Source organism: Trichoplax adhaerens, genomic scaffold (genome assembly GCF_000150275.1).
Source record: "Trichoplax adhaerens TRIADscaffold_17 genomic scaffold, whole genome shotgun sequence".
Lineage (NCBI taxonomy): Eukaryota > Metazoa > Placozoa > Uniplacotomia > Trichoplacea > Trichoplacidae > Trichoplax > Trichoplax adhaerens.
This window is the reverse complement of record NW_002060959.1, coordinates 392,549-536,727: the sequence shown is the minus strand read 5'-3', so window position 1 is coordinate 536,727 and position 144,179 is coordinate 392,549. Positions and strand designations below refer to the sequence as shown.

Sequence of the window (144,179 nt, the reverse complement as noted above, 5' to 3'; positions counted from 1 at the left end):
ATAGTCAGTAAATGAATTTACCTTGAGTGATTCTTCCAAGTGCTTATTAACATCTTCCAGTTCAGTAATTTTCGACTCATATTCCTGTGTTAAGCGTTTATAATCTTCAATAGCTGATTGTTCATTCTTATAGCGAATACTGTCATGTAGTTCAGCTTCGAAATCGTCATCTATATCTTCAGTGGAAATAATTTCTCCCGTTGAGACTTCGGATGCTTTTTCCAATTCCTGGAACTACATAGATGATGACAAAATAAAATAAAATGAATTTCTTTACTATCATTTCGATATCATCAAATTGCCAAGTTATCTTTGATAATAATTAACTACAAAAAAAAGAAATATTCAATTTGTGGAACATTATTGCAATAGCCTGAATAACCATTTTTTACTAATAATTAACTAACAACAAGATACAAGAAATGATCCACTGGAATATTATTCCAATACCCTAAATAATCATTTTCCTATAGTCAATTAAAATAACCTGAATAGTCTCTTTTAAATCATCCACTTCTTCGTGAAGTGTACTTTTATTTCGTTGCAGTTCATCAATTCGATGTGCTAAGGATGCAACCAATTCATCGTCCTGTCTACGTTGATTTTTTTCAGTCAAGAGCAATTTCAATTGCTCATTAAGGTTAGCATTGATGTCTTCAAGTTTCTGTAAACGCTGCAATAGAAAAGATTTCTCGTCAGCCAACACAACGAAAAGAGAACTTTATTGTTTATTTTTTTACTTAACGATAACAAGGGCAATAATGTATAAATGATCAAACAAATAGAATGATGATGATGCTAAATCCTACCTCTAGCAGCTTTTCACGTTCTTCAGGAACAGCAGGAGCAGCTTTTGCTTCATCCGCAGATCCTCCTAGCATTTCCATAGCTCGATCAGGTACGATAATATCTTCTACAACAGGAGACTCCTTGAATATGAAAAACACAATAATTAAAAATCATCCTTAAAGACACCTAAATACTCCATGATAGTCATTAATCCTTTTAAAATAACCTTCGTTTTATTTATAAGCTCAAAATTACCTTGTTTAGTTTCCTTTCTAGTTCTTGTATTTTAGCTTTAAGTACCGCTTCTGATACTTCTAAAACTTGTAGACGTTCCTTTAGAGATTGGACATTCTCTTGATCGAAATTTTTTTCTTCTAGTTTATTAAGACGGGCGCGTAAGACAGTAATAATCGCTACATTCTGTATATTTTCATCACGCAAAGCTTCAAGTTTTTCTTTTAAGGCAATTTCATTCGGGGATGGATATTCCGGTTGCTGTGGAGTTTGTGTATCGATAGATTCTTGAGTAAGTTTCTCCAAATCAATTTGGCCCTAATGTATAGAATAAAAGCAACATTAGCTATAGTATAACTAGGCAAAACTCAAAAGCACAAGAGTTAGGCTTTTAAACGACATGATTTATTTTTAGAATAGCAAACATTGACTGTAAACTACTAACACTATTTCAAGATATTAACTCTGTTGAAAGGACCAACGTTTAAAAATAAAGGACAACGAACGATCGTTTTTAAATATTTTTATGCTACCGATCGATATGTTAAAGCTATGAAACGTTGAATGAATTCATGAATATTAGTAAAAGTAATTGCATTTTTTAAAGCCAGATTTAAACTGTCAATTAATGCAACTGTAAAACGATATCTTATATAGCCTTCGGCTACTTTTTCACTTAAACCATATGGTTGAATGACGAAAGCATATGTGTAATATATTTATATTTAGAAAGATGATAAAGGAAATCAATTATCTCGGAAAACTCCCCAATCTATTCATACATCGCCAAAATTTGCCGGCAAAGATTAGGTAATGATCATGTTTTCTATGAGCTAATGAGCATGCATACAGCTTATACTAGACTTAAATATAAGCGAAATATAAACTCATGGTAATAAAGTATTACTGAATTGGTCTGGATCAGGATATAAAATGATAAGAGATCTTTATATTTAAACGAAATTTTAAGGTGGGATATTTACAACTGCATGGATCACTATTGGGCATTAGAACGTATATGAAATGCAAGATTCTGATAATAAAGTATTTTCAAATTCATCGATATGGAGAAGCAAAATGATAAATAGAATATAGCTGGATACCACTACGCAGATCGTAATATGCGTATGGCATTAGGATGTAAAATCCAGGTAATTAAGTGTGGCATATTCCATTAAAATGTAAGTGGAATACAAAGCTTAGATAATAAAGTGCAGCTCATTTTGCCTCTATCGAGATGCAAAGCGATAAGCAATTTTCGATTTCGAGAGGACATTGCTATACCAACTGAAAGCAGTCTTTGCCATAAAGTATGTGGTATAATAACGGCTGATTATTAACTGATATTAAATGCTATTTCACGAAGAGATAGAATTGCATAGACAGGATAACTGAATTGCACATGTAATTTAGTTATAATGGAAGAAATTAAAATAGCTTGCGCGCCATTGTAGGAAGATATATGCATATTGCTATGCTTAACATTAAAATTCAATATTAAAGTCGGCAGCATTAGATAGCCAAAGATTAAATCGATGATAAAGAAAGTAGACTACAGATATTAATGGATTCTATTCACTCCCACGTAAGAGCAATTTCCTAATGAAATCAACTAATTTATTTACCGGTTGATCTTCGGAAGTAAGATCGACTTGCTGACTACCATCCACAACTTGATCATGATCCGATGTAAAGTCAGATGCTTCTTTTTCACTAGCTAATTGATAATAGGTAAACTAGAAGAAACAAAAGATATAAATCACAAGCCATCGTTATTTCAACTTGTCGATGGTTTTGCAAATGGTAAGATAGTCCAGCTTTCATGACAAAATCTGTTCTGTATAAGCATAACTTTATTGAAGTAGTTAAGCATCACAATACTATCTAACTCATCGCTATATCAAGAATTTGCATCTTATGCGAGTATGTAATACCTCTAATTATATCTATCAATCTACACAAATCATGCTAAGCTACAGTGCTGCATCTTAATATGACGGTAACTTTATTATAATCGACTTTAATAACATTATTCTCTATATAAACATAAATTCATTTGCCAATTTACCTTGACAGATTCTTCCACTGAAGATAGCTCATTTTTCAATGTAGCTTCCTTCGTTTCTAATTCTTCGATACGCTTATTTAAATTAGAAATAATGGATTGATCTTGTTGTAGATGAGCATTTTGTGACATGAGCTCTTCAACAGTGGTATTTAATATCTTGCGACGACCGTCCAATTCGGATAATTTAGTAAATAATTGTTGTTTATCCACATCTAATTCTCGTAGGTCACTGGATAAGCGATTTTTGTCCTCTTTTAATTGATCTAATTCCACCGTAGCATGGACAAGCTCTTCTTCTCGAATATTTAAGGCTTGCTCGAGCTCGTCGATTCGTTGCTTGTGCTCTGTTAATATCTGAGCTAGTGATTTGTTTTCACCGATGGTATTTTGTAATTTTTCTTCCATCTCTTGGCTTGCATTTGTCTGCTCTGTGGTAAAAGCTTCTTGAGCTGTATTGCGAGCTAAGGTATCTGCTAATGTTGATTGTAGACGATCTATTTCAGCATTCTTCCCATTCATTTCATCCACAAGTTGCTGATATTGATTATCTTTCTTTCCAATCTGATCACTAGTCTGTTGAGCATCATCTTCCAATTCTCGAATGCGATCTTTTAACCCTAATTCAGTATTTTGTAAGAGAGCTATTTCAGCATCAAGTTTCCCTTGTGCTTCTATAAGTTGGTTCACTTTATTATCATAAGTATTATTTTCATCTCGTAATGATGCAATATCTTGATGATAAGTTTCAAGTTGTTCATTTTTCTGCTGCAATTCAGCTTGTAGAGATTGCAATTTTTCTTGATTAGTAATCATCAATTGTTGCTTTTCATCATCACTACTCCGCGATTGTGATAAAACAGTGGATAGTGCTTCTTTTTCATTTTCCAATTCTTCCAATTGGCGATTTAATTGATTGACTTGCTCAATCTTTTCTTGCAAGCTATCCTTAATTTTATTGGTAGCCTCATTTTCTTCTAATAGTAGTAGTTGTTGACGTTGGATTTCCTCATTTAACTCATCAATTTTATCATGAAGATTTTCATTTTCTTCTTCTATTTCACCTATTTTATCGTCTAATTCACTTTGTAAAGTTGTGTATTCTTCCACTTTTGCCTTTAACATTTCATTTTCAATCTTAATAGAATCAAGAGTAGAAGATAGATTGGTTACTTCTTCAACTTTAGCTGCTAATTGAGCGAGTAGTTCATCATTCTTCGTCTTCATTGATTCCGCTAATGAAGTTTGATTAGCTAATTCATCTGCTTTAGAACTTAATCCTGTACTAAGCTCTTGTTTTTCAGCATGGATAGAATCCATTAAGGATGATTGATCCGCTAATTCATTGACTTTGGAGGCTAATTTTTCTTGTAATTCATTGATTTCTTCAGATTGAATTGCTAACTTTTCCACATAAGATTGATTTTCCTGCTTGAGTACATCTAGTACATCATTACTTTGATCGGATACTGCAGCAGTAAGAGCTATTTCTTCAGCTTTAGCAGAAAGTTGTTTATTCTCTTGCATCAATAATTGTATTTCATCATTCTTAGTGCTAATATCGTTCTCTAGCTGTTCAATAAATTCACGATCTTCCTCCGATGTCTTTGTCATTTCATTGACTTCTTCTGTTAATTCATTTACTTTTCCTAGCAATTGTTGCTCTGAATTTTCTAAATCTTGTATCTTATCGTTATATTGCATTTCTTTATTGGTCAAGTCTTCTACTACAGCAGTTAATCTTTCCTTTTCATTTTGAAGATTATCCACTTCTTGACTATCAGGTTGATCACCCTTAGCTTGCAATTGTTCAGTCAATTTTTCAATCTGATCATTTTTCGATTGTATATCCGATTGTAGATTAGTAATATCATCTTGGACGTCTTGGTAAGATTCTTGAATTGCAGTAATTTTATTTTGCAAATCTATTTCAGCTTGAGTTAACCCATCTAGCTCGGTAGTTAACTCAGCATTTTTTAAAAGTACTTGTTCTAGGCTTCCTTTTAATTCAGCATTTTCTTCTTTCAACTGTTCATAACTATCAATTAATGTCAGCATTTGTTCATCCTTAGATTGAATATCAGCCTTAAGGTCTTCATTTTCTTTAATAATTTCCTGCAAAGCTTTAGCATAAGTTTCATTATCTTCCAAAACTTGGCTTAAATGTTGCTTCAATTCATCGCTATTCTCATCCGATTGACTTTGATCACTTCCAAAGCTAGAACCTTTACCTTTCTCTTTCTCATGTAATTGATCTACCAACTCTTGTATTCGTTCTTTCAACAATTTTTCAGATTCTTCAAGATTTGCAATTCGAATTAAATTTTCTGATTCATTCCTTAATGCAGCAAATTCTTCCTCAATTGTTTTCATATCAGCGGTAGCTTTAGCTAATTCTTCATCTTTCTTTTGCAAAGTAAGCTCTAATTCTTGCAATTTAAGTAATAGTTGTTCATTGAGTTCAGTATGATTTTCTTGATCATCACTAGAGAATCCAGTTGCTGATGAAACACTGCGATATTGCTCGATTAATTCGGCAAGATGTTGATCTTTAGCTTCTAATTCTTCCTTCAATGATTCAATTTCATCACGCTGATGAGAAACTACTTCAAAGATACGAGCATATTCATCGATTAAAGCTTGGACGCGCTCGCTTAATTTAGAATCGACAGTAGCATCATGGCTGAGAAGCTCTTCAATAGCAGTCATATCCTCTAATTTAGCAACTAATCGAGAATATTCTTCAGTGATCGCTTCATAATGTTGCTTTAATTGGCTACATTCTTCTTCTTTAGTCGCTAAAGTCGATTCTAGTTCCAGTTTACGCTCACTTTCACTGGTTAATGCATCTCGTAGTTGTTCATTTTGTAGCAATAATTCATCATATTGCTCTTGAGTAACATCGGCAACATTGGGTGGTGATGGAGGAGCTTCTACTGTCTGCAATATCGTCGGTATAACTTTCTCTTCGATCACCATTTTACGAGGAGTACTACGGGATGATTCTTCACTTAGGCTACGATCACGAGGGGACAACTCGGCTGATGTTGGCTCGCTCTTTAATTTTCGTAGTGTAGCAAGTTTCTCTTCCAGTTCTGATTTACAACTTTCTAATTCATTTAATTGCCGACCCATTTCTGCAATAACGATGGATAATTCATCAATTTTCTCATGCAGTTGTTGAATTTCCTTCAATAGCGATTGCTTCTCTATTTCTCGTTTGTTGATATCTTTCTCTTTCTTAGCAATTTCAGATTGGAGTTTATCTGTGCTTTCTTTTTCTTCATCGTAGAGCTTCTGTAGGTTGTCTTTCTCTGATTCATTATTATTATATTGCATGAATGATAGCTGGAATGGTAGAAATGGATGTTAGCAACATAGACGAGAATTAGAATATAATGAAGTACAGATAGAGGCAAATTTTCTGCCCTTCTTATTCATTAGTGCATAGAGTAATGCCTACAATTAGCATCCTTGAAAGCGATATTTTTTCGAGCTCAATTACACTACTGTACTGATCAATAATATCATAAAGTAAATGAAATGTTGTAACTATCAATGAAGGCAAAATCTTCTCATAATGAATTGAATCATTAGTGCATGTATCTAGCCTTATATTACAATTACAAAAAATTTGTTTGTAAAGAAACTAGAAAATCTCTACGAATATCCTGCATATTTTGGTGGGTAAAGCGTCTATATTTCCTTCAATATCTTATTTATCTAGCCTCATTTAGTTATTCCCCAAATTTTGCTATTAAAGAAATTGAGAAAAAATCTCGACTAATTAGTCTCGCATTTTGTCGGGTAAGGTGTCTACATTTCCTTCAGTATTCTACTCATTTAGCCTCACTGAACATTTCCGCAAAATTCTACTCATCAAATAACTAGAAAAATCTCGACTATGTAGAATAGAAATGAGGAAGGAGATTGTGCAAAGCCAAGTTATATTTTCTACGGTAATGAATGATTAAGAAACCGCGACTGTCCTATCAATTTTCTTACCTCTTGCACAACTGAAATAGAATCCTCCATTTCCTTATATTTCTTCTTCCAATTTTCATCTGATTTCAATAAATCATCCACTTGTTGTTGGAGTACTTCCGCTTGAGCTGCTTTCTCAGTTTTCTTCTCAATTTCATCATTTAATGCAGCTACCGTTTTAAGCAAATGTTCTTGCGATTCTTGCAATGATTGCACTTTCTGCATCAATTCTTCACTGCCTTCATCAAAGGATGGTAATTTATCATAACGACTTGCTAATCTTTCATATTTCATGGCTGTTATTTCATTGAGGAGACTATCGACATGCTGCTTTAAATCAGCAATCATCGTATCAGGTGCACTTTCAAATTGTTCAATATAAGCTTCCATTTCGCTCATATGGCGATTTTGCTCAATTAAACACTCTTCTAATTCTTCAATCTTTTGCTGCGATTGGGCCAATTTAGCATTATGTAGATCCATTAATGAATTGTCATTATCCAATGATTCTTGATGATCTTTAGCAATTTCAAGCTGTTGTAAACGATGTTCGAGCTCTTCAATGTGATCTTTTGATTCCACTAAATGATGGATATGCCCTTTGGAGGTAAATTGATCCAATTTACTATTTAATTCTGTATTGGTTTTTTCCAACTCTTCAATTCGATGGCTTAACACTTCAATAACTTTATTGCTTGCTGCAGCACTTTCTTGATCACTTTCAGTCACGATTAAGCTTTCATCACTTTCATTTTCTAATTCTCTCATATGCTTGGTGACAATATCAATGACAGTAGCGCTATCTTCAATAAACGAATCGCGATTACGTTTCTCTACTTCATCTTCATCACCACTTGTTTTAACACTTTCTTGCGCTTGATTCAATACTTTAATGGCATCAGCACTTTCTTGTAGTAGAGATTCACGTCGAAATCGAACATCATCATTGTGCTCTTTTCCAGGAGCAGGACTACTCTTACGGCTATCACTACTAAAACTGGTTGCTGAATCTTTCTCTTTTAACATTTTCTCTAAATCTGAAATTCTTATGGATTGACTGGTAATAATTTCAGTTTGATCGGTTAATTCAGTCTCTTGTTTAGTAACTATGGAATCGATTTGTTCTTCAACAGCAAAGATACGCTGATTAGATTGCAATAATTGCTTAACTTGAACTTGTTGTGTTGCTTTTAACTCTTCTAATTCGCGTTCTAATTGGAAAGATCGCTCTTGTGATACTCGCAATTTATCAACTAATGGCTCAGTTTCCGATTTATCCACATAGACATAATCCTGTACTTCTCGAGTATCAATGTTATCCCCTTTGTTTTCCACTTTATTGCTAGCAATTAGCGATAGCTTTTCTTCCAGTAAATCTACTTTCTCTTGTAGCTCATGTAATTTTTTAGTACGATAGCGTAAAAGTAACGAATCGCGATCATAAGCTAAATCACCAAGAGGTGGAAATTCTTGTCCATCTTGTTTCTTTTCGTCTTCCTGCGCATCGTTATCTTTGCCTTTAGCTAATATGGATTGTAATTCATCTAATCGAGCTTGAGCGAACTCTAAATCATCTCGTGCTTGGGTTAATTTTTTCGTTAATTTGGTATTCTGGCTATGCAAATGATTGGTTTTCTGTGTTGAATCATTTAATGTTCTATAGCATTCTTCTAAGACAGCAAAAAGGGAATTATCATTCGGCGATGAAACTGCACTTAATTGCTCTAATTGGTGTATTAGACTGTCATTTTTATGGCGCAACTCTTTCAATTGTTGATTTAATTTCCTTGTCTCTGAAGTACTTTGCTCTTTCTCCATCTGAGCAATCTTTCTAGTTGCATCTTGCAAAGCACGCGTTCGCTCTTTCAGTAATTGGACAGCACCGCTTAAATCACTGCGTATAAAATGCTTGGAATCGCGCAAATCTTGCTCCAATCCAGCTTTAGAATATACCAAATTATCGATCGTTTTGGAGGCATCTTCTAATTCACGATTTTTCTCATCTAATTGTAGTTTATAAAATGATTTACTATCTAATTTAGATAAGCTATCTTGGCTTTCCGAAATGGAGGTATCTTCATCACGGCTTGTTTCCTCAGCTAAACTTGCTTCTAGATTTTTCACTTTACGCTCAAGTAATTGTATCTTGTCGTTAGCATGCCTCAATGCTTTAGTACGGTCTCTCAAGATACGATTGGAAACGATGTCAGAATCGGATGATTTCCTCGATGCAGTTGGTGATAGATCTAATTCATCGTCGGATCCTCCAATCATTTCCTTAAATCTTCCATTTAACTCATTTAAGCGTTTACGTAATTCTTCCACTTGCATTTCAAGCAATGTTTTCTTATAGTTTAATTCATCCAAGCGACTAGCATCAAATTGCGATTTTGCACGTAATTCGGCATTTTCTTTCTGATAATGCATTAATTCTTTATTCTTTTCATACATGACTGCCTCTTGTAGATTGTGCTCGCGATCAAGTTGTTCATTTAATTTTTTCAATTGCTGTTCAATTTTTTTCGATTTATCCTCGTGAGAGTGATGAGATAAAGCAGGCGAACTACCACCTGATCTTCTCTGCAAAGGCAAGGATGGAAAATTTTTTAAAAATAAAATCGTGTCGACTTTCTAGTATCTCTAGATCTATGCAATTATCCTCGTATCAATCTCTCTCTCTCTCTTTGAGTAGAATCTTACCTTTCTTTCGTCGCGTATATTGTCAACAATGTCTTTAATTTGCGAAATAGACCGAGGCCTTTCAGCTTCTTTTTCAACATTTTCATCATTCGTAAGACATAAAATATCAATGGCCTATCAATCCAAAAGAAAATATTTTTAATTTACTCGGTGAACATGGTAGAAATCAAGCTGTAGAGAGTTCATATCGCGGCATAACAACGCCAAATAACAAAGTTCTGATTAGTGTTATTATTTTTGACCTTTTTGGAAGCATATAATGATGCAAGAAGTGCTGATGCAGCTAATGACGACTCCATTTCTGGATCATTTGTATCTGTTTTGGGCTGTTGAATTTCTCCTTTTCTAGCAGCTACAGCATTTTGTAACTCAGAGAGATTCTATAATTGATATCAAAATTTGAGGTTAATATCACATTCAATTTCCAATGTAAAAATAAGCATTGCAATCATACCTTGGTTACATCTTCCAGCTGATGAAGTTGCTCTTCTTTTTGCTTGTCTGTTAATTCACTAGCAGGTTGCTTTACTAGCAGTTTCTCAAGTTGTGATTTACAGACTTCCAATTCTTCGATTTCATCATTAGCTTGATCAAGAAGTTCTTGAACATCAGGACAGGAATCTAGTGCTTCGATATTTTCCAATTGAGCTTGGAACGAGGTCATATCGTCATCTGCATCACCAATTTCCTATCATGATATTGTGCTATATTAGTGACACTATTTGATTTCTTATCCTACGGCAATAGCTAAATTCTGAATCTACATTTAGACTGAGTAGAGGATCAAAGCTTTACATTGTTGATTTCTTCAATTTCCAATTGTATTTTGATTGCTTCTTCTTCAAGTTGTGTTCTGCGATCACTATCAGCAACAGCGCATTCTTGCATTAATAGAGATACTTTTTCTTCTAAAATATCTCTTCGCTTTTTCACCTTGTCGATGAGCTGTCATGATGTGCAACAGGCAAGAATCCATTTAATTTGAATCCAATCAGGGCATTTAATAGCTTAATATCCTTACAAGTTAATCTACTTTCCAATAATATCTAATAACATACCTCCTCTCTCATAGCTATCGCTTTAGTTAGGCATTTCTTAATTGTCTCGATAGAAATGTCTTTCAAGTTTGCAGGTACTGGTGACGACGCAGCTGTGGCAGTTTCTTTAGCTACTAATTGAGAATTTCTTCGAACAATTAATTCTTCTACATCTTGTTGTAATTTCTCCTTGGAATTAAGGAGATCGTCGATTTTCTGTTGATAAAAGGTAATCATTCATTCGCTCAATCGATCGATATTATGATGGCAGTATTTTAGCAATTATTCTGGACTTGTAATTTTAAGCAATAACATTATTTCAAATACCTTTGCAACGCCCTGCAATTGATTTTCTTTATTCTTAAACTCATCCTTTAAGCCTAATTGATCGGTTTCATCATGTGGGCTTTTAGCTTCAAGATCTTGCAACTCTAGCTGAAGATTTTCCTTCTCCTTTTGCAATTCGTCAACCTGGCTTCTAGCTTCTTCTAATAATTTACTTTTTTGCGATAACTCTTTCATAGTTTGATCATATTGCTGATTAGAACTTGATTTTAGATTAGTGAGTTGTTTTTCCAGTTCGTTGATTTTCTAAAAGATTTACGTTGAAATAGCGTGAAATTGGATTAATATTTTTAATACTATATTTAAAAATAATGCGACATTGACATGCTTGATTTATTTTAATATTACCTCGTCAGATTGCTCAATCTTGGTTCGTATAATAGAAGAGAAATCTTCATCGACGTTCAAAGTCGATAGTCCATCATCTTGATATTTTGTCATAACACTATCGATTCCATCTTCCATTTGGGAAGTATTTTTCTGGATGTCTTCTAAAATCTGTGTAACAAGAGGCATGAATGTGTTCAAAATCAGACAACAAATCAACAAATAACTGGTTGCATAAATATCTGCCGATACGGTTATCGATTTAATTCCTATTTTAATCAAGTGCAAGTTGTTTTAATTAAGGAACTTTTTCTTCTGCATCGGTAATGCTTGAAAATCGATATTATAGCTAGCACAGATTGTTCTCCAATAGGGAGTAAGAATTTTACTAATATGCTAGAAGTACTTATGCTGGAACTTTTTTAACAAAGTCAATTCTATGCTATGTTTTTATAGTCTGCATTGCATCTACGATGAAAACAAGACCCTGCTAAAGCCTATGCTTTCAGTACTGTACTTTAATCTATCTTCATTGATATCCCCATATATATTTTAAATATGCACTCTACTTGCACTATTATCAATCATTCAGTTGATGTATAGAATTGCGACATTACTTTTATGAAAGTACCAGCGATGACTAGAAATACTAAATAAATTAATAAAATCAATCTCTGGAAGGTCATCTTGAATAGATCTATTTTCGATTTTTTAGAGCATAGAAGTAATCGTTGGAAAGATGATTAGTCATTCATTACCTTGCTAATGCTATCCGGTCGACTAGCACTTGATGCTACCGAATGAGCTTCTGTTTCTTGCAGTCGAGCATCTGACAAAGCTTGCTGTTGAGCAAAGATTAGAGAGAAAATATGAGCCAATTACCTATGGCTACAGCATTACTTGGATTATAGAGAGCAAATTTGCATATTAGGAGATCGAATAATCAACTTACCCCATCCGAGGTTGATGTTTGAAAGGAGGAATCTTGATCTTGACTTGTGGAATTGCCGGTAGTAGCAATATTTTGCAAGTTGTTTTGCAATTCATCTTGGTAAGAATCAATTTCTTGCATTAACTAATGGAAAAAAAATCATGTATGAGAGCAATAATGGAATAAATTGTCCATTACGTTACCTATTTCATGCATAGAATATATTTTAAACCCTGCTAATGGATTGTATAACAGACCTTTTATAGTAAAGTAAAATTGACGAACAATTTAATCAGTGTATCATCGCATTGAGGAATATCTTACTTTAGCAATGGCGTCGTCATCTGTATTTCTTTCCTCCATTAACTTGTCATGTCTTTGTTGCCTTTCCATGACAAAGTTCAATCGAAGTTCCATGTCGGAATTACTATTTTTAAGTTCATCAATCATCTACGTCATAATAAAAGAAATTGAAATTGAGTCATATCACTCATCAAGAAATAGGTTGTATGCGTATCTCAATCTAGATTGCTTATAAGACTTCCGCAAGACTGACCATACTCTTTCTTTGCAATTCTCTATTCTGGCTGTCATTTTTCTCTTTTAAATGATCTCGTTGCTTTTCTAGATCTTTAATTTTCTATGATGGTTATTTGAAATAATCCGTTTTAGCTTTCATTAAAATGAGAAAAATAAGCTAGCGATTGTCTATATCTCATTTGAATTACCTCAGATAGATATTCTTGACCCAGTTTTGCGGATTGTTTTTCAATAATCTCTTGTAATTTTTTTCTTTCATTTTCAGTTTGTTCGATGATCTACATCAAATGAAATTAGGTTCGATGGGATTATTTTCTATAGCAATCACTGAAAATGGAATGGACCAAAATGGATCTAAACTTTACCTTGTTAGAATCTTCTACTTGTTGTTTTAATTGTCGATTACTATCATCAACTGCAGACTATAAATAAAATGCCGTCATTGAGTGGGATGGAATAAAGCCATGCATAAATATAAATAAACTATAGTAAGGCTTACAGCTGCTCAAGCTTACCTTTTCTTGTTGCAGTTTTCGATATTGGCGTTTTAATTTCTTCTCGTTCTGAACCAGTTGATCGATTTTCTTATTGAATAAGGAAAATAGATATGAGTTGATGTTATATAGGTTGTAATATAAAATTCTAGGCTAAGTTGGAATATTTTAGATGTAGCAAATATATATTGTAATGACTTACTTGTTTAGCTTCGTCGAAAGTTTCTACTTCAACGGTAACTTCTTCGTCACTCTGAACAGAAAAGGAGTCAAGAGAAAGGAGTGAGCACTTTTAAGCCTTATTACTCTTTTCAAAACTGACGAGCACTGTTTCAAAGCTAAATCATTCCTTTTTAAATTACAACACTCCGTTAAGTACTAATTACTACCAATTTTAAGCTATTTCATTCTTTTAAATCATGATAAGTAGTATTTTTTGACGCTCCATCAATTAAGCTATATGCTTCGTTTAAGGCAAGATGAGAAATAATATATATCATTCTTTTTTAAATTATGACGGCTAGTATTTTTACGCTACATCACTTCAAGTCAAGATGAAAAATACTCTTAATCTATATCCTACTTCCAAGACAAGATGGGAATTCTCTTTAAGCTACAGTAGTATTTTTAAGCAATGATGAGTAGCATTTTTAAACTACATTATTTTAAAGTCATGATGAGTGCTACTTTTAAGTTTAATCCTTCTTTTTTAAGTCAAGATGAGAAATATCTTTAAGCTACTGTATATCCTTCTTGTAAGACAAGAAGAGAAACATCTTTAAGCTATATCACTCTTTAAAGTAAAGAAGAAGAATATTTTAAGCTATTTCATACTCTGGAAGAATGATTAGTAATGCGTTATAGTCTTACCGAATCATCTAAGACCAATGGTTCATCGAGATCCATTCCTTCCTAATTTATTAAATGATATCAAATTGCGTTAATAACCTATATTCCATCTAATAGAATTGCTACTACAAACAATTAAAATAGAAAAGTGCAAGAAATTTCGGAGCCAATTCTAACATCTTTAATTGTTTCTTCGCCTTTTATTTCGTAACGATTGGAATCTAAAGTTTTGGACTCCATTTCTATAAAGTAAATTAAAGTAATTTATTATATATTTATTAGTCAAAAAATTTAAAATCTAAAAATATCAATGAAAATGGATAATCTTTCTAAGGTGTTTAAAAAGACTGATTTGTCTTAGAATCAATTTAATTATGGTAAAATTGAGCAAAGAACTCTGAGCATAAGAGTAGAGTTATTTTATAGTAACTTTTACACGTTTAATGAAAACATTTTGGCTTGATCAGTATTCATTTACTCGTGCGATGGCTTTCAAAATAAAAGCCATTCCTTAATTACATTATTTTCTAATTGCATTTATTAACCTACTAAAATAAATAAGGCTTGACTATCGCTCTATTTGTAGCCGATATCCTATCTTAAGTATTTCCTAGTTGTTGAAAGCATTATTTTTAATCAAAATAGACTAATAGATGAGTCGTAGTTACGCTAGTTTAACATCTTGAACTCGATTTATCTAGCTCAAACTTGTTCAATTCTACTAGAAATTCGAGTTTACCTTGTCTTCTGACCGTTTCTTCTAGCGATTTTTAATCACTTCAATAAAATTTAAAATCTTTGCAACTTAAAATAATTGGCCCAGTCTTTCTTTCTTTCTACCCATTCGCATTCTAAATGGAAGGAAATATCAATCAGATTATTCCAAAGCTGTCATTATTGTCTGAATCCAATTTAATGTTTGCTCTTATTATTTTTCTAGTTAGACAATTCTTTTTCAAAACAGCCATTATCGAGACGAAAGAAATAGATTTTCTGTCAAATTATGGTTTACGAAAGATTGAATTGGCTGTCATTGATGTCAATCGTTGTTGATCATTAATAGTCGAAATATTGGACTGTAAGCAATAATATTTGACCAAAAAACAGTCTAACAAAGCTTCTTTAAAAGGCATGGCATATACTATTTTCGTAAGGAGACAGCGAGAGCGGAAAAAAGATGACGAAGATGTTGATCTAACATTAACCCTTTAGGTTCACAATCCAATAACTCGAAATTGGGGTCATTATAACGGAGTAAATCTTTAACGTGGCCTATCGATTAAGTATAGCAGGCTATTCTATTTCCTAGTGATATTCTACTTCATGTTACTACTATAATTTTACTGTAATCATTGCAGTTGTTATTCTTATTCTTGTTAATAAGAAAAGTCAAGATGTTGATGAACTAATTGCTTACTGAAGGAAAATCATTTCCAATTATTTGCTATGGATAGTTCTAGTCCGAAAGTGGTGGTCGACGATTAATTCTGTAGTTTCAAGATTCAACTCTATCTATCAGGTTGATTTGGCCTATTTTAGGCCCAAGCGATAGCTGGTTAATAAAGTACCTTTAAGTGGCCTGCTTAAGCTGATAGAAATTAGCAATAAAGAATTAATTACTAATGTAATTTCCAATTTCATCACCAGTTGTCAACAATTGTCTAAATTGGCTTTAAAGTAATTATTTTCCCAGCTACAGTCGTATAATTAGTTTAAGATTCAATGGCGTTGTTACGGTTAATCTGGCATTAACCCTAACATTGTTATGGCCAAGATTCAACAGTATGTATAAAGTTGATTGAGATTATATAGTTTGCTTGAACTGATCGAATTAGCAATAGCAAAGAATTACTTGCTAATAATAATTTCCTACTGAATCAGCAGCTGTTCTGATCGACTTAAACGAAATCCTTTTCTTATTCCATCATTGCAAATAATTAGTCTAGGATTGCATGCTTGATCTGATAGGATTAGCAATATAGTAGAATTACTTGCTACTTGTTTAGCCATAGCTTTATTTTTGGCTATCCATTAAGATTCAATGTCAACAACTATCGATAGAATAGTATCATGTCTGATATTTGGCTGTTTATTTGGATAGAAGCTCACCTGAAAGGTTAAGTATTAGTTTGATAATTACAATGGATTGGGAATCTATTATCAATCGAGCACGAAATGATTTCAAAGTCAGTCAGCCGAAATCAGTCAGGCCGGAAAAGACTATCTTAATCAAGTGGACAGGTAGTCTTTTATAATGGCTTCATTTAGGAAATAGGAAAAATAACTTTGACACATTACTAAAGCCTATATAGGACCACAATAAGTAAATTATTGGCATAAAGACGTAAGCTTTACATCTTTACAATATACGCTACGAGATTTTTCATTTTTTTCAATGAAATATCTCAGCATAAGAAGAAGCTCCGTCTAAATGAATGGCTACTGTAGTCATGACAGCCATATTAGAGCAAATGACATAAAAATTTTTTTAGTCCATGTTGAATTGGCAAGATTACATCCTAAATAAGCCAAATTAGCTTGACTAAACTTGCTATAACCGAATAAAAGACGGCTTTAATAGTTTTAATTTGTAGTTGATTGTCGTGGATAAAATTATGATACAGTAATACCCAATTAGAAGCGCTGTCGATCAAAATAGAGGCAACTAATGATTTTAAACGAAACAGAATGCTATAGTGGTATCAAGGTAAAATAACAAAAGTTTTGGAATAGTGGAACTCAATAATAGTATTAAAAATAATTTCAAGAATGTGCGTGGTATTGATTCCTTGCTTCACCTCTATTTAAATAGACTTGCTCCATATTGGATGGAACAAGACTCAAAGTCTTTATTTGTCTGCATTTTATTTTTTTTTGGAGTATGGAATGAGTTAATAATGATCATGAACTATTCGTAACTGAGTCGTTGTCATAGCTAAAATGAGACAGCCATTGACTTTTGCTGGCATCATCTGGAATGGATGACAAGTTTTTTTTTAGGAATGGATAAGTCATGGTAACGTGAGGAAACAACAAGATGAATAAACCATTTTTCGGATTAGTGAGAGGAAGACATTTGAAGAGTAAACCCTTCAAAGGTTGTAAATGATTGCTTGACTTTTATAAAGGATTGGTCATGAACTCTCCTAGAGAATAGCTGGAAATTTTCAACTGGTAGTCACTTTTTAAATCATCGATGTGTATAGATGTTACTATGTAGTATTATATATGTTATGAAATATACTGAATTTGTTTGTAGAAAACTTTTGACAGTATTGGCACATGTCTCAATAAACTTTATGGTTCTTATTAGCAACGTTCAATTCAATATTTTGGTAGGCAGGGAACACTATGCTAGTGTAGCATGAAACATTTCTATTGACCTTTCAGTCAAGAAAGTACTTTAATCGATAGAAAGATGGCGATTTCTATGGCGTAATTTCTCATCATTTGCTAATGTTATAGATCTAATTGAACAAGACAAACAGTGTTAACTAGACTATACCTGCTAATCTTTCTTTTTAAATATTGGCTCGTTTAATAGATTAATAAAGCTTAGTTACAAGAAAAGAATAATTCCAATTTCAGGTTATTTGATTCCTTTGAGGAATAGTCTTAACAGGAAGTAACTATTTGTTTCGGCATTTTACGGCAGTATTAAAATAGAGTTTAATGATTAGGTTAATATAGTTTGCTAATCGATCTCCTCACCAAGCGTTCAATTGATGTTTTAATTTAGCATGATGGCGCTTAAATTTCTCAATCTAGGCATTCGTGCCCAAGCCTATTTTTGTGCAGTACTGATGGAAGTTAAATGGTTTAGGCAAAATAGCTCTAGTTTACTAATCAAATTTTACCAAGTGCTGATTGACTAGTTACTGAAATTTCTCAATCTAAACATTCGTACCTAAACTAATTTTTTACATCCCTATGTGCCCAAGTATAGTAATGAGGGAGGGAGGGAGATATACGACGGCGCCATCTTAGTCCACTACGTTCTAATAAAATTAAAATACTCTCAACAAGAAGTAACCTCTCCTGTTTGTGTTTGCTAGCTATAGTCTTGGAATAAGGTTAAATTGTTATGGCAAAGTAGGTCTAGTTCGCGCGTCTAACTTTATCAAGTGCTGATTGACTAGGTGCTAGAATTTCTTAATCTAGACATTGGAGCCCAAAACTATTTTTTATATTTCTATGTTCTCAAATACATTAAAGAGAGAGGTGTTCGATAGTGCCATTTTAGTTCACTACGCTGTAATAAAATTAAAATGATTCTCAACAAAGATTGAAATTAATCTTTGCTAGGGCAATGTTACTTGAAATATTTGCTTTGCTAAATGAAATTAAATTAGCTCTTGTTTATAACGCTGTTATTTGACGGTGTTGGCTAAATGGAATGAAATTCACTCTTGGCTATGTTAATGTTACTTAAAAAATTTGTTTGCTTGAGTAAAATTAAAACTCCTCCTTAAGATATCGCTACTTTATGTTTGTTTCGTTGAATGCAATTAAACAACTCTTGGCTAAGCTAATGTTACTTAAAATCGATGTTTTATTGAATAAAATTAAAGTAACTCTTTCCTACAAGCTTACTTAAACCCTTCCATGAGTGAAATTAAGTGACTCTTAGCTGGGCTGTCTAAGGCGGAAAAATGAGAAAGCATATCCCCTCATCGGTTCGATATCCTATTACTCCTGATTTAATCTTTTCCTACAAATTAAGCAGCATCATTTTTCAACATGGCCGGAAGTTTGGCACTGAGTATGGTATAACTACGTCAAACTGAGAATAGAAAATTGTCGACTGCGGTATGCTATTAAACATAGGATAAATCATTTTAATTTAATTACACCCCAGGAAAGAAATATAAAAGTGGAGATAAAGTAAATTGAACCATTTAGCCATCATCAAGCTGATGATTTTATCAATGACTTTGTCCTATTGACTAAAGAGAACAATCTTCGATGACCAATAAAAGATAAAGTTAACTACATAATCGAGCTTTTTTTACGGATAAAGTAGAATTATAAAAGAACAGTTAAACATAGAATAAAAGACTTTAGCACAGATCTCCTTGATTATTAGAATAGTGAAAATTCAAGGGGATATTGATGCTTTCTTACCATTCCAACAGCAATTAGAAATAGCTTTATAGGATAATTTATTGTCATGATCGTATTAAACAAGTGCTTATACTATCACGGAAGTGTAGAGATGTAAAATGAGTGTCTAAGTTGAAGAATGGATGCTTAAGTTCTCGATAATCAGAATAGTCAAAATTGGAGGGGGAGTTTATGCTTCGTTTACGGTTACAGTAACAATTAGGAATAGCTCTATAGGATAACTTATTGTTATCATCCTATAAACTAATCGTTTATATTATCATTGGAAAGTAGAACCATGTAATGAGTAACTATGTTGAAGAAAGAATGTGATTTGGCAACTGGAGCTATAGCAAAATTATTCTAGGTATGAGTACATAGGAGATGAAGAGAGAGGAATGGCTAGTCAACAAGATTGCGATCATGTTTAATTTAATTAATACCATTCACTCATTTGATTCTCAAATAGCTGATATAAAGAATAGAGCTCTATTCGCTGTGAAAATCTAGATCATGATCATGTTTAGTTTTATAACATTATTTATTTTTTTTGGTTTTCCCGTTTAATCTTGACTCTACGTCAGCAATTTTTCGCCACTCTGCTATTCCATATCGGATAGACGAACGTGGAAATGGGTATCATGAAGCATGGAAAGAGTACATTCTCTATTCATGATAGTCATCACAAGCAAGATCAGTATGTTTTGAACGTCCATTAAAAAAGTAACGATCATCATAAGTGCTGAGTTGATACAACCTCGACTTCAAGATGGCGTTTATAAGTGAAGATGAAAAGAAATGATAGTAAATCCAAGGTGATACTACGACTTGCAAAAGCGTAATTAGAGATTGAAAAATTAGGAAATTATGCCGAGAAAAAATGGCTGTAAGGAATGTCGCTATTGATCAGATAGAAATGAGTTGAGTTGTAATAGTAAGAATTCTTAGCTCTCGGTTCATTAATGTACAACAACTATTAGTAATGGATGAAACAATTTGGATGGAATGATGACAGATCAGTTCAGGGTATCTAATACATCGAAGCCAATCATGATAATAAACAATTATATTTTGGACGATTAGGAAGAATATGATAGTATAGATGGACAACGCCGAATTGAATTCAACGACAGGTTGAAAAGCTTTTACTTTACTTATGTAGGATAAATTTATCTTTATCAATAACAGTTAGAGCAAGAATATCCATTGAATTAGTTGAAGAGTATTGGACTTACTTACCACGTTAGAAAGAAAGAGTGGCCATAAATAAATCACCCAATGGAAATAAACCTTGATTTAATGGTGATGGTGGTATAGGAAAAAAATTCAATTTAGCATTCAAGAATGCTCTACTCGACTATAAACTAGCAGACTCTATTTCTTGAAACAAGTCGCATTAAAATAATAATAGCCTCTTACGCGTCCCTACTAGATGTTTTTGATCGGCTGCTTTAACGCCTTTGTTCGCTCATGAATTAATATAATGTGTAGCTATTCCAAGATGGCGGTCTCTTAGCTACAAGCATCAATTAAAATTCAATACATTTCTGCAATTCAATGCGTTACTTAAAGTCAATAATTAGCCTACCCAATAAGGGTTGGACCTTGTCAACAAAAGACGACTAATGACAATATAGGAGTAAATAATGGCTGATTGATTTGGCCTCCCTCCAATACGATTAAGTCAGCGTGCAGTTTACACTACTAGGAAATTCTTCATCCTTAATTTGCAACCGCGATCAACTATTCAGTTTGTTCACTAACAATGATCAAGAGGATTGACTAATGGAGACATTATTATACCTATTGATCCAATACACTCTAAGTTCAGAGTAGACAACAGCTACTATTTTTAGTCTCAGCGTGGTCTGTTATACCAACTTTTGACCTCGTTTGATGATTCAATTTTCTTCACCGTAGCCATGCTGAAACAATCCTTATCCAGATACCTAACATTGGCAATGAAATTCAGCATCATCTGAGTCTATACAAGGATAAGCTAAAGACTACGGATAGAAAATAACTTGTCAATGACGAGAGGAAATCAGTCTTGTCCATGATTTTAGCAACCCTTCCACTGTTGCTCTAACTTACACTACCAACCAATCAAAAGATCAACCTATTTTACAATCACTATCCAAGGCGTGCCTCCCATTTATACGTGTTTTATTTGTAGAGCAATCAGTGTCATAAATTTACTCTAACTGACTCAAATGCTAACAAAGACGATAGAACGAGTTATTCAATTTGCTAACATAGCCCTCCAATAGGTCATGCTTATTGGTAAGTGTCTACGAGATTCTGTTCATGAAGAGATAGCTACTGCAGCTTTAAAGAGAAGAACTTATTGATGTTATCAAATCAACCTTAATCATTCTTAGTCTAGTCTATGGATTTGAGAGACACATTATCTCAAGCTTATACCTTAATCTTACTGCTCTTTTTTCAATCATGAAATATTGCTCATATATTAAAGTGATTTTTCACCCTCTAATTAGTCCTGTCATAGCTTCGTCAAAATAGTAAACTGTAGTAAATTCGGAGGTACTTTTAAGTATTTTACAATAACGGTAAATGATAAAGATTGATCGATATTATCGCATATAGTAAGCACTGATCGTTAAAAGTATGACATTTTAATGTGAGTAAAATCTCTCATTACTGAAAATACACGTATAACTATAATGTATACGGTTTCCTCCCAGATTAATAAATACTTATAGTAAAATACTGCAACGATATACAGTTTACGTCTTTATTGTAAGTAAAGTTTCTTTTCTATTGCCAATGATAGATCCAATTGTGATTTTAATTAGTTAAATATATAGGTAGTATTCTGTCATGATCTAATTCTATTTTACGGTCTTGATGTTTCGCTCAAATAGACAATTTTAATGGCGCCAGTGGTTATATATTCAAATGTTTAAGTGGTAGTAGAAACGAGCTATTCGATTTCTATCCATTTTGGCCTACCTCGTATAGTCCCCCCCCCCCCCTATTGCATTACCCTTTGTCATCGTCATCAAATTAACGCCAACAGGAACTTATTAAGATTAATAAGACCATTCCATATAAACATTTTGGCTATGTATAATTCGCTATGGAATAACGAAATTGCTATGAGGTAGTCATGGCAGATTTACTGGTAGAATAAAATCCCTTATTCAATTAATGGTAATATCATTTATTCTTATCCTGATGCGCAACTTAAGAAACTATTTGCTATATTTGATATTACATGTACTATCTTGCTACTATAAATCTGTCTTGATGACTTTGGTCTAGATCTATTTGCAGTCATTAATTTGAATATGTCAACTTCACAAATTAGTTTATTTCTCATGCATATCGGCACTTCCAGTAACTTTAAAGCTGGTTTATGTGCGTATTACTAAGAAAGCTCAGCATAGGTTATTAGCAGGCAAGCATGTCATCATTTCATAGTGCTGTAAAGAATCTTTAACAAGAAGAGTAAATAGGGAATAAAAAAGTGAACTTGCTGGATGTTAAGAATACCAGCGTGCAAAAAATTAACCTTGTTGAAATAGTCAACATGACCGATAACTAGAATGAACTCAATTATGGACGTTATGAAACTTCTAATTATTGTTGAAATGCGGCCTGTTTACAAGTTTTACCCATTCCTTGTAAGTCCTTTCAACGTGTTACTACTGGAGAATATTTAATGAATGATAATCTAAACGATTAGAGCATATCTGACTTGGCGATATGAACTGATTGTGAACCGAAACCCTTAAGACATCTAATCGGCATATACTACAGCATGTACTGAAATGTCTGAAAGAAGGCTCGTTAAAATTGATCAAACGTTAAGTTATAACATAGTTAATAGGCCTGATTTCTTCTTGATAACAGAAAGCTACTTGTGGAAGTCAGTTACTAAGATCGGCTAGACGTTAAAGCTATAAGACAGAAAATAAACTTTGATTTCTTACTGATATCGGAAACCATTTGTAGAAATTGGTTATAAACATGATGAACAAGCATGATGACCATCGATTTTCCATTTTTACTGATCATTGTCAGATACCTCACAATAATTAATTATTTGTGTATTACCTCGAATATTGATCATATTACATCAAGAACTCATTGGAGTTAGTCGAGTTAGTTTACTTGTAGTTACCGATCGTTTTAGACAACCTATAGGCTTTGATTTTAAGATTGTAGTATTGGGTAAAAAGCTACTGCTCACTTCGTTATGGTAATTGGGATGGTAATTAACCTGCCAATAAATTATAGCACTGCAGCTGATTCAAAATATTCCATTATGTTAATAAGATAAATCGTCGTGCGCTCTAAGCTTGCAACCAGTGCTGACTACGGGTTTTATTAGTTGCTGAAAATTGGAATATTAATCAGTTGGTATTCCAATGTTAGATTATGTCAAGGCAAACACAGTAAGGATTCCAATCTCAGGGGAAATCACAATCTACTTTATAAACTGTCAGATCACAGGTTAAATCGACCTGGGTGCTTAAATTCGTTTAGCTATATGAGCCAATTCATCTTTAACAATTAACCAATTTAATGTCTTAAGAAAATTTTATTCCTACTAATTAAAATATAATCCAATCCTTTTAGATTTATTGCTTTAAAGTTAAACTAATTAACTCCAGGACATTGAGTTTAAGTTCTAATCACACTTTTAAAGACGTTGCTTGATTCCACAATTGGCTTTCGGCATTATCAAAGCTTAATCAGCTAGTACCGTTTTAAAATTTCTTGGCATACTCAAGATATGCGCAACAAACTGCTGAAATTGACAAAGACTTTGCAGTCATAAGAGCAAACCTTATAAATTTTAAAATACAACTTTCGCGGCCTTTTATCACCCATCCAATGCTATACTGTACTGCAGATCTAGAAACAGATACAAAATATTGACTGAGAAGTAAAATAGATGTAGAATTTTACAAATTTTTAAAATGTTGCTTCCGCTAACACTGCCTATAATCCAGTTCGTATGCGTATTATGCCGTAGATCTAAAAAACAGGTGTAAAATTTGCCTACGGTTGAAGCACTTTGTATAGCTATAATTATTACACTTACAACTAGGTTAGATTCTAGGTAACTCTCAGTGGAATTAGCTACTTTAACGCCACATTTCTTGAATTAAAAAAATATCATATAATGATGCCAATTTTTGTATCCCTTTTCTCTTATCTTTTGCTTATCTCTAAATCAATATTGCTAATTTTGATTTATTTCTAAATCATCAGGCACTATTAGTGATTAATTTCGCGATACGAGTGCTGTAATTAATTTGTGAATCACTTTGCTCCTTAAGTCTTGCAGCCTGTTTAATAACACAGCATGAGTAGTGCCTTATGCTATCCCAAATTGATATGATTCTATACCAGCAGAGTGTAAATACCTTGAATTAGCTTTTAACTGTGCTGAACGAAGACAGACTATTAGAGTCCTTAAATGGAGTATCAGCACAAAATGACTAAACTCGAATCCCTCGCTCAAGTCGGGTTTCGGGTTGCCTTTTTTTAAGGACACTACAAACTATAGATAGAATTTTTGCACGTGTATATAAGTTAGGTGTAGGATCGGAAATTATAGCCTGATCTTTATCGATATCCAATATATTTAATATTTATTATTAGCCATAGCAGTAAAATCAAGCTGCTGTTTCGGGTACGCATTTTCTTTCAATTTGATTTTTTTACAGCAGCGGGTATCTTTGCATGATCAGTCGCAAGCTCATATAAGCAATAACTTAATTAACGACAGTTCACTTTTATTTTAATGCACTATCACTAGCCTGGCCGGTATTTAAAGAAGGGCAGATATCGAGGTTAGCTTACTTGCGTACTCTACTCTGCATATAGAATAATGTTAGTTGTTGTATGATTACACGTGTATGCGCTGCTAAGATTTACGTCGGTATATAATCATAAGATCGATGTACAGCGTCTTAAATTTCGTTTTAGACATTTTAATTGAGAAAAATGTAACTAAAACTAACGTGCAAATCTGTAGTTCATACCGATATAGTAATGAATTTCATTTATACTTTTACAAAAATATCTGATACGAAAATAACATGGCTTTAATTATAGTTCAGTAGTAATCGTCGTTGAGCATAGCGGATAGAGCTAAGTGGTTGCCTGTGAATAAACAAACGGACCTGCTTTTCATGATCACAGACTGATTTATATTACAGATTTGCAGATATAACTTTGGCTTCAGATGTCCCTATAAGCAGATTCTACTGTATTGCTAGAGGTTACATGAAATGATCAGTAGCCCTATCCATTTTGCATAAATTAATTGGTACACTTCGTTGAATTTAAGCTGTCCTACTAATCCATAATTTTTTTATTTTTTTAATACATGACTCTATATGTCTAATACATCAGTAGGACAGCTTATAAGGCTCGTGATTAAGGTATTTTGGGCACATTTGATCACCACAGGCAAGTTCTAATGTACAAGAGAATTTGACGAAATCCTGCCCCTTGATTTATTACTATTTCTAAGCGGCGATGATGATAATGTAGTAAAAAATATATATCTATCAATTTCAATACTCTTGTAGGGTGTCGATTGGATCATTCAAGTCAAAATGAGAATGGCAAGAGCCTGAATGAGTTACAGGCAGGGCTGCAAACAATAATATTGTTCATTGTGCTTAAGTTGTTCACCCCAATATTAAATTAGTAACTTGGCCAAAATCGGGTTGATGGTGACAGCGCTTGCAAAATAATAGGACAAGACTTGAATTTCTTGTTCATCTTCTTTGTATTGGATAAATCGGTTCTACCAAGGTTTATGCTTATTGTTAACGAGTGTGGGTTTTACTGCTGTATTCCTATGGATATTAAAGTAGCACGATAATAATGTAACTTATAAACATGATCTATTTTGGGACTGCACTACACCAAATATGAGCAGTAGAGTTTTAGGCGGTATTTGATGGATTGAATAGAGCTACTACTAGTACACGGATACACGGTAAAAAGTTACTGAACCTCTGACAGGTCTATCAAATGGTAATACTATCTGTTAAATGAGCACATTATCGTAAACCGTCAGCAAAGCGACGGGAGTTTGCACTAGTTTAGCTGATTCACCTTCAGCTCCAGTGTTCTACTCTACTTTGCAAATCATAGATACTATTGCCAATGGCCATCTTTTATCCTAGCAGTACACAACTACGATGACATCATGGTACGGTATATTGGAAGGCAGATGTCTGGCCACAGGGTATTGATGTCATCTCGCTTGAGAAATGTCAATAAACAGCTAACTCACCATGGTACCAAATTGGGCAACATATTGTGTATTTGCACCATTAGATCCTAGTACTGTAGAGTGTTGTGCCAGTTCATCAATGACTCATCCGTGCTCATGAAATGCAACCCTAAAGGGAAGTACAGGACACTGCTCTATCTTCATGGACGACTACTCATCATTTCTACGTAAGAATTTCTAGTCGTCCATGCACCTACCTACAGTACACCGGTTCGCCTCGGTAATACGAGTATATGAAACTATTGAAAAGAATGGCGACTTTTGATCCAAACCGGTCGATATTTACTTTACTACGGTATTCCTCCAGTTTGAGACTATATCGTAGCATGCATGACTACCATCCTTGGTCGTTGTATTTCTTCATTGAGTGAAATTAGTTTGAGTTTCGTTGCCTCTAATCAGATTGACTCAATATACAGTAGAATAAGGATACGTATAGCAATATTAGTACAGTAAAAACTTTGTATACCATAATCCCGTCCTGATGATATCCGGAATACCTTTATCAACCTACAGTTAGGGACTTCTCAATGATAAACCACACCTCAAAAATTGTAATTTATGACGATTTTGATATTTTATGATTTTTAGGGTATGATTTATCATTGAGATGTCTCAGAGATTTTCATTAGGATTTTGGGTATGATTTATCGTTGACAAGTCCCAGAGATTTTCATGACGATTTTGAAATTTGACGATTTTTGGGGTATGATTTATCATTGAGAAGTCGCAGACATTTTTATTACGATTTTTGGGGTATGATTTATCATTAAGAAGTCCCTGCTGCAGTACTGTACTGTGTAAAAACATCTTTGCAAATACTGCAAATGGTATGTTTACTTATATAATACTGATATCGGTCAATTGTCGATTTAATCGTCTATTGGATTGCTACTCTGCCAGTATCATGTGATACTATGCTTTACTCATTTGATCATTCATTCGATTGCGACTCTGCCAGTATTATGTGATCCTATGCCTTACCAATTCGACCTGAATGCCAATTGGATGATCCATTCCATTGCTACTTCTGTAGTATCATGCGATATTATGCCTTACAAGTCTCTGGCAGTGGTCCTATGCTTTATGAATTAGATCATTCAATGGATTGCTACTCTGCCAATATCATGTGATCCTATGCTTTACTCATTTGATCATCCAATGGATTGCTACTCTGCCAGTATCATGTGATGCTATGCCTTACCCATTTGATCATCCATTCGATTAACCTGAATACAATTCTCTGGCAGTCATCCTATGCTTTACTAATTTGATCATGCATTGGATTGCTACTCTGCCAGTATCATGTGATGCTATGCCTTACCGAATTGATCATCCACTCGATTAAACTGAATACAATTCTCTGGCAGTCCTCCTATGCTTTACTAATTTTGATCATGCATTGGATTGCTACTCTCTGTCAGTATCATGTGATGCTATGCCTTACCGAATTGATCATCCACTCGATTAAACTGAATACAATTCTCTGGCAGAGTAATGGACTACTGAAAGAAAATCTTCTTGCAATAGTCCATAATAGCTTAAGTCCTGAATAATTCGAACCGAACCGGACCGAACTCAGGTCTAGTCCTGACAGTCCAGTACAAAAGAAAAGAAAGTCGGCCAATGCTACAGTACGCGCTGCTGGCACTGTAGCTTGTAGCCTACAGTATATTCACTGTAAGGGAACAATAGGCTGATGATCGTTGCAACCATTGTGTGTTGACAATACTCAGAGACGATCACAAGTTGTCCATAGAAAAATTTGTAAACATAGCGATTTTGCGGTCATAGCTATGACTCACAATGGACTGTATCATACACAGATGGCGCAAGGCATCGTCTTACTATTGCAATGTTTATAAAAATTTTTCTCCATTTCTTGTTGAGAATTTTGAGAATAACGAGAGCCGACCATCAGTTGGCTTTGGACGAGAGGAGTTCAATTAGCATCCACTGGATCAACTTGGTTGTGTGAACGATACTATCCCTGGTACTAGTACGTACAACACATTGGCAAGGATTCATCCATTCCAATTTTAGTGTATTCTTGCAGTTTGATTGTAGTCATCCATCGCGATTGGATCGCTGTAGACAGCCATTAATTGGTCAAGCAATCGGTCAAAACGAGTTGTTGAATATTCCTTGTTCTACTTTACTATGGAAGAAGAGACGTTAACTACCGGTAAGATAGCAATGAATTAAATCGCCTTTTTACCCATTCAATCATCATGAAACATAGCCTTGTACACCGCACATGCCATGCAAAAACAGTCCAAATTCTACCTCTGATTCAAGTAGGCAAATTGTGACAACTACCGATACTTTTGTTTCATCCGATGCACTTGGTCAACATCAATGATACTGTAATAAAAAATAGCCTGATTGCTTGACACATCTATCTTTTATCAAGGTTGATCAGCGTACACTAACGATGGATGATTGTTAAACTAAAAGACACGATCGAGTGGAGAATGGATAACCATGAGATCACATTTTTTTCCATCATTACTTCATATCGATCGTTGCACGTAACGCTATCGTTATTGATTGCTGTCAAAATGTTCATCCAATCATTCCAATCGGAGTGTAGACGCATCCATTCTCTTCATCGGTAACTTTTGTTATTTTGATTCCATAGATTCGTGGGTTGAATTAAAATGCATCGATGATGATGATGACTTGGAGGTAGAAAATGAACCACTCAAGTCCATTGAAGATTTGCTAGCTGAAGCAGCTTCGGACGAAATGTTGATGGTCAAAACGTAAGAAAATAAACTCAATCTAAATAAATAAGCGGCTAGCAAGATGTGGATCAAGATTGAAATTCAATCATCGATACTATCAATAAAGTTATCATTTTCAATCCAATTTTTCTGATCTATCTAATCAATAACAATAATAATCATCAATATGCACATATGAACGAGTGTATAGGTCAATAAGGCAGCGGAATATCTCTGATTGCTTATTCTTTCTCTCTTCTTTTTCCCTTCAAATTTTGCGGGGAATTATTTATCCGACAGGAATTCTACCCATTACCAGCAATCATCGCCATCACATTCAACTCAGGTAAATTTTGACAGTTATATTATCAATTGTTTGACCATTGCTCTAGTGCAGGTTCGCATGGATAATTCTCAATCGCTTTTATCACATATTTCGCTACGTTATTTCTTACTGTATTTTTAATTTCGATCTATTGTATAACAAATGCAATAACAAAGAATTGCACTGTCGAGAAAATTAAACTTTAAGCTATTATTTTCAATCCTTTTCATTTTCCTCTCCCTCATCTCGGGACAACCATTTGATCTTTATGTGACAACAACTTGAACTTGTTTTTAAGTCTGTACGCCTTACAAGTGTATTAATTCGTGATCACTTCCAAGACAATACAATATATTGAAACGTAGAGTAGGCTACGTAGTCGAAGTTAATTGTAAATAGAATCAGAGGTATTCCTTTGACTTTTGCCAATGATTATTTTGCCCCAAAAAACTTGGCTAAAAGTAACTCATCATAGCTTGACTATTTTGATCCATTCCTTTCCAATAGGTTTACGTACAACATTGGCTGCTAGTCGTACATTTTAGTATGTATTGATGATAAAAAATTTGCAATTTTTTGCATGAAGCCTATTGATAATTATCAATACGATCCACGTCCGTATGATTCATTTATTCATGTTTACATTGATTTCGGCCATGACAGTAAATGAAGTAGTTGTATCCTCAACTACCGTACATTAGGCGCCACATAGTCAATAAACTTAGCATATATTGGAGCATAGTAAACATCACGAGCCAAGTAACAAGCAGTAAAAAAATGATAGCATCAGTTGCATTTGTCTAGTCATGTCCTACACATGATGGCATTGAGTTAAACAACAAGAAAGGAAAAGTCTTTTAAATCCGCGATTGTAGTATGATCAACTACAATCTGTGTTGTATCCGTTTTCTAAGCCCTTTACAATTCTATTGCCCACATATAATGATACTCAATTTCTTAGCTTGAATCTAATCTAAGCGAGGGAATGGTGCTGATCACTCACTGTCGATTCCTTCCATATCGCATAATCCTATATAATACTATACAGTAATAAGCTTTCATTGTCGGTAAATGTGCATTCATTTCATTCTTGATCATATTATCATTTACACATATATAATTGTATTTTACATTCAATTTCGACCACAGGCCGTTGTCAATGTTTTTTTAATTTTTCAAGTAACACATTGACGATGATGAAGCATTAACACCATGCTGTCTTAATACGCAATCGACGGATTGATAGCAGCAACAGTCGTAGTCGAGTTTTTGGAACTAAGTAGTGAGCGCCGTGTTTGTAGTTGAAATGTAGTTGAACAGTATACTCATCCCAAATATTGCTTCCTTATTATACGTTAAATAAAATTTAAATTTAAAATGTACCCACAGTATTATTCTATCCAATCCTACTTGATCTTTTTATTCCCAACTGGTCCAACTGAATTAACCTGTACTCATCTTATCAATCTATATCAAGTTAGCATTGTCATCTTTTCAATCCTTGATGGCAAAACGGCCATCAAAAATAGAGAATGTTGTTTTCCTGCAGCTGTAGGTACATCGATTAGATATTTTTTTCTACCATTACGTGGAATGCTGTTTGAATGCAAATGATTTTGTACTTACCTGCTTGCCATGTCAATATTTTAACAAATTACAATCGATATTATCAAGTAGCGTATAAATAGCATTGGCTGAATAAAAATGAATTGAGCGTTTTTATTATTATTCCGCGGCAAATTGAAGAAAGGATGATAATTAATAAAAGTATAGGTAGCTCGATGAATTGAAAATACCATCTCAGGGCAGATGGTAAAAGCCACATATTATTCGTTGATCGATCACTATCGAGTTGATACTTGTAGATGTTGCTGTTCGCCTAATGGATTGAATATTGTTCCATTACTATACAAGTATATTGTTTATTTGCTATTGGTGCTACCAATAGGATACATTGATCAACAACAAGAAAATTTTTTTCTTTTGTAACTAGTATTATACCGATTCTTGTATACTCTCATTATTTTGATTCTTTTTGATTAATACAGTGGTATTATCAAATTTCTTAATCATGCCGTGTAGTGATATTTTCATATGGGAAAGCAATGGTAGTAATACTTTGACCAGCAGTAGATCAGTATAATACTAATCTAATTTCCGATGAAGCTCTGTTGATATTGATGTGGATATTCGACTCCACCTTTTTGATTCTCAGCTTTTTTATTATGTTTTTACTGGTCACGTACTGTCCATGGCTGATATTTATAATGAAAAGGTCATTCATTTTATCTATTCTAATGAAAGGATGATGAAGATCTCCATTCTTCGAAAAGCGACAATGAAAGTACAGATTGGATCTGGGATTGGTCGGGCAGACCTGAGCCAGAACCGATGCAGTATGTCTACTCTTCATCAATAAACTCATTGCTTTAGAGCATAAATTTAATGTCTTTATAGATAATCGATATTCGATATAGCATTCTTATAAAGTAGCAATGATAGAAAACAACTTTTCTGCACTACTTGCTATACGATCATTATATCAGCTGTCAATTACTATCATGGTATCTTTGGATGACTACAATGTTTATAAATTGATATTTATGATTCTTCCTACTGACGTTTATTTATAGACCATGGAAATTTAATCATCGCGGAACTGAAAAGATATACAACTTTAGTTTTAGGAAGAGTAAACTGATAAGACGGTAAAATTTGATCATAGTCACCATAGCGTATACTGTGATAGTCATTTTATCAGAACAGTATAATCTACTGTACTGTATACTTTTGTATCAAATTATTGACTTGTACAATGTTTCCTATAAGTATCATTCTTTACTGAATTAAGTATTATCGTAGTATACTTGCTAATGAAGAAATAGTAATTAATTTTAAAATTTTGACAGATGGAAACTTTTGCTACCAACGTTAATACTAACTCATTTGTTAACTCTTGGTATTGGGTATGTAATCTTGCAATTAGCCTATACTGTATTACTAAATATACCATTCTATATCTATTAATTATCAACACATTCATGCTTTCATAATCGTAGACCTAAAAAGGGATCGGTATTAACATGGTTCTAATTCTATTTAATACAGTTTCTTTATTGGCAAACGTTTTGCAAGTTCCAATGGCGAGGGCATTGAATTATGGTAACAGACAGGTTTTAAATTACTTGGAAAGTTGATCAATTTGTACAGTGTTTTGGACTAGCTCGCTGATAGGATTGAAATCGTGTTTCAATTGGTGATTCTGTCGCTAAAGATTATTTTCATCACTTATAGTTTAATGATACAGTAGTTTTATCAATGTAGAATGTGTGATTGTATTTAGCTTGTTATCCATTTAAATAACAACAAACACTAACATTTTTGCCTGCTTTGATACAGTAATTATAAGTTAAATCAAAAAGTACAATCCTACGTAGCAAAATTTTGCTCATAGCGTAATAGGAATAGTTCACTTTAATCGCCTGCTGTAACATAAGATATTAATATATTAATTGCAGTCATGTGAAAAATTTGTACCCATACCGAGAGCGCTTAACATATTAAATCAAAATTAAGTCGATATATTAACAAATGGTAACAGTTGAAGCTTGTGTCGCCTAACTTTGCGTATCATGGCAGCTCATGTTATACACCATTGCTTGTATGAGAAAAAATAGTCAAACGTTTATGTCAGAATATAAATTATCGGCTATGATATTCCGTTTAGTGGCTAATTATAAGCGATGGCTGAAGCCTCATTGTATGTAATAACATTGATTATAAAAATAGCTAATGGGCGCATTCAGAGCCGTGATTCAGTACCCTAAGAAAATTTAGAACGAATTGTAGCATGTTGTACTAGCACTTAATTGTGTTTAATATTCATTATATTGAGAAAATCGAATGCATTACTAGTAATTGCTATTGGTATGCTTTCTGCCGTTTTAATAGTAAATAAATTAGTATGTTTTGAAATATTGTTAAAGATAACAAGAAGTCTGTACCTGCATCTTTCCATATTATTTACTGTAAAGAGTAATTTATTGTCATTATTCATTACTAATGATTGGTAGTGGTCTTCAGTAAATTATTCAGTCCATATTTATATAGATAATTGCGTTTTAAGAAATAAAATGAATGAATTAGATAAAATGGCGTTGTGAGTTTATTGAAATAGATTGCAGTATTTGTCGGATCGAGCTTCTCTATTTACTCTTGCATGCGGTATACATTCTAGATCTAGATAGTACCAGCAAGCAAGGCATTGCATAACAACCTTGACACTTACCTTACGTGTATTTTAGGAAAGTAACACAATATACTATTTGCTTTTTAGGAAATACATTTTAGACATGGATGGCCAAAGTGCGCAGGGTATTATACAACATAGCAAAAAATCTAAAGTATTTGGGATAGTGACACAACAGGAACTACTTCGGCTAGCACATAATAATAATTTTCATGTGTCAAAGCATATAAACGCTGGATTAGAAACCTGTATTACTATTTTCATTCAATTTATTAATACTGTAAAAACAGACCTACGCAATTTTTAATTAATTTCATCGTAAACCACCAGAAAAATTAACCATGCTCTACAAGTTAGGAAAGCACTATAATTTGATTACTACGAATGAATTAATGTAAAGTTGATGTACTCTAGCTATATACGTAAGTTCTAGTTGATGAAACAAACGTATACATGGCACAAATTCTGCGGTTTACGCTTATAAGATGATGAGTGTTTAAGTCATAATTCTAGGTACAATGTGACGTTACAAAGAGTAACACTGACAAATACACATCAAAAAGAATTGATATCTTTTCAATATAATTAAACAGAATTTTTATGACATAGTAAAATTCAATTATTTAGACCTATGTAGCTTTCATTTACACGAGCTACTAATGTAGTAGTCATCTTTACTTTCATCATAATATTTCACAGGCATTTAGAAATCCTTCATTTGGGATTTGTAGCCTGATTTCGACATTAAGCGTTATTAACTGCAGATATCCATTACCAACGGATATTGCAGTATATTCCACTAGTACTTAAAATTTCTCGAGACTCGAAGGTAAAACGCGAGTTAAATAATATAAGTTAAGTTAAATAGTACTAAACCAACCTATCGTGACCGCTATGAATAATAACAATCTTCAGCATGTTGTTTATAATCCCTTGTTGAAGTAAACCTTTTCAATGGAATTATCGTACTTTTTAGAAATAATTTCCTGCAACTGTGATTCCAACTTGTCAGTTTGAAGAGAACTAAAAATAGAGAATGGAAATGGGATACTTTTTTTTAGAAGTGCTTTGTGTATATTAATCAATCTTGATTGAAGATTATGGTTTTTTCGGTATTTCATAGAAATATGAGCATACCTTTTTTGAGGGAAAATGGCACAAGCAGCTGGAGTCATTACTATTAAGCTGAAACACACAGCGGTAAAACATTATGATAAGCCCTACTTACAAGATTTACCAAAATTACAACTACAAGCTAGTGCAGATCAAAGAATCAAATAATTAGTCGCTATGCCAGTGAACGCTAAGCTATCATAATAGTATTTTATGAAAACTTTTAATTTGATGGTCATCTCTTAGAAATTAAAACTTACAACATTCCGACGAAAAATGTTTGTATTGGGGCTCCAAGAAAGGGAAATCTCTATAAGACATAATTTCAATGAAATTATTTTACATTACCTACATCTTGGACAAAACGAATACATTGAACGAACCTTCATGAATGGTGTCTTATCAAATCGTTCCATAAAAAAGGGTAAAAAAGCTAGCAATGAAATTTTAAGCGTTTAATTCAATTATTAAAGGGCCATTTACTCATTAAGAGTGACAATTATAAACTGCCTAATTCACTTCAGGAAACTCACTCATCCCAGGAGCAGCCATAGTTATTCTTGAAACGCAAACCTGAGAGATTGCTTTTCTAGCAGCGACCTAATAGTCAATAGAGTCTGAATATCAATATACAAATTTGATGTAGTAGCTCGTTTGTCGATGTATCAATATACATTTGTGTGATACAGTAGTCTTTAAGTTAGCCATATCAACAACATTGTTATTCTCAAGTTCGAGTAACCTTAGACTCCCCAATGTTGTTTCCGTCTTGATCGGTTACTATAATACCGTCTAGTAGTTCCCTAAACAACGTCACAGAATAGAACGCTATAAGATAGAATATTCTATTCTAGCACTGCTAGTGAAATTTAAAATGTATCCGTTACCTTTGCCTCATAAGAGGAATGTTGACACAGTTCGCTGCAGCAACAGCAGCAAACGGGACTAGTCTAGCAACTACTGGGCGGGCTCGCTAATTTGGCATTGATATATGTTGTACAGAAGAAGAAGTAATTACAGATAATATGATATAGTGTTTGTTGGTACTCGTATATAAGATATTTATTTACCTTGGTTAAAGAATTTAAAGCTAAAGCGGTAGCAACTGCGGCGCTCGTAGCCGAGACATAGGCTGCACCTAATTGTCTAGTTCAGGGTTGGATATGTTTGATGTTAATAACGGTGCAAGATTAATCTAAAACTCTGCAGTTTATAGACGTACAGTCTGTCAGTATCTCCTATTACTATAAAGCAGTCTAACTTACGTGGTGGATATAGGCGATTTAGCATTTCGATTAGTATAGTTGGCTAAGGCATTGAAAGACTGATTAATCCATTGCCAAAAGACAACCGCCGGCATCGTCCTAAATTGATCATTCATGACGATCAAATAATCACGCTATAGTACATCAGAATCATATTACCATCTTGTAAGCATGATTCAACTATGATTAGTCTACTGTTTCTTCTACTATCGAATATACAGTAAGTGATTTACGTCCGAAATATAACATGAGTGTGGGTCGAATGATACTAGGCTGCAAAGCTTACCTGTACCACTGCAGCATACAGCCAGTAATGATCATACCGCCAGGGACTTGAAAAGACATTCTACCGATAACATTCATTAAATCTCCAGAATCGGGGTGAAAGGCTGAATCGTAGATGGTTTTAGCCTGGCGGATTTGCTGTAAGGTTGTTCCTGGAGGTTCACGGTTTTCCCTAGTGTTGACAGATGCACAGTATTGCTATCGGTGAGGACGACTAGGCTATTACAAAGTAAGCACAACTCTGATTAACGATGCATTGAAAATAGTTGAGGAACCTGTATGCCTCCACGAGTTCCTTGGCTTGAAATAGTTCCTTATCGGAGTGTAGTCCATTCATGGGATTGGTAACATTGAAAAAACGTTTAAATCTGCCCATAAATGTGTTCTGATCCCATCTTGGTTTATCAATATCGATACGATCGGTATTGGTGGACATTTTTGGCGTTGCTTGCGGTTGTATTCTTTACTGTGCACTATAATAGAGAGTATGCAACATCATTATGAAGAGTTAGTAACGGGCCCGTATGCCATCTCTATAAATTCTTCATTTTCTTCAGTATATTAAAAGTACTGGAAGGTGTGTCTACCAAATTATCCCCGCGTAGGCTCCATATCAGGAGTACAGTACTGTAGGATCATTCCATGGGCTACCGGTAATCAAGTAGCTGCGAATAATATTGTCATTATTATTACATACAAGATACTGCCTTCGATTTATAGCTCACGATTAGACTGCAAAACTATGGACGGATTCATGGACGATATTGAAGCATTCCATGCCTAAGCTACAGTATGGAAGTGATCTCAATTTCTTCGGAGGACTTTTGCTTGCATAGATTGATGCATGCAAGTTTTTGAAGAAAGTGATCAAAAAGCTACCGAGGGTGTTGGCAAGTAAATGAATGAGATGAAATGGAGAATGAAACTCCATTCTGCTGGTCACAGTCGTACGTTACTACTTTAAGTTCATGACCATCTTGAAGTGGCACAGGGTGGAGTCTTCCTAGTCAATTTTGTAGTCATACTCGAGGAAAGACTTTGGACTCATTCAGCAATAGAATAGAGCTATAGACCCGTGGAACTAACCTTAATGAGCTAGATGTAGGCAAAATAAGGCGCTTACCTGTCTGATCGCAGTTTGTTATTATTGTTGCCCGCACTCAGCAGGTATTGCAATTGGAATCAGTCGGTCAAAGCGATTTTTCAACAGGTAAAATGCAGTGTTGATCGGCAATTTTGATCCAATAAACAACTTCAAGCTATCCGTTCCTTTAAAGGGAAACGCGCTGATCCAGCTCGGATTTGATCTTATTCTATTCGTTTCGCCCAGGTATCAAGCTGGCGGGTGCAGCAATCATCGACGCTTGGTGCTTGGTACTGCCTCAAGAAAGCTTCCAATCAGGTTTGCAACCGGATTTGCAGCTTGAAAACGGTGGTCGTCCTGTTGCTCTAGCTGGCCTGTCTTGTCACCAAATCACTTCTCCATGGCAGACTAGTATCAGACATGCCATCCTGTTACACAAGTATACTATACAGTAGACTGTCGATTGATGAAATCGCCTTTCCATTGTGCGGGGGGGGGGGACAGGTTCAAGATTCCTGTTATTGGACGCTGTGCAATACTGGTGTCACTGTAGAGTCAAGCATGAGGGATTCCTTCTATCGTGACACATCAGTGTACGGTACAAAACTGCGTGCAGGACAGGAATCCTGTCCAAGATTTCTATTATTGAACCGTGTGCAATACTTGTGTCATTTCTTCATCATCATGACCAGTTTACAGTGTACAGTGTACAGTACCGTGCAGCGCTTGTACTGTAAATTGGACACTCTGTACTGTACGGTACAGGAAGTGAGACTTGTGTAAAAAGGAGAACGACTTTTGGAAAGGAAGTGCGACTTCTGTATTCTCACTGCTGTATCATACCCATTGCTTGTACAGCACTGTCTATCTAGTTGACTGTATGCTACCTCAGGCCAGACCATTCAATAGTGCTACTGAAACTCTACTCAGTTTGGCTGTGAGATAGACAGTCGAGGTAGGTAGAGTACGCGCACACTAGATTGTATCATTCTCCATCACTGCAGGCGGTGGAATCAAGCATTGAATCCTGTCCTACAGTACAAACTCTAGTACCGTACCACTGCCTAATGTACTGTACATTGTACACTGTACAGGCTAGGCCATTCAATGGTGCTACTGAAACTACACTCAGCTCCGCTACTGTCAGACAGGGTGTCGAGGCTGGTAGAGCACGCGACCACCAGATCGCATTGTTCTCTATCATTCCAAGTGACCGTGTTTACGTCAAGTGGCACCGGTTCGGTTCGGTCCGCCGCATTGTTGTGTACCATATTTCTTCTTGCTAAACTGCGACTACCCCTGGTGGATATTAGTGGACAGGCATCTGTTGTCGACGACTAGAAATGATCAGAATTGCAATTTCGTCTTTACGTGATCTTACCATCAAGAAGGTAAGAAAGAAATACTTATCATCATGCATGACTAGAGCGTGAGGATGGCTAGAAGGAGACGGTATCATCGATAACGTGAATTCTCTTTCTTTCTCTAGTCACTACCCGGCGTGACAACCTTGGCTACACGATCACTCCATGTTGGCAAGCCATCATGCCAGGTAGGCAAATTGGCAGAGAAAATGCTTCCTTTGCCAATCCAATGGATAGCAATTCCATGCCCATCAGACTAGTGATAGTAATAGCAGGAATCGATGACACCTTGTCAGCCACAAATTGATGCATTGGTTGTAGGGATAAGGCTATACAGGCCATCAAGGGGCAACATTGCATGATTGTGCTTGCCCCCACGTTATAGTCTGACCACCTATGTAAAACAGTCGTCTGCAGTCGTTGACGTAGTAGAAATAACAGTCTAAATCTTTCTGCTACAGATTCCATCATGACCTAGCTTACCACTCCAACTTATTCGAATGGAGTCAAATCGTTCCAACCATGTCTATACCTAGAATAGTCTGCATCATAAGCTTGTACCATTGCTTCGTAAACGACAAAAGGATGGTGATACTGTACAGGATGCGACCCATTAAATTACCACTAACATGAATTAATGAAACTATGTACTCTATCCATATCAAGAATCAATCGTATCATTATTTTACAGAAAGGAGAAAAACGGATTATCACAGTCATACCTGGAGATGGAATTGGACCGGAACTCATCGATAGTGTGGCAACGTTGTTAAAGTAAGTAAGTTGGATCATAGGATCAGTGAAGTAATAGCGTTCACCTTTGATTTTGCAATTTACCGTAATGACAATCATATTCAATGGATAGATGGACGAAAGTTTGTGGAATCGATCCAGTTGTGTGATAGGACTTTACTTCTAGGCTATTTCTCCTTCTCTTAGCGCTAGTGTTTTATCAGCCAAAATAGCCAAAAAAATGATTGTCTCCATAGATGCGTTCATTAACCAATAATTTATCTTCTACTCCAACTGCCATCGTTGTGTTACTTTTACTTGATCGATTATTGAATCATGTCTGCTTGCGCATGCAAATCAAGCACATTTTACATTTTCTTAGTTATCCTCATGTCGGGCTTTCTTTCTCTCCATCGATACTTTTGCTGCTCGTGTAGTTTTTGCAGTGAAATAAACCAATGGCTGGTGAAGTTTTCTGTCGATAGATTGATTGATTACTCTCCATGATTCACTTCGCTGCTCGTACACATTTTCAATGAAATAAACTAGTGGCTTGTCAATTCAATTGATTACGCTTTTGGATAGTTGAACCAATTTTACCCACTTTGTTGTCCTCATATCAGGCTCTCGCTCCATCGATTGCTTTGCTGCTCGCTCGTGTACTTTTGTCAATAAAATAAATAAACCAATGGCTTGTAAATTCAATTGAAACTTTTGACATCATCATTTTTTAGTCATGTTAATGCACCGATTGAATTTGAAGAAGTTCCAATTAGGTAAGCAGAAGTAATTCCAACGAAAAGCTGTAATTCTATAAATGAATGATTTAAAGGACCAACATGATTTTTGAATGAGTAAAACGTATAATACAGTACATACTTGATCTCTGCGCCTTACTGTTCTTCATTATTGCTATACTAACGTCAATGGAGGCTTCGTACTAACTCACTTGTATCGTACGACATCATAATCAACAATTATATCGACATAATCCGAATCTCATTGATAGTGATATAGCAGGATCAAGACTAAGAGGAAGTGATTCCCTTAATAAGGCTGTCGATTCCGTACAAAAGAATAAGATTGGCTTGCAAGGTTATCAAACTCTTTATCATACCCGTATATCCAGTGAATAGAATTGATAATATCGATATTTTAAAAATTGCTAACTGTCCATTTGATAAATTATTATTATTATTTTGATGTACCAAAAAATGTAACCTTTTCAGTTCAAAATGGCCGATACAAAATAGATTACGTCTGCTAGTGCTGCTGTTATTGCAGCTTATATCGCTATAGCAATTATTGACCAATGTTCAAGAAAAATAGAATACTGATCAATTGACCCTTTATCGGCATAATGTAATAACAGGTTTTGTAGAAACTGCCGTTCATGGAATAGAGAGACCAGTTGGCATGCGGCTTATTAATAAATTGGAACTCTTTGCCAATGTGGTAAACGTCAAGAGTATTCCTGGTATTAAAACACGTTATGGTAACATTGATTTTACAATTATACGTGAACAAACAGAGGATGCATTTTCCGGCCTCGAGCATGAAGTAAATAACCATTGTACATTTAAAACCATCAATAGGATCATCTACTAGCTATTAATCAATTGAATCATGTTTTTTATCAGACGGTCCCTGGAGTTGTTGAAAATCTTAAAATTATTACTAGGAAACAATCATTAAAGATTGCTCAATTTGCTTTCAATTATGCACAGAAGAATAAGCTATCAAAAGTGACAGCAGTTCATAAAGCCAATATAATGTTTGTATTGATGTACATTAATTTGACCATAAGGTTTTACATGGTTAACATTGTACTGTATACCAATATTTCCTCAACAGGAAATTATCCGATGGTCTATTTTTGCAATGCTGTCGAGAGGTTGCCGAATTATATCCTGCCATTGAGTTTACCGAAATGATTGTAGACAATGCATGTATGCAGGTTAGACCAATATTTGTTCAATGTTGCTACTACACTTTTCCTAATATACTACTATATTGAAATAACTTTGGTAGATGGTTATCAATCCTTATCAATTTAAAGTATTGGTGGTACCCAATCTTTACGGTAGTATCTTAAGCAATCTGGGTGCGGGCCTAATTGGTGGAGCAGGGTTTGTCCCTGGATACAGCATTGGCCGTGAATATGTTCTTTACGAGCAAGTTAGTTGTTAATATTTCCAATTGACACTATTTATATTTGTGGCTATAATTTCTAAAGTTGGCTACTTTGATGTATCAAGGGTGCTAGGCATAGCTTTGGCCATGGGGCAGGAAAAGATGTTGCTAATCCTACAGGTTTTATCATCAGTGCTGTTGCAATGCTGCGTCACATGAAGTAATTGGATAAACTATCTAATTAATACATTGTCGATAGCGTACATGTTGAAAGTATATTATTATAGAATATCAAATTCTTAAAACTATGATGCATTTAATTTCTAGCTTACATACGTATGCTGATGCAATTTACAACGGCTTAATGAAAGTTATCAAAAACAAAAAGGTAATACTAAGAGTATGCCAGATACCTACATACATTCCATTTCTTGACATTATTCTTTCTTGACAGATTAAAACTATCGACATGGGCGGCCATGCAAGCACAACTGAGTTTGTGCAAGCTATGACGGAACAAATTATGCCTATAGTATAATTTTTTAATGTATCAATCGGATTTTGAATGAGTATTATTCAATAGCTATCGATACAAAGCTGCTATGATGTTGTGGCTGCTTGATATCTTAGTAGGCTTCTTAAGTCATTTTTTTAATGTTATAAAATTTGTAATTTCATGCTTGTAATTTATTTAATCATTTTCGCCAAAACTAACCACCTATTTACGGACTTGTTATCAGATATTAGCATATGTAATAAACAACATTGTGATCCTTCAAAAAATTATAATATCGATGTCTAATGTTGGCCATGCTGTTAAAGATATCATTTTGTTCAATTAAATAGCATCCCTATGATATGCATATAAAATAAGCAGGCACTATTTGCCAATTCATTGACAGTTCTAGTATAACAAAGCCTTGAAATAAAGTGATATAAACTTTGTAAGAAATGAAACCAATTGAACTTTAACCTAGCAATGCACGATAAACTTAATTATATGTAATCCGGTAAACCTTTTCTGCCATGGACCACAAAATTGATGCCATCTAAGTCGGTCACAGGTTGACAGAGAACAACTATACAGTAGTAACTACCCTACGTAGTAAACCTTACTCTAATAGTTCCTCATAAACTACAATTACAGTTAAATTAAACGCAGTCTTTCATACCGCCTGCTTATTATTTTCAAACCAATAAGGTTCTAGATATCGCGACCTATATTTCCCGACTACACTTATATGTATCAATACATTTTGTAATTGATGTTAATAAAGGTCTAAATTGGAGACATATAGAAACAATCAGTAAAAATGCTGTAAAGTAAGGAACTGTTACTTTAATTAAACCAATATTACGAAATCAGATCTAAACCAAGATACGAGTATTCGCTAATACAAATCATACTTTCACGAATGATCAACTGACCAACGTTTTTACCACCATACACGCAGCAAGAAGTAAAACGCCAATCGATAGACATTAACAAGATTCGATTGACAGGATTAATTTTATTACATACCTAAAATAACAGTCCAACATCGTGATTTAACATTGTAAAAGTACCCTTATACAATGAATTAACACTAGCATAATGTAAATTGCAATCAAAAGTTAGTAGTTTGGAAAGTTTGCATCGATAGAGTCAACTGTTGTAATATCGGTATATATCGAAAGGCTACGATTATATCAATTTTATTACAGTCGTACCGTATAGCGGTATTATAGAACTATATCATAATAAGATTATTACAGTTTTCTTAGCCATTGAGTACAAAACAAGAGGCAATCATAAAGAAGTGCTTCAACGGATTGAGAGTTGGATCTATAAGGCTATATAATAGAATATAAAATAAAATTATGATGTATCGTGGGCCAGCAGTAACCTGATTTATTGGTGTCAACACCAACAAATAAGGAAATAGTTGTATTTATAATAAGATTATACTATCACTAGTTCTCACCTTTGATAATGTTGACAGCTATTGGTTATTTTAAACGTTTGCACTTAGCCAATCAAGACCATGCTAAAATAAAGCGACAATGATAACTGTCAAATAGATTTATTATTTCTAACATAGGCGCGCTATAAAATAAAAATTGACTACATCATCATAATAATCCTAATATTTTTATTAAGCTTCTTTTCTAAATTAAATTGGTGGAGAAATAAATTTTATTGGTCATACACGTATATATCTTGAGAAATGAAAATATTGCTGGACACTGATGTTGTTACTATTGATAGTTAACTAAATGTAGATACTAGTATAGTAAAACAGTAGTTAATACTTATCGCGAATTAGGTGACGATTCTATGAGTAGTTTTGTATGGTTGCATAAATATTTTACGGATTGTGGTAAGTTCTTTAGAACAGTTGGATTTAAAATTTTGTAGACAATCTACACTATATTTTAGACTTTATCGTTAGCAAGAAGTATCTTGAGATGCAGTATAGAGATTAAGAAAGACCTTTCTTATTATACGATTTAAGTTAATAGAGATCTTTTTCAGTCTATAAAATTGGAGCACTAGTATATGGTGTAATATGTTTTGTAATGACTTAGCTGAGGATCACAGAGAGTGAAGTACGTACTGAAGGACACAGCATAAGTAAATAGGTTTATTGATTTTTAAGAACTCACGAGCATAAGAACAATATATCAAAACTGGTTAATTACGGAATGCCTTTAGTTTATAAGTAGTATGTGGTCACGTACGATACAGTGCGATTACTGTATAATAATGATGAGAATGATTAATCTATAATTAAGAGTGCACTATCAATTCAATAAATCGATAAAATACCTCATCTTTTGCACGCATTAACTAACAGATGTGAAATTTTAGAAACACGAATATATATAATTATAACGGATATAATTAATAATGTAATGAAATTATCGGAGATTGTAATGAAATCAAACTCAAAATATCGTACTTTATGATATACGATCTTGTTTGCAAAATAAGGTAATGAAAGCTTTATTTTAATACTGATTTGTGAACGTCTTTCGGAATTAAGCACTTACCGAGATGCCCTCTCCTGTTGTCGCTGAGCAAGCTTGTATTTGCCATTTACGATCACGAATTTTATGAAGATTAAGATTTTCAGCAATTTCAGATGCAGATGCAGCACTTAACAAATCTTGTTTATTAGCAAATACCAAGACAGGTATACCAGCTAATTTATCTTCATCCAATAGGTCGCCAAGTTGCTACATGATAAGTTTAAGTAAAAATATTAACAATGGCCATTAAATATTAAACAGGTTATCTTTAAGTTAAGACAATTGATCATAACTATCGAAATTAGTTTTCTTTATATTCTTGGCGTCATCGAAATACCAGCTAATAGCAATTCAATAGTGGTAATGCTGTAGGGCTAATTATAGTACCAAATAATTATGAAATGAACAAAAAATCAGTCTTAAGAAACTAGATAATATTACAGATTAAGACTACAAATCTTGGCAAGTTTTTTTTGATACTGAACTTCGTCTATTTTGTAATAAATAAATTTGAATAATTGTGTTTTACAAATACACTCCATCTGTAACTACAGCCTGCAGTATACCTGCTATAATTATGATGCATAATGATTGCATAGATAATATATATGTAAAACTATAAAAGTATCTTCTATTAATTACTGTAGTGATAATCAAATAAAAATTGTAATGGTAGGGAGAACAAGTAGCTTAGAGTAATTAAAATAAGAGAAAATAAGAGAATTATTCAAATAAAATGGCGCTTCAGAATGCTAAAAGAGGCTATTTTAAAAAGTGCTCTGATATAGAAAATAAAATGAAACTATTGCATGTTTTATACCGCTAGTGAAAACTTCTATTGCTGAAGGTGTTAAAAATTTGTATTGGAACATAATGAAATTTTTTATGACACCCTGAGAGGCCTTTCAAGCCTACACACATTCTCACATTTTGCCTGCCTAGTACCATACTAGTACGTTATCAAAGTGTTTGCGTCAATGTCAATTAATTTTGCAATATGTATGCCACGTAATTATTATAGATATCGTGGCCAATCGCGTTAGCATATTCTACTGTAGGTGTATCATTTCAAGAGCTTTATATTTTACTGCATTGATGTATTTATGGCAGACCAAAATGTCATCCTGTAGTTGTTATAAACTTTGGTGAGTTCGCTGGAAGTAGAATAAAAAGCTATCCCCTAAATATCGGACAATCGGAGTCATATCACTGTAATCCTAATTACTAATCTTCTTTGGTATGCACCCAAAAATATTACAGATTTAAGGCGTACTTAGAGTGTATAATCCGAAGCTAGATTACCAGTTTTATACTCAGAGTTTTATAGTTTAGGATTTAATTTTAATCATTTATACAGTATTTGAATTATAACTCTTGCATGTTGAATGTGAATCTTTGTGTCTGTCCTATTTGTATATTTCCTAAATTCTGAATGATTCTGATATTAGTTTTAGATATATGACGGGTATTTCTATTTTTGAACTCAAGTAGAAATGAAAATAAGGTCTGATATCATATGAGTCTAACGAATTAATCGGTAAACGGCGTAGACTAAAATATTCTTGGAAACTATAAGATTGATAACTTGAAATTTATTCCTATTTGATGTACTATAGGATATATTTATGCTATAAAAAATAGAACTAATTCAGCACTGGTGCCGTAGGTAGTATAAACTTTATAAACCACTGTTATAGCGACACTTAACTATAGTCTTAGCTACAATATTAAATCCATATGGTACGTAATTAAAATTTACTAAGAGCGTCTTTTACGCAATTAAAATGATAATTTTGAATTAAATCAATAAACAAATATTACTTTCATAACAGGGGAATTACTTTAATACGCTAAAAGGGGTAGAATTGTATTTTATCTTGATTTTAGGGGGATGAAAACAAAGGCTGCTTTGAAAGAAAGTAAAGAAATGTCTGACATTTGTATCATAAATCGTATATCCTACAGAGATGTATTTATAGATATCAAGATGGCTCCAAATTTGATTATTTGCAATCAAATATAAGGATAACACAGGAATAAGAGACAATAATAACCAAAATAATAAGGTAACATTAGGTATTGCATCGCCTAATATACGGACATTAATTCACCAATTGCCAAATGAATATGATATTTCTACAAATTGATTAGTTAATACCTCGCCAGTTTCATCGAATCTTTTGCGGTCGGCGCTATCGATAACATAGATCTATTAGGGATTACAATATTAATGATATATTATGCTGTCAATTGCAATAGCTCAATATTCAAAATTTGGTATATGTACATACGAGTATACACATATTGTAATGAACTACGGTCCTATCTCCGTTGAAAAGCCTTCAAGATGGGCTTACGACAACAGACAATAGTAATAAACTTATCAATCGAACATATGTGAATAATTCGACTGCAACTATTACCAGAACATCGGTATTTTCGAAATAATTACGCCAGTATGGCCGAATTTTTCTTTGGCCTGAAAATTAATTTGGGTGTAATATTAGTTTCATCTCGATAATAAATTTTCTATCAATGCATAGTGAATATTTCGACGTAAAGATACAATTAAGTGTCTAATGTACATATAATATAAATCCTATTTTTACTATTACTAGTATACTTAATCGCAAATTTTCATATGATGACACATATACAATAAATAAGATTACTCTTATAAATTGTTTCGTGATAATAAGTGAAAAACACTTCTAATAATGGGTTAGTAAACTAGACTTAAGATTAATCGTAGATTTGACGGTTAGAAATCATTACAAAGGTTAAATGTTATATGTAACATTTGTATTATTATTATAGAAATAAGAAAGATGGTGTGAACGAATTTCTAAATTTAAATGTTGTATGGGTAACTGATCGTTTCTCATTTGATACGTATTGATATATTAAATAGTACAACACTGCTAATATTGCCTTAAGTTAATGATAATCAAAACGTTTATGATGGTATCGAGTAATGTTGGATCATTATGATTCAATCAATTTTTTTTTGGGGGGTTCCTGAAATCATTGTTTACGCATTAGCCAGCCATACTAAGTGAGTATATCGAACATTATCCAGAGATAATATCTTTTAAGCAAATGGTGTACTACAGTATTGGACTGTAGTATTGAAGCATACCTCCAATATCCCAAACATTTAAACGAAATCCAGATGACTGTACTGTTTTGATATTGAATCCCTATAAAGTAGAAAGGAATACGATAAAATCTAGAATGACGGATGATAGATTGGATGAATTTAGTTTTTCGAATACATTATATTTACTTGTCAGTATAAGTATAACAAGCAAAAATTTTTACTAAATAATGAAAACTAGGTATAATCCTTGATATAGTACGAACAGCGGTCCATACTCACGGGAAAAACATTTATGATCAAGTGATTGCGTTAGCATTGAAATAGCAATGAAATTTGACAACATTAACGTAAATTGGTTAGGAAATATTCATGGAGAAGAAGGATACTTCACTTCATAGCTGAAGTAAAAGTCTAGTGTACTCCTTAAAAGGTCCAGTAATATTATACCTGTGTTGGTGTGATATGGTTAATGTCTTCAGAAGCCAATTTTTTTAGTATTGTTGTTTTTCCTGCATTATCCAATCCTAGTAGTAGTATTCTCAAGTCCTTGTTGCTTTGCTTTTTCATCTTTTTAATTAATGCCAACAGTCCCTATCGATGATATTGGTCATGAGAAATAGAGCCGTTATGCAAAATTTTCATTTTTCCATACATACATCCTATTACCACTGACATGCCTAAGTATGGCTATCTGATATTGACTTATGAAAACGAGTCAAGTTTTTGCGTGATGAAAGAATACGATGAATCAACATAGACTGAAAGGTATTCTACAAACTACTAACGCTACAAATACGAGTATAAAATACAAAGTAAAGTCACGATACATAAAGTTGTATGAATGTATTATGACAGATCATAATTAGGTCAGTGTTATTATATACATAAAAAATACATATAGACCACTTGGCTACTTAATCGTTAGGTCGTTGATGAACAATCCTTTTTTCCTGATTTAGAACAAATTATCCCATTGATATTATCATGACTAAGCCGTTCTTCAATCTACCGTTGATTAGCATGTACAGCAATGAAATTGAAATTATTTACCATTTTGAAATATTATATAATCGGGATTGAACAACCAACCGAGGAAATCTACCAGTTTAATAAAATGATAAGCTATAAGACAACGGATACGTTAGCGATAAAGAAGGTTTTACTGCGCTACTGGTTACTATGATACCATGGGCAGCGAGTGTGCGCAGTCAAGGAGAAGACAGTTTAAAAAATGGTGAAAAAAAGGATCGAGGCCGAAGGAAGAGATGGCAGTTTCCATTACTGTTGTCTACCTCAAATGGTAGTTGCCTTATACTAATTTACTATGGCTTTTATTTTTGTTTCTCATACTTGTATGAGAGCGAAGTCACACACAGCTTCCCCAGTGTATCTTCTGTACACTACAGTACTCTACACTGTAAAGCACAGTACTGTACATTCTAGAAATCTGCTTAAAAGTGTACCATACAGTACTGTAGATCGTATACGGAAGACTGTCTAGGCAAATCACCACTTGCTATTAGGGGTTAGTGGACTACTTCAGACATTCTCCTCAATCAAATTGTACAACACCTGTTCAAACAGAAGTAGTAGCTGAGCTCAGCTGCAGCAATGATTCTCTGGTGAATGGCAAGTGGATTAGCTCGCCATTACAAGTCTGGTTTTACTGCTAGTCAGATATCAATATACAAATTAGAAAGGAACTTGGATGATGCATCTTCAACCATTGATTGAGTGATACAGAATTGGAGAATCCTTGTAAGTTGATTCATGTCTTAACTCGATTGCACCTCTGTCTGTTAATGTCATTTGCAGCTGCCAGCCATGGCAGCTATCGTAATGATAGTGAACAAACTTTAGAATCACTTACTAATGCACTCATTGTATATGCAATGACATTGGTTGCAGGTGAAATGAAATGTCAAGATTAAGGAATCTCTCCGTTGTGCTCAACACGTTGCAACATGAATTATTACCAACTGCTGATAGAATGCAAGCTATTCATTCTACGCGTACTGTCTGGTACCGAGGTGGATGGACTTGGGCCACCTGGCTACCAATGAAAATGCAATCGAGATATCTTGTGCAATCATTTCCCCGTTGCTACTGTAAGTTCTTCCTGCCATATAAACTACAATAACCATGGCTAAATGATTAATGCATGGATAATGAGCAATAGCAAAGGAGATCTTACCATGACCAAGATATTAATAGCCTTGAGATGTTTAGCAGTTAGGGTAATCTCTACAAATGGTATTAACTGTAACTACAGGGCGTCCCGAACACCTGTACATTACAATGGAGACGGCTTGATCTCAATAACTACCAAATTTGTTCATCTAAAATTGTACGACATTTTGGTCACAATTATAAGTGATAGTATAGTCTTTGATATCCATCAAATGGTAGTCATAAAAGATTTCGATCGTATTTTAATTCCCTTCTACATAACAGTATTTATCTAACTACCGTGCTGTGCATGTTTCTCTAGCCAAAAAGCTATCTCAGCATCAACAATTGCAAGAAGTTATAGCCGATGAATTAAAATTTGCAAGTAAACAGCAAAAACAACTAGTAGAGCGTATCAATGCCCAGGTAACCAAGGAAAGACTACGAGTTGCCATTTACTATTGTCATAGTATACAATGCGTTTGGATTGTTACCTAACTTTTCTAAAGCCTACTTCATTCAGTATATACTGTATTAGGCAAAGTTAATAAATGACAAGACATAGCTTACTCTAATAGCACAACTTGGAAAAAATAATCATTTTAATTAGGCCAGCATTTCTACTCTGGAACGGAAAGAAATTTATAAAAATTTGCGTAGAATCGCTCCCTTAGCAAAGCTTTCCGATACTATCGAGGAAAAGAAACAGGTTTTGATTCACCTTCTATGCCCGCTTCAATATTTATCGATGTTGACATGGTTAATGATGCTAATGCGGCTTTTAATGATCAGCAAAATATTAGTTCATTGATAATATAATGCCAAGATACTAATGAGGAGCAATTAAACTGCTAGAAACTTGAAAGATAGCCTATCATGAGCTGTAGATTTATATTCAATTATAGGCAATCAACGAGTTAGAACAGTTAGCGAACGAAGAAAAAGAAATGAGAGAAATCGCCTTGGAAGATCGCAATAAATTAATGTCAGAAGTTAATGCTCTGGAAGTAAGATAATTACTCCCTAGTTTGTTTCAACTTGTTATTTTGAGATACTGTAAGTGAGCTTTAGAATGGTCATCATTTCTAGCAAGAAGCAATCAAGGAATTAGCTGTCAATGATGAAGCCGACGATAGTAATGCTATTATTGAGATACGAGCTGCTACTGGTGGCCTTGAAGCAGCACTTTTTGCTGCTGATTTATTCCAGATGTATAAAAGGTAAGTAATATGGAAGCAATTCTTGTAGTTTTTGGTTGGATACTACTTATTCAATTAGACGTTTTGTCCCGGACAACTAGCTGACCTGTAGCCTTGATTCATGAATTCCATTAGGCATCAATCTAAATTAGTTTCGTCTAAATAAATACTGTTACCTTACGATTTGACTATCTGTTTGTCAATGTTAGATATGCATCCCATCGAAATTGGAAATTTGAAGCATTGAGTTTTCACGAAAACGAAGTTGGAGGTTTTAAGGTCAACAATTTTATGCTACCTACAATTGTATTGGCTCAATAAGTAGGCGTATCATCTTTTATTTATTTTACTTGACTACTATTAGGAAGCGATTGCTAGCATTGTTGGAGCTGGAGTATTTGGTGAAATGAAAGTAACAGCCCTGACTATTTATAGATGTTGATATTACGTAGCAGCGTTCAATTTACTGCTTAGCGATCATCAATTAATATATCCTAAGAGCTGATTCACTCTTTTAGTTAGAATCTGGAGTTCACCGTGTGCAGAGAGTTCCGATTACTGAAAGCGATGGTAGAGTGCATACAAGCACCGCTACCGTTGCTATTTTACCCCAACCGGAAGAGGTAAATATTTAAATAATTATGTTTCATTGTTGTTGCTTAATTCTTAATATTATTATACTGTATCTTATCATCGATAGAAGTATGGTGGTCACTTATTGCTTCGATTGCTTTTGATGTGTTTCAGATTGATATTGTTATAAATAAGAATGACATAAAATTTGATACTTTCCGTGCGCAAGGGTAAAATACAATAGCCATTTATTTCCATTACAATTAAGCGAGTGACTGCGGTTACATTGTAAAGTGAAATTGGTATTACATTCAATTATTAGAGCCGGGGGCCAACATGTTAATACGACAGATAGTGCGGTGCGACTTACACATATTCCAACTGGAATGATTGTGGCCGTTCAAGAAGAAAAATCTCAACATCGAAATAAAGCGAAAGCAATACAAATTCTACAAGCAAAGCTATTTGATGAACAACGGCAACAAAATCAGACAGATCGTGTTCATGCTCGTAGACAACAGGTATCTAGAAAGTTGGCACGACTCATGTAAAATTTGCATTCAGCTTACAATGTCCTAACTATAGATAGGCACAGGTGCAAGATCTGAGCGTATTCGAACTTACAACTACCAGCAAGACCGTATTACCGATCATCGCATAAACATGTCACTTTATGGTATAGACGATTTTTTAAGCGGAAATGAATCCCTGAATCACCTCATGTCTTCACTGCTGGAAGAGAATCGCATGAAGGCAATACGCAACTTTTTAGATGATAGTAAACGTCGGGGAAGCGATTCCGTGAAATAATGAAAAGTATTTGATTATTTTGCAGCTTTATTCTAAATTAATTGGTTGATTCATTGATTATGCCGTGTAAGTTGCATTATTTTTCTGGTTATATTATCGATGACTTTCTTACGATATTAACCAGAAAAAGTGATTACTATACTGCTGATTGGCTGGTTTATAAAGGCATACTTTTAATTTCTGTATTTTTTAAAATGACTGTAAATATTATGATATCAAAATAAATATAATAAGAAATATAATACTAATGCGAGAGTAGAGAGTACGTAACCATGAAATAATCATATAGCAGATTCTTCTTGTCACGTTATATCGATGGATTTTTCATTCATTGATGTTGCAGTACTTCAGTAGAGAGGACGTAAACATAAATAGTCATTAAGCGTGTTCATCTTGTCACGTTATACGTATGGATTATGAACGATAATCCATTGTTGCACTACAAATGTAGGAAATCAGAGAGATGACCTAACGACCAGGTCCTAGTAATCATAGCTATCATTACTTCTGTAGATCAGCATGTCCTAGTAATAATCACTATTATTACGACATCTTGCAATGGATGTGTACCCGATGCACTAGTAGCTACAGATGACCTAACGACCAGGTCCTAGTAATCATAGCTATCATTACTTCTGTAGATCAGCATGTCCTAGTAATAATCACTATTATTACGACATCTTGCAATGGATGTGTACCCGATGCACTAGTAGCTCCATTAAGAGGATCTTCCTTCCTTCCGATGTCCTGTTCATTATCATCCTGATTATGGCTAGACTTCTCCCCATGCGCAGAGCGGACTGTACAGTGCAATACAGTACAGCGTCTATAGACTATAACCGCTAGTGTAACCTGTGTACCGCACTAAGACTTGGACCACAGCGACGTCGCCTAGGCGTCTGGAATGTGCGACGTGTCAAACTGTGGGTGGACACTGGACACCGGACAGCCGGCTTATTTTCGTTTGCCTATAGGATCCGAGCCACGCTGGAACGATTCTATAGTAAAAGCTTTATTCGAGCAGTCCAATCGAGTACAGTACCAGCGTCAGTCAGCACGATTCGTTCGACTGGGAGAGGTACTGCGCATCCTCGATGCTTTGCATTTCCTCCCCTACAGTACAATACTGTAGGCGAAATACCATGGACTGTAAATGACTGACACGCTATGGCGACTACAATACTTTACCTACAGTACGCAAGCGCCATGGACTGTAGGGAAGGTAAATAACAAAATCGATCTTATCCGTCAATCCTACAGTTAAAAATCTGCAAAAATGGTGAAAGTGGATAGCAAAGCAGCAACACCATCGCCATGATTATTGCCTGGATAGGGTAGTGGTTAATTAATATTTTAGTTCTTGTTTTCTACTTAGTCTTACTGCTACTACAATAATCGGCTAGAAGAGATTTTTGAAATCGCAAGGCATTGCCATTTTCAAGTGCCAAGATTGAGAAGAGGAGTGCAAATTGTTCAATTGACTACGATTGCCAAATCTTTTTATGGATTACCAATTTCGTCGCTCTTGCAACCTTATGTTAAAGCAATTTCGATGCCATCTTGTCTTCGTATGGATTATTTCATTATTATTATGTCACGCTAATGGACTGGATGATTCAAAGAGTGTTTCTACGTTAAAATGTAGCGCTGGTTCGTGGTAAGTTTTCCAGTCATGGGGTGGAAGCTTCTCGATTTTTGTTTTTCCTTGACCTATACCTGACGTCATGCCCATCATGACTGTTTAGTATAGCCCTGTCAAGACTGTTTTCAACAGTAGAGTCTCTAAATAGTAGAAGTCATAGAGGAGAATCGCCATGACCATTTTTTCTTATGAGTCGTGATCTAGCCATCATCAACTCTTGGCTAATGAGGAGGAAAAGCATCACCAAAACTGATTATCCTTTATTTTTTTCCCCTAGCAATTCGTTGATTATTGTTAGCACATTGGATGGAAAATTAACCGCTCTAGACGCTAAAGGAAATGGGCAAAAACATTGGATTTTGCATTCGTTATTAGGACCTCTAGTCTCTTCATCAACAACGACCGTCAAGGTAAGATCGAAAGATACTTTCTTTCCTTCTTTTACCGAGCTAATACATGGCTGCTGCTTGGATCTTTAATATCAGTCAGTCAGCATTGATGTCGGCAGCAGCACGCGTTACTGGATAGACTTATTGGATAGTCTTTCTAATTGATGTTATTTGTAATTCTCCAAAAAAATGCCTGAAATAATAATCCTAAAATAAGCTATGACCGTAATGAATTACATTTACCTTTCATTGACAGAGAGAAGTCGATGCCCCTAAACTGATTCCCTCTCTCGATGGCCATATATATTATCAAGAAAGAGGACATGTCAAGGTACCGCTATGACATTAAACCAAACGAATTGTATTAAAATAATTTCAGTAACCATACCATCCTAGCCCTAAGAATAGATTGCTATCTTTAGTCAAAACTGTTCAATTTCTTAACATTACTGTATCAATTGTGTCATTGCAACAAGGACGTTATTATTATATTATCATTTTATGTGAAAAATCGGCCCGATAAACTGTGCCATTGCCGTTTTGCTAGACAAATCCAAAGATATTGCTGCTGTCAATGATATCGTCTTTCTATTATTGCTTCTGCAAATACGAGTTGAATTGTATATGACAACTTTTCTTATAACACAATAATATTTCAGCATGATTTGTAAAGTGACATTCGATCAGCTGAAAATTTTTTGGCTATTTTCTTTAATTTCATGTATTGCAATAGGGTGTTTTAGTAGTATTTTTAAAAATTGAACAAACAGAAATTATGATTTAATCAACAAGGACATCTTAATATCCAGTAGTATAACAGTAATATTCGATGACTACTTAAACAAAGGATTAGCACTTACATGCCAAGTTGTTAAATGTCCTACTTTAGAAAAATGCAAACTGCATCATAACAAAATACAATTCATAAACCGGTATTAAAATTAGAAGTACATTATATCGCCTGCAGTATATTGAATTATACTTTATGTAGTTAATTAATAAATCAATATGAAGTTGTGAATGAAAAGTAGATTTTCTTTCTTGTAATCTATTTTCATGAGGTCATGTACACTTCAGTAAGCGCAGTAAATTTTGGCTAAAAGTTACTAAACTCTTTCTAATCCTACTATTTTAGTTAATGCCGTTTACAGCCGAAGATATGCTCTCCAGATCGTACAAGGTCAGCGATAAGTCGGTTCTTTCTGGCAGCAAGCACGTGCATCTGTATGGAATAAACTATGTAACAGGAAAGGTACTGTACTTCATTATTCATCTCTGCGAGCAACATATTTAGTTGAAATTAATACATTACTTTTAAATTTGCATAAAATGAATGATAACATCCCTTGATTTTGTTCGATGTCAATTCAACTGTTCCTCGGCTTTTGTAGCTATTTCTAGATTCAAGAAACGAGTGAATGGATGTTATGATGTATGATCAATAATTAAATATCTATTCACAATTCGAAAGCGAGAATGTGATTGGTCTCTGATAATTATATAATAATACATAAAATTGAAACTGCTATATCATTATTTCATATAATTCCAATCGATTTTAATGAACAGTAAATAACTTTTCGTAGAATATCGTGGTGAAGATTTATTGTTATAGTATCCCTTCTCGACATAAAATACTCAAATGAGCCATTTCACTGTATAATTATTCGCTTTCTAACTCTATTCGTCAATTTCTTTCACCATCAAAACACGTGGCAATATCGTGACATTTTATTATTGTGCAGTATTATAACGTGGCGAATATGTCGTTGAATGCATATGTGCGCATGTTGGTTTTATATCATCCTCTGCAGGCTAATAAGTATTTTAGTACTAATCCCCTAAAAAAGAATGACATAATAAATTATATGATGTAACACAAAGCAGACTATTTATTTCAATAGCGAATATTTTACTCTAAGAGTAGACAGGCTGAGTTAGAAAATGATTTTACGCATATTATATTTATTAATTGCTGCGCAGTGTCATGGCTACTTTAAATTATGTTTGCTTTGTGCGTCTGACAGTATTCAAACCCGCGATACCCAAATTCTTTGGCATGAGGGAAAATGACTAGCTATCTTACGTAGCACATAAGACTCAAATTTTTAGTATTTCTTTATTAACATTGCTATCTTGTAAATTATACAGATTCAGTATATATGCACTGGGGAAGGTTGCAAGTCTTCGGGAACTGAAGCGGTTGCTGATGAAATCTTGATTGTTAGACGGGAACAAGAAGGTCTACGAGCTGTTGATATGGTATCTGGATCAGAAAGGTATTAGTTGTATAAGCTAACGTAACTTTCTTTAGTCTCAGATGATGCTAGTACCAATATTAGATTTACGCAATATAAAATTATGTCTGTGTTTTGTCGTAATCTGTCATGCAAGTAATTCTCTTATGTCATCAATATATTTCCATAACGATAAATCAAAATACATTGCAGATGGAATTTAACTGTTGGACAGTATAAGCTATCGTTACCTAATGAAGACGAAGAGCATCATTGTGATTCTGACGGCAGGGCTACGCCTGTTAGTATTGAAACAAATGATGGGGAAAAAGTATACATCAGCTTTTCCAAAAACAAAGTATATGCATTCTCAGGGTATGGATGGTATTGTTTTACATATGCACGTACGAGTACATGTAGGTTACATTGCTGTAGAGCTAATAATAAAGCTGTTCTTGTAACACTATCCGCAGATTGGGTTCCCTAAGTGACCTTATTTGGGAAAAAGAGGTAATAAATTGTCGCAAGATTAATTAATTATAGTACAGACATCCAAACGGGTGTCTACAGGCATTATCATGCTTCCATTTGTTAATCATCCATCGTATTTACAGCTTGAAGCTCCTGTAGCGACAACCTGGGTGTTATCAAATGGCAAGCTGCGTCAAATTGATATGGTCCTTTCTGGTACCGGAAACTCACAAGGAATTGACTTCTCAACCTCCTCATCGACTGATTCAAATCATAAAACTACCGCTTTATCCCGTGTAGATAATGCTATTTTTATGTACATAGGTACGCCGTTAATTTGTGCACGATGTTTTCTAATAAGATCAAAATGTCGAATGTAAAATGTTATTATACACTTCGCTTTGTAAAGTTACTGTCAAATTTTGCAGGAACTTACAACAATCAGCTGTACATAAATCCAACTATCGATTCATGCACCGTTAATAAAATGAAAGCAGCTGATACTGCTAGAAAAGAACTTCTTCAAATGAGGGATCATCTGACGAGCGGAGATGAGAAAACATTGATTACTAGTGATTTTTCAAAACTAGCGAAAGCCGCTGGAATGGGTTGGTATATGTATAAACTTTCTGCCTTGCATAGTAGAACGCCCATTGTGAAAACTAACAAGTATGGAAGCAATGAAATTGCGTTAAAAGACAAATCAGTTCCTTATCCATTCGGTTTGTATAGTTCTAAAATTTGAGAACCTAAAACTTTACCATGTTTAGTCATTCTATTATGCTTTCTTAACTAATTACTAAATGCTGTTTCATAGATGATGGTGAAATTCTAGTCAGTCAAAAAAAGCCAAATCAACAGCTAATTAGCGATGGAAATTATGTTTATTATGCAACTATCATGGGAAACATTAAAGGTTCAATCTGGGATTGGTGGTAATTGCATATCCTTTTTTATAGTACTGTCGCGACTTTCTTTAGAATTCTTCTACAATTCCTAAGTTCATTTCTTTGTCATTGTGACGATTAGGAAAGAGATACTAGTGATTTGTAGCGTGCAATTTCTTCTCACATCCTATGTGGTACAGCGCTGGATTAGAAGACGTGAAACAGCAACTGATGAACCTAAAATAGATAATGATACCTCGGAGACAGAAAAGGAATCGCCAATGTTTAGCGAGGACAAGGTGCTTAATTTCGTTGAAATTGTAGTTCGAATGCTTCATAAATACATCTATGATAGTAATAATTATAATCGATAATTTTCAGGATCAAAGCTCTGTGCCGCCTTCATCTGATACGTTAACAACATCTACTACTTTATCAGGAAGCAATTCGGTAATACGAAGATTTAATTATTGACATGTTACAGTGCAATATTTCTCATATCTTCATCGTAATGTCTTTTAGAATGGTAACACCGACAATGGAGAGATGATTCAAATTTCACGGTACTCCATTATGCTGACTACAAATGATATGATGCCTTTTTGTAACCTTATATGTCAACTTTTTCGTTAGGCTGGATAGTGAATTTGAATTAAAAGAGAAGCTAGGACGTGGTGGATATGGTGTTGTGTACAAAGCTAAAAAGAAATTTGACGATCAGGATTACGCCCTTAAAATAGTGCGATTGCCTGATAGGTAAACAATGATTGTATTGGTAAAAGATTCGATTCGATAACACTTTTTCAAGAATATCTCTTAATGAAAGCGATTATGTATTTGCATTCTTAGGGATGAAAAACGTGAAAAAGTCTTACGGGAAGTAAAGTTGCTAGCCAAATTGGATCATATTGGAACAGTACGTTATTATAACGCATGGGTAGAGGAATCATCAAGCAGCTGGTCAAAGAATTCTGACATACTTGCTAGGTACAGCACTTGACAATAGCATTGGCAACTAAAACAGTGTTGAAGTTTGTACTGCCTTGGTAAAAATAAAACTTAATTATTCGTTTAATTTTATAGTGAAGAAAGCTCACGGGCTTTTGCTACCGAAGACGATAATGAAAATTTTGAAACCGAAAGTTCATTTCAGTCCTCAAACGTGAACCGAAAACTAAATTATTCTTGGTCCTATACTGACCAAATTACAGAATTGGAAAGCAATTCTCTCAATGGAAAGTTTAAATCATCAGTACGATTTGCACGAAACTCTCTAGAGTTTAGTTTTCGCGGACTATCAAAGTCGATCGATCATAATAATGACAATAATAGCGGTGATGATACATCGGGTAGTATAATTTTTCAAGAATCCGGACTTGGAGAAGAAAGTGCCAAGGATTCGATGGAAATTGCCTTTGAGAATTCGGAAACGAGTGACGACCTTAGAATGAGCAATTCCAACTCAGGGATTGTTTTCGAAGAAGATGCAATATTACCTGGTACTAGTGGTAAACCTTCCAATAACAGCGTCATTGGGGCAACATCATCATCCTCTCATGTTAATTCAAGTGTTAGAAAAGCGAGAAAACGCCATCAGTCTTGTCCGACAGAAGTGGTAAAACCACCTAGCTATTTATTCATTCAAATGCAACTTTGCCACTCTGAAACATTGGACAAATGGTTACAAAAAAATGTTGAAAATCGCAGTTTTAGTGAATGCTATGATATATTTAATCAGGTAAACCTATAAGTGAGGAGGATAATTTTTGTGGTCGTCTTTCTAATGAATCATATCTAGCTGGTACTCAGCTGTGCTATCATATGTAGTGCAAAAATTTTCTATCGCTTGTTAATTTGTAGATTCTAAAGGCCCTAGTCTACATCCATAATATTGGATTGATTCATAGAGATTTAAAGGTAATGCGATAAATTGGATAATTTTCAGTACCGAGTATCATTGTCTTTCAACAAAGGCATAATAGCATTAATGTTTATAATATGAATTACCTGTTGACATTATAGCCTGCTAATGTATTCTTTTCAATGGATGGCCTTGTGAAAATTGGAGATTTTGGTTTGGCTATTGATTACGGCGACTATGGTACTGTGACCACTACAGATACGAATCAAAATTTTAACTGTTTTCATCTTGATTGCGTTGCGTTATTTCGTATTGACAAGTTAATTTTGTTACCGTAGATACGATAGATAGTTTATCCCAAAGCACGAGTAAAGGTCATGAACGTAAAAAGTATTCTAGAAATGTGGGCACTATGTTGTATATGAGCCCTGAGCAGGTAATTTATATAGGGTAACGTCCCGTTTCTACACATTGCCGGTAACAATGTCTTGTTTGGATAACTCAACTAGGTGTCGGGGAAACGTTGTAGCCAAAAAGTAGATATTTATGCATTAGGCATAATACTTTACGAACTACTTCATCCAATGACAACTGGAATGGAACGAATTAAAGTAAGTGCAATCAACTATAGTTTTTCAATTATAGTGGTAAAAGTAATGAGGGTAGACGATAATTGAAAATATAATGACCTACTTTATAGCTCTTGTCCAATTTACGAGAACAAAATAAATTTGATAGTATGTTTAGCAAGGAGAGACCATTAGAGGTATGCTATGTTATCGAATCAATAAGATTAACAATACGAGTCAACAAAAATTCACTATTTGCTCTTGCTGACTGTACTAGGCAAATTTCATAAGGTGGTTACTTTGTGGAGACCCCAAAAAACGCCCACTCGCTGAAGAAATTTTAGCGAGCGAAATGTACGCTAAGATTGAAGTTGAATAATAAATTGTTATATATAATGTAATAATAACGGCGCTATTTACAAAAACTTTTTTCTAGTTCTCGTCATATCCATTGTTTAGCACTTAATGTTCTCTGCAGCTTCAGAGATAAAACTAAATTGTACCAAATACACGTAACTTACTGTTCAGCATCCAACTCGACTGGCCATTACTGGTCATGCTATAATTATTAGTAACTATCGTCATGGTTATAAAAACGCAATTATGGCTCACAACACTGCACTGTAAAGAATAAAATGAGGTATATTTGTTAGCGGATGGGAATATTGACATTTTTATAACCTAGATAAAAGATTATTTTGAATTTTAAATTTGTTCTGTAAGGCAATTTTTATAATTAATCGTAGTAATAGATCTATAACATACACACGAAATGATAAATGTGGAATTATGGCTTTAAAAAAAGAATACTTCCAATAAAATATGATTATTTCAGTGTCCAGGCGTTGCTCCATTTTGTAGCATGTATTGCTAGAGGTCTTTGCTTTTCCAAAAGAAAGATGTTTTTGAAACTATGTTCGCAAATTACGACATCGTTTGAGAAAGAGATGTCCTACTAACATCATCATAAGAAAAATTGATTGCGTCCATAGCTAGACACGGAGCTATGAAATGATTATCTTTACATTGCGGTAATCATCTATTCCATTTCCAGTTTTGAAGCTCTCTAATAGATCCGGCAGAGATGACGTTACAGACTTCGACTGATCCAAATAATCCAATTACAGCTTTTTCCTGTCCGAACGATATTGCTTTTGCGTGTATGATTCTCTTGTTCATTTATGTATTAATCATTTCGATGGAGTATGCTATCGATTAAATTATAATAACAAACACAGCTGCTTTCAATGTAGTTTCATGTTGTATATCTGCCATCTATTCTTGTACCATGAATAAAATTAAGTGGCCTATGCTGCTAAGAAGGAACTTCTTCAAATGCAGGACGATCTGATAACAAAAATGAACAATACTTTCCATGTAGCTACATGTCGTATGCCTATCATCAATTCTTGTACCACGAATATACTGTTATCTAAGTGGTTGATGCAGGTAGGAAGGAACTTCTTGAAATGCAGAATGACCTGATTAACAGAAAAATGTTATTCAAAACTAATCATTTTAAACTAGCAAAACCCAGCTGGAATTGGATAGAATACATATACAAAACTATCGGCAGTTTACTGCAAGGATGGAAGTAATACAATTGTCTAGGCAAATCAGTTCCTCATCCATTAGATCTGTCTAGCTCAGCAATACAGACTATAATTACTAACTCTACGCATTCCTCGTCTAGTTTGATCATTCCCATTAACGGAATTCGGGTATCCTACTATTGATAATGATGGACGCTCTGGCTGAGAACCTTTCTTGGCTGAGATTGACTGTTTGTAGAATACTACGCTTAACATGGCTCTTCATCTACACTCCAAGATTCGGCTACGCAATATTTAGTCGGCTAAATGAAACAAAATTAATCATTGGCGATGGATATTATGCTACTTTGATGAAGGAACATCAAAGACTCCAATAGGCACTGTGGGTTAATTTGTATTGCTGCCTTAGCATGTTATTCCTAGTTTGTTCAAGATAAATCTGTAATACATTCGATTTTTGATGTTTCCATGGCGATGATGATGATGAGGATGGGAAAATACTGTCTATGGTTAAGGACCAGTTTAGAAAAGGTGAAAGGTGGCAAGGTGGCTGATGATGAAGTTCAAATTGGATCCTAGTACCTCAGAAATAGCTAAGGAATCGCTAGTAGCCATTGAAGACCAAGCTCCTGATTTAGTAGGTTCAGTGATTGTATCTTACTCTCGATAATTATATAATCGATAAATCGTGTATCGAATATTTGATCATTCTTAGCTATCACAATGCTGATGTGGCCTCTCTTTCTTCGAAAATAATCTCCGAACTTGAAGGATTCCTTAAATGATCATTATTTGGTTGTGAACTACTTTTCTAACGCTTGAATTGACATAAGATGGCGACCTTAACTCCACTGCTATTAGAAGGCTTACCACGAGTAAAAGGCGATATACGAGCGAATCTTCTTCTTTGAAAACAATTCTTGAGTTGCAATGACTCAGTCTAATGTCATTATTGGTTTCAAAGGCAATTTGTATCGAATCACTACTATTTCCTTCTTTAAGTAAAAATTCTAGAAATAGGAAGCTACTCCACGCATCCTTGTTGCTAGTATTGCCACCATCGTAACCCATCGAGCTTGATAGCTTGAAAATAAAACTGTAGCCCATCTTCTATACCACCAAACTGATCATCGAATTGCCAAAAATGTTGGACAAATGGTTGCAAATACATGATCAAAATTGGAACGTTAGTAAATGTTATGATATATTTGATCAGGTAAGCCTAGAAATCAAGGTAACATATTGTGTGGCACTCTTTCTAAGCAATCATATTTATCATGTACTCAGCTTTGTTAGCGTACACAATGCATAAATCTTTACCGCTTCTTAATTTATAGATTCTCAAGGCCCTCGTCTACATCCATAATATTGGATTAATTCAAAGAGATTTAAAAGTAGTACTGTAAATAGGATAACTCACAGTATCAGAGTCGTTTAGTGAAATCACGATATCATAATAGTGTTTATAATATGAATTACCTGTTGACTTGTAGCCCGCCAACATATTCTTTTCTATGGATGGCCTAATAAAAATTGGCGATTTTGGTTTGGCAATTGATCACAGTGATTATAATTACTAATAAAAATACTAATCAGAAATTTAAATTATTTAGAAGTAGATAGCATGAATTGGCTATAGCTGCGTATCGACAAGCTAATTTATGACTGCATGATAGATAACTTACCTCAAAGCACGGCTAAAGGGCATGAAGGTGAAATACGAATATATACTAGGGATGTGGGTACTATATTATATATGAGCCCGGAACAGATAATTTATGCAGTATTTACCGTTTACTTCTTCATTTTGACAGTTGATTGAATCATACTCGATTTTGGATAACCCAATTAGGTATCTAGAAAATATTATAGCCAAAAAGTAGATATTTATGCATTAGGCATAATTAAATTGCTTCATCCGATGGCAACTGGAATGGAACGAATCAAAGTGAGTTCAATCAACTAAAAGTTTAAATAGAGTGTCAAAAGTAATAAAGGTAGAAAATGATTGAAAATATTGACTTTATAGCTCTTGTTTAATTTACGAGAGCGGAATGAGTTTGATAATACGTTTAGCGATAATTAAAAACCTTGGGAGTTATGCCTCGTTATCGAATCAATACAATTTATAAGTCAACAGAAATTCATTCTTTAAACTTGCTAACTATGCTAGGCGGATTTCATAAGATGATTGCTTTGCAGTAACCCAAAAGAACGCCCGCTTGCTGAAAAAATTCTAGCGAGCGAAGTATATGCTAAGATTAAAGTGTTATAATGAGTCGTTTAATCAATTAATAGCAGTGATATATAAGGAAAATTTTTTCGAATTCTCGTCATATCTAATGTTTAGCAATTGATGTTTCATGCAATAAAACTGAATTATACCACATACACGTATCTCACTCTCCAGCATCCAACTCAACTGGCCATTACGACCATGTTGTCATTGCTACTAACTCGTCATAGTTATAAAAACGCAATTATGCCTCACAGCATTATAAAAAATAGAATAGGGTATATAGCAGATGGGAATATTGTCATTTTTATAACCTAGATAAAAGTTTAAATTTGTTCTGTCAGGAAATTTTTGTAATTAGCTACGGGAATAGAAGAGAACGTATTTTAAAATTAACGAATAATTAATGTGGAATTATGGCTTTCAAAAACAATAATTCCAACAAGTAATAAATAAAATACGATTAATTTAATGTCTTGGCGTTGTTCCATTTTGTAGCATGTATTGCCACAAGTCCCTGTTCTTCTAAAAATAAAGTATAACCATTCTCCTGGTACGGTTGATATCAACTTTTGGTTAGCATTGATGGGTATGTATGGCCTACATTACTGTTATAGAAGAGAAAAGATAGCTGTTTTTGAAACCATGTCCACAAATTATGATATTATTGGAGAAAGAGATATCCTACTAACATCATCATAAGAAAAACTAGTTGCATACATACTCAGACAGGTGGCTATGAAATGAGCATCTTGATATTGCACTGATGAATTCTGTTATCTATTCTAGTTCCAATTTGAAGTTCGCAAAGAGATTGGCCATAGATGGAATTTTCAGACTCTTTCACTAATCCAAAGGATCAAGTTACAACTTTCTGTTGTCCGAACGATATTGCTTTATTGTGCATAACTCACTTGTTCATTTAGGTGTTCATTATTTCGATAAAGAGTATCCGAGTATCCTATCGATTAAATCAATCAAAATAACAAGCACAAATACTGTCAATAGCACTTCATTTTGCACGGCGATCATCGATGCTTGGACCATGAATAAAATGGAAGTAGTTGATGCTGCTAGAATTCTTACACCAGGAATAAAATTAAAGTCGTTGATGCTGGTAGAAATGAACTTCCTAAAACGCAGGATGGTCTGACTAACAGAAATGACGAAAAATGCTATTCTAAGCTGATTATATAAAACTAGCCAAACTCATTTAACATATACTGTAGATATAAACTATCGGCCGTTTATAGCAAGGACACTTATTATGGAAATTAGCAAGGATGGAAGTAATGCTGCTGTCTTCTAAGGTAAATCAGTTATTCCGGACTACTATAGCCATAGAGATCTCGCTATGACTATAACCAACTCTATGCGTTACTTATCTACTTTGATCATTCCTATTAACGGAATTCGGCACCTTACTATTTATGATCATGGATGCTTTGCCTGAGTACCTTTCTAGGCTGAGATTGACTATTTGTAGAATACCATGCTCAACATAGCTCTTCATCTACAAGCTAAGATTTGGCTGCTCTATATTTAGTCGGGTAAAAAAACCAAATCAATCATTCTAGTCATTGGCGATGGATATTATGTTACTTTTATGGAGAAATATGAAAGACTCCAATAGGCACTGTGGGTCAATTTGTATTACTGTCTTAGCATGTTATTCCTAATTTGTTCCAACTATTGCTGCAATTCATTCGATTCTTGATGTTTCCATGGCGATGATGATGATGATGAGGATGGGAAAATACCATCTATAGTTAAGGATCGGTTTAGAAAAGGCGAATCGGTAGCTGAAGAAGTCCTAATTGGATCCTGGTGGCTCAATAATAAGTAAGGAATGGCCAGTAGCCATCGAAGACAAAGCTCCTAATTTAGTAAGTTCAGTGATTGAAGTTAGTCTTGATAATGAATTATAGAATCGATAAGTCATGCATCGGATATTTCAAGGACTTGATCTACTACTATTTATTAATCTCTCGTGAGCTTATTGCTATCGCAACGCTGTAGTGGCATCTCTTTCTTGGAAAACAATCTCAGACCTGGAACGATTCCTTAGATGATCGTTTTTTGATGGTGAATTACTTTGCTAACGCTTGAATTGACATAAGATGGAGATGATTGCATCCTAACTCCACCGTTATTACAAGGCTTATCATAAGCAAAAGGCGATACACGAGTGCATCTACTTCTTCGAAAACAATTCTTGAGTCTGAATGACTCAATCTAATATCGTTCTTGGTTTCCAAGGCAATTTGTATCGAACCATCGCCACTTTCTTCTTCAAATAAAATTGTAGAAATAGGATACTACTCGGCGCATCATTGTTGCTAGTATTGCTACCACCGTGGTGGTCCATCGAGCTTGATAGCTTAAAAATGAAACTGTAGCCTATTTCCTTTACCACCAAACTGATCGTCGAAACTTATTCGTCAATTACTAAAGTTACCCTCAAGAGTTAGAGCAATTGTTGAATCGACTTATGGATGATTGATTCAAGGATTGTGACTGCTGCAGATGAGCGATCTAGCTTAGAAAGTAAGCGAAAGCGATGGAGTTAACAACGGCAAAAACATGGCATCGACCATTATAGACGATAGGTATGCAATAAGTTTGCTGTACTGTGCTGTAAAAAATTACATTGTCGATTTGTTTTTCTCTTTCTTGAACGCATCCTTGAGTGGCCGCATTTAGCTTATTGATATCCTAGATAGGCGAAATAGGTCAAGGTGAGGGAATATTCTGTCAAGGTTCAGCGTGTAAAACATTCATTTCTAGCTCGGAATCGTCTACACAACATGAACATGCTTGAATCCTTGCTTGACTGAACTGAGTGACAATTTCTGTCAACAATCTAGTTCCAGCTAACTTTGTTGACTCTTTCATTCTTTGAACCTATTTTGTTAAAGTGGCTACATTCAACTTATGATATCCTAAATGGGCGAAATCGATCTAAGGTGAGAGAAATTTCTCTCAAAGGTGCACCATACGAAATATTCATTTTTGGCTCAGAATCGCCTACAAAAAAATGCTTGGATCCTTTCTTGACTAGACTGAGCGTAAATTTCTATCGTCAAAGTAGTACTTTTTAGCTTGGTCTACTCTTTATTCTTTGAATCTATTTTATAAACATAAAACTATACAGCAAAATGGCAGTTAAAGACTAGCTCTCTGTCGGCTAGTAGCTTGTCTAGCCATCGCCGGCAGTCTTGTCTACTGAAATCAACTATGCAACAATTGGCAGTTGGACTTGCTCTCTTTTGGCTAGCAACATCAATAGCAAGTCCTGCTGTCACTAGCAGTCTTGTCTACTGGAATCAACCTCGACTAGGATGATAGTAGAGGTAATGGAATTGATAAAAATAACAGTTGCTAACTCTTGGTTGAAAAAAAACAACTCTACTGCACATTTTTTACGCTTCCATGCTGTGCAGATGGAAATCCAGACTGCCTGACTTACAGTACTCAAGTGGCTTGACTGTAGGAAAGGTAAATAAAATGATGCTGTCCGTCAATCCCACAGCTAAATAGCTCCAAAAATGGCGAAAAAAAATGATTCCCAAAATGCTACCGTGATAATCATTGGTTGGATATGGAAATGATGCACTTAATTTGGCTCTTCTTACAATCCTACAGTTCCTACGGTACTTTGACGTGGCTATAAAAGGATTAGCAATGACATAATTTGCCATTTTTCAACTGCCAATATTGGTAAGAGGACTGCCATATTATTCCATTGATATTGACTACCAAATCGACAAATGGATTGCCAAGTTAGCCGCTTTTGCAACCTTATATCGATGCAATTCCGATACCGCCTTGTCTTTGTATGGATCATTCTTCCATTGCTTCTATGTGGTACTCATGGATTGGACGATTCGGAGAGTGCCTCTAGGCTGACATGCAGCGCTGATTCTTAGTAAGTTTTCTCGATATGAACAAGTCAAAATTCCACTTTTTTACCCATTCCTGATAGGATAGTACAACTATAGGACGACTAAATATTTCAGAAGTACAGTTAGGATATTTCCTATTGACTTGCAGTGGTCCATGATAGAACTATGGATAACTTAATCACTAATCATTCAGTATTTCGATATTGAGATATAGCGTTGATTCTGAGTCAGTTTTCTCAATATTAAAAAGTGAAAGTTGGACTTTTTTCTACCCATTCCTGATATAATAGTAGAACTCCGTGACAGCACAATCGATGATTCAATTACCGGTAATTGAGTAATCGATACACTGTTTCGCAAATAAGACAGGAAAAAGTGAATATGATGCAATTTTGACTCATTTTACCGTCATGTAGCTACCATGTAGACATTTATGACTAAAAATGATGAAGGGAACGTTAATAACAACAAATTGTTTCTTCTTTCTTCTCCAGTAAATCATTGATGACAATTCGCACCTTGGGTAGGAAATGGACTGCAGACGCTAAAGATAACGGACGAAAATATTGGTGGATTTTGCATTCATTCTCCAAGCTATTTCTCTCATCAACGACCAAGGTAAAACTGAAAAGTATTTCATCATCATATAAAGTTCATCCAGTTGTACAACAGCAGTCCGTCGCTGATATTGGCCAGATAGCATTTATGTCTGCAGTATCGTCCTGAAAATAGATAGATAATTTGTGCAAGAAGCCTGTAGTAGAAATATTTTTTAATCTGAAAACACTAATCTATCATTTCTGCTCTTCATTTACAGGAAGAAGTCGATGAGCCTAGATTTACTCTCGACCATGATGACTGCAACCGTGTACGGGTAGATGCTCAAGAAAATGGATATTTTAAGGTATGGCGATCACCAGCCTAAAAGTGGATTGATAATCAGACAAATTGATTTAATTTCTGATCAGATCTCTTGAACTGTTGCATTGTTGACTTTCTTCGCCATGTCGTCTTGATATATAAAATAGAATTTAGAGGTAAAGTCTGCTATAGTCATCTGGCTAGATAGATCAAATTACACTACATTCATGTTACTGTAAATGATATCTAGATTGAAAACATGCTTACTTTACTGCTGCTCATGCCGGTTGAAACCGTAGGTAACTGCAATGCTTACAAACTACGATTCCTATCCGGTATCGAAATTATTAGAAATACCTATCATACTATATGACGCTTTTTAACACTAGAATAAATTACTAACGGGAAATTATTTTTGGGAAATACGTATCCCTACGATAGCAAACCATAGTATAAACTGCGTAAGGGTAAGGTATCACCTTGAGTTATTTTTGGAAGGCAGTATACATAGAGAAATAATTAGAATGATATTTCAACTTTACATAAAATAAATTACAACAGATATTGATTTCGCTACACAACAATTCAACAGATTGGCTTTGTAGCTATTTCTTAAGGCGAGAAATAATCCTTTAGTGTTTGATATAGAACGAATTATCGCAATTATAGTATTCATTGCATTCACTCTCTCTAGTTAGACCATCTTTACGTTAACTTCTCCAAATAGAAAAGCTACCGTAGTTCAGAAAATGTGATAGTATCTTGTTCTATATAAGGCTAATGAATCTGCAGATTTGTTAAACCATCTCGACGTGAACTTCTCTAAATAGTCAAGCTACTACAGTTCAGAAAGTGCGAAATATTCCACTAACAAATCTAATAGAAATAGAAATGCTGCCGTAGTTTAGATATTGCGGTAGTATCTTGTCTCTCTGACTTACCACTAATTAATCCGATAAAATGATATCATACGCTATCGCACTACAAACTGATTATTCATAGTCTCTACCGTCCATGTTTTAATAAATAGCTAAATAGATATGAAAGCGAATCGATCGATATCATAATTTTGGCATGCTTCAATTTTTTTCTGGCAGATTTTTTGTGCCCTCAAAGCACGTGGCATGCTCTGACTGTCATATTGCATAGCGTTCCAAACAAGTTATTGAATATATATTATTTTACGCATGCTGGCTTGATGCTCTGTTCATCACCTTCTGCAAAGTATTACAGTTGCTATTAGCTATTAAGTAGATATGATGACGTAGAATGTTTTGCTCAGAGAGCAAGGACGGACTGAATTGCAAAATGATTTTACTGTGCTCGTTGCCATACTTAATTTTCAAACTAGCTGTACAGAGAATGTTTCTGCCATCAACGAATATAGATTATGACTAGATAAACTACGCTACTAAAGCACGAGGAAATTTTAATTCATCTTGATGATTAACAACGTCATTTCCTAAAAAGTATAGATTTTACGATTTATGTACGGTAAAAATTGTATTAACATTGTTATTTCGTAAATGATATAGACGCAATACTTTCTTACGGCAAAATATTGCAAGCGTCCGGTGATTATTAGATCGAAACAATGTCTTTGGGCCTTTAGTATGTTATCTGCATCAGCAAGGTAGCGATTTCATAGTACAGCGTCAATTTCTTGATTAATATCAGATGATTCTTATATATACGAGTATTGTATTATTGTATTATTTCATTTTGGCTTAACATTTTACTACAATCCCTAAATCTGATTTTATTATCATCATGATTAGGACATGTCTACTGGTGATTTACGGCATTAAGTTTGTAATCCTGTACTATCTGGTAAAGTATCAGCTTGGAAATGACGAATCGACAACCGAAGATCATGAAATAGATGCTGCCAACTCCAAATTAGAAAATAAATCGCAAGTATCAAGCGAGGACCGAGTTTCCAATGTGGTAAATTAAGTTTTTAATTGTACTCGCGATCGATATATATCGTTTAGGATATAATATAATAATATAATATCATTAGCGCCAAAGATTCTTATCTCCTTTATCTGAAATATTATCATTTGCTACTTTATCCGGATCATGGTATAGTGTCAGTCTAGAAAACGTGAATCGGCAGCCGATGATCATAAAGTTAATGCTGCTAACTCAATAATAGAAATTAATTCTCAAGTGCCAAACGAGGGCGAAGCTTCCAATTTGGTAACTTTAGTAGCTTAATGTTGCTCTCACTAATCGATAAATAAATATATCGCATAGGATATAATATAATGGGATAATTTTTAGTTCCGTATCTCACTTATCTGAAACGTTAACAGCATGTACTATCTTAAGCAAAAGCGATTTGGTGATAAGAAGCTTTAGTTATTAACATACCGTAACATTAAATTTATGAAATACGCCTGTAATATCTTTTAGAATATCAACACTGGTAATGGAGAGATTATGCAAATTTCACGGTAATTGACTGTGTTATGCTGATTGCGATTGATGAAAAGTATGGTAGCCTTTTTCATAATCATAGGCAGTTGTACAAATTTCATCATTAGGTTGCAAAACGAATTCGAACTAAAAGAGAAGCTTGGAAGTGGTGGCTATGGTGTTGTGATGAAAGCCAGAAACAAATTGGATAACCAGGATTACGCACTTAAAATATTGCAATTGCCTAACAAGTAAACAGCGATTGCATTGAAAAATGGCTAAAAGATAGATTTGATTAAATATCAAATTTTAAAGAATAGTCTTGATAAAGCAACTGTTTATATTCATTTTTTTAGGGATGATAAGCGTGAAAAAGTGTTACGCGAAGTAAAGGTACTGGCGAAACTAGATAACATTGGAACGATACGGTATTACAACGCATGGATAGAAAAATTATCCTGCAATGGGTCAAATAACTTAGACCTATTTGCTAGGTACTAGATGATGTCACCGACAACTAAAATAGCGTTGAAATTTGCATCATATTAGCAAAAAAAGCAAGATTTTGATTTATTTTTGTAATCTTATAGTGAAGAAAGCGAGTCCAATTCTCAGTTTTCGCATATGAATATTCACAGACTATCAAGTTTGATAGGTAACGATAATGGCAATACTAGCAACGATAATTCTTTGAGTAGCGTAATTTTTCTATAATCTTTACTTGGAAAAGAAAGCGGTAGTGATTTGGTAGAAATCGCTTTTAAAATGAATGACGACCTTACTCCCAGTAATTCGAGCTCAAGAATTATCTTCGAAGAACGAGATGCGACATTACCGTTTGCTAGTAGCAGACAATCCGATAGCAACGCAGTTGAGATGACATCATCGTCATCTTATGTCCATTTCGGTGTTGAAAAAGCAAGAAAATACCCTCAGTCTTGTCCGACAGAAGTGGTAAAGCCTTTTAGCTATTTAATCATTCAAATGCAACTATGCCATTCGGAAACGTTGAGCAAATGGTTGCAAATACATCATCAAAATCGGAACATTAGTATATGTTATGATATATTTGATCAGGTAAGCCTCTAGTAGAAATCAAGGTAACATATTGTGTGGCACTCTTTCTAAGCAATTGTATCTATCATGTACTCATCTTTGCTAGCGTACACAATACACAAATCTTTGCCACTTCTTAATTCTTAATTTATAGATTCTCAAGGCCCTCGTTTACATCCATGATATTGGTTTAATTCATAGAGATTTAAAAGTAGTACTGTCAATAGGATAACTCATAGTATCAATGTCGTTTGGTAAAATCATGATATCATCGTCATAACGTTTATAATATGAATTACCTGTTGATACTGTAGCCCGCCAACATATTCTTTTCTATGGATGGCCTTATAAAAATTGGCGATTTTGGATTAGCAATTGATTACAATGACTATGGTACTGTTACCGCTACAAATCAGAAATTTAAACTATTTAAAAATGGATAGTATGAATTGTACAAACGTTAATTACGTATTGACAAGTTAATTTGTGACTGCAGACATGATAGATAATTTATCCCAAAGCACGTCTAAAGGTTATAAACGTGAAATATATACTAGGAATGTGGGTACTTTATTATATATGAGTCCTGAACAGGTAATTTATACAGTATGTACCGTTTGCTTTTTAGTGTTGATTGAAGTATATAATATGCTTGGTTTTAAATAACCCCGCTAGGTGTATGAGAAATGTTACAACCAAAAAGTAGATATTTATGCATTAGGTATAATACTTTATGAGCTGCTTCATCCGATGGGAACTGGAATGGAACGAATCAAAGTAAGTTCAATCAACTAAAATATTTAAATAGAGTGTCAAAAGTAATAAAGGTAGAAAGTGATTGAAAACATTGACCTGCTTTATAGCTCTTATCTAATTTACGAGAGCGGAATGAGTTTGATAATACGTTTAGCATGGACAAGCCTTTAGAGGTATGCTATGTTATCGAATCAATACGATTTAAAAGTCAACAAAAATTCATTCTTTTAACTTGTTAACTATGCTAGGCGAATTTCATAAGATGGTTGCTTTGCAGTAACCCAAAACAACGCCCGCTTGCTGAAGAAATTCTAGCGAGCGAAGTATATGCTAAGATTAAAGTGTTATAATGAGTCGTTTAATTATATAATAGCGGTGATATGCAGGAAAATTTTTTCTAGTTCTTATCATATCTAGTGTTTAGCATTTCATGTTTCTTGCAGACTGTGATAAAACTAAATTATAGCAGATATACGTAGCTGATTATTCAGTATCCAACTCGACTAGCCGTATTGTCATTGCTACTAACTATTGTCATGGTTATAAAAGAGTAATAATGCCTTACAAAAGAGCCAATAATATAGAATATGGTATGCGCGTAATTGGTAGCAGATGGGAATATTGAAATTTTTATTACATAGATAGATCAAGTTTTTTTATTTGTTCTGTAAGGACATTTTTAAATCACTGAATGATGACGCGGAATTATGGCTTTAAAAAGAATACTTCCAATATTCAATAAATAAAATATAATTTCAATGTTTCAGTGTTGCATTTTGTAGCACGTATTGCCACAAGTCCTAAAATATAGTATAATCAGTCTCATGATACGGGTGAGATCGCCTTTTGGTTAGCATTGATGGGTATGTGTAGCTTGTCTAAGAAAGCTGTTTTTCAAACCCTGGCTGTAAATTACGAGGCATTGCTTGAGAAAGAGACTTTAGACTAACATCATTACAAGAAAGTTTAATTGCATACATATCTAGACAGGTAGCTATGAAATTAACACCTGTATATTATACAAATCATCTATCCTATTTCCAGTTTGAAGCTTCCTAAGAGATTCGCTAGATTCGGACGGACTTTTCAGTCTCTTGGACTGATTCGAATGATCCAATTACAGCTTTATCCTGTCCGAACGATACTACTTTTGGATACGTAATTCTCTTGTTCATTTATGTGCTTTTCATTTGATTATGAGTATCATATTGATTAAATTATAATAACAAGTACAAATATATCAATATAGCCTCCCGTTGTATATCAGAAGGCTGCTTCAGGTTGATCTAGATATTTCTCTTCCGGAAATTGGCAAAAGATGGACTTTCCAAACTCTGCGGCTGATGTAAAATGATCCAAAATATAGCTTTATTCTGTTTGAACGATGCTATTATTTGCAACATAGATAAATGCTCTACGCTGAGATTACAATATGGTGCTTCATTCTGCGTGAGCTAACTAAATCTGCATTAACTTCGTCACCGATTTTATATTTTGAATAAAATGAAAGCAGTTGATACATTTAAGACTAGCGAAAATTTCTGGAAAGCGATGGAATAAGTATATGGACAAATTATGTGACGTGGATAACAGAAAGCCCAACGTCGTAATTAACAAGTATGGAAGTGGTAACATCTTGTTCCAACCCATATCAATTATTAAGAATTTTAGCGAGCAAAATGGATGCTAAGATCCAAATCGAATAACAAATTGTTTAAGAGTAGTGAAATTATAACTGAATTTAGAATTTCTTTAGTCTTTCTTTTGGATCTTGGATTCGTTCTATTGAAGTAAGTTATCATGGTAGACTTTCAAATCGTATTGATTCGAACGCGTAGTAACGATATGAAAGTCTGCTAAAACTTACTGATTATACTAACTATGCTAACTGAATTTCATATGATGGTTAGGAACATTTACAGAGATTCTAGTGAGTTAGTATTAATGGATCAAGACTTTTATTACAGAGTTAAGAATAGTAGAGCAATAAATAACTGACTAGAACAAGAATCTAATCTAAAGCACCATGAGCTCGAAAGAACTTAAATTTAGTCTACTCCAAGCTCATCTCTACAATGCTTCTATACATTTGGTTTAATTTCTTTAGTGCAACAATGTTGCCTACAATCAGACTTAAGACATCAAACAGAAGATTTTTTCTTCGAATAGATTATCAATATGTTTACAATACGAATCAATCTGCTTAATATATCTTGATTCTTCCATTAATTAATTCAGTATCTAACACCGTGAGGTAGTGGCGTCTTCACCATTGCAGTATATCATATCATATCGAGTTAATTACCCTATTTAGCTAACTGATTAACATTAGTTATTAGCAATCAACTAATATAAGCATTACGATCCTATTTATTCTTAGAAAGCTAACTACTACATATCAAATGGAGCCATCAATACAATCCAATATAAGGTGCATCGCTACAACGTAAGAAATCATTTTCTGTACAGTCGCCTATATTTAGTCGCAATTGTCTTGATAATGTCGTAATACATGTATACAGTAGGATATTACTCTAGATCTATACATTGATTTAACATTTTATCCGCTTCCTGTTGCCTTCCCAATTTAATGTAGAGATGAGTCATGTTCTGGTAGGTTCTTCGAAGACCTTCATCATCATGTTGGAATATTTCTTGTTCTATTTCTAGGGCATTTTGTAGCACAGCTAGGGCTTCTTCATATCGCTCTTCTTCTTGAAGTGAATAGGCTATTTTGTTATAAGTTGTTGCAATTTCTGAGGGATCTGTATCATTATTTACCAATGCATCAAGCTCTTTCTGGAAGAACTTGAGCGCTTCGTCAGTCTTCCCCAAATCTTGATAGGAATCACCCAAGCGTTCGTAAGTAGGGACAAGTTCTATATGATGCTCACAATACTCAAAGATCTGCATTTTTAATTGCAAACTCTTATGTAAAGCCTCTACAGCTTGGCTATAGGCTTTTTGTTCATGATAGACACAACCTCGTGTTTCCCATACGTCTGGAATTCGAGTGTCATATTCAGTATTTTGGATAGCTTGTTCAGCAAGATCACAGTAATGTAAAGCTTGTGAATAGTCTTGACCATCTTGGTAGACGATAGCCATATTCTGATATATCTGGCAAAGTAAGTCGGCAAGGCTAGGATCACGACTTGTATCTTCATCGATCATTGTTAAAATTTTATCATAGCAGTCTATTTTCTTTTGATATTTTTCATGATCACCAGCATTAGCAGCTTGTCGCATGAGAGTGTTGACTTTGGCTCTAAATTTCGTACTTACACGACCTCTTTTAGGCATGGTTAGCAGCTCTTTTACAATCGATGCAAACGCATAAAAAATATATTGACCAGAATGGATGCAATTCAATCTGAAATCGATCGCAGAAATCCGCTTACAACGATAATAAAAGACTAGAGATGGAGCTCGAAGACAAATCAATTAATTTGAAAATAAACTTGTTTCTATTCTGAATCTAGCCGATTCAGCATGTGTGATGTTAAACTTGTTATAACAGCGTTCAGCAGCTAATTATGCCTATATATATATTTATTTTATTCTAACTGACCAATGCGCTTAGATCCGCCCTATTTGAGTAGATGCCCAATCCAGTTGAAAAATTCTATCACTGATATAATGCTAAAAGTATTATTTGAATATTGACCTATCCCAAACTTGCTTATAACCATGGCAATAGAACATTCTATTCTTTACAAGTATGCAAACCGTAATGTTATTCGAATAGTATAATCAAGTTAATGGGTGTTATAGAGTAGATCTATAAGTCATGGATTTGCATGACAATACAAATAAACTAATAAAAATCGTTTTGGAATTGAAACAATCTATCTGATTAAATTGTAGTTTGGAGTGAAAGGGTTCTATATCCCTTCAGCTCGTAATGACGAACTCCAAAAATTGGAGCCATTAAAATTGGGCAAATCTCGAATGGGATATCATCACTTTGATATTGTATTGAACTTTATAAGTATAGTATATTGTGATAGTATAGCTCGAGAGGAATTGCTATTTCTTCTCCTCATAGTAACATTTGAAAATGGTAATGATAAATCAGATAATCGATACTATAATCAAAACTTTCATCACTAGTAGCCATACTAAAACGATTAAGCGTTCAAAAGTCAAATATCGAGATGTTAACGAATACTTAATTTCTTCCTATAAAGTGAATAAATATGAAGTAAATGAGCATTTCGTAATTCAGTACTAAATTATTCATACTAGAGGTAAATCTTTGAATATTGATTGAATTTTTTAAATGCTAGATAACTTAGTGAGAGATAGTTTGATCAAAATCCTTCTGTTCCAATATACGTTGTAAACTAAGAGCATAGAGAAGACTTGACAAGTTAAAATGATCTTATCAACGCATTATCCAGGAGCATCATTATAACTTTGAAAGCATCTACTAAATTTGCAAGTAATCAACATTCTCGCTGGTGATGAACTGGTATCAAAACACTATCAAATCCCTTCTTATCCTGATTTTTAGATCTAGTTTTATTTAAATTTGTTTATAATGTAACTATAACGGTCCCTTGCCACTGAAACTTGATATCATTGAGACATCAAGCCATGCCAATACTTATACGGATACTAAAATTTTTAACAGAATTATACATTACCAGATTTCAGTTATTTTAAGGGCGTCAGAAAATTATTTCGATGGGAAATATTGCAATATAATCTAGCATACACGTATTCTATACAAACATTAAAATCAACCGTCTTCATGTAGAAGGAAAGATAGAGATGAAAATGTCTATTTTTATCTCTATAGCAGAGACTGACTGAATTAATTAGTAAATGTAGCTTCTTTTCTGACAAAATACTTGACAAATCAAATATATTTTGCTGTGTGTATTTGCAAGTTGCAAATCCTCTGCTGAACTAGTTCTCAACTTGATATGGAATGCTATAAGCTTGTATAAACTTGTATACCACTTAAAGAGAACATGCGGTTGTATAGCAAAACCTCTTTAACTAACTTCACTCAGCATACGATCATACAGCCGATTTTATTACTGATTCTCTAAGGATTGAAAAACTTTGTAAAAAGAGAATTAGCTCTAGCAGATAAAGAAAAACTTCTCCCAGGAGCAGATCTTAGAAAAGAAGGACTAAGAACAATAAGAAGAGAAAAATATGACTGCTTAAATACGTTACCTAACTCGTTTATAACATAAGATTACGAGCAACTTCATATAATACTTGCAGAGCTCAATATGAGAGCGAAATCCTATCATTAATATTAATTTCTACGAAGCTGAAATTAACATACTTGAACTATCATAAATTTTACTAAGATACTTATAAGCACATTTATAAGTACTTTATAGGTACATTTACAAGTTATTTATAAGTACATTTACAAGTATTTATAAGTACATTTCTTATAATTATTATCCACATCTCTAGATTTGGTATTATTTTCCAGTTATATCTGATTTACAGTACCTCTACATAACATATTGACAATAATAACTTGTCTAGCAGCTTCAATACAAATGGTTAATGTCCTTTCAATAATAATTTCTCTACCAATGTAAAGTTACATAGTACCATACACCTCAGAAAATTCAGATTTTACGATTTCTTAGGATGACAATATTTCCATTGCTTCTTTGGCTTTGCCTAATTTAAAGTATAAGGCTGCAATATCTCGAAGTTCGTCTTGCTTATTTGGAAAGTCATCACCAAAAAGTGATTTCTTAATTTTAAGTGATTCTAATGCTGCAGTGACAGCTTCTTCATAATTTTCTTGCTTGGCATAAATGTCTGACAGTAAGGTATACATAACAGCAATGAGCATACCGTTGGAGCCAGCCTCCAGTCTTATTTTCAGAGCTTTCTTATAAGTATCGATGGCTAGTTGCAATTTTCCTTGTTGTCGATAAGTCCACCCTAATCCATCATAAGTTTGAGCAACACGTGGATCATCTTCGGACATAAATTCCTTTTTCAATTTCTCAGCTTTATGAAATGCATCTACTGCTGCATCAAGCGACCCTTCTTCACATAAGATAGAGCCTCGACAATCATAAGCTTCAGAGATACGAATTTTAATGCTTGTTCTTTCAGCAATTTGTTCAGTTTTATCGCAGTATTCCAGTGCTGCTGCAAATTGTCGACGATTTCGATATCTAGCTGCCATGAGTAAGTAAGTTTCACATTTTAAATCAGGTAACGTAGGATCATTAACTGTCGCTTCATCAATCATCGTTAGAATCTTTTCATAGCAGGCAATTTCTTCGTTGAATTTTCCTTCATTTTTGGCTTTTTCGGCTTCTTCCTTGTATGATTCAACTTTGGATGTAAATTCTTCATCAACTGATTGACAATCTTTAGTGGAATCTTGCAACTGATTAGCTGCAGCTGACATCTTTAACGATCTCTTTAGATTAATAATTTCAATAGTAGTACGAGTAGATTTAGATAATTGATAGCAATATGGTGTTGTATTCTAATTGTAAGAGTATCAATTTTAATTAAAAATCAAATAGATCGATGCGAAGAGATTTGAAAATGAGCTCAAATTCGTCCAAGCAAGCTTTTATTATTTACTGCTCTTAGTTTAGGACTTGGACCTGTACTACTCTGTATCCAAAATCGATCTCCTATTTATAGCTAACACAGAAGCACAGACCGGATTCTATTCTACATAACTTATTTGGAATAATGCCAACATGGAAATTCTATAAAATGAATTATTCATGATTTGATTCATAATGTAATTAATGACGATAATATCATGTGCTGTGATGAAAAGCTATATAAGGGTAGAAATCATTCATATGATAATGAGTCCCTATTTGCTCTCGGCCGATACTTCCTCACTCGATCTTTTTTACCAAAGGATAGAAGCGTTGAATGTACAGTACAGAAATGTGAATGCTTACTACTAGCAATGTCAAGAATGATGGAAAATTCGTATGCTGTAGAATAAATGATTGGCTTGTTATAAATAAGCAATGAAATCTACGTCTATATTCGTAGGTATTAATAATGCATATTGGATTAAATCTATATTCTACTTCAACTCTGCATGCTCTGTCCTGCTGAACCTGCGGATAGATAAAATGAAGTGTATCTTACTTCTTTCTATCTGTACATCCTAGTTAGTAATGAGTTGTTCAAGGATGAATGATAAAATAATTCGAACTTATGTTTAGCCTGCGATGGAATAAAGATATTAAACTAAAATTGGATAGGCTAAATGAATGTAATAACATTGATGAGAATCAATCAGTAAAGTAGAAGAGGTTGATTTAATATCAGTTCTCGAAAAGCTTAATCCATTTTACTCGACGGACTTCGAAATTCTGATCAAAATTCCTACAACTTTCAGATATTGGATATTAAGCCAGCTTGTTTTTGGTATCTATGTGTTCATTTCCATTCATAATTTAAATGACATATCGAATAATTAATAGAATCAATCTGATGCAACATATCTGTATTAGAGCTTTTTTATCTTCTCTGTGTGACTACAAAGAGATATGAGTATTATGCTGTAGAATGGGAATGTATCAGTAACTATCCCTAAATCAGATTAAGGATATTTTTTTATTGGAATAAGGTATACAATAAATGGTAAATGCAAACTTATTTTCAAATGTGGGCCTTTACAATTTTGTCGCTGCCAGAACTACTATACCATTCTAGATGCTGTGCATGATATATAATAAGTACAAGTAAATAATTCAGGTTCATAAGTTCTTTCTTTACTTTTAAATATAGACATAGAATGAAATAGTCCTACTGTTTGCATACGGAGCTTACCTGATTAGAGTAAATTATCTTATACTTTAAAAATTAAGGTCATTACTACCGTGTGTTTTCAGCATTTTAAATAATTTATTAATTACCAACTATTTGATACAAGGGCAGAACATTAATGTTAATACAAAAGCTCTTGCAATTTTCGCTGTATCTTCCAATTAAAAGAACATCAATAGCATCAGTCTAAACTATTTCTCAATTTATTCAATCTATTTCATTTTTGATTCTAATGATGTCACTACTAGAGTATCTGCAATCTTCTCTAAACGATAAAGAAATACTAAGATTTGAATCAGCCTATATAATTTTTAAGTCCTTGGTGGATATGTGGTATTCTAATATCGGAAAATACCTAAGATCAGTGTCGCCCTTCAACTTATTATTAATTTAATAACGAAAAAACAGTAAATCTGCACGAAAATTAAACATATGAAATTCTTTATACGAGTATGTTAACAAATCGCGAATGTTTTATCCGCTGCTTATAGTTTTAAACTATGATGGAATAGTGCTGTAAAATTTTTTCTATCTCTTTACTGTCTATTGGATAGGCTATAACTAATACTTCTATGAAGTAGAATTAATTAACAGAATCAATTTTCCTGTATCCGTTGTCGGTGTTCTTGAGTCATCTGGCTAGCCTAAAATATCTCTAAACTAATAGGCCTTGCAGTATCTGTAAAAAGGTATTTACTATTAGAAAAATACTATTACTCCATTTAATAGAAACTATCTATATATTTTCTTGCAACAAAATGCGGTCTCAGACCTTGTAAAAATTACAAGCACTCTTTAGCTATCTTAGTAGTTTATCGTAAATCAAACCCAGATGGTCAAAGGAATATTAACGCAAGTTGATTAATATCTACCCTATTGGCATCTCGATCGCTACAATGAGTTGGCGATACATACCCTTGCAATTCTTCTCTCCTTTTACTTTCTTCTTAAAATTTAGGCACTTCTCCTGCATATCTTGAGCTTTGTCATTATTCTCTTGCTGAGTATGAATTTCAACGAGGGAGTTATAGGATTTGATAATTTCTGAATTATTGCGTTTGTCCTCTGCAGACTGCAAGCGAATTGCTAAACATTTCTGATGCATATCGATTGCTTTATCATATTTGGATAATTTGGTAAAGGTGTTTGCAATATCTTCATAACATTCTGCAATATGTAATTTATTGGCATCGGACATTTTCTGGTGAATTGCTAAGCCCTTTTGATAGTATTCAAGAGCATTTTCATATTGCGAGAGCCTAGTATAATAGTGACCAAAGTCAGCATATAGGTCAGCTGCTTCTTGATCATGGGGATTTTCTTGTAAGCATTCTTCCATCTTTTGCAACGTTGAAAGTGTATCCTTGTAATTTTTTCCTTTAAAATACAGGACAGCCATATGATGATAAGATTTTAAGACTTGCAAGCTATGTTCTCCAAATAGTTTTTGTTGAATATTTACACAATTCTGATACATAAATAGAGCATTTTTATAATCCATCATATCATCGTAACATTGAGCCATATTTTCGTATGTTATTGCTATATTTTCATTATCACCCTCCAACTTTTTTAATTGAATATCTAAACATTTTCGATGCATTAAAATAGCATCTTCGTAATGTAATTGCTCAGCATAGATACGTCCTATACACTTATACGTTTCTGCAATTTCTAGATCATCATCATTCAATACCTCTTGCTGAATAGTAAAGCATTCCTGGTACATTTTTAACGCATCATCACGTTTAGATTGCAGATAGTAAGTATTTCCTATACGATAATAAAGATTAGCGATTTCGGCATCCTTCTTTCCAATGATATCTAATTTAATAGTTAAGCAATCTTGATAGGTGGATCTGGCCAGATCATAATCATCTTTATTCCAGTAAGCAGTGGCAATTTCATATAATAAATTTGCAACCTCCAAATTACTTTTGCCCAACAATTCTTGCTTAGAATGGCAGCATTTTTGTAATGTTGTTATAGCTTTATCATACTGATTTAATTTTGCATAAGAGATTCCTAACTTGTAGCAGACTGCATTCATTTTCTTGACATCAGTTTCATCATTGTCTTGCTCTGATTTTAAATATTCTTGCAACATTGCTATTGCTTGATCATACTCGGATTGATTATAGTAGATTGTGCCAAGCATGTTGTAGATATGAGAAACATCTAAATGCTTATTTCCTAATATTTCTAGTTTGATAGCGAGACTCTTTTGATACATCGGTATAGCCTTTTCATAACGGCCTAGCTTATAGTACATCCAAGCAAAGTTATGATAAGATCTTGCGATGGCGTTATTGTGATTTCCTAAAACTTCTAATCGAATATCTAAATTTTGTTGAAATAAAGGCAAAACGCGGTCTTCAGTATCGGGTTCTTTGGCATCAAAAAGTGCCAGTCCTATATCTTCATATAAATCTGCAACTTCTAAAGACTTATTTCCTAATATTTCTTGCCGTATTTTTAGAGCTTTTTCATACATCTTTACCCCCTGTTCTTTTTCCTTTCGAAAATAGTAAGCATCTCCCATGTTATGATATGTTGTAGCAATATCGAGATTATGATCACCCAAAATATCCAATTTTACCCGCAAAGCTTGATTGAAATCTTGCAATGCATCGTCATACATACACCTGCCTAACTTAATACATCCATAATTGTCTACGCATTTAGCGATTCGAAGCTGATCAAATAATTTTTCAGCTAATTGACGTGCTTGATCTACGTAATCTGTTGCCAATGAATATTCTTCCTGTGAACAATAAACCGCTGAAATATCCAGATAGATATCAAATAAGAGCTCAGTTTGAATGGAATCTTGATTTTTTAGCTCATCAATTAACTTTATTGCTCTGTTATAGTTGTTTAGAGCTTTTTGAGACAATCCAATATAATGTTCTTTTAAGCCAGCTTTATGAATGGATTTAATTTTATCGATTGTCGATTTTGGGTAGTCGATAGTATGTTCGGCCATTTTCACTTGGTTTGTTTTTGAAATTAGAAGTATCAAAGTGTACAAGATGACATAAATGGATAGACTATTTCACTTAATATTGATGAAGAACTTAACTTTAGCGATGTTAATTTATAGAGAGAGCAAGAGTTGATGTCATTACTAGATGAAATGATCGTGTAAAGATTTTAGAGACACTGATACCAAGAAATAGTAAGGGAGAGAGTGAGAGAAAATTAGTGGTATCAAAGTTAGATCTACCCTAGTAGTCATTAACTGAAGTAGGTAGCGTTGACTGCCTTGATTTTCAGAGATTTGGATGATGATGGAGAGAAGAAGTCAGATAATCTAGATCACAAGGGCGAATAGGATAAATTCTAGCTGATAATCTCCAAGATCTTTCGATAACTTGATACCCGACAGTATAATTGGAAATCGCCTCCACAGAAGACCTTAAAATTCTTTTAATATCGAGAGGAAAAATAATCAGGCTTTACCTATATATCATTTTATGCAAGATTACTTTTATCCAGGGCTCACTATGGCTTGCTTACTTTTTTATAGCATTCTCTTCCAGTAGAATAATCTATGCGCTAGATCGCATGATGGAAAGAGGTCAAGGTGAAATCATGAATCTCTATTGAATTCGGAATCAAAGCCTATTCACTCCCTTCAGGGTTATAAACACACCTAATCTAGCTAAGCTTAAGCTTTGCTAGATATTAGATTATCGGTTAAGATGGTTCCATGATTGCAGCACAAAATTCAAGATTATTTGGAAGTAAATAGAAACAAAAATTAAATTTTTATACTATTTTAAGAGCGAAGATCGGCCAGTTTTAGCCGAAATATCATTCAAATAACTGCTGAAAGGGTCAAATGAATACAATCAACTTGAGTTGAAATAATGCAATATTAAAATTTTAATATTAGTTCAAATCGATAGCTCACTTATTTTAATTTCGAAAATTATTTATGATGAAAACATTAATTATGATCATAATTAATAACAAAGTATATTTTAATGGAAATGACACATACTCTACTGTGTTATCACATTAATTGGCATAACATTTACAAATATTATGGCTATATAAGACTAACATCGTTTTATATGGAATTGTGTAATTTTGCAGTATTTAATGGGAGTAAAGTGTATATTTCCCTTAAATTCTTATATGGAGTTTGTATGCTATTTCCATCCCTTTTCCTGCATGAAAATAAATATGTGCACTATGGCATCATCAAAATAAACCCTTGTACTAATTTTCCTTAAATTCTTATATGTAATTTATTATGCTATTTCCATTCTATTTTTCTTTGCGCACTATGACATCATTAAAATGAATGCTTGGACTATGACATGATCAAAATGAACCGTTGCTGTTCTGAGTTATTTTAGCAGCCTCAGATATACAGTATATAATGAGGCTCTCTCTACTGTACCTATGAGAAATCACTCAAGATTCAATTATCAGTTCCTAGTGGTAATCATCTCAACATTGCCAAATTACTTGAGAACATGGAAGATGGGTATAAGAATCTAATTAAACGTGGAGAGGCTATTTCTACCGATAAAAAATCACTCAAAATCAAATTATCTGCGCTTGGCCATAATCACCTCGACGTTACAGAATTGTACGAGAAAATCGGAGATGCATATAAGAATCAGAACAAGCATGAAGAAGCTATTCCATTTATGAGAAATCACTCGATATTAAATTTTCTGTTCTTGGCCATAATCATCTCGAAGTCGTACAATCTTATAACAACATTGGAAAGATCTACCATAATCAAGGCAAATACGACAAAGCTATTTTAATGTATGAAAAGTCGCGTAAGATTCAGTTATTGACTCTTGGCTACCATCATCCTGACTTTTCCTAGCTATAACAATTTGGGAGCTGCTTATGTAGAGCAGAAGAAGCATGTAGAAGCTCTTTCCATATATGAAAAATCACTGAGAATTTAATTACAAGTGTTAGGCCATCCTTATCCTGATATTGCTCAGAACTATAACAAGGAACGCTGGAAATTTTAAAATTTGAAGTCAATGATAGCTATTCGATATTAGATATTGTGATAATTGTATGATAAAGTTGCTATCATTAGCTAGCATGCAGTATAACTACCATTCAATACGACAGTTTCATTAAATTGTATTATAAATCTTTATTAAAATGATCATGGACATTGACTACGTCGATAAAGCTATAAATTTAACTTTAAATACTTCTCATATCACGAAATGTAACAATTACTTCTGTTACATTAAGATTAAAAAGCTGTCAATTTTAGATTCAAAAGTCTCTACCAAGAAGAATTCTTAATTTTATTTTCTGCCTGTATCAATGTACAATAAGTAGAGTATGATGCAATATTTGCTACATTTTACGATAATTAAATAAATGGACACTACTCAACCTGTATGCTAATTTATCAATTATTTGGAGGCACAATTTTTTCTAATAAAGAAATAATCATACTCATACATAATATTATCTACAGCGTTTATATCTCTGAGATCATTAGTATGCGAAACTTTGCTTTAAATGAAGCGTTATAAGACGAAACTATGACAGTAGTAATGAACGTTCTAGATTATCATGAATTATTTAATTTAAATTTACTAGTTGAAAGTCCAAGTATTTCATCTATTTTTTGGCTTGTCCAATAATAAAATAAGATAATGATGGAAATTATCGTGACATTTTTAGTAGCAATGGATGGAATAAGAATTGACATGTAGCCTTTTAATTTACAGCAAGTATGCATAGTGGTATGCAAATTTTTCTTTATTATTCTATTCACATTATGTTAATTGTAAGCTAGTGTATAATTGAGATTGCATTCCTTTGATCCGATCACTGATAGAATCTAACAAGGAAATAGATAAATTACTGCTGTCATAGGCATAGAGCCAACAGTTGTTATATTTGTACAGTCCATATGGTACAGTCTTTAAGCGATGATCAGGCTAATTAATTTTCGTAACGTAGATAGAAGCCATTTATTTTGTACCAGGACAGGCGCATTTTCACCTTACTCCCATAGAAGTTACAGTTTAAATCCTTGATTCACTTAATACTATTTTAACCCCACATTTATCAACTTCTTCCGATTTGGAGTCATGGATAATCCATTGGCCAAGTTTCTTATACCTGAATATGTAAAATCTCTTTACCGAGAGGGTGTAGAAAATCATCAATCGGGCAATCTTAACGAAGCGATGTCCTATTATACACAAGTGTTAGATAAAATTCAGGCGGTAGTCGATGATACTACTATTGAAGATCGATTCAGATACAATGTTTATTTTCTTACTGCTGACGTCTGTATGAAGCGAACTGAATGGATGGAAGCAGCAAAATTCAATAAAAATGCACAAAAAGTAGCGGAAAAGATCCAGGAAGTGATTCTGATTACTCAATGTTTAGATAGACAAGGCAACATAAAACGATCACAGCGAGACTGGGATGGAGCTTTAAAAGATTATATGGAATCGCTGGATATGAAATTGAATTGTTCGGACAAGGATAATAAAAGTATTAGCAATTCGTATAATCAGATCGGGGTTGTTTATCAAGCCTTAGGTAGACGCAATGAGGCTCTCTCTATATTTGAGAAGTTAGTCAAAATTCAGTTATCAGTTCTCGGTCACAATCATCTTAATGTTGCACAATCTTATTACAACATTGGGAGCATTTATCATGATCAGAGCAAGTATGAAGAGGCTTACAGGATGCATGAAAAATCGCTTCAAATTCGACTTTCAGCTCTTGGACATAATCATCCCGATGTTGCCACATCATATAGTAATATTGGTACTGTGTATAGAAATCAAAGCAAGTTCGATGAAGCTATTTCAATGTATGAGAAGTCGCTAAAAATTCGACTATCAGTTTTTGGTCGCAATCATTCTGATGTCGCTCATTCATATAATAACTTAGGAATAGTTTGTAATGATCAAGGGAAGCATGAAGAGGCCGTTAGTATGCATCAAAACTCACTGCAAATTCGATTATCAGTTCATAGTCCCGATCATGCAGATGTTGCAACCTCCTATACAAACATGGGAATTGCATATTGTGATCAAGGAAAGTACGATGAGGCTCTAACTGTGCATGAGAAATCGCTAAAAATTCGATTAGCAGCCCTTGGCTACAATCATCCTGACGTTGCCAAAACATATAATAACTTGGGAATGGTCTATAGCGGCCAGGGAAAGCACGAAGAAGCGATCTCTATGTATCAAAAGTCGCTCGAAATTCGACTATTAGTCCTTGACGATAATCATCCTGATGTTGCTCAATCATATGACAATATTGCAACGATACATTTTGATCAAGGCAAACATATTGAAGCTCTTTCTATATATGAAAAGTCGCTAGAAATTCGATTATCAGCTCTCGGTCACAATCATCTCCATGTTGCCAATTCCTATCATAATATCGCATCTATATTTAGTGCTCAAAGCAAGCATGATGAGGCTATTTGTATGTATGACAAAGCACTTCAAATAATGTTCTTAGTTCTTTGCCATAATCATCCCAATATTGCTACATGCTACAGCAACATGGGATCTGTGTACAGTAATCAGGGAAAGTATGATGAGGCTCTTTCTATGTTTGAGAAATCACTCAAAATTAAATTATTGCATCTTGGTCACGATCATCCAGGTGTTGCTGCGTTATATTACAACATGGGAAATGTACATAGGAAACAAGGCAAGCCTGATGAGGCTCTTTCCTTATACGAGAAATCACTACATATTCAACTATCTGTTTTTGGCCCAAATCATATCGATGTTGCCTCGTCCTATAACAATATAGCGGCTGTGTATATCCATCAGGGTAAGTATGATGAGGCTCTTTCTTTGCTTGAGAAGTCGCTTAAAATTCGATTATTAGTCCTTGACCACGATCATCTTGATATTGCCCAATCTTATAATGATATTGGAGCTGTATATTATATGCAGAGTAAACATCAAGATGCTATTAACATGACTGAAAAGGCACTCCAAATTAAATTATCTATTTTTGGCCATAATCATCGAGAGATTGCTAAATCATACGTTAATATAGCCGCTATCTATAGTGATTTGGGGAAATACAACGAGGCAATTTCCATGTATGAAAAATCGCTCAAAATTCAAGTGTCCCTCCTTGGCCACAATCATCCCGATATTACTTATGTATATACGAACATAGGTATTGCCTATTATCATCAAGGAAAATATAAAGAGGCTCTCTCCATGCATGAGAAATCGCTGTCAATTCAGATATCAGCTCTTGGTCACAATCATCCTCATGTTGCAAAATCCTATGGATCCATCGGTCATATCCATTGCATTCAAGGCAAATATGATGAGGCTCTATCCATGTATGAAAAGTCTCTCCATATTCATTTATCAGTCTTTGGTTATAACCATCCTAGTGTTGCTAATTCATATAACAATATTGGATTAGTGTATAAGAATCAATGCAAGTATGAAGAAGCTATTTGCCAATACGAAAAATCGATTGAAGTTCAATTATCTATTCTTGGTCACAATCATCGTGATGTTGCGGCATCCTATGCAAGCATCGGACAGGTCTATTTTCAGCAAAGTAAGTATAATGAGGCTATTGCTATGTATAAGAAATCTCTTAAAATTCAATTATTAGTCTTTGATGGTGATCACATCGAAATCGCTTCAATATATCAAAGTATGGGACAAGCCTATAGTCGTCAAGGCAAACACCAAGAGGCCATTTCTATGCATGATAAATCACTCAAGATGAAATTATCACTCGTTGGTCATAATCATTCCCAAGTAGCTCATTCTTATATGGCCATGGGAAATGTTTATAGTCATCAAGGCAAATATGAAGAAGCTATTTCTATGTATAAGAACTCACTCCAAATTCAGTTATCAATTCATGGTAACGATCATTTGGAGATTGCTGGACTCTATAACAACATTGGAGAAATTTATGATCACCAGGGCAACCATCAAGAGGCTCTTACTATGCACAAAAAGTCTCTCAAAATTAAATTATCAACCCTCGATTGCAATCATCCTGAGATTGCTATATCATACATTAATATAGGCGTTGCATACAATAATCAGGGAAAATTTGATGAGGCGCTTTCTCTGTTTGCCAAATCGCTCAAAATTCAATTATCAGTTCTTGGTCACAATCATCCCGATGTGGCTACATCATATAATAACATGGGCATCGCGCATAGAAATAACGGCAAGTATGATGAGGCAATTTGTATGTATGAGAAATCACTGAAGATTCGATTATCAGTCCTTAGTCACAATCATTCTGATGTTGCTAAATTATATAACGATATGGGAAATGCCTATGGCGATCAAGGCAAGTACGATGAAGCTATTTCTATGCTTAAGAGGTCACTTGAAATACAAATATCAGTCCTTGGTCATGATCATTCAGATGTCGCCAAGTCCTATAACAGTATTGGAGCAATGTACAATCTTCAGAGTAAAAAGGAAGAGGCTATATCTATGTATGAGAAATCGCTCAAAATTGAATTATCAATGCTTGAACAAAATCAATTCAATAATGCGCAATCTTATAACAATATTGGAGACGCATATAGTGCTCAAGGTAAGCATGATGAAGCAATTTCTATGTATAAGAAGTCATTAGAAATCCGGTTATCAGTTCTTGGTAATAATCATCCCGATGTGGCCGAATTATATAACAACATTGGAACGGTATACTATGATCAAGGCCACTATGAAGATGCAATTTCTACGTTCGAGCAATCACTCAAAATTCGATTGTCGATCCCTGGCTACAATTATCGTGATGTTGCTGCATTATATAACAACATTGGCAAGGGCTATTCTGATCAGGGCAAATATGAAGAGGCTCTTATAATGCATGAGAAATCACTTAAAATTCAGCTATCAGCCTTAGATCGAAATCATCCCGACATTGCTGGATCTTATAAAAATATGGGAGCGGTGTATAGAAACCAAGGCAAGTTTGATGAAGCTCTTTCTATGTACCAAAAATCGCTCAAAATTCAATTATTGGCTTTGGATCACAATCATCCTGATATTGGTAATTCATATGAAAATATTAGAAAGGTCTATGATGATCAAGGGAAGCATGAACAAGCTCACAAGATGTATGAGAAATCACATAAAACTGATTACCATAATTACTTTGATGATGTACAGTCCTGATATGGGAGGCATCCCCAATAATTTAAACGAAGCTAGCATCAAATTCCTGAGGATACCGTTCAGAAATTACTTCGAATTCAATTTTTGATCTTGGCTATGGTCATCGTAACATTACAAAATAATATAAGAGCATTGGTTATAGCTATTCGTTACTGATCAAATAACAATATCAGAAAGGTCTATGATGAGCAGGGTAAGCATGGACAAACTCAAACGATATATGAGAAACCACGCAAAAACTCATCGGCATAATTAATTACCTTAATGATGTGCAGTCCTAAAACGGAAGCTATCTGCGGTAATTGAATCTAAGGTAGCATAAATTTCTTTTTTAGGCTGTTTACGAAATGACTTCGATTTTAATTCTAGATCATGGTTATGGTAATCTCAATATTACACAATAATATGGAGTATCAGATAAAGTGTTTGTACTTATATTCATTACGATGGAAAATTGTAGTAATCTAGCACGGACGGTCATGAAAGCGTATCATATTGATTTAATAGTTCACGTAATCGATGCTGTATTGCAATAATTCATTTCTACTAGTTAATTCTAATTTATCTTATTATATGAGAAATATTCGTGTTAGTAAACTAATTATTAACTTCTAATAAAGCTTCCTCGCACTTTTCTCAATGTAAATCCACGTCTTGTATGTGATTATGGCTTAGAACTCTACTACCTATTATACGTTGAGGTGAGTACAGCCGTTATCGAAGTACTACTCGGCCTTCATGACATAAAAAATGTCCGATCGTACCGATTTAAGGAGTGGTGCTAATCCTATTAACGAGAAATAAGCGCTCTAGTTCCGATACTTAGGCCTATTAACTAGGTAGGAGACACAGCGCACCCATTCACCGCCTTTTAGAAATATTTGCAGGCTCCATTAGTATCAACTAACCTCAATAAACAACATTCTATCTTACATTAAGGCGCATTAACAAATTAGAAAATCACAAAATCAGGCCTTGTTGTCCACTAACTATTGGGCTTTCCTATAGTGGTAGGCATTTCGATTATGCTCAATGGCTATAAAACCGCCAATTGTTCAAGTATTTATTTGTACTGATCCAAACCCCCTTTCCTCCTCCTGCGATGATAACCTCGATCACGATTGCTGTTACACCATCAGTATCTATGACATAATAAATGGCTAATAAAAAATTTTAGAATATTTTTGCTTCTATAAGGGAAATTTATCCCTGTCAATTTGATTAAATTTGTCGATATAGACAAGGTAATTGATTATTTTAACAAATTGAAAAAGTGTTTTTTATCAGATAAATGAACCAATATGAAATTCCTAATGATACACATTTATTTTGTAAAGGAATATTTTGACAAAGCTACATGATATTTTGCAAGATTTTCTACTAGTTGATAGTACCTGTCTATTATAACTAAAATTGTTCAAAGCTGTAATGAAAAATGATATAATTATACAGTAAAATCAACTTGACACAAGATTTATCTTGTAATTGCTTAGCAATAATAATATATAAATTTATGGTTAGTATCTGCGCATTAATAGTAACTTATATAAACTATTAAATCGATTAAATTAAAACTAAACTAAAATATTGTTGTAGATGAAAATAGTATAAATCTCGAAAATTTAAATCTACGTACTCTAAGGCAATCTGCATATTAGTAGACTGCAATACATCAATTAACTTGGATTGATTCACAATTTGAATTTTTCTTATTCTTTTTCACCTTATTGATTTAATTATGCAGCTAGCCTCCTATTTCTTTTCAATCAATGAATTTTTAGGTATCTGTAGCAAATTTATTGGAGAGATGAAACAACCACAGCTCATAGAAATTGGATACTTATCAACCGAGAAACACGTTTTTATTAAAGTGAGATTTACTGCAACAGTTTATAGCAACTCAAGGCAAGCCAATGAATGATATTGCTAATATCTCAAAAGCCATGCTAAGGTAGACTTTTTACTCAGTGGATCAGTTAACAATCTTTTACATTAATATTCATTTCAAGATTCTAGCAAAATTACAGACTAATCGTCATCAATTTTACGCTTTCGATCAACTATGATTTCAGGATAAGGATCACTACGAAGCTTTGCAGCATATGAATACATAGCAGTAGCTTTGCCTTTTCTATTTAATCGAGCTAGAATACATCCAATATCTTCATATTTTTCGGCAATAGAAGGATGCCTCTCTCCAAGTGCTTTTGATGTAATGTTGATCGATCTTTGATGAAAGGTTATAGCATCTTCAAGCTTTCCTAAATGTTCGCAACAAACAGCAGCATGAAAGTATGCATAAGCTATTAGGATATCATTAAGCGCTAGGACACTTATTCGCATTTCTAAACATTTCCCAACTGCTTTCAATGCTTGATCACGCTTGGATAATTTATTATAGCATTGTCCAAGGTCACTTTGATGCTCATATATGGTATGATTCTTAACAAAATTAAGTTAGTAGATATTCCATAATTCTAACCCGAATAAAGTAGTCGGCTTCACAATATACTAAGATACTGAGTAAAATCTACCGTAATCAAATTATTCATTTATTTTTTAAAGCCGCAACATTACAATACAAAATCTTGAAGAAGAATTTAAAAATTATCGTAACCTTTATCATTAAGTGTCTTCCATCATATAATACATATGCAACAATTTATCATGAAATTTTGTATATCAGTTCTTGTATTTGACATTATACGAGTTGAATGAATTAAAAGCAGTATGAGTTAAAATTAGCATTACATCAGGATAAGGAATTTTAATCATGGCCAGAGTTTATAATTCTAATGTTTTAATTTGTATCTAGACGATGTCCTATTCATTATTTGTCTCTAGTACAAAGCACAAATTTCTATATTCATTCTTTTTCTACTCTTGACGACATTCTTAAAATAAAATGCCATCCAGCTGGAATAAACTACGTAGAAATCTGTGGTGAAAGAATAAAATGCAACCATTCCACGACAACCTAAATTATATCCAAGCTTCTAACAAATCATTGGTATCGATTTATTGGAACTAATGAATAATTCTAATATTTCCCATTAAATCTTTTACAATTTCAGTCATCGGACTCTATTCATCCTAAAATTTCTGTAATGGAATGATCTCTAAATATTCTAAGATAAACTAAACTATGCCCAAGTTTCCTAATAAATCATTGGTATCGATTTATTTGAGCTAAAGAATAGATTAAATATTTCCCCTTAGATCTTTTTCGAATTTCAAGTATCATCGGACTCTAATCAGCCAACAATTTCTTATAATTTTTTTTTTTTTCACTACCTATAAAGGAGTATTTCCAAGAGAATAAATAGTTCTAGTTAGCATAAGAGTATCTACTAGCTAAAAATATATACCTCCACTTATTTGATATTGACGAGCTTTCGTTAGCAACACTGAATGATCAATAAGTTCAAATGACCGGTAAAATACGAACGCAAAATTGACTTATGACTTGTTATTATCATCTTCAATAGCTATCCTAAAATAGTTACTCTTATGGAATGGGTTAAGACTGTCATCTGAAAAACAACAAAATTTTAGGGATTTTCTAGACTAACCTTTGCCAAATTTACGCTTTGGTTTAGATTTGATTTTCGGATTTGAAGGATTGCGAATGGTTGCGGCATAAAAATGCTTTATAGCAGCCTCTTTTGGCTTATTGATATGCGTATAGAGACAACCTATTTCATCATAATCATCAGCAATAGAAGGATGGTTCTTTCCTAGCGTAGCACCTTTGACATCGGCCGATTTTTGAAGAAATTGGATGGCCTCTTCAATCTTCTCCAGAAATTCGTAGCAAACTGCAATATTGGTGTAGGTGTAGGCAATTTTAATATCTTTGGCATCCAATTTTTTCAGCTGTAATTCTAAGCACTTTTCAAATGCTGGCAATGCTTGTTCATGCTTGGATAATTCATGATAGCAATCTCCAATGTTGCTATAAGAATCGATGACATTTTCACTCATCAAATTGTCTTCATGCATCTGCTGTTGAAGATTAATAAAATTTTGAAACGTTTCGATTGCTTGTTCATATTTTTTCTGCTCCCAATAAGTATGGGCTATATTTAGATACGTAGCAGATATAGCATTGTTGTCTTTTTCGCTTTCCTTGGACAATATATCGAAACATTCCTTGAATTTTACAAGGGCCTTTGCATATTTTTTTTGTCGTTTAAAGACGATGCCCATTTGACTATAGCACGCTGCAACGTCGCCATTTTTATGTACTGACGAGAGTAAAATATCCAGAGCTTTCTGGTACAAGGATAGAGCATCTTTATACTTTTCTTGGTCTCGATACAAGTCTGCCTGATAGTAATAACTCTCAGCTCTATCCGAATTCTGCTCTCCTTCAGCTTGGAGCTTAAAATCGACTCCTTTTTGATGCATAGCCATAGCTTGATTCGTATTATCTTGTTGTTTATGAATATCTTCTATGTTAAAATAAGTTTCAGCAATACTTGATTTGCTAGCCTTTCCTTCTGTAAGAATAGTTAAGCACTTTTGATACATCTCTATCGCTTGATCATATTCAAGTAGCTTGCCGTGAGTAAAAGCAATATCACTATAAGACTCAGCTAAACTTAAATCATTTCCATCCAGCAGTTCTTGTCGAATAGTGAAGCATTTCTGATAATATTCGAAAACCTGTTTACATTGCAAAAGCTTATTATGGACAAGGCCAAGACTAGCGTAACATTCTGCTATTTGTAAATTCTCTTCTTTTGAATCTTTTCGCAATATATCGAGAGCATTTTGTATCTTTGCAATGGCATCGTTGTATTTCTCTTGCTTGCAGTTGATAAGACCAATTTGACGGTAAGATTCTGCAACTTTCGAGCTCTCCTCGCCAAATACTTCCTTATGGATTTTTAGACAATTCTGATACATCATAGCAGCATCATCATATTTCTGTAGATCAAAATAAACATTTCCAATATATTCATAAGAGCTTGCAATGGCTGAATCTTCAGAATCTAGCTTTTGTAACTGGATATCCAAGCACTTTCGATACATTGATAAAGCATCTCGTAACTTTTCTTGATGATAATAGACATGTCCTATGTTTTGGTATGTATCAGCCATATCTAACATTTTTTCATCCTCATCATCATCTTTACTACCAGATAGTTGTTGTTGGATGGTTAAAGATTCCTGATACATGCTTAGAGCTTCATTAAACTTGTGTTGAAGTAAATAGGCACTTCCAATATGTTTATAGCTATTAGCTACTGCTAGGCTTTTTTTTCCGTGAATTTTCAAATTAATATCTAAGCTTTCCTGGAACATGGATGCAGCTTCATCAAACTTATTCTGATGACAATAGCTACTGGCGATATCGTTGTATATTTTAGCAGCTTTGTCAGTATTTTTACCGAATGATTTTTGCTGATGGTGAAGACATTTTTGTAATACTGATATCCCTTCTTCCCAATTGTTTAATGTGTTGTAAACAGATGCTAAATTTCGGTAAGTATCGACTATCACGGCATTATCGCCCGCAGGTAATTCTTGTTGTAGATGTAGACATTTTTCATACACTTGCAACGCTTCTTGGTATTGCGAATTTCGGCGGTAAGAATAGCCAATAGCATCATATAGATCGACAATATCTGAGTGTGTATTTCCTAAAATGGCTAATTTAATTTCGAGACACTTTTGATACATTGGGATAGCTTGATCATGATTGCCTCGCTCACTATTGACCCATCCCATGTTATCGTACGAATCCGCTACTAAAACATTATGATCGCCTAAAAGATCGGATCGAATAGTTAAACTCTTCGAGAGTAAATCCAGGGCTTTATTATAATTTTTTTCTTCCTCAGTAATGGTATAAGCAATGGCTATATCTTGATATAATTCAGCCAGTGCTAAAGTCTTACTTTCTGAAGCATTGAGCAATATCTGCAAAGCTTTTTCATACATCCTCATTCCATCCTGATTCTTGTCGACGCTGCATAACAGATCTCCTTGACGGTGATAAGTTACGGCAATGTCTAAATGATTCCCTCCGAGAATCTTCAATTTAATCTTTAACGACTGTTTCAAATCATCTCTAGCTTCATCATTACGTTCTTCTTGGATGTTAACATGAGCACGGTTATCTAGACTTTGAGATATTCGAAGTTGGTCTTTCAATTTTTTGCCTAGCTGAAGAGATTGTTGTATCCATTCTCGCGCTTTTTGAAATTGCTTTTGATGAAAGTAAACTAGAGAAATATCTAATTTGACATCGCATTGTAGTTGAGCCTGTATCCGATCTTGATCTTGGAGATCTTGAATTAATTTCAACGCCTTGTTATAGTTATCCAATGCTTTCTGATAATATCCAAGGTGAAATTCGTGTAAACTTGCTTTACGAATCGATTCAACTTCATCCATGATACGTTTTCCTTCCTTAGAGATATTATCTTTAGTTTTCATACTTGTGTTGCTGCTCCCCATCTTGGATTAGATTGATAGCTTTATTGGATAGAGTTAGGCTTCTAAGAATATTGCAGCGATACTAAATGGGTGTTAATTTACTTTCTTAGAAAAGGTTGATCGCTACTATTAGCCAGTCAACCAATTATGGTACAAAATTGATGTGACTAGAAAAACTATAATTGCGAAGACGACCAGCAGCTTACAGTGTCGGACATGAATAGAAGAGTAATGCTATTTTAAGTAGATTGATTTGAACTGTAAAATCGAGTGATGATTTATTCGTGGAAAAGTCTTCTACTGAATGACTCAAGCCAGATGGTAGGCAAAATTAGAATCGGAAGAAATTTGATGATTGATTGTCGAGATGTAGAGCAAACTTAAGAGAGTTGATACCAAGATTGCTTATGTCATCTTCTCCAACGTTAATTTTTTGGCTTAGAGTTGGCTACGGCTTTCCTACTCTGTTCAAACTTGTCCTTGCTGCCTCGCTGCAAAATGTGGACAATCTACGCTGCAACAGTGTGAAGGTCAAGGTGACCTATTGAACCCCTAATCAATAAGTTTTCAAGCTTTGCCGAAGTAATAGCCTTAGCAATTGTATTTATATCAGAATAATAAATTAAAGCTTGCCGACTCAAAAATAAAATTAGTTCATTCCAAAAGTGATAGAAGTATGTTCTGTGCATCGATGTATGAATAACGACAAGGGATTACTTATAAATTTTTAAAGGTGGTTAGTGATCGATTGGATGAGTGATCCTGAATTGAGCTAAAATAGCTAAAATAGTGAGACAGATTATACATGTTGATCTTGTATGTAGGATAAAAGTTAAACTATTGCCAGCGAGGAGTATTGCTTGCTAGTATAAATTATGCCAGCCTAGAAATAGCTAAACTTCCACTTTACTACAGAAAACAACTCATCTACTAAACTAATAATGACCATCTATCCTCAGTGCAAAACTGTCTAAACTAGTAATATTTTCCCACAATATCACAATATATAGTACTAATACGGCAATAGCCTTTCCTATTTATCGAAGGAATACTCTAGATGAGCTAATTCAACTTTTATTGGCCTATCACTGACTATTCTCGTGATAAAGAATACAGTAAAGTATTTTACTCTTTTTAAATTACAGTCTCACAGACAAATTTCGCAAGCTTGAGCTATGTTACTTTATTCCAACAATAACAACCAATCGACATTGCTACTACTCGTCTAAAACTATAAAATCGATTAACAACGAATTAGTTCTCAATAACTCAATTTTTAACATAAGCAAGTAGTCACTTTAGATTATCGAGACCGAATTATAACGGAACACATCAAGTAACCTAACTTTATCCAACTATAGAACTCCAACTGATTCATGTACGTAAGCACAAATCATATAGAATCAACAATTGGTATGAAGATCTACCAGGGCGCAAATACTAAATTTATACTGTATCATTCACGGTGTATTTGTACTGTGACATGGCCATATAATTATAAATTGTTTACTTATTTTATTGCACTTGAATTAGCATTTACCATATTCATTGCAGGTCTTTAACTTTATTGCTACATTGCTAGTAATCATTTAATACAAACGACTTTGTAAGTAGCGTAAGAAAATACTTTCTAGCAATAATAAAGAGGCTGGTCATGACAAGCATATTCAATTTAAAATAGAAGAATGTAAATTATTGCCTTATATAACATACACAGACATAATGTTTAGTAAAATAGTGGTAATGTAATTAATAAAATCAAGATAGTAGCAATAAAGTAATTGATGAAGTGAAGGTAGTTGCAATAATGCAATTCATAAAATCAAGAAAAGAAATAGGAGTATTTCAAGGTGTTTTGTATGTGAAAAGCTAAATCTATAAAAGAAATTTGAATAATTTTATAGCCGTGTAAGCTGATTATAATATTAACTTAAGAAAAACTTTTCGTTCAGATTGTGTTTAATAATCCCTTTCGAAAATATATTATTTAAGCGCATTTATACTTAATATTATTTTACGATAGATATATACATGACGGTTAGATTTTGCATTTATTCGATAACAACTTGTTAGCTGTTTTCCTTAAAGCAAGAGTCCTGTACCAACTGAATTATGTGTACAATCATAAATATTCTGGAAGAGAAATGTAGCAGACCTCCGCTACCAAATTAAGATACTTATTCGTATATAGTAAATTTGTCTGCGTCAAATAATTCTAATTTAAAAGAAATCTGTAATAATACATAAGTTAATGGTTATCAAGTTTGATTTATACTTTTCAAAAATACTTCGAAACTATCCAATAAAACAATAAGATCCTTTCAATATCGATGTCGGGAACGAACAACACTTTAGTCAATTTTTTGCAATTGCTTTGCATTCGAGCAAACAAAGTTTCTGCCAAAATGCAGACTTGCCTAATTTCGCAGACTAGCTGCTAAGTTTTTGATTAACTTCTCGTAGTTCGATTATGTCGACTACTTATAGAACTTGCTAAAGAACGCTCATGATGATGACTAGATGATGAAAATTGATCAGGATCAACTTGACGAACATAATAACTATCATTCATCACTTCTTCATCCCATACCATGGATTGGTTTTCTAGTGAAGATAAAGATTCGGATTTTTTGGAATCACTTGCTAAGGTTAAGTTAGGGCCCGTTGGACTAAAATCAGGTGAGATTGGAATTGACTGGCGAGAAAGATATTGGCGCTGTTGACGACCATGCCTACCACTATATACGCTACTAGTAGCCGCTGAAGTATTCTTAGGACTTCGACTACGAATTCCATCGGTATTTAGAGGCGATATGACAAGCCTGACAGGATGATCAATGCTATTACTAGTTTGGCCATCATGGTTGGGAAGAGATACTGTCAACGATCTAGATGGAGTTAAAGATTTCATTTCATGCTCTTCTTTTTGAAATTCTTGCTCGGATGTAGTATGATTAGTCACTTCCAAAGTATCTGTTACGTTATAATTGCCACTGGATGCACTGCAACAAGTTTCTATAATATAGGATAATTTGAATAATTCTTTATGGACTAGAAACTCTTGAGACCAGCAGATGGTATACATGAAATTGAAGAGACCAATTAAGCACAGCAAGATAGCAAAAGAGACCGGGAAGAGAAGATTGGTCGATGGCTTAGGCTGGAAAATAAAACCAGCCGAGATGATAGCCAAGACTAAGAAGATCATATTGATTAATGTTGCAGAAAGCAGTTGACGGATTGACTGCGATTCCTTACTACTGAGATGTGAGAAAACATTGTTTGTATCTCTTAAAAGTTGGATCGTTGAGCCATATAAGTAGAAATTGACTAATGTTACAACAGCAATTGGAGTAATTAGGAAAACGTAAACTTCCGTTTGCAATCGAATAACACAGCTACTATAGAACCCCAATAAATTCATTATAACCATCAACAGCAAGCGAAAATTTTTGCCCATGTAACAAGAAAATTTGAGTATAGACAAGAATTAGAGCTGGAACATGAAATTTAATGCATAGTTTAATGGTTATGTTAACTTACAATTGCCGATCTTGGTAGCTGCCATTACTTATAAGAATGGCTGCACCAACGCCTGTAGCAACGAAAGGTGCAACTAAAAATAGCGAAGCAAATAACGTTAGACCTATCGTATGATTTTCTTTAGATAGTTAAAGTAATATATCTGAAATACGTATGATTTTAACTGTTGCTTTAAATCTGGATCAAACTTACCCCAACCAATACAGGAATAACGTATGTGAGTTAAAAATGCATCTCTACCTTGCAAGGTATGATTTACAATATTGCGCAAAGCTAAATTATGAACCAACATCCATGCTATCGATGAAAGCAGCATAAAATTTAGCAATGATTCGGCAATAGAGCAAAAAATTGGCAATTCTGTTAAGCGCGATGTTAGTAAGAATGTGCTGGATGTTATAATTTCCGTTATCCATATGTTTAGTCGGATTGGAATTGTGCGTAGAGTAGCAAAATTCGACGGATTTGCAAATTGGCTGGTGGAGGAAAGAAATTCCACACAATCCATAATTTAATTGACATTTTTAACGAAATGATATGAAGTGTAAATAGTCAAAATGGAATTTGCAATGAAAAAAGGTAAATTATTTGTTCCTCAAAAATGGACATTATTCTCTTACCTCAATATAATGTAGATTAAAGTGATTATTAAATTAAAGACTATTCCAATGGTAATCAAAACATAAGTAAAGGACTGCAATGGACGAATATGGAAATGTTGCGCATTGTCCGGCCATGCTAATCCATTATTGCTTTTATTCTAAGATAGTAAAATTAAAATTAGATTAAGAAAATGGATGTTGTAATCATTCGATAGTATAGACAGAAAACAATTATTCAAATACGAGTATTTATGCCAAATATAGAATATTAAAGAATTTAGTCCTTACTCCATGTAATGCAAATATAGCCATATGTTTACAAGAAGCGACAAACTTAGAAGGACTTTGTTGACAAATTGATGAAGACCAAGTAGGCTTAACAGCTAAATAGGAAGATGAAATTTGATTAAGAAAAAATTGTAAACTGGCGGCATAATTGTAGTATCTCTGTTGAACTTACTTTTATCTGCTTGCGTTTTGATTCGAAAAGACGCTCTTAGCTGTGATATGGTTTAAAGCAAGAAGTTAGGTTATCATAGGTGTAACAGAAGATCGTGTTACCATGCCCTCGATTGTAACCTTTAGTTAATATTTATTCTATATCACTAGCAGGATTAAATTTGGCTAAAACTACCATAAATCATACATTAAGTACCGGTATTTACTCTGCTTTAATTTAATGTGAAAGTTTCAAAATTACTTTGAAAACTTTAAAAAGAAAGCAATTAATGCTACTCAAGTAATAAATATCATCGATATCATGCATGCCGAAATTTTAGTTTAACTAGATAAATCTGGCCGTAGATCGAATTTTACCTTAGTCGATTGTGGTCTTAAAATAACTGTTAATGGAGTTGTTGAGTTTGTTATAGCCACACCATCTGTAATTTATAATAATTTGCGATACCATTACAAAAATTTGTAATCAGGAAAAATGTGAAATTTATTTCTAGATATTGATATACTGAATGTTTTTCTCATATTGTTTTTCTGCTATTGCATTATGTATACAACTGACCTATTCTCGCTATTAGTACACTTCCTGATAACTGATAGTTTTTTCTTTGTATAGCCGATAATGGAAATAAATTAGTATTTCTTAGGATAAGAACTTGCAGACTTTTAGTTCCACGAAGTGGAAATGCACTTTGTAGAAAAGTTTTCGGAAGGTAAATTCCTGCAGTTATGCTCTAAAAATGTGAGAAAGAAATCCTCTAATTTCGATTACTAATAAGTGCTGGTTTAAACTGGTAAACTATTTTTGTTACTGTTGCTGTCTATTTAAACTTCAAATCGTCGAGATTATTAAATATTTCGTATTTCGTTAATACATCATTACAAACAATTTGAACTTAAATAGATTGAGTCATCAATCTACTAGCTACCGAAACAAAATTTGGTTATAATTCTGTTACTATGTATCAATTATTTTTCAAGGACAAAAGAGAACTGCTAACGTTTGATTTAGACTCTGATTAATAATCTTAAAAGCATATGATTAGTTTACATTATGTTTCAATACTTTAATATATATATGTAGCAATCATTTTATTTAAGTTATTTTAAATAGCTAGAAAAGCATGCCTTATCGTTGAAGAAGTCTTCAGTTAAGTCACCACGATTAAGCTGAAGGTTTTCGCTTGTAATTTTATTAATTACTTTCTGGCCAGATTGCAATAATAAGACATATAGAATACTTTGAAATTGATTGTCGAGATTGAGTTGAATATTTGCTAGTGCAAGATTATCCAGAACAAGTTGATTAAATTTGATACCAGGCGAAAGAGGGGCAATATAATTTAGCAATCGCTGTAACACATTGATCATTCTAAATAGTAATTGATAAAGTAGCGGTTATAATAACATTGTCACACTTTTATTTATAAAAATAGGGTATCATTAAACCAGCTTTTCTTAGCTGAATATAAGCATTTAATATTTTATACCTTGTACAGGCATTATGTAAATCTTGAGCTTCAGTTAAAGCACTAGTTTTACTAGACATGAAAAGATTGATTGCATTTATAATTACCATCATAACCTAAAATAGCAGATAGAAGCAAGATAATTGTGAATATTCTAAACATTTTTATATTATTAGTTACCAGTAATGGATAAGCCATGCAAAAACTTACATTCGTATTGCTCTTGGCTACTGTTTGCAAGTTTTCTAAGATCAACGAGCTTAAGTAGACATCAGTGGGTTGAACAAGGGAATAATGTTGAATGATTAATTTTTGAAATTTAGTCCCAACCATAGTAGCTGATGCATCACCGTTGACAATAATCTATTGAAGAAAATAGTTGATTAATTATAATCATTGATAGTGGGAATGTTGGTATTCAATTGAATTCTACTTATTAAATCGTACTGTAGTGATTGCATTTGACTAATAAGCTATTCTTGACAGAATTGATCATTAATCTTGTTCATAGTTCCATACTTAATAAGTTTACAAATATTAGACTACAAAATTTCTAAAATGTAAGTCCGTAATATTTACATCCTATAGGATTACAAAGTTTCCAGATAGTAATTAGTGCAATATTAAATACTAACAAGAAAACTGTTAAAAGTAAATTCTGTACTAACTAACGAGTTATTTCATCGCTAATATCGACAATTTAGTAGTATCAAATGCAAATTGGAAATAACTAATTAGACATGTAACGAATAAACTCTCAAAAATAATTACCCGGGATAACAGAAATAGCTGTTGCGTAAGAAAATATTGGAATTGACAATCGCTATCATCCATCAAGTTCCAGGCGCCATATTTCGTGCAGCTTCGACGAACTGTTGCTTGCTGAGATTCTGAACTTTGCTGAGAGTCAAATTGTGCTCCTTTCGGACAAGGTAAATGCACAGTAACTTGTCCCATCGTCTGTGGCCAGTTAAATGTACCCTTATCGCTTTGCGTCGTAGAAGCATTACAAAATTTAACACCAGAACTGGCTACATAAATCTATTTAAAAGGATAGAGTTCAAATAAACTGTATTAGCAGAAAAAATTGTATACAAATATGAAGTAGATTGTCATTCGAAGGCTTGGCATTATGCTATTTTAGCTAGTTACAAATCGATACTGAGTATAGCTAACTAAATAAAGATAAAGCAGGGAATGAATAGCCTTTCTTTGGCGACGCTATTAAACAGGTGTAAATTTGATATCTACTATTTATTGTTTTGTCATCGTCCTTTTTAAAAATATGATAGACACTGTAGCGATTAATTACCTGTGTTTTCGCAACTGATTTACCAGCTTCATTTCGAAATTCACATATATATTGGCCAGCAGCACTTGAGTCAATAAGATCTAGAGTCAGTGTCGTTTCTACGGTATACGTATAAATTTGACTATAATTTTTAACTGCCGTATGGTTAATAACTCTAGCATTTGGTATTTTGTGCTTATGGAATAACCAAGACATTTCAGTACTATATATATCTCCACTCGCTTGACACCGTAAAGTAATTTTATCTCTATGAAATAGTAGTTGACTGTCTGCAGGCTTGGATTTCATTGCAGGTGGACCTAGAAATGATAAATTGCAAATTTTAAATTTTAAGTTTTTCTAATGCATTCAGATAAAAATATGAGAGATGATGAAAATGAATTAATAACGTGATAACTCCATTTCACTGTTTCTAGACTCACCACACGCTAAATCTTTCCAAGTTAAACTGCTAAACATTCGATCTTGAATAGAGTAAGGTTGACTACATTTTGCGGACTGCGATAGAGACAAATTAATCCGAGTTGATTTTACCCATGCCATCAACCAACGCAGCCGACAGTCGCATGTTAGCGGATTGCTATCGATATTACTTTAATTTAAAACAAAATAGAATTAATAAATATTCAGTATATCTTTAAACAAGTACTAATGTGTACTACCAATTTCCAGGATATTAATAATCGTCACATGAATCTCATCAAAAATTATTCTATTAGACTGGGCTATGGCATAAAATGTGCCGTGATAGAATTGGATTTGACATCTGAACTGCTAATTGTAATTGCTAATTCCAATTTTCTGACAAGTATAGATAATGTAAATGGTCTTGATGCTACTTACAGAAATTTGAGAGAGTCTAAACGGCTAAATGTTTGTAGCGGCAATGTTTCTAGAAGATTATTTGTTAAATTTCTAGAAAAATGATAATATACGAATAAGATATGCAGCAAAATAATCTTTTAAGGAACGTAGATCTAAGTAAATTCACCACTGATACTTACAGTGAGGTTAATGCTTTAGCATTGTAGAATGTATCCGCATGCAGATACCTTATAAAATTTCCGGACAAATCTCTACAAGTAACGAATTGAAACCATATGAGATTATAGTAACGATTAGATAGTGCATCTAGGAAATCTTACGGTAAAACTGTGACAAAGAATTATTTTGGAAAGACAAAGTCCTGTACTCTGTCCTCATTTTATCTTAACGACAGCATACGTTGCTATGAAAAACTGACAAAGTGAACATCGATAATTGCCAAAATGATGTAAAGTAAACCAGAATAGTCGGCAGGTAAAGTACTTAAATATATTGTAACCTTAGATATAGACTAACATCAATTCAATCATAGCAAATAAATGATATAACTTACAAATATTGTAGTGCATTAGAATGGATAAATAGCCTTGGTGGAAGACTAGTAAACTGATTTTTTCGTAGTATTCTTCATCATACGCCAGATAATTATTCATTAATTAAGGAAAGTAAAATGAATTATTAATGAAATAAGTTCCGTAAAGTTCCTTATAAACTCTCATCCGAATTACTGAAATTATTTGCTATCGTTGCCGCCATAATTAGCGAATTAAAGGAATTTAAATTAGGATAATTTAAAATTACAATATTTGACTTACAAATTTTTCAGGCGCTTGCAGTTAGAAAATGCTTTACTTTGTATTCCTGATAAAAAGCTGCCTTCTAAATTACTGAAAAAAAGCAATAAATAGACTAAGGCCTTATAGTCTCCTTATGGAGCAAATTTAAAAATAAGAGTAGATTACTTAAATTTGGTTATAACATGATAGATGAACAAAATGTGCGGTAGTTCTGCTAGCGATGTATTAACAGTTACGTAATATAGAAACATCGCCAAGTAAAAAGAGAACTAACGTGCTAAATGTAGTATAGTATGTTGGATAAGTATCGTAATTCTAGTCTCGTAAATTTTTCTAGCATTTACAGCTGAATATTGTTAAAATCTATAATAGTATATTACTGTCTTATAATTCACTGTATTATATAGATCAAGAAAGTTGTATCTTCATTAAGACACTTTTGTTGTTTAACCATTATTTCGTCAGTAATTAATTCAGATCATAGAGCATTATTGCCAGACTATGTTACCGAAATTAATGGTCATCTCATATGAAAGTTGAGAATAATCTACAATCAATTACTTTATGCAGATTGGATGTTAACTCCAGAATGCCCCATGTATGGAAATTATGTAATCTGGCTATTTGTATTAGTCATTCAGATATCTAAGTTCGTAAATCCTACAGTCTTCATTGGGTAATGGCAAGTAAGATCATCATTTAGTTCATGGGAAGGTTTCAAAGTTAATGGTATTAACTAGGACTTATCAGCTAGTATAAAAGCTGATACAGAAATCATGCTATATTATGTAATAAATAATAGTCTTGAGGAGCTATACTTGATGCAGGCAACAAAGTATTTCTTTGCAGAAGAATAGTATTCTTTATAGTGCAGATTATTGCAGGTTCAACTAAGAAGTCTTCGCTCTTGTGGAATTGAGGTCAAAACCATACATCTCATTCTACTATTATTACGACGAGAATGACCTGTGAATAATTTACTATGATGGCGAGAAGGATTGGGAATGTATGTTCATAAGGCAAATATTGGAATCTGTTATATTCGACCTAGCGGATGGGATTAAAATACTAAAATTTGTAGCAGTTTAGATATTGATGTAGATCTAAGACAACTGTGAACTGCGTGGTGTTTATTTCTAATTCACGGTATCTAATGTTCTTTAATAACAGTCGATGAAACCTAATGAGGCTTGATGATGATTAGATGTCTTCATTATTACTACTCTTATAATTGAAACTAAAATTGGATCTTTAGGCGGTTGAAATAGATATAAAAATAGAAGTTGAAACATATTATGATATACTCCAGGCTGTTAGCTTAAAAAAATGTAGAAAGTCTACTGACTGATTTCGAAGTCAACTTATTAGAATCATTGTAACAACCGCTTAGGAAATAAGTAAATTTTTATATACAAATAAGAACAGATACAAATGAGTAGCAAGGCAAAACCGATAAATTAAGCTAATTCCCCGGAATACCTTTTTTTATATTTTTTCTCCTTATGTTATAATCTACTATACCATAAGCTGTGATTAATTAATTCATACTTACATATAGGTTACTGCAGTTAAGTTAATAAATGCTTGATCTTGAATTTCGTGAAAATTATTTAAAGACAAATCCCTATAAGTGTAGAAAAGTATTAATTCATTAAATCATCGTTCAACAGTATGTTACTAGATATTAAGCGACTATTCTTAGTGATATCAAATGTGCAATATGCTTAGAAGGAATTCAAGCTGTAGGTTGTTTCTACATTCATATTGCAAATATTTCTGATAAATTAAGCCACCTTAGTCATGAGTAAAGTATGCTAATCATACAACGAAAATCGCTTTTCTAAAAATAGCTATTTTAGAGAACTAAGCAGCTAAGAATGGAAATTATCTCGCCTGATTTTGATACCTTTCTCATATAATTATTTATCGATTACGGAAACTTTAGTGGATTTTGAGAATTACTGCGAGATAACTCATAAACTGACTGAAAAATAATAATTCTTCGTATAAGTTTTATTTAGATCTTATCTATTTAAGAACTTACAAAGATCCAATCGTTGATGCAAATGGCTGTTCGAAAACGGGCATGATACGGATAGAAGTACTTCGACATGAAACATTTCTCGTTAGTTTATTACGTATGCCACCATTAATCCTAGCTTGCTGCAGTATTGAACAATTACAATTTAATGCTTGTAGATTTGGCGGACATTGGCCATCCACCAAGGATAGCTTAAGGTATAAACTAATGAGGAATAGTAGAAGCTGATATACCCAATTGATATGAAAATCCATCAGGAGATCAATTGGGTTAGGTAGATTAGAATCGTAAAAGTAGGATAGGTGTTTCGGAATAGTTCATGAGGCAAAACTAGCTTCCAGAGATAAATTGTAAAATAAATATACTAAGGAGATGAGCTAGTCAAGATTTTCTTGATCAGTTCCTATTTTATGAGTCGTTTAAATCTTGAATATCCGTTTTAGAGGCAATCTTTTTTTCTCCTTAGAAGCGTAGGATATAGGACATTCCTAGTGGTAGTTAGATTTGCAATAGAAATGCAATCCTCTTATTGGACGGCAATACGCTTCGATCTAGTAACTTCAATTTAATCAGAGTAAATTAATTGACTTCATAGCGATAGAAGATAATGCCACCTGTAGATTGATAAGATAGGACAGAAATAAAGTTGAGCAAAATTGCTATAGCTTCACATCCAAAGCGAAAACTCTTAGAAGCCTTTGATGTATTTTCAATTGGTAAATTGACAAAAAATTGACCGCCTTTAATCACTTTTAGAGTATCTGACACCGTTTCAAATGAAATGAAATTGCCGTGAAGCTGTTAAATTATAATCTAATAATACAAATTCTTCATTCAGCTGATGTTCAGTATTAATATAACGCTTTTAGAGTAAACTTTCCATCAAAGATAGGAATACTTGGATTTCAGAAATGTCTATACTAACTATGAATAGTTATGAACATGTTCTTCCGTTGTCAAAATGATTTGGACGATGTCATGAGAATGAGCAGATAATATTACTGACTAATGGATAATAAGATAATGGATTCGAACCAATCTATTTTGCATATCAAAGCCAGTCGTTAATAATAAGGATAACAAAGATCAGAATGAGAAAGGTGTGGTTAAATAACAATTAATCATGCATTTGGTAATAATATAATAGTTTTCTGATACTAAGATGCTTTAAATTAGGCCTTCTTTACATTAAGCATCATAATTAAAACGTCTTTAGTAATTAGTGTTGATGGCCAAGTAGCTGATTACTAATGGTCCCTTGCCGATCAGCCTTAGTTCTGTATAGAATCAAGTGAATGGAGAATTTTATGCATCACCATTTTATTAATCATGCTTATTGTTTATAGATAACATAGGATTATGCTATAATGTAAGAAAAAGAACTAGTAGCTTACCAATTAAATTATAATGATCCAGTTTACATTAATAAGCAAGAAAACGTCAGGGTACTTGTGGTATACTGTCACAAGGATAGTAAGGTCAGCCACTAAGAATGATATTGTTTTAACGTCGTCAGATGAATGATAGTACTAAAAGGATTCAGCTGCAAAGTCACTAACATGTTTCATGCTGCAATAAAACTGTGCCATATGTAATTTCTCGTAAGCATATTCTCACATAACTTTTTAAGGATTTGATTAGACCTTATACTTGCTGGTCATATAAAAATTTAGAGGTGTATTCTTGTGCATTGTATTAGGATAATTTACTCCCCCGTAGCATTTTTATTGCAATATTAACTGAATTTCTAGGCTAGTTTGCATATTCTATACCTGTAATTGGATTAGTATAATTATCATCGTTCCTTCATGGATGCCTCAAATTAGAAAAATAATGTAAAAAATTTAGCATATCTAATTAAATGATCATTTCCAGTATTAATCAGAGAACCTAACTCGAAACTATCTACGGAAGCTACTCGACAAGAATGAATGAAAGCTATATTTTACGTTTATGCAAGGCAATTAGATTATATTATCTCTTATCAATAAGAGAAAAAACTTGATTGAATACTTGATTCAAAAGGATTTATAAAACTAAATAAGTTAATATTACAAGCTTTTTTAAGTTTATAATGCTTCTGCTTCCATAAGTATACCAGTATTTAGCATTTGGGTTAATTTTGATGGCATCTAATGTCATGATAACTGTATGATACCTATGTCACAAAACAGCTTTGCAGCAAGATAACGTAATGTACGATCAATAAGTCAATTCCTTGAACCACGTATCAAGTAACGATATCTGCACTATCAGAAACACTTTTGCTCTACTAGCAGACTACAAAAAGACTTAGACGCCTCATATTTTACGTTAAACATTAAGTTTGAGAATCCTCTTTATTACACGATATACTGCATTTATATACTATTCCTCAATAGTACACGAGTCATAGTTGGTACGACTAACTTTGGAATCATTCACTGAATTAGATATTAATTTTAGCTACTGCTTCCTTAATGCAAACAACAGTATTTACGAACATAGAAATCTGATAACTAATATAGAATAGATAAATTATGATATGTCTTACCACGCAACATTTCCATGATAATTTACAATCTACCATAAGTAAGTTACAATCACAATGATTTGAACTGTAAGTAGATGATTTGCATTCCCTATTATAACTATTAATTCAGTATGTGTATATATATATGTCTCTGTCATAAAAAGTCAGTGCTATATTAAAACACAGTATATCCGAATTAGAAGTTAACTAAATGAGGATAGGCTAACAGAATTATCCTAACATAGATATTTCTACTCTAATACAGTATATAAGACTGTCACAACCTAATACGAGATTTTTATTAATGATAAAAAGATTGAGAGTAGGAATAAATGAGAAGAAATTATAGTCGACTACATTATTTGTAGCAACCTTACTTAAAAGTGATTGCTTTGCGCCTTATCTTTACAATAAGCAAAACAATCCACGTATTCTATTAAGAATAGATTGAATGAAATTATATCCGATTTCTATGTTCATAGTGACCTGATAATTGAAAGCATAGCAATCCTTATTTTCTATACGTTACTTAGCTGCAACCGCCTAAAAATCTAGCCGATTCGATCAAGTCATCCGTATTGTAATAATATAATCGATGTGTGAACATTAGCATTAAACAAACAATCTTTGATTCGCTCCATACTCTTATTTAATTACACAAGCAAAATGTACAAATGGTTATTTTAACACTTGAACTGATAGAGAGTGTCATTTGGTGTGTGATAGTTTGAGGGACTAGTATACCGGTAAAAATATAGACTGTCATTGTGTGTGCAGATTTTCATAAAATGGAAGCAGATACTTAAAAATATTTAAAAAAATAGAATTGATGATTTAATAATAACCAACATTTTTGTTATTGAAACTTGTACTAAGGCATAAAGTTCCTAATGGTTAAGGATTGATTGATAAGAGAATTATATTTTACGCCTATCGCGTTGCTATGGTTACTGTCCTGATTTATTTGACGTCACACTGACTTAGTAATAGCTTAAAATGAGCATTTTGACTATTAAATACTGTTACTATAGACTACAATAATTCATAGTTATAGTCACTTTGGCTGCTATGATGATGCTGGAGATAATAACATTACTTGATAAAAACATTTATAGATATTTCTCTTGTATCATACAATACTTGCAGCGATGTTATCTCATAATTGTAACATTTATCATTTTCTTAGGCTAATAGAAAGTCCGAGCGGTCGGAGAAGTTGCTATTTTGGAGAATAACAAAATGACGTACTAGAAAATGGAAACTTTATTAATATTATCAGATTGTAAGGATCATTATTAAACTAAACAGTTATCTATTATTTAATAAATATGCGCAAAAACCATAGATAAATTAATGTGAACTCATTCTTAGATTAGTTATCTTATGAAAATTGTGCCACGATAGCTATGCAAAAGTTACTCCGTAACAAGCAGATAATTTATTGTAAAAGTAATAATGGAGGAAAATTTGTGAGTAAAACTAAAATTTTTGGAATTCTAACACTAGAAAATTAAAGGGAGGTACCTCTGTTACGGAGCAAAGCACTGTACTTGCTAATTAAACAGATTTCGTTAGTATTAAGCTAATTGATCATATTGGTAATTGATAATTGAAATTAAGAATATTAATAATGTCTAGATTGCTAGACAACAAAGGCATAATTGTATTTTACAATTAATCAAACTGCCTACGTAAATTATGACTTACTCACGAATTTAGGAAAATCCTAATCTTCACCTTCTATCTTAAGCTAAGGCTTGAACTGCTTTTCTACTGAACTACGCCACTTTTTATATGCTACGCAGAGCAGTTGGTGGTACCAGACTAGCAAATTACTTTTCTAAAGCATTCCAAACGAGCTGGAAATTAAATACATATGATCTGATAAATTGTACTCTAGATTCCCAACATTTCTAAATATACAAACTATGCTTTTCTACGTTATATAATATATAACTATAAAAAAGACTAAGACGGACTAACAATCTTAAATTAGCACCTAGATCGAAACGTTCCAGTTTACACTGTATTCAATAGCAAAGTAACACTATTTCTACTGTATTTTTTAATCAAAATTGGCTACAAGTTTTTACCTTGATAAGAGCATGAGTATTATACTGACTAAATATATCACATAAATTACAACCTAATATCGTGAAATTCTTATCAAAATTGTGCTATAAAATATTTTTTGTTCCAATCCGAATAATGAAGTCGGGTTTACGATATTAAGTTAAATCTTCCGTAGTAAAATCAAATTAAGTTATTTTAAAAATACATTACTTATTAAAATAATAAAATGCTTGAAGAAAAATTCTAAAAATAAACCTTCACTGCATGAAGTAATGTGGAAGTATCAACATTGCAACTATTACAACTATTGCAACTAGCAAAATCAAAGGTAAAATCAGCAGTATTCATAGTTTTGAAAGTAATAATAGTCCCATGAAGTATCCTATGGCTAGACAAAATGGTGAGATTCTAACTGAAATAATTAACGAAGCATCCAAATAATGTTTGCGGCGCGATATTTCGGGTAGCAAAAATTAAATCGTATCTATATTTGAGAAAAACATAGAATACTTCTATTTTTCAAAGAGAAACTAAAATTGCGTTACAATCTTAATATACTACGCTTATGCTAATTACATCCAGCGTAATAGTCCATAAAATATCGAATGGCTGTAAGAAATAGGTGAGGCCGTAAGTGAAATAAATATCTAGACATGACAAACTATGTTTTCATCTAATGCGGACAACGAAATTATTTCTACAGTTACGAACAATATAGAATACTTAGATTCATATTTTTTTAAGAATATACTAGAATCACAATGTAATCTCAATACCCTACAATTAGACTAATTATATCCAGCTTATAGTACCAGTTGTACTTTATACTTTCGAGCTGATTAAATCTGACACTGAAATTGTGCCAAGCTTAAACTACATCATGATGAAGTCAATATCAGATAGAACTTGAGAAAAGTATTTGAAAATAATTATTATCTAGCTGCTTTCCTGATATATATGGTATGATACTTAACTTATTAATTCTCTAATATAATGATTTTTGGTACCATCATATTAACCACAAGAGCAACAAAATTAACATAAAATGTAGCATATGAACTTATCTAGACTATTCAATAGTATTAATTATTAGTCAATAATTGCTTAACTGGTAAAGCTGTTTCAAAGCATATTGACGTAAAATTAAACATTTTATCATTGATTCGAAATAACTAATGGAAAAAATTTAATTTCGCTATTTGATGATTTACTACGCAAGATTTTAAAATATCAATCGAGATATATTCACTTGAAACTTGGTATAACAGGGATAGAAGTAAAAGAATTACTTATATAATCTCGTCGAAATTTGGATGATTATGATACACCGTAATAAATAGATACTAGCAGAACGCTCGACTTACATAGATCTAGTAAGATACAACCATTTGGAAATAATATCCTAACGTGAACACATTAATTACGTATTAGAACTGCAATTAACTTTAAGTCACACTTTTCATTTACGATAGCATATGGCATATAGTGGTTTTATCGTATAACAATAGTCTTAGATACATATGTTACGTCAAAACCATTTAAGAACAAAATCTTTGTCAAATAAAATTTTCATTGCAACACAAGACGAAAATTTAATATCTAACAATTAGACTTTCATGCTTAAAGCTCTATACCGAATCAAATGGTAAGTTACCAGAAGTAAACAAATGCTTTACCGTATATCTCAATATTTAAAGTGATTAGTTTCTAAATCTTAGCAGATTGTTGATTTTCGAAACTATTAAGAACATAGTAAAACTTAAGTTAAAGTTCCTATGAGGAAAATGATTCTAAAATGTATTTCAACAGAATCATGTTTAGAAGCAAGTGCTTATAATATAGATAACGCTGGGATAAATGCCGAAATATAGTCTGCAACTATTAATTCTCATGCAGGATTCATCTAATATAAACAAAGCAATACTATAAGGTGCAATCGCTATGTTTTGGGTGTATTTCAAATTTTCATTTTATAAAGGCCTCATAGTACAGACCATTATTTAAAACTTGTATGAAATTGTTGCATTTTTGTACATCGTCGAAAGACAGCAAAGTAAATTTGATTTTAAAATGTTTTTATGATAATTCTATACATCACGATTAGAAAGACTAAATATTGGAAATGGTTTCTTTTGGAGAAAAGGGATATTGAAATAGATACATTTATCACTAGCATAACGATATAATATGTTCGACAATACGCATATATAAACTTCATTAAATCCAATACTATAGATTAGTGCATTACACAAAAGTGTAGCATGGATTCGAAATTTATACACGTGTAATCAAATCTACATCCTGAAAGAATCCTAGCTGATAAGAGACATTCATCGCGTATAAATTTTTTCGTGCTTTATGGAAATGGTCGCATTGTCGGTACAACTATAAATACTTGATCTTGAATTCTTGACATTTACCCAAAATTTTCGCTATTGAATCATACACATTCTGGTTTTTGTTCTGATATCAACATTCTAATTAACAAAAGAAAATCGATGTGTGTTATCTGAAGAAGTAGCGATTAATTTTATAAATTGCCAAGATCATTATCTTATAGTTGCAAAATTATAGTAAGATAAAAATAATAATCTAAACAACTGGCATTTGAGCTTATTTTAATCGTCTATAACCAATTTTTGGTTATATGGCAACTATTTTAAAAGGCTACTACACTACCATCCGATTGCCATTAATCGCTTTAAATCAACAGTTGCATATAGTCTAACTAAAAATAAGTAAATGAAGCTTAGATATAGATTTCTAACCAATCCTGAACCATGATCAGCCGCTGACTGCTTTTCATCTACATTGTACACACGAAACGGAAAAAGATTGCTTAATAATTTTCAAAAAGTATATATCTATTGCAGTGGTAAAGTTAAACTCTTTAACCTATTTCAGGGATATCATTAATTGAATTTCTAATAAATTGTAATTTTAAAACTTAAATATGTATTATTGATTTACTCACCTGCCATATTAAAACTATTGCGATCGCAAATTCTTTCGGAATTGGGTAAGATTACGGCTTTGTCGGCTGGCATGATCAGTAAAAGCAAAGATTAAACGAATATAGATCATAAGAATTACAGTCACTCGAAAAAAGATTTGGTGATAAATGCTACTTAATAAATCAATCTTAACAATTTCTATTTTCCTGAACCTTTTGCTGGATAGGCCGGAACACCAGATAAATAGAGGTAGATTGAACCACGCTGCCGAACTCTGTTTCGAATTTTAACTGATATTTGGCTTACACTAGCTGAGGAATTGGGTTGCATCAGTTTGCGATTTAAACTAGAAATGATATCATTTGTTTCGCGAACATTTGGGTGATTGATTTCAAATATTTGTAGTTGAATATCGAGAGATTTTTGATACATCAAAGAAGCATCAGCATATTTGCTTTGATCTTCGTAAGCTAATCCAAGATTATGATATGAATTAGCTAGAATCAAGTTATAATTATATCCCATTAATTTTATTCCAATTTTGATCGATTTCTGGTACATTGATATAGCAACTTCATATTTTGACTGTCTAGCGTATACATTTCCAAGACCATTATAAATGATGGTAGCAGTTAAATTGTTAGTTCCTAAAGTTTTAGTTACAATATCTAGAGATTTATGGTACATGGAGAGGGCATCCCTATACTTGGATCGATAAAAATGAATGTTAGCGATAGCATAATACGACTGAGCTACCGCTAAATCTTGATTTCCAACTATTTCTAGCCGAATGTTGAGAGCTTCTGTATAATTAGATAATGCATCCTTAAATTTATGTTGCATAAAATATCCATCTGCCAGTCCATGATACGATTCAGCAACATGAAGATTTTTACTACCTGCTGTATCTAACGCTATGTCTAGAGCTTTCTCATAGTACTTCAAAGATTCTTTACTTTTCAGTAAATACTTATAGATTCTCCCAATATAATTAAAAGTATTGGCAATATCGATGTGATTATCTTCTAGTAGTTGCTGTTGAATTTGGAGGCATTTTTCAAATGCGGTTAAAGCATCTAGATATCTAAAGTTATCACAGTGTAGTTTTCCAATATTTAGATAATTTTTAGCTACGTCTAAACTGTTATTACCCAACAGTTTTGATCTAATATGGAAAGCACTTTGATACATATGCAAAGCCTCTTCATATGAAAACTGATATTTATATAATAGCCCCATTATTTCTTGTAGCTTAGTATTATTTAGATTATCGGTTCCTAATACTTCAATTTGAATTGCTAACGATTTTCGAAACATATTCAAGCCATCTTGATATTGAAACTGTTTGGTATGGATGAGTCCAATATCATAATAGAGAGAAGAAACTCCTAAACGATAATCTCCTAAAATTTCGAATCCTTCGTTGAGAGATTCCTGATACAATAATTGAGCTTCTTGGTATTTAGTACGATGCTGGTAGGTGATACCTATTTTATTATTTACTTCATCGCTTGGAGATTTTTTATTATCTACTATTCCTAAGCGAATATTTAATGATTTCTTATACATAAATAGAGCATCTTTATATTTCAATTGTTGGAAATAGATTAAACCGAGAGCATAATAAATATCAGCAATTTCTGATCGATTATTTCCCAGTTTTTCTAATCTTATGTGTAAACATTTTTGATACATTGAAATAGCTTCTTGATACTTTTGTTGATCGATAGAGAGACGTCCGATAAAATAATACATAGAAGCTGCCTCTAATGCATCATGACCTGAAATTTCTATATGTATTTTTAATGATTTTTCAAACATCGATAGAGCAGAATGATACTGTAACTGCTGATAATAAACGAGTCCCAAGCATAAATAGGAATATGCCATATGGATATTGTCATTTCCTAAAACTTCCAATAAAATATCTTGAGATTTTTGATACATTAATAAAGCATCAGCGCGCTTGGATAGTGCAAAATAAGCAAGTCCAACATTGGCATAGGATCTTGCACTACCTAAAGTATTACTTCCTAATAATTCCAAAGTAACTTTTAGCGATTTTTGATACATAGAGAGTGCTTCTTTATATTTAAATTGATACAAATAGACGTTACCGATGCCATCCAATGACTTTACTATTTCAATATTACTATTTCCTAAGATTTCTTGTTTAATTTTAAGCGATTTTTGAAACATTGATATAGCGTCGCTGTGTTTTAATTGATAATGATAAATATTTCCAATGTAATTGTAAGTAATTGCTATACTTAAATTATTATTGCCTAGATTTTCAATCTTAATCTGGAGTGATTTTTCTAATAGAGATAATGCCTCTTTAATTTTGCCCTGATGAAAGTATAAATTACCCAAATTATCATAGATAGGAGTACTATTGATATTATTGCTCATGGATAATTCGTTAATGATACTGAGAGATTTCTTAAACATCGCTAAAGCATATTCATAATTGTATTTATAGAAATGAAGTAGACCAATACTGTTATAAGATTGAACAATGAGTAAATTATTATTTTTGTACATTTTCAATCGAATATCAAGAGATAACTGATATAGAGAAAGAGCATCTTCGTATTCGTATTCATACTGTATAGCATAGACATTAGCGATAGATTGGTAAGCTTCAGCTACAAATAAATGATCCTTTTCCAGTAGATCTAATCGGATTGCTAAGCATTTCTTATACATAGATAAAGCATCTTTAAATTTAGATTGGATGAAGAAAACTTCTCCTATTCCATGAAAGGTATCAGCAACATCTAAGCTATGCTCACTGACAATTTCTAATTTTATAACAAGCGATTTATCATAGTGGGCTAATGCTTCTTCATACACTCCATTTTTTCTATTGATACTGCCTAAACTATCGAAACACCTTGCTAATCGGATTTGATCGTCCATTCTTTCTGCTAATTTGACTGCCAGATCGCAATATTTTAGTGCCTGAACTAATTGATGTTGCTCTCGGAAAGTTGATGATATATTGATGTACAAATCACATAGTAGTCGATCTTGATCAATGCTTTCGCTATCTAAACCATTTACTGTTTCCATTGCTTCCATGTAATGTGATCTAGCTTGATGATGACATCCCTGACTAAAAGCCTGATGACCTTTTAGACAAAAAGAATGAATCTCATCCTTTACCGACTCTAGAGTTGTGTCCATATTCTTCCTTAGATTGGTCGATTACTTAGCTGAATAGAATCTCAACTGGTTTATGTTGGCGACACGCGAATGAAATATCAAGCGATAGTAAGTGATATCGAATAGTAGTTTCGATAACGCAATTAACAAAAATAAATCTTAAAACATTTATAGAGATATAGACTAAATAAAAATTATTCTATTAAAATAATGATGCGAATTTTGATAATCACTTGCACAAGTACATAGAATCAATGTATGAAATGAATTTCAGTTGACTTTGAGAGTAAATTTCAAGTTTAAAGTTGGTGATGCTGATAATTTTGCAATCAAATTTGTTGAAATCTTTTCTAAGATTAATTCTGTTGACTTTTGTAGAACAACCCAAACCAGGTAATAGATAGGATAACGAAATAGTATTCTGTGGATATGGATATTAATACTTACACCACCAACATTGCAATGTGACTTTCAGTTATTTCACAGATTGAAATTAGGAATTGCAACTTATATTAGCATAGAATGTAAGTCCTAACTTTCATCTTTTAATGCAAACTGCATATGGCAAACTTTCATTTCTTTAGAAGATATATATATACACCAGGCAAAGGATGAAAGTAATTATTTCTACCTCATATAAATTATTCATCAGAGCATAATTAACACCTGGAACAATACTTTATAAAAATAAATATTAACGTCTATAAAGTGGCGAATTAAGATGAGATTACCATGACGATAATTGTAAATACCTAAAATAACGAAAAGACAATCATTTTCCATTCATAACGACATTGTAACTAATGAGCAGGAAGTTTCTGCCTTTGGACGTCATAACTATAGTAAGACTACACAAAGTCAATAACACAGTACATATTTTACCTAGGGTTTAAATATACGACTGTGTTGAAGAATTAAACATTCCGTTACAGTATAGATTACATAGGATTAAGTCTTTTTTCATGTAAATCGCTGAAAGGTAGTAATTGAATTATTGCCATTTCATCGTCAGCATTCTGATTCAGATTGAATAAGATCCGATAAAAATATTGCTAAGTATGTTTTTTATAAACCTATAAACTTAATAATTTACTATATGAAATAATGGCTCTCAGAGTAGATTTAAATGTATCAAAGAAATTGGAACGTTGTCCCTCCACCCAAATAGTAATAATAAAGGGCCATTTTAATTTTAAGTCTAAAAGATAACTAGCAATAAATTGCTTCCATGTACAGTTATTTCACCTAAACAATTGTTTATTTTAAGTAATGCCAATCAGAAGGATAAATTTATTCGTAAGTTTGTTATGACCTAAACATAATAGTTTCGTGACAGTTTTCCCTATTGATCTTTCCATGGATTATAGACAATTATTCTTATTCTAGTTTATTACTTAATAGAATTATCAAATCAATTAATATTTTATATCTATACATAAAATACCTTTAATACTTTATGTAACATTATTAAAACAGAATAATAGTGTTTTACACAATTATTCGATTCCTGTAAAAACATTAGAACTTACATTATAGCTTTTAAAAACAAATAAATATTTATTAGCCTTAAATATCAGATATTTTCGTTCGTGTTCACAGTAATTTATTACGTATTTAGAATGAAATAGTAATTGAACACATTGTTACACCTTTAGAATACTTGCCTATCTTATGCATGTCTAATATCTTATAGATAGATGTTTGTTAAAATATGTAGCTATATGAAGCTTAGCAATAGGATGAAGTTTAATCTGACTGTAGCCGAATAAAATAATTCAATAGATAATTTTGCACCATAGTTTTAATAGCGTCATTTGAACTGAAACTATCACTAATTACGTACTTTGGTTATTATCATCTACATAACAATATTATTGTGCTATATAAGACTTTGTATACCTACACACAATGATTCAAATGCAAAACAAATGTTAGCCTGCTTGTTATGACCTTATATCATTCATAAATTAGGAATAGGATAGTCTTTTTGAATACCAATTACAGAACTGATAATTAATTAGTCAAAATAAAGTTAAATAAATTCATCGCAAAAATGAGGTATGAAATGGATAGATTATTAATCCGCTAAAATTCTTAAATATTCTACACATTTCTAATAATAATATACACGTAGTAATTTTACATTATTGGAATATATAAAAAGGAGAACTAAAAAATTGTTTAGTTTACTCCAGTTGTTATTTTTCTTCTAAATCATAACGGCATTAAATCGATATTGTTGTAGATATTCCCTTATTTCTACAATATCGGGTATGTTCTCATTTAATGTATTATAACAATAGAACAAAATCTTTTATATATGGATGATAATGAATTCTAGCAAATAGAAATTTAAATTGCAGCAAGTGCTAGCTATTCTTTTAGCATGTTCCTAAAAACCCTCCCTAAATTTTCAGTACAAATTGAAAATTGAAAGTATCTAATCAATGGATAGAATTCAAATATCATAGAAATATGGGAAATTCTTAAAAATCTGAACAATTTTATATTTAAAAGCAGTATCGATTGATTGGCTGCTTGATTGATTAATTGGTTTTACTTATATTTATCAAATCGCATTGCAATTTTAGTACGATTAAATTTTAATTTCAACTAGAGCTTAATTAAAAATATGGTCTTAAGATATCGAAAGTGACATGATCAAAATAGCTTCCATAGTCCCTAATTGTTATAAACCAGTGAAATGCCAAGTCAATATACGAACTAAATGTTCAATATTATTATAAGCGCTGTATGTATACTAGCACAATACGCTATATTTTCAAATTATAATTCTAAATGGGATTGATATCCTTATAACCGGAATCTATATATAAGGTATATACTAATCGAGTATCAATATAAATTAAAGTAGTTCTATACAGCTAAATAATTATGCTATTTCTTTCCGTTACCGTAAGAGATTATTAATAATTCACCTTTAACGGCGTAATTATTTATAATGGAATAAAGTAATATAAAATGAATGACAACAATAAGTATCAGTTTCTGTTGACATTTTTAACCTATTCAAAGAACAGATATCAATCAATATTTTATAAAGGATCGAGATCTAATTTCTTTCTGACAGCGGCGAATACATACTCATCACTGAACCTTTTATTGTACGTTTAAATATCTCACCTTCTAAGGAGGATTGCAATCCCATATTGTTAAGAAAATCATCACTATACATATTGAACTATCTACCAATAGATTATTTGTTCATTTGCTGCTGCTCAGAAATATCTTTTCAGTTTTCTTCCTAAGCAGGTTATTTCTCAAAAACATCAAATACGATATCATTCTATTTCGATTCTTGCGATATTTAAATAGTTTTCTGAATCCTATATTATACGTACAGCGATAAATAAAAATACTAATGTATTTCCATCTATTCATGTAGCACAGTTTTAATTTTACAACGTTATTGATTACAAAAAATACGATAGTAAAGTTGAGTTTTGATGCCATTATTTGCCAGCAAATTTACCTAAATTATTACAAAAAGTATACTTTGAAGAATATTAATATTTTTTCCATTTATTACTATAAAAAAAATTAGACTAATTGCATCTAAACTTATATTTAAGGCCGTATACCACATGATGATACAGTAGACCTTGAATTATTTTTATTTATACCTTAATTCACATTTTGCTTGAGTTTCCTTTCCTGCCATTAAGATGAGTTGCATAGACCTCTAGCAAGATATATAGCAGCATAGTTAAAATCTTAATTAGCACTATTACATGCTATAATATGAGTTAAGTGAAGAGTGGCTGTGTTGCAATAACAGTTGTAACAATTCTGGATTGAAAAAATTGAGTAGTAGTTTTGTTATATATCGTCTTTATTCCTAACAACAACTAAATTAAACGAATATAAAGAAGCTAAGTTGGCTATTGTCATAGGCTTCAACCCAACTTCTAGGTAAAAGTCAGGAAGAATTCGCTACTACTACCATGATATCTACATACTACTATCTAAAAACCTAACAAACGGAACTATACTGCATTTATTTTCGTTCGAGGAAAAATGGCAATATTCCATAGAACTTATTCTTCGTCATTCTATTAGAATTGACTTGTTTAAACTAATAAATAGGTGCATAAATGAACAGCTTTCATCACAAAAATACCAAATTAGCCTAATTAACTTAATTAGGCAACTGGATCAGTTAGTATCACCTTAGTGACGGAATTATTAATTGAGGCAAATCTAATTTTCAATAATATATGTAACGTTCTTATTTCAAATACTGCATCCTTTATGTCGTCTTTCCGCGATAAATTAAATATTAACGAGTACGATATCAGTATAATATCTTTTATTATAATAATTAAAAGAGAACAACTTCAATATTTCTTTAAAGGTTTCAATAAAAAGAGAATATAATAACTTTTACAAAATCCTTAATTAGAAACTAAGTCTTTTAACATGTATCCAAATTTGTATTTCATTTATGGAAATTTGTAACAAATATGGGATTATATTGAAAATACTAAGATATTAGTTTATAAATACGTTGATGGTTACTCGGCTAATAATTTAGAATCTGAAAATTTTTATATCTAAATTCAGAAATCAGTTATTGTATCTTTAGGCTACACTTGAATCATATTTGAGTATCCCAAGTAACTTAGTCAGAATAAAATTTGAATCGTTTTTAGGAAATAATGCTCTTGAAATTGCAACTTTATCAATTAGTGCACATTTCGTCAAATTATCAATTTTATTACTATAAGAATTAAAACTCAAGTATAGAAATTGTTCCTAATCAATTGATTTTCGTATCTAACGTCTAATATTGATATAGTATAATACAAAATTTGTTTGTTATAAACTAAACCATCGTTATGAACCCATATTGCAAGATTATAACAAAATAATTAGTCTTGGCCATTTGAAATTGACGGCTAAGTATTGATTGCTTTTGCATTTGGAGATCAGAACTCTAAGTTATAAATATTGTTAAATTTAATATTAACAATTACATTCAACTAAGATATATTGAAAAATCTTGCAGGATTGAAACTTACATCAACTAATTTGCTAGAATGTTGAAATATTTTTTTACCTATTGCATTATACATAATCTTGATTCTCGCGTTTTTCTATTTTTCTATATTTCATGAAATGAAACTCACAATTAGATCAGCAGTATGTATTGAGTTCAATAAGGAGCAAACTAAAAAGACACATTCCTATAATAGTAACTAAATCAAAATAAGATATAAGGAAGATTCCATAAATTGACAGGTGCAGATTCAGGACCGTAGTCATCAGAGATTAACATGATACGTTTCAGTGAGAAATTAGTTTTTTAGGGTGCTTTAGTATATATGATTAAAGATTTTTTACTGTAAACTAGTAGATAACACTAATCCCTAAATAGTTATGATACGAATGATTAAGATAGAAAGGTAAAATTTTTCAGACTTAGAAACGGCACACATCCCTGTTCTTCTCTGGCAGCAGCAAGGACGTGCAGGACATTATGAGATAATATATATTTACAATGATCCCAGCATCCAATTTTTATAAAGATTTTACTGCATCTATAGTCAATGTTTAAAAAATTAAATTGCGTTCTCGATGAAATCTTTAATTAAGTCTGAATAGTTCTTTGCATACAACACCAACTACAGAAATCGATTTATTACTACTTTTGGGTGCAATAAGATGCTGCTATGGAGAAAACTCATAGTGATAATGATAATAATATTGCAAATTTGATTTGGCGATATAGTAATCTATTTCTACAATCATTAAACTTGATCCGTACGGGTATGTATTTGTGCTAGCCTTCATTATATATGAGATATGGATATACAGAGCTATAATCTACGATAATTTAGTTTTATGCCTATAATCGATTTGTTGCTAATTTTTGATGCAATAAAATGGTATGATGGTAAGTAGTCAACACATAATGATAATGATAATTAATAATAATATTGCATATTTGATATGCGATATCGTAATCAATCTTTACAATCGTGAAATTTGATCTATACCGGACTATATTTACGCTAGCATTCATAAAGGGGCATCGATATGTAAAGCCGTAATTTTCAGCTCTTTAATTTTATGCCTAATTAGTTCACTAGTATACAATTTTGTTTATTACCAAAAGCATTTCTATAGGAAAATCCTGAATAATTCTTACCATTCTTCCAGGATTATAAGCCGGTATACCATTATTATCTATAAGTGAAATGGAATTTAATACAATCTATTACAATTATAGCCTTTATCATAAATCCACATTTTGCTAGTATTTGATCTTAATGTTTGAAATTATGCCAATTAAATAGATCAATAAATTAATTAGAGATCAAAGCTAGCATTACTCAGAGTGTTCTCTTCTGCTTGGCATCTTTCGTTGTGTAGTTCCGTCGTACATTCTGCTTACAGAAATTTAAAAATGAGAAATATAAAATTATTATAAAGCTATAAAGCAAATAGGTCTACAGTTTTATCCTTTATCGTTTAGTCTGGACAATCATCTCACTACTTTATAAAATGGAAATTAAACCTTGTGATTTAATTGCAGACTCGATTTGAACAGTTGAGGTTTGAGGTTGACTAGTGCAACGTTGTCCGATATTATATCGGATTATAGAGGATAACTGGCCAAGCGGAAATGAAGAAGTATTTTGCTTCTGCTTCAATCTCGCTAAAATCTCCTGAGTATTAGAAATCCTGGAATCTTTCCGTTTATATAGTTTAATTTGGATTTTGAGAACATTCTCATACATTGCTATAGACTCTTTAACTTTAGATAATTTCCTGTAAACGCTACCCAAATTAGTATATAAGTTAAGTATCTCTATATGGCAATCCTCTAACAACTTTTTTCGTGTATTAAGCGATTTCTGATACATATTTAGGGCATCATTAAATTGGCCTAAGCGAAAGTGGGTATTAGCAATTTTATTCTGTACATTGGCAACTTGTAAATTTTCTTCTCCCAATACTTCCAGTCGAACTTGAAGTGATTTATGATACATATCCAGCGCATAAACGTATTTATGCTGGTGACAATATACCTGTCCAATCCGATTGTAGGAATCAGCAACATCCAAATTGTTCTCTTCTGAAATTTCCAAACGAATATTTAATGATTTCTGATACATGGACAATCCTTCTTCATATTTTTTTTGACTACAATAAATTTTGCCTATATTATTATAGCAATCTGCAACTTCTAAATTATTCTCGCCGAAAATGCTTAATCGAGCAGCTAAGCATTTTTTACTCATTATCAATGCATCTGCATATCTGTGCTGGTGATAGAAAACATCGCCGATGTTTTCGAATGAAACTGCAACTTCTAGATTTTCACTTCCAAGTACAGCTAATTGTATCGTTAATGCTTTATTATACATTGTTAAAGCTTCGTCGTAATCCGCTTGTAACGAATAAACATCCCCTATATTTGTATAGGAGCCAACAATATCCACATGATTATCACCTAATATCTTTTTACGAATGGTAAGTGATTCATTATAGTTACTCAGTGCATCTTGATACTTATGCTGCTTTTTATATACATTACCGATATTATGATGGGAATTAGCAACATGGATATTATAATTGCCTAATACTTTCTTTAAAATATCCAATGATTTCTGATACGTCGCTAGAGCTTTATCATATTGTGATCGATAGCAATGTATTAATGCAATATCTCCATAAGAAGAAGCTGTATGGATGTTAGTATCGCCTAATACTTTTAGTCGAATATCTAAAGATTTCTGATACATAGCAGAGGCTTCGTTATATTTTGATTGATGAGAAAAGATAACTCCAATGTTGGCATAAGACATCGCGATATCTAAATGATCTCGTGGTAATATTTTCAAACGGATTTCTAGCGATTTTTCGAACATAGATAGGGCCTCATTAAATTTAGACTGATTTGTGTAAACATTACCAATATCGCTATATGATTCCGCTGCTTGTAAACTATTTTCTCCTAATAGTTTTACTCGAATGTATAGAGACTTTTCATACATCAAAAGTGCATTTTCATGCTTAGATTGTAAATTGTTGATCGTTGCTATATGATTATAAGTAGTAGCTATTTCTAAGCTATCCTGAGGTAATACCTCTAATTGAATTTTTAAAGCTTTCTGATATGCTGATAAAGCATCTTCATATTTAGATTGATAGCAGTAAATAAGTCCAATATCATTTAACGATTCCGCTACTTTCGAGTTTGTACTACCTAAAATTTCCGATCTAATCTTTAACGATTGCCTATGCATTATGAGAGCATCGTCGTATTTATTCTGATGAGAAAATATGATTCCAATGCTATTATAAGATGCAGCCACCAACAAATTATTATTCCCTAATAATTCAGTTCTGATATTTAAAGACTTCTGATACATGGCTAAGGCACCTTCATATCTCGATTGTAATGAATAGATATTTCCTATATAGACATAGGAAACGGCAATTTCCAAATGGGTACGTCCTAACGTAACTAATTTGACAGCTAAGGACTTTTCAAACATTAATAAGGCTTCATTATATTTAGATTGTCTGGTATAAACAAGGCCTATGTAGTTAAATGATTGAGCAGTTTGTAGATTATTATCGCCTAATAGTTGCAATCGGATCTTCAAAGCTTTTTCAAACATTTCTATAGCCTCTTCGTACTTAAATTGACTCAAAAAATTATGACCAATATTATTGTATGAAGTTGCAATTAATAAATGGTCCTTTTCGAATAATTGTAAGTGTATATCTAGAGATTTTCGATACATTAAATGAGCATTATAATAATCTGATTGGCGATTATAAATATTTCCTATGCTATAAAGAGATTGGGCCACATAAATATTATTGTTTCCTAAAATATCTGCTTTGATATCATAAGACTTTCGAGCATAAGATAAGGCATCTTCATGTTTCAACTGTTCTGAGTAAATTCTTCCAATATGATTATAGGAATCAGCTACTTCTATACTATTGATATTCAGTAACTGCAGTCGAATTGTGAGTGCATTTTGATGCATAGATATGGCTTCACGATATTCAAACTGTTGGATTAAAACATTTCCAATATTGCAATAAAGATTGGCCACCTCTACGTGAGTACTACCAAGGAATTCCAGTCTAAGATTGAGCGATTTCCTATACATTACTAAAGCTTCATTATATCTGCATAGAGCAGTATAAATGTTTCCCACGTTACAATAGGACTGTGCCATTTCCATACTTTGACCCCCTAGTATATTCAAACGAATATTTCGAGATTTCTCAAATATAGATAATGCCTGATCATATTTACATTGATTCAAGTAAACTTGTCCTACACTGTCATAAGAACAAGCTATTTTTAAGCTGCAATCGCCCAACTCTTTCAATCGAATATCAATAACTTTTTGATACAAAGATAACGCATCTTCGAATTTAAACTCTGCCGCATAAATACTAGCAATACTATGTAATACCTCAGCAATGTCTAGATTTTCAATATTTAAAACATTTGATCGAATATTGAGGCATTTTTTATACACAGATAGAGCATCGCTAAGTTTGAATTGATCGAAATAGGCATTGCCTATGCCGTAATAACTATCCGCAACCATCATATTCTCACCATTGGATATTTCCGATTTCAATTTTAGAGATTCATCATAGCATTGAAATGCTTCCTTATACAATTTTTGCATTCTACTTATTTCACCAAGATCATCTAAACACAACGCCAGGCGAATTTGATCTTCTAGCTCAATAGCAATCTTCTTAGACCGATCGCTTATTTCACGTGCTTGAGTTAACTGATGCTGTTCTCGATAGGTAGCAGAAATATTGAGATAAAGATCGCATTGTAAACCATCTCGTCCAGTATCGTTGTTCGTTATGTTATAAGATATATCTAGTGCTTGCATATAGATTAGCCTTGCTTGCTTATAATTCCCATCACGATATGCACTAACGCCGAGACTCCTCAGTTGTTGAATCCTTTCAAGGGAACTTTGATCATTATCTTGATTTTTCGATTCCGTTATGTTAAGGATCTTTCGGAAATCCTGTAAAGAAATGTTTACTAACTTATTACAATGGAATAGCAGATCACAAATCTTCAACTATATAGTATATCTACTGATATCTTACCATTAATATATTTCTAAAGCAGGTATTAAAGTCAGGAATTTCAAAGTTTAGGAAATCTTAATTCGAATTTAGAGGCTTTGCCTACGTTAAATGATAATTTTGGTTAATGATACTACTAAAACTCCGGTAGTCCTCTAAATAGTTTGCTGATTGCCGCACTGTGCTTGTTACCGTGGATAATCATGGTGATTTTGCCCATAATTCTATCTAATTACTTCGGCCAGCTGACATATATTGTGTCCAAAAATGTGCAATATCTTCCTGGAAATTGACTGATGGTGCATTACGAAAAGAATTAACTTTTAATGTTTCATTCTGAACAAAAAAATTCGAAAATTGTCAGATTATGCAGTCTTATTGTTTCTGATACAGGAATACAGAGAAATACGTAATTGAGTTATTATCTTATTTCTTTTAGTAATTATGAAATCTTGATTGCTTCTAGAGCTGTCAATAATCATAAATAATAGGCGAGACAAATTCAAGTTACTCTATACTCTATACAATGACATATTGACGGTGCTAGTTTAATGGTTGTTATGGCGATTAGTAACTGATAAAATCAATGTCATTTAATATAATTTGAATAAATTCCTGACGGATCCAATTAAGTTTTCAATAGTTATAGTTGTTGTTTTATTCAGTGGAAAGCTTTTTCTGTAATTAAAAATTTCTGTCGAAGTGGAAATTAAATATGCTTTATACGTAATGAAGGCGGTAAACATTGGTTACATCAAGTATTTCCATAAATATTGCCATTAGTAGCCGTATTATCAAATTTTTTCGCTAAGGTTTACTTTTTTCTTTCTTCTCTAAGCCTGATATCATTCGGTTAAAATCGTACTTAATCGAAGTTTAAACTTTATTAATAAAAAATAGTGCTAATAGTTCTATACTTTAATTGTCAACATTAATTGTTTAAGAAATTCCAATAGCAAAATCAATCAATAAATTCGCATCAAGAATCTTTATATTTGCAGTAATGAATCAGTGTTTATAATTTGATAATTAATGCACTGATCTGAACTGCAATTTCTATTTTTACTCGGTTCAATATGTGGCTACCTAATAGGAATAAGCTTCCGTTAAAAATCATATTACTCAATGAAATAGCTAGTCGGTGAACTTTTTTTCATCTCTTCAATTAATCAAAGCTCAGGTAGCAATCAATTAGCCAAACATCATGCTACGGTGCACTCTAGATATCTATGAATTTCGAACAAGCTCTGACGGATTAAAGTTATGCAAAACAACAGCACATCTCATATGCAATGTCTATTAATATCTAAATGAATTTCAATTTGCCATATGAATATAAATAAATAGAAATTTAGTAACGTAAAAATACATCTTGTATTAAAATAAATCTCCAAGTGAACCTGGCTGATAAAAGGCAAGGTAATTTGTAGATTGATGCATTAATTTCTATATTTCGCAACGATCGATTAAGAAATGAATACATAAACGTATGATCATGATTAATACAACGTGAAACTATAATTACTAAAGTAGCTACTGACAAATAATTAAATAAATGTCTGTCACAACCCTCACTTGTGGCATAGGAAAGTAAAGAACTCTAGTGTAGTTACTTAAAACTTGGGCTATTTCTGTAGTGTATTTAGAATATTCTGTAACTATATTCTACTCTTAAATATAGACATGTTGTATTGCTCTTATATTTAGACAGATCTACAGTCCGCTTACTCTACATTCATATATAGACTACTGTATTTAGTTATTACGGTACTCGCTGTTTTCTACAATCATCTGCTATTTTGTAACCTGTTATGGTATATGTTGTATCTAATTCCGCAATCCTATTCTCTGCATGTGCTCCATCTTTAAAACTATAAGTACCGGCGATTTCTACCTCAGAGTTCATTAGCCTCTCAGTTAGTCTTCTAGTTAGTCTCTCACAGTCTAATACTTCTACTCGTTACTCACGACTGCTTGCACGCTGATCTACCGTAACTACCTCGCTGTACTTCACATTACTAACCTACAATAAAGCATAACTTTTATAAACCCTTTGTTGTAATAATAGTAAATGGCGACTAAATCTCAATCCTCTGAGATATCGAACCCTCCATCACAATTTCTCCCAGTACTTTCAGTTTCTATGAGAGAAGTATTTGAGAACTCGATTTCTCGGCTGATCTCCACAGACAACTGACTAATTATTACACTGTTCTTCACGATATGAGTCTTGGCGTTTCTTGAGCAATACTAACTTTATTCTACGAACACACGCGCTTAAATAGGTTTCTACAGTGAATTTCAATATTAACGAGTGAGAATTCATACTTTACAAGTTACATCAATTAGTATAATAGCATTACTAAATATGCATATCGATATTCTCAGACTTAGATAACTACAAGCTATCAGGTGTTAAGACGCTTAACCTTCGTCTATATGCGGCTCAATTTTTAGAGATTAACACACCTTATAAACCTACAGTAAATTAGCTGTTAACAACTTCTATTTCTATCTCATTTCTACCATCCTATTATCAGCTACAAGCGCATTAAACATAGCACATAACCTTATCTTATCTATTCATAAACATTTATTAATCAACAGTTACTTCATTAGTAACGGCGCACCGTGACAATGCCTATAACTGACTAATATTCAACATTGTAAGAATTATAGTTGATGAGTGTAATGATTGCATTGATTTTAATTCTACTATACGCATTTTTCTGGAGTCTTAAACAAGATGCTAAGATATTCAAATAAAGCGATTATTCAACATTTTATAGAGAGAAAGATAAAGATAACAAGTAAGAACATAAATAAGTGCAGAAAACATCAGTATGAAAATAATTATTTAGGATACTCTTAATTTTTGGCCATCGTTACTCTTAGAAAAATGTAGTTAATTCAAATGGCCGACATAAATACTATTCTACTATAAAATTCAGTAGAAATTGAAATATTTTTTATTATTAGTTATATTAAATAGTCCAATCATTTGTGAAATTCATAATTTAGGACAATATTCTTAGAAAAATGTACCCGATCCAAAATTCTTTACTACTGGTATGCTCGTAAAAGATTCAGCATAAAATTTAATCTTTTAAACTATTCGTATATTCAGAAGATTCATTGCTTGTGATGTTTCTTCTCCGATGTGTTACGCTTAGAACGAATGACCAATCCAACTGTTGTTTAAATACAAATTTCAAAATACAAGCTAATTCTTCTTTTCAAGTATCACAAAGGCTATTCATTTATCGCATATGCTACTACCCTACAAGTATCATATTAAATACTGAAGTTGAACTGTTATATTCCTGCATTACGAGGATTTAATGTTTTTTACACGCCTACTTTGGGGTCAGAAAGGATACGAGGATACCTCGTCGATCGTTGCCAGAGACCACAATTTGTATATCAACTATATCGCTCTTTATAGTTTATATACTCTCTTTAATAGGAATCATACTTGGGTTGTATGCAATATCTAAGAAAAGAATCAAATATCGTATTTATCCAGTGTTATAAAACAGCTTTACAACAAGGTAACGTAATGTGCGATTGTGACAGCGTTATGTACTGTATTAGAGTAGAAATATCTATGTTAGCATAATTCTGTTAGCCTATCCTTATTTAGTTAACTTCTAATTTGGATATACTGTGTTTTAATATAGCATTGACTTTTTATGACAGAGACACATATACACGTACTGAAATTAATAGTTATAATAGGGAATGCAAATCATCTACTTACAGTTCGAATCATTGTGATTGTAATTTACTTATGGTATATTGTAAATTATCATGGAAATGTTCCGTGATAGGGCATATCGTAATCTGACTATTCTGTATTTGTCATCACATGTCTATGTTCGTAAATACTGTTGTCTGCATTAAGGGAGCAGTAGCTAAAATTGATATCTAATTCAGTAAATGATTCCGAGGTTAATTGTATTAACTATGACTCATGAACTATTGAGGAATAGTATATAAATGCAGTATATCGCTAAATAAAGTGAATTCTCAAACATAGTGTTTAACGTAAAATACGAAGCGTTTAAGTCTTTGTGTAGTCTGCTAGTAAAGCAAAAGTGTTTGTGATAGTGCAGATATCGTTCCTTGATACGTGGTTCAAGGAATTGACTTATAGATCGTATATTACGTTATCTTATTGCAAAGCTGTTTTGTGACAACGATCAAAAAGTCGATTCGCTGAACCAGGCATCAGGGCGCATTTATAGACACTTTTACAATAGTTCAGACATCTTAGTTAGTAATATTATCGTTGAAACCTTCTAATGAATCTAAAGCTAATTTTACCTACTGCTACCTATTGAAGTCGACAGTATTTAGAACATATCCATCTAATGACAAATACAAAATAGTCAGATTACAATACGTCCTATCACGGAACATTTCTTCGATAATCTACAATCTATCTTAAGATAGTTACAATCATAGTGATTTGAATTGAAAGTAGATTATTCTCAATTCCTCAATTTAACTATTAATTTCCATATAAGTATAGATGTTTCTTCTCTAATCTCGATAATACAGTGATAACACTATGACATCCACCTAATACGTATTCAGTGATCGATGAATTCATGAACTTATAGGCAATTTATCAAATATTTGGATAGCTTATCATGCTCGATAAAATTATATTGGTTTAATTCACAACATTCCAAGGAATTAAATCATTTCTTGATTACTAATTTAGTGCAGTCTTGGCAGAAATTTAGCTTATTTCAAGATACGAGCATTATATTGCATTTGTATATTCTGACACAATGACAGTAGCATAAGGTATTACTTTTGTTGTCAAACTCAACTTTAATTTTTTGGTACATCACATTATACACGTAGCATCTTTGAATAAACTAGTTTTACTACTCCGTTAAAACTTATTTTAATCAAATAATTCTCATCTGTTAAGGAGAAATCTATAATAAAAAAAACTATGTCGTGAATGGATTATATTGATTTCTTAATTCCCTTTGCTACTTTATTTACTGATATATTTTGATGTTCCTTATAAATTAATTTGATTAACTGCTTATATAGTATTCATGTAAATACTAAGATGAATGACTGCCTCAAAGTCTAAACTTTTAGATTTATTATTTTACCTTGATAGTGATCTCTAAAGACAATAAACCCGTTTTAATTAGTCCTTGATATTCCATCATTATTTATATGCATGCATATTTAAAAATCTTTTTTTATCGTAAGAAGAAATTCATTAATCATTGTAATTTATACTGTTCGACGAGATGATCATTGTCCTTCTATTCCACTGCCATATTACATATGCTGCCCAAAGGCATATAAAATCTTACATCTATTCAAGGTTATTTCAACCGTCTTACAAATAATGATTACTGTTTCAAACTAGTTATTTACTTCCTATCTTAATAAAGCTTCATAATTAACTGAAGAACTAATTTCTATATTTCATTTGTATGGTATCAATAAAATTATTGTTGAGCGTAGTCATTTGTCCTATATTAATTTATTTGATTTTAATCTTAAGAAATCGTTAATTTAAAATCCTACATCTATTTAAGGCTATTATAGTCTATCTCACAAAAAATGATGACATTATCACTCTAGTCATTTATTCCATACCTTAAAAAGGTTTATAATTAATTGAAGAACTAGTTTCTATCTTTTAATATTACAGCATAAGTAAAATTATTGTTGAGTGTTAACAGAATTTGAATAGTCATTCACTCAATATTAATTCATGTAATTGTATCTGAAACAATCACTAATTTGATATAAAAAAACGAATTTATTATGATAACATACTTTATTTGCATATAACAGTGCACAGATAATAATCTCGATTCGAGCATATTTTTCAAACGTCACGTCTGCTAATTACTTAATATTTAATTTTGATTTCAATATAGCACTGAAAGCTTAAAACTGAATTACGACTCTAGGTAGATATATTCCTTACTTTTCAGTTAAATCTTTGAAATCGTATGATATATGTAACGATGATATCTATTAATTTAAATTGAGCCAATAAAGTACAATTAATGATGAAGATGACAGAAAATTATTAATAATTTGCATTAATGGAGGTAGACTTTATAATCATTAATGTTTACGATCGATACTGCAACTACAATAGATAGATGTTATAAATCAGTAGTAACTTTGCCATACATTACATTAATAATATTAATTAAATGACAAAAAACTATATCAATTCTTGAAAGATTAATTAATTTCTTGGAAGCCTACATAAAGAAAATAGCATATATGCAAATGTGCTTCTGATCCCAAAATAGAATTCCTAAATATTCATTTTTTGGCATATCTTTTATGTCATAATTCTTGATTCTTAACCTACACAAAATCTTGTAATAATAGCAGCATTCAGGTATGGAAAACGTCTAATTTTATTAGTTTACTAGTTGATCTAACTGGTTAGACAGTAGTTTATGTATCTAAATCATAAATTTTTATTACTTTAAGCTTTTATTGCAAGCCATTCCTGTGGTAGTGGGTATCGTAACAGTCTGTTAATGAACATAAATTACATAAAATCTATTTTACTTTCTCTAGTGTGCCATGTAAATACACGTAAGAATACAGTTTCCCATATATAAAGCCACTTACTTCAAGTATAACTTATGTTAAACATACTCAACTTAATTACATCAATGGCTGCTTTCAATTAGTAATATAGACAGTCTTTTAGATAAATCAGAACAGAATATTATATAATCATATCGACAAAGAAGTAACAATTATTATGATTGGAAGGAAAATAGCAAAATTCTCTCATATGTTAATTTCTGATATTTCGTAATAACTTCGTAATTAATCACGTGGGAGATTTAATGATTTCAATAATATTTTTAAAAGTTGTATCAATTGTCAGTTACAGAATAGTGGCGAAAAAACTTATTGCCGGCTGTGATAACATTCGCACTAGTAAATTTTAATAATCTATCATATCATACTTGCTCATAATTGGTATTATCAAACGTAGTTATATCTATGCAGAAAAAAATAAAAAAAACATTTAATAAATGCGCCTCAAAATAACTATCTTCGTCAAATGGTATTTTCTAAAAGGGCTTTTATTACAAGGTATTACGAATAGTAGAGCAATAATTAATTACAACAAGAATCCAGTCTAAAATCTAAAGTATTCCGAGCTCAAAGCGAAGTGAAGTCTCTTCTTCTTCGTGAGTTCGTCTCTACAGTTCTTATAAAAATTTCGTTAAATCCATCTATGACAACTTTATTAATCTACAATCAGCCAAGATTCATCAAACAAAATACTTTTCTCTAATAGTTCATCATTATTTTCTACAATCTAAATCATTCTACTTAAGGTGTCATTACTCTTCTATTAACGTCTAGGCCCTTTCTCCGAAGGGCATCTTAACAACTACACTGTTTCTAGCTACATAAATCTTGTATGATAATTAGTCAACTGGCTGCTATTAGTCATCAACAATTTCTAATATAGTAGTTAGCAATCATCTATTATTAGATTCACGATGATATCTACTCAAAGTAACCTAACTATATCAAATATCAAATATAGCTATCCATATAATCAAATATGGGCGCATCGCTACAATGCAAGAATAATATTATTCTCATTATATATAGGAATTGACAATAACTCAATAGTTTATAGAACTTGTACTTAATTGTTATAGTATAAATACAAATATCTTGCAATTTAAACTAGTGTAGCAAAATATACTCTTTATAAGCGCCTAGATAATGTAATAGTAACACAGCACCATAGCTATAATCTACAAAGGCTACATTTTAAAGTTTTCTTTTATCGAGTCTATTACCAATATGTATCGATATATAATGATAAAGACCAAGAACGAATTGAATGATTAACTTTATAACTATGATTGTTATAAAAATCATTTATTATCTATGAGTATAATTTATATTGACTGCCAATACTGTACTTGTATTGCGACTTTAAGGAAAAATGATATTGCTATCATCAAATCAAAAATTAATGCACAAAATTTAAATACTACAGCATTAGATAATTGCATTGCCATCTCTAGATGATCGTCACTATTCATCGCGTACATTATAAGCCAACCATAGTAGCTATTTAAGTATACAGTATAATATTTTGTATAAGTTACTATTAGCATAAAAGTTTCAGCATACAGTGAAGACGTTATGATAATTTCCTATCTCTTTAAACAGATAGTTATAGTAGTACTCTCATTGATGACTGTGTTGCTACATACTTGCTTTAACAAAACAAACAGAATATAGTTTTATATTAAAACTCAAGTAACATGTTAAGTAGAAAAACCTGTAAAGCGCTAAAGATTCTTTATTGAGAACAATATAGAGCAACCATGTAGTCGATAAACTAACGTTACATTCTATTTCCCGCTAGATTTCATTATTTAGAACTTATACACGTGAAACAGGCCACGCTTATCTAGCTAAATAGATTGCTATTCCATGATATTAACATACGAGTTCTTAGAATAAACTAAATGATGCTATATGAATGGTTATTGCAGGAATAAATTATCGTACAAAGCTTACTATTAAATCAAATCTTTAGACCATAACAAGATGTTGGTGACGTACTATGACTAATTGGTAAGACGCGATTATTTTTACTGTAGAGTGTATGCCAAAAATTTTTCTTCTTGGCCAAATGTATCATAGGATTATATAGAGGAGCAAATTGTAAGAGTATCCAGAATAGTATAGTGCAACTGTTAATAATATTACGATCATTTTGTGTCAAATGCGATAGTTTAGTATCCATATAAATATGAATAATTAAGCCAATAACCAAAGGAATACCTGTTAAAATAAAGACTATAGAGACAGCGATTAAAATTTTAACAGCAAGATTCTTTTGAAATTCGCGTTTTGATTCAATCCTTAAATTATTCTTGTTGGCTAAAGATGTTTGTTTCAATTTTTTAATAATCATTTTGTAGCAATATGACATGATACAAGCTGGTATAATGTAACCTACAACGACGTAGTAGCTAAAATTGAGGATAACTACAAAATGCTGATGTGCACCATGCAATACACATAAATACCTGGTGCGGAGATCGGCTTCAGTATTACTTACTCCAATAGCTGGAACAATAATAACTGATAGCCATAAAAATATTACTAATACAGCCATTTTTGGGCCAGAAATACGAGGTTTCATTGGATGAATGATAGCGCGATATCGCTCGATGGACATTAATGTTAGTGTACCTACGTTTACCGAGTAGAAGGTAGTTAGACAGAAAATAACTCCTTTACACAACCTGCTCATGATATGAATTGGCCAACCAATACCATTGAAAGCAAGAATTATTGGGCAGTAAATTAAGGTCGGTATGGTTGTTAATAAATCACAGATTGCCAGATGAATAACTAAACCATCAGCTGCAGTTTTCGTATGTTTTCTGTAGCTCATCAAAATAATGAGGATAGTATTGATCGTTAGACCTAGAAAGGCTAATAAAGTTATTGTAATAAATGCAATCAACATATCGGTAGGTAGATGCATGATCATCGTGTCATTTATCCCTGACATATTCATAGCAGAATCATTTAGCGAAGAACGATCCGTCGATCTTAGGCTGTAAACAAGTAAAGAGTCCATATTGAAGGATACTGATGTCAATTTCTTTATTGTAAGTGATCTAAATATAAGATTATTACCAAATAAAAATCTTTACTTCAATTCGTAATTACTAAGATAGCTATAGTTTCAATTGGGAGTACTACATCAGCTACCTACAAAATTGCATATAAGGAAGCAAAGTCTTGACGTTTCTTTTAATGATAAGCTAGCCAATTTACGGAAATTTCGACTTTCCCGACCTTTGTTAAAAATATTTAAAAAATACATCAATGATTTAATTATTAATTAGTACTTGACAAGCCCACATCGTATCAGTTGCATCTATTATGTATGGTGCAGATCATTTTTCTAACATCTGGAGCACTAACACACAGTGATATAAAATTTATTGTATACTTATTTATCAGACGATATGTTACTATACATATCAGTCATTAATTAGCAAAACCTTCTATTGACGTTATCCTAAGCAACGGAGAAATTTTTATTGTAATATTTATCAGTTCTACTGTTCTAAGAATTAAATTTACCTTATAAATCAATCAGCTGGTAGTGGATATGAATAATGCTAGCCCAACTATAAACTTTGTAAAAGTGGATATCAATTGTACGTATTTCTTTTCAGTTGCGACAGTCTCAATCATTTTGCAATTGTGAATAATAGTTATATAATTTGCTTTTACAGGGTACTGATCCAAAGGCAGAAAATTAATAATTTTTCAGAAAAATTCTCGTTACATAACCTATGCCAATTAGCTAATTGGAATGATACATTCTGTTAAAAATTTTATCCCTTCAGGATACAAGATGGAAAATTTAATATTTAATATTGAAGTGGTTAAATAATGTTCTTACTCAAAGATATTAAAATCTTTTATTATAGAAAAAGAAGCTTGATCAATGATGATTGTTTAGGTGTTTTTGTTGGCCTCGATGTACCTACGTCTAAAAGACTACCAAATAATATCAATCTGAAAGCCTATAACACCTCTCTAAGCAGAACAGCTTCCAGTTGATAGAAATCTGATACAGTATTTCTTCCTGTTACCACAAGTTAATAAAATCTTAAGAAATTTATCAGTTCATTATATCAATTTCCTAAACGATTAATTTAAAATAGTAGAACAATGACCCAATTTATGCTCTCCATTACTTTGTTGCTATAATATTAATATATAAAACGATATCTTAGCAAGGTCTGTCAATCTTTTTGAAGGGATGCATTAAATTTTTATAAATTGTAATTAATCGACAGGAAATATATCTACGGACGACTAATCTTAATTAAAAATGTCTGTTAGCTTTGACAGGCTATGTCGCGCAAACAGCGATTGTCTGAAGTTTTCTGTGGCACAGTTAAAGATATACACGTTAGTAATTTCTATAGTAAAACTTGATTTTGGAAAATTCAAGTCAAGCAGTCTAATTATTATAATTAATGGAATTGGTTTGGTTGTAAAATTGTTATATTTAAGTTTTAGTTAATCAAAAAGCTAAGAATGCATAATGAATTTACCATTATTCTACTCATTTCAAATGATGAAAAGTATTACACGATCTCAAATTTGTTCATAATATGAGGCGAAGTAATGTTAATTCTAAATTAAGATTTGAAATATTATATATATGAAATTAATAAAGCAATTATTTTGTATCATACACGCTATTTAAATCAAAAAGTATTTATGTTATAGCGAAACTAAACATCAGACCAATGTCAAATTCGTAATTCTTTCAAGGACATCAGTTATTATTAAGATACTGTAATTAGTCGAACATTAGCAAAGGATTTGCAGTAAAATATCTATTCTATATGCGAAGGTAAAGAAGATTTAAATACTATCTTCAATTTTTAATTATACCATAAAAAATCCGGATATTTGGAGTCAGATACTCGGTATATTTGAATAAGGTATTAATTTAAAAATATTTTCTTGGAGATTGACGTTAAAGTTTAATTATGTTAGTCCAATTAAAATGTACACCTATATTCGTAAAATTTGCTTTCATTTTTTACCCTAGAAGAGATATGCTATAACAGTAGCCTTGTGATGATGTCCAAGTCTTTAAGCATTAGTATTTCTAGTATGGATTAGCTAAGACGGACTAAGGAAAGTAGGTTTGGCTGCAATTCGTTAGTTGCTATCATTACGACATTGAAATAAAAGGAAATTTAGACTCCAGTTATGTAAACATCGATCAATAAAGCCTCTCATTTGAGACTTTCAAGGCCCACCATGGATAAAATTGATGGCTTAGTACGTGGCCGACTACGAGATTGTCACAAAACAGCTTTGCAACAAGATAACGTAATATACGATCAATAAGTCAATTCCTTGAACCACGTATCAAGGAACGATATCTGCACTATCACAAACCCTTTTGCTCTATTAACAGACTACACAAAGACTTAAACGCTTCGTATTTTACGTTAATAACACTGTAACAGAGATAATTTTATTAAATCGCATATTTAAGCAGTGTATCAGATCTTACAATTTACACGACATTAGCAACATAGAGAATTGATATAAATTAGTTCTAAATGAATATCACGAAATTTTATTAAGTTGCTATATTAAGTTAGCTACTTCTCAAGAATATTTAGGTACTAAATATATTAGCGGAATTTATAAATATCTTCAAGTAGGAGTAATAGATTACGTGATCATATTTCTTTGGTCATAAAGCCTTACAAAACGCTTATTTGTGACCTAATTAACTGACTTTTCCAATTAATTTTACAAAAAACTTGTTCGATATTTAATACAATTAATAAATTAAAGTATTTCATGACATCAAAATCAAGATACAAGGACTATATTTATTTTTCGCTTAGATAAAATTGGCATTGGTCTTACTGTTCAAGTCCGGATTTAGTCGAAGAATACACACAACCGGTTAAATAGTCTAAGTTGTTACATTCCAAGAAATATATAGCTACTGGCATTCCATTACAAAATTAATCTAGAAATATAAAAATAACGGAATTAGCGTAAAACTGATGACTAAAAATAATACATTTGGCTTTCTTTTTTTAAAGCTAATTAATTGAAGATAATGCCCATGAAAAATTTTCTGTAATATTGAAACCTAGAAGTATTACAGATTGTACTAAAATATTATTCCATCAAGCTGTATAGAAATGATCCATAAATAATTCTTTATAGCTAACAAAGCAAAAATAGCAGCTATCCAACTCCTTTATATTGCGAAAAGGCCTATGTAACATCACCTAATTATTATTTCATAATCTAAAGAACTGATGCTACGGCAGTATTTCTGGCATTAATAATGACTTAATACCTTACTATAAATAGTTATCTGTACTCGAACATAGAATCTTCAATTACAGTTAATGGCTATGATCCACTCAATGTGCATTGTGATTAATATAGAAAGTTAACTGTCGCACATCATAATAAAGATGGCCAATAATCAAGTAATCTACAATTCATCACTAAGATATATTAAAATTTCATATAAGAGTTTTAAGCAATTCGAAAATAGAATTTTTATTGGGTTAAAAATGTTAGTTTGTGGGATGTAGTGATTTATATGTACTTGTGGTCGACTTAACGAAACTTTGACACTAAATAAAAATTGGGGAAACAACCGAACTATTTGTTAAAAATCTGATAGAGATAGATCAAAGAACCTTTTCATATACATATTTCTAAGTATTGTAAGTGAAGAAGTATAAGCAACAGAACTAAAACTGTCAACATCCAAATAGCCTAACAAAAAGAAGAACATTTTCACTTACAACAATTCGACCACGAAGGTCTTCAAAACTCAATAAGTTCTTCAAAAGAATCTTTATTTACTCTGTACTCTAAATTATCTCACTGCACTATTATTTATAGACTTTGCAAAGCCCTCAGTGATATTTAAAATTAAACATTTATTAATCACTCACTCTTAAAATCATTTTTAGAAAGCTGCTTTGTACCACTTAAGAAAACAAAAATCACTCAAAGTACAAGTTCGGACACATTTTACCATATGATTCCCTTACAAAACACTATAAAACCAACAAAGCAACCGTAAAATACATCAAGAATTATTTCTAACGTAATTTCTATTCATTAAAACATTTTATAAGTCTAAAAATTAACCTTTAAACATCAAGATTTTGTCAAAAAATAACAATCTAGCTACTTAACTAACACAACCTCTGCCATTTGCCATCTTATTTAATACTTTCTCAACTAAACTTTCCTAATGTAACTGTTAGGTCACGTCATAAAATTCCAAAGTTCAAATTTCAAAAATCAATTCTCGCAATATTTTCCAAAAATTTTATCGGACACCGATCCATTCCAGAATCTGAATCCGAAAAATTCAAATTTTATAAAAATCACATAATCGTATTGTCACAACCACGTTTTTGTGACACAGGATCTCTACTTATCGTGTAAAACTTAGCTAAGTACGGTACAATCCCGACACTGAACAAGTGCTACTGGAACTACGCTTCCTATTAGAACACTAACTTCTCGGGTGTGGGACTACACTTCTTTGACCGTCACTAGGTTACTCGATTACACAAGTAGTTGAGCGTAGGCTTTTGAACAGATAACTATCAC

General features: G+C 32.9%; 17 protein-coding genes across 17 annotated transcripts; 6 read left to right on the top strand and 11 right to left on the bottom strand.

The window, feature by feature from the left end:
* Positions 1-34,909: 34,909 nt before the first annotated feature.
* TRIADDRAFT_31398 (uncharacterized protein) lies at positions 34,910-37,085 on the bottom strand (the record flags this gene model as incomplete). The annotated part of the gene is made up of 11 exons (XM_002116658.1): positions 34,910-35,009; positions 35,124-35,171; positions 35,360-35,409; positions 35,483-35,532; positions 35,633-35,699; positions 35,842-35,902; positions 35,987-36,072; positions 36,170-36,245; positions 36,365-36,463; positions 36,651-36,821; positions 36,925-37,085. The coding sequence occupies 11 exons, from the start codon at positions 37,083-37,085 to the stop codon at positions 34,910-34,912; spliced, it is 969 nt and encodes a 322-aa protein (XP_002116694.1).
* Positions 37,086-41,245: 4,160 nt separating this feature from the next.
* Positions 41,246-42,500, top strand: TRIADDRAFT_31316 (uncharacterized protein; the record flags this gene model as incomplete). Its single annotated transcript, XM_002116724.1, has 7 exons — positions 41,246-41,389; positions 41,470-41,603; positions 41,684-41,786; positions 41,861-42,007; positions 42,088-42,182; positions 42,290-42,350; positions 42,417-42,500. The coding sequence occupies 7 exons, from the start codon at positions 41,246-41,248 to the stop codon at positions 42,498-42,500; spliced, it is 768 nt and encodes a 255-aa protein (XP_002116760.1).
* Positions 42,501-43,316: 816 nt separating this feature from the next.
* Positions 43,317-48,641, bottom strand: TRIADDRAFT_60721 (uncharacterized protein; the record flags this gene model as incomplete). Its single annotated transcript, XM_002116657.1, has 6 exons — positions 43,317-43,484; positions 44,996-45,181; positions 47,133-47,183; positions 47,398-47,453; positions 48,114-48,174; positions 48,522-48,641. The coding sequence occupies 6 exons, from the start codon at positions 48,639-48,641 to the stop codon at positions 43,317-43,319; spliced, it is 642 nt and encodes a 213-aa protein (XP_002116693.1).
* Positions 48,642-51,350: 2,709 nt separating this feature from the next.
* On the top strand, positions 51,351-52,825 carry TRIADDRAFT_31311 (uncharacterized protein; the record flags this gene model as incomplete). Its single annotated transcript, XM_002116723.1, has 7 exons — positions 51,351-51,463; positions 51,652-51,721; positions 51,807-51,854; positions 51,961-52,065; positions 52,190-52,245; positions 52,338-52,536; positions 52,601-52,825. Coding segments are annotated over 7 exons (816 nt in total), but the record flags the coding sequence as incomplete, so codon positions are not given.
* A 904-nt stretch (positions 52,826-53,729) lies between these two features.
* TRIADDRAFT_60719 (uncharacterized protein) lies at positions 53,730-61,260 on the top strand (the record flags this gene model as incomplete). Its single annotated transcript, XM_002116722.1, has 20 exons — positions 53,730-53,903; positions 54,370-54,482; positions 54,745-54,877; positions 55,113-55,187; positions 55,992-56,108; positions 57,008-57,135; positions 57,307-57,468; positions 57,567-57,603; positions 57,708-57,888; positions 57,993-58,286; positions 58,382-58,499; positions 59,085-59,207; positions 59,301-59,438; positions 59,535-60,189; positions 60,312-60,368; positions 60,474-60,552; positions 60,651-60,748; positions 60,822-60,923; positions 61,013-61,078; positions 61,159-61,260. 20 exons carry the CDS (start codon positions 53,730-53,732, stop codon positions 61,258-61,260), a joined length of 2,952 nt encoding a protein of 983 aa, XP_002116758.1.
* A 2,318-nt stretch (positions 61,261-63,578) lies between these two features.
* On the top strand, positions 63,579-65,823 carry TRIADDRAFT_60718 (uncharacterized protein; the record flags this gene model as incomplete). The annotated part of the gene is made up of 4 exons (XM_002116721.1): positions 63,579-63,650; positions 64,287-64,382; positions 65,169-65,259; positions 65,597-65,823. 4 exons carry the CDS (start codon positions 63,579-63,581, stop codon positions 65,821-65,823), a joined length of 486 nt encoding a protein of 161 aa, XP_002116757.1.
* Positions 65,824-68,440: 2,617 nt separating this feature from the next.
* TRIADDRAFT_60717 (uncharacterized protein) lies at positions 68,441-74,019 on the top strand (the record flags this gene model as incomplete). The annotated part of the gene is made up of 16 exons (XM_002116720.1): positions 68,441-68,598; positions 69,070-69,193; positions 69,393-69,479; positions 70,972-71,069; positions 71,215-71,383; positions 71,528-71,638; positions 71,855-71,895; positions 71,986-72,108; positions 72,214-72,285; positions 72,448-72,512; positions 72,588-72,934; positions 73,228-73,306; positions 73,410-73,507; positions 73,589-73,690; positions 73,777-73,842; positions 73,918-74,019. The coding sequence occupies 16 exons, from the start codon at positions 68,441-68,443 to the stop codon at positions 74,017-74,019; spliced, it is 1,842 nt and encodes a 613-aa protein (XP_002116756.1).
* Positions 74,020-76,198: 2,179 nt separating this feature from the next.
* Positions 76,199-76,972, bottom strand: TRIADDRAFT_60716 (uncharacterized protein; the record flags this gene model as incomplete). Its single annotated transcript, XM_002116656.1, has 1 exon — positions 76,199-76,972. The coding sequence occupies one exon, from the start codon at positions 76,970-76,972 to the stop codon at positions 76,199-76,201; it is 774 nt and encodes a 257-aa protein (XP_002116692.1).
* A 2,317-nt stretch (positions 76,973-79,289) lies between these two features.
* Positions 79,290-80,075, bottom strand: TRIADDRAFT_60715 (uncharacterized protein; the record flags this gene model as incomplete). Its single annotated transcript, XM_002116655.1, has 1 exon — positions 79,290-80,075. The coding sequence occupies one exon, from the start codon at positions 80,073-80,075 to the stop codon at positions 79,290-79,292; it is 786 nt and encodes a 261-aa protein (XP_002116691.1).
* Positions 80,076-81,684: 1,609 nt separating this feature from the next.
* TRIADDRAFT_60714 (uncharacterized protein) lies at positions 81,685-84,458 on the bottom strand (the record flags this gene model as incomplete). The annotated part of the gene is made up of 2 exons (XM_002116654.1): positions 81,685-81,737; positions 82,388-84,458. 2 exons carry the CDS (start codon positions 84,456-84,458, stop codon positions 81,685-81,687), a joined length of 2,124 nt encoding a protein of 707 aa, XP_002116690.1.
* Positions 84,459-87,567: 3,109 nt separating this feature from the next.
* TRIADDRAFT_60713 (uncharacterized protein) lies at positions 87,568-92,683 on the top strand (the record flags this gene model as incomplete). The annotated part of the gene is made up of 2 exons (XM_002116719.1): positions 87,568-91,583; positions 92,581-92,683. 2 exons carry the CDS (start codon positions 87,568-87,570, stop codon positions 92,681-92,683), a joined length of 4,119 nt encoding a protein of 1,372 aa, XP_002116755.1.
* Positions 92,684-93,669: 986 nt separating this feature from the next.
* TRIADDRAFT_60712 (uncharacterized protein) lies at positions 93,670-93,984 on the bottom strand (the record flags this gene model as incomplete). The annotated part of the gene is made up of 1 exon (XM_002116653.1): positions 93,670-93,984. One exon carries the CDS (start codon positions 93,982-93,984, stop codon positions 93,670-93,672), a length of 315 nt encoding a protein of 104 aa, XP_002116689.1.
* Positions 93,985-95,208: 1,224 nt separating this feature from the next.
* TRIADDRAFT_60711 (uncharacterized protein) lies at positions 95,209-98,109 on the bottom strand (the record flags this gene model as incomplete). The annotated part of the gene is made up of 1 exon (XM_002116652.1): positions 95,209-98,109. The coding sequence occupies one exon, from the start codon at positions 98,107-98,109 to the stop codon at positions 95,209-95,211; it is 2,901 nt and encodes a 966-aa protein (XP_002116688.1).
* Positions 98,110-100,537: 2,428 nt separating this feature from the next.
* On the bottom strand, positions 100,538-109,387 carry TRIADDRAFT_60710 (uncharacterized protein; the record flags this gene model as incomplete). The annotated part of the gene is made up of 19 exons (XM_002116651.1): positions 100,538-101,489; positions 101,632-101,704; positions 101,824-102,107; positions 102,252-102,391; positions 102,522-102,616; positions 102,694-102,733; positions 103,050-103,114; positions 103,252-103,423; positions 103,893-104,061; positions 104,180-104,274; positions 104,369-104,521; positions 104,930-105,199; positions 105,471-105,769; positions 105,893-106,062; positions 106,314-106,385; positions 106,475-106,546; positions 107,111-107,182; positions 108,645-108,716; positions 109,137-109,387. 19 exons carry the CDS (start codon positions 109,385-109,387, stop codon positions 100,538-100,540), a joined length of 3,516 nt encoding a protein of 1,171 aa, XP_002116687.1.
* A 7,006-nt stretch (positions 109,388-116,393) lies between these two features.
* Positions 116,394-123,036, bottom strand: TRIADDRAFT_60709 (uncharacterized protein; the record flags this gene model as incomplete). Its single annotated transcript, XM_002116650.1, has 4 exons — positions 116,394-116,446; positions 116,693-116,758; positions 116,885-119,806; positions 122,985-123,036. The coding sequence occupies 4 exons, from the start codon at positions 123,034-123,036 to the stop codon at positions 116,394-116,396; spliced, it is 3,093 nt and encodes a 1,030-aa protein (XP_002116686.1).
* A 3,325-nt stretch (positions 123,037-126,361) lies between these two features.
* Positions 126,362-129,751, bottom strand: TRIADDRAFT_60708 (uncharacterized protein; the record flags this gene model as incomplete). Its single annotated transcript, XM_002116649.1, has 1 exon — positions 126,362-129,751. One exon carries the CDS (start codon positions 129,749-129,751, stop codon positions 126,362-126,364), a length of 3,390 nt encoding a protein of 1,129 aa, XP_002116685.1.
* Positions 129,752-138,540: 8,789 nt separating this feature from the next.
* On the bottom strand, positions 138,541-139,608 carry TRIADDRAFT_60707 (uncharacterized protein; the record flags this gene model as incomplete). The annotated part of the gene is made up of 1 exon (XM_002116648.1): positions 138,541-139,608. One exon carries the CDS (start codon positions 139,606-139,608, stop codon positions 138,541-138,543), a length of 1,068 nt encoding a protein of 355 aa, XP_002116684.1.
* Positions 139,609-144,179: the final 4,571 nt, after the last annotated feature.